This window comes from Scleropages formosus, chromosome 1 (genome assembly GCF_900964775.1).
Source record: "Scleropages formosus chromosome 1, fSclFor1.1, whole genome shotgun sequence".
Lineage (NCBI taxonomy): Eukaryota > Metazoa > Chordata > Actinopteri > Osteoglossiformes > Osteoglossidae > Scleropages > Scleropages formosus.
The window spans coordinates 23,197,601-23,310,867 of NC_041806.1; the positions used below are offsets into that span (position 1 = coordinate 23,197,601).

A 113,267-nucleotide genomic window follows, 5' to 3' on the forward strand; every position below is an offset into this window, starting at 1 on the left:
ACCAACAAGAATGATGCCCTTCAACATCTCTGTAAATCTGACAGACCTCTGAGCATTCAGATACTTTCAGCTGAAGTCTTTACTCTTTTTGTTATTTTTAATATTCAAACAGTGTTGTGCACATTACAGATTAATATAAATGTACCAGAGTCACGTTGAGCTATCATACACACTTCGTTTTTAGACGTGCATACATACCACTGCATTGTGCACCATATTCAATTAAATGTAATTCAGCCAGTTATTATAGAAATATTTCACCTTTGGAAATAAATGTGCCTCGTGGTCTTAAAATAAGATCTGTTAAGTGCAAAAAGTACACAAAGACATGCATCAGGTTGGATTAGTTATAGCAACAAGTGGCAGTGTGTTATTCATAAAGTGTGAGTTTCAGGTGTGTGTTGTGTTTTGGTTGTTATCCTGAATTTCACAGATGTAATACAGCTTTCGCCACCCAGTCAGCCCATCCCCTGTCAACCCACCTCCAAGCAATCCATCTCTAGTCAACCCAACCCCTGTCAACTCATCCTCAGTCAACCCAACCCCAGTCAACCCATCCCCAGTCAACCTATCCCAACTCAACCCAACCCCAGTCAACCCATCCCCTGTCAACCCAACACTTGTCAACCCAACTCCAGTCAACCCATACCTAGTCAACCCTCCTGCTACATTGCATATAAGCAAGATATTTACCCTAAGTGTTCCAGTAAAATTTATCCAACTGCATAAATGGATACATCAATGCATGTAAAAGCATTGTAAATGTAAAATGTTACAAAATTAAAGACAGTTAAAAGATTTGCATCTGAATAGTTACAGGAATTTATCATTCCCAGTGTCCCAGGAAAAGAGTGCTGATCTGCCCTACCTGTCCACTTCAAGGCCCCACTCACATAGTGTTCAAAACTACTTCTCGGTTTTAACTCCAGTGTGATGGAATGAGATCCCTCTTTTCCTCAGAACTGCTGAAACTTTTCCAGTGTTCAAAAGGGCTCTCAAAATACCTCTCTTTTGCACCCACTTCTCTTCTGATGTCCTAGCAACTACGTAAGTGTGCATCACACCATCAGTTATGTACTTCCTATCTGTCTCATTACTATAAAGGCAGCTATGCGCGTAATGCGCCCCAACAAAGCGGCGGTGTCAGAAAAACAATGTATGCATTTGAGAATTGTTTGTCTGAAGCAAATGCTCTTTGTCTACTGTGAAATGCACTTTCGTTTACCCTGCACTGTACTTTGCTTCGAAGAAAACCATCTGTTAAATGAATAAATGTAAACCTACATGTACCTTTAAAAGTGAAAATCCACTCAACGGGCATAAAATCACTTTGCACTATTTCGTTGCTTTTCTCAAACTGTCTATTCTGGTGTAACTCATTATGCAGAGCCAAAACCTTACTGGTTGACAGTATCACATGGCCAGTGAACCAGCTCAGGTCTACTTTTATCAGAAGTACATCAGTAGAGTACCTGCCCCCTTTGGGAACTCAGAAGTCAGATTTTTTTAACCTCTGTTGAACATTTCTGCTTACCTGGACATCTCTATCAGAGATTAATCCACTTTTTAGTGCTGTTACTTTAATTCTGTGGTACCCCTCCTACTTTTCACCATATAAAAACATAAAAGCCCTTTAAATATCATTTACAAGGTCTGTAAAGTGTCATTTATGGGTATAGGAGCGGAGAAAATGTCTGTCAAACAGTCAAGGTTATCAGCACAGCGAGTAAAACCCTAGTATAATTCATGGAGAACTGCCCCCCTTCTTCCCCCCTTATATATCAGAAGACAAGCAGCCTGGCCAGCGTGAGGTATCTCATTCTCTTTCTCCCACACTGTTGTCAAAGAAAACCTCAAAATGAATGGTTTTTCCACAGAAAGCAGAGACACGTTTTCAGAAAATATAGACGTGAGCAGAGATTCTTAACCTTTTCTATGCCACGAACCCCTTTTAGAATTTGATAAACTAGGACCCCCTCCTAGAAAGATGTCAATAAACTTGACTGAAATCCTGCAGACAATGCGTTGCACAGAAAACTCGTTACCTTCGCAGATAATTGTCGTAGACGACAGTAGTAGAGTACACACACACACACTTTCTGAACCGCTTGTCCCATTTGGGGTTGTGGGGAGCCAGAGCCTAACCTGGCAACACAGGGCGTAAGGCCGGAGGGGGAGGGGACACACCCAGGACAGGACGCCAGTCTGTCACAAGGCACCCCAAGCGGGACTCGAACCCCAGACCCACCGGAGAGCAGGACCCCGTCCAACCCACTGCGCCACCGCGCCCCCACGCCCCCCAGTAGTAGAGTAATACAATATATTTCTTCAACTTTTGTTCAGATGGACAGTGTGCTTTTGAAGCCAGGCCGCGCTTCATGGACCCCTGAAGGACGTCCATGGACCCCCGTTGGCTCCGCGGGCCCCATGTCAAGAACCCCTGCTGTAGGGCTTTAATTAAGAGATCCTTTTCCTGAAAGGCCCATAGCCAGCAGTAGGGGGTGGTGTGTGATGCTCAGAGCAGGTGCCTTGCAGCTTGAAGGTTGCTAGTTCAAACCCTGCTTCCACTGTAACACCTTTTCTCAAGGTCCTCCTTGTCTCTATGAGAAAAGCCTGCTGTATAAATGGGTAAATCAACGTAAAGATGATTAACAGCACAAGTCGCCTTGAAAGAAGGTGTGAGACAAATACAGGTGAATAACAATAATGCTTAGCAGGAGATGATCTGGTCTCAGGGCAGCAGTGTGTCCCTTTGCTCTCTTCTTCACTTTCCATGAATGACACCGAGCTGGAGACGTCGGCGGCGCGCGGGACCCGGAGAGCTCCTGCAAGACTGAGCGCATCCCTCACACCCTCTTGCTCTTCTCCTGTCTTTCTTCGTAACGCAAACTCAAGCTGTGTGTCTCTCTGTGTGCGAGGAGCTGTCTTCCACCAGATGTGGTCCTGTTTTCACCTCTTGCAGGGAAAAAGAGTGTGACGTTTATTAAGGCTTTTCCTTCAACAGCTGAGCTCACACTCGTGAACTGAGAGCGCGGAGAAGTTTGCGCGCTACCGGTCGGTGCGTCCGCAGCAGCGTCACTCCCACCTGATCCTCTGTCCACGGGTCAAGCTGCGGAGTCCACAGTGGGACGCGGGTTCCAGGTGCGGACGGGAGCGCGCCTGCCCTCCTACCCGCCGATCCGCTGTCGGGAACGGCGATGCCGCGGACCGTCGCCCTCCTCCGCGCGAATTCCCCAAACGGGCTTCGCTGCGCTGTGACAGCGCGCTGATGCGCGAGACGCGGCAGCGCGGCGAAGCGCGCGGCACGGCGAGCCACCGGTGTGACATGGGCCCCCGGAGCCCGGACCCGAGAGCGAGCCGCGCCGACCATGATCGAGATCCGAAACGCGGCGGTGGTCAGCATTTGTCTCGTGGTTCGCTTCGCGTCTCAGGTGAGAACCGCTTTTTAGCGCGAACGATGGAAGCGCGTGGAGACGCGCGCGACCGCGCTGGAAACTCAAGTCGAGCGCCGCTTCGAACTTGAAGTTGGCCGCAAAATGTGCAATTTAAAGAAATTAAAAAATGTCAGATTTACAGATGGCGAATAAATCCATCCACACGGACACACTGCGCAGGCGAACACGTGAAATATTAATATATTTATTCGCATAGTGGAATATATTATTTATGCTTATATAACTGTATATAGTCACGCATGCATTGTTTTACTCAATCGCTTACTCATGTAGTACATGATCATGGTATAGAATTGGTGTGAGTAGCATACCTGTGTACTGTTACCTGAATAACTGCTAGTTTTATTAAGTTATAATATACTGTCAGCGTTCTGAGTCCTGCCTCGCTTAAAAATTAATTATAGTTCGCAACGTGAGCTCTGTGTTCATGCTGTACTGTACATTCATTGTGCGCTTCTGCATTTCTGAGGTCGTTTCAGGGTTAGAAAGGGCGCTGTTGTTGTGGCTCTTGTGGCTAAACGGTTTCTTGACTTCCTGCTGAAACGCGGCGCTTCTCTCTGTACTTTGCTCTTCACAAGCAGGTAAAAAAAAAAAAAAAAAAAAAAAATGAAACACTTGAGCAGCGCGGAAGAATCATCTTCCATGGTAAAACCGCGTTTAATATAAAAGCATGCAGTGGGCCATCTGATCTTCCACCAAAATGAGGGATGCATCACTGTGTGTCTTTATGAGAAGAGAAAAAAAAAAAAAAATCAGTGAATAAAAAAAAGCTAAGAAGTTAAGGTGTCGTTTGACTAGACAAATGAAAATGAAGATGTGCGGGAGGACAGTGATGCAGTATCCTATTCTCCGCAGTCTAAACAGCTTTCCCACTATTTCATAGTGAGTCATTCACATCCAAATAAGCCTATTTGGATTAAAAATTGAGAGAGGCAAGGGCAGGAGGGAGGGGTGAGAAGCACAAATACCACCCCCCCCCCAAAAAAAAACACATCAGCTGTGATTGTTTGTGTGTGAATCACCATTAACGAACTACACAGTGTCCTCAGAAGAGGCTACTCATCCCAGAGAGGCTGGAGATGCATAGAGCAGCACCGTGCACCTTCCGGGCGTCAGAATCCCGCAGTGAATCACCGTGCAAAAAGGAGCAGGTGCCGTGTCCAGTGTGCAAAAACTGTAAAGATTAACGGAGAGGAACACCTCATGAGGGCACCTGGACCCAGGATGTGGCCCTTTAAAGAACAAAAGATCAACAGGTTTGAAGATGTGGCAAATGCGAAAATGTGTTATGTCACTGGTCCCTGAACCGAAAAACCCGTTTGCTCTTCCTGACGTCCCTTTTATAAACAACTTTTTTTAAAATCATTTATCTGTTTTAAGTGGAACATCGCAAAATTTAGGTTGATATGTCCAATGTATGGCGAAGGGATGACTATTGTGGAGAAATCCATAATAACACGTATTTACACTGTACTTTAAGACTGTTTACATGTCCTCATACAGTTGGTTTTACACGTGCACAGTACAACACGATAGGTTATGAAATTTATTTTTGCATTTATTCGCTTAGGGCACGCTTTTCCCCAAAGCCACGTACATCTCGGAAATCGAAGCAGTTACGAATTAATGTTATATTTTTTCGCCGTGGCTTTGTGCAAGATTTACACGGAAGATTTCGGCATGCAGCATGAAAAACAACACAGGATACAGTAAGTTAGCAGAAATGTCACATGTGACAAATAAACTCGAAATCCCAGAGGCACAGAAGAGGAGAGGGGGGGAAAAAAAAACTCGTATCAAAGGAATGAGATGAGAAAAATAAACCTCTGAGGACTCAAGGCTCCTCCGGCTACCCTCCCCCCAGGAGCGGTAACTACAGACCGAAGAACAACACAATTTTTCCGAAAGAGAACAACAGCTGGCGGAGCAACTCGTCCACGAGCAAAAAGCCGTAGAACAAGAACAGGTGTGCGCACATTCGCACATATTTCTTTGTTTGTGTCTGTGTTTTTCCGTGCATCTCCCAGCGCGTCGGTATGTACGTACGTAAGCGTGTACACGTGTGTATATAGACGCCGTTGCGGTTTTCTCCCCTCCCCTTCGGACTGCCTGGGCTGACTTACGGCCCAAGTTTCCACAGTGACAGGAAGTCTAAGCGTAACGTGCTCAATTTTCTGCACCAAACAACAAAGAAGCCCACTTTGCACAGGCCACTCATGAAGCGAAGCGCGTGTTTTAAACTGTGTCAGCCTGCATGTGACTTTGTTCTCTCGGTAGCTCGCCTCGCACCCATGACTTCCCCTCGCGCTCCGATCGCCCCCATCCTTCTGAGCCGGAGCAGCCAGAGCGGCCGAGAACCAGTGTGAACGTCTCGTCTCTTCACACAGGACCGAAGCAGTGCCGAGGACACTTGTACTGAAAACACGCTGAGGGTAAGAGGAAAATGCTCTCGCAGATGTTGCTGATATGATACCGCGGTAACGTGCTTGAAGGAAAGCTCACAGAGACTCAGGACACTTTGCTCAGCGCAGTGCACCATGAACGAATTTTCATTTTTAATCAACTGTTCGATGCAGAAAGACGGTCAGGAGCCAGCGTGTGCCTCTCTGCGATATTGCGGTGCAGAGTTGTAATGATGTTCTTTCAGCAGCTGAAGGAGTTATGACAAGAGAGAAAAAGAGTGTGGAAGAGAGGAGGAGAGGTACAGCGAAAGAGTAAGAGCTGGTTGGGGGGGAGCGATGGAGGGGGGGGCCACCTGGGGAGCCTTGTTGTTCGGAGACGGGAGTGGAGCGGAGACCCGATGAGATCCTCTGTGACTGAAAGGAAGAGAGATAATGAAGGGAGCAGGTCAGCGGAGGGGAGATGGGTGCCCAGGGAGGTGTGTTTGTGCAACGAATGGGGGGAGGCGGTCGGCATCGCACATCGTAGTTATTTACGACCACATTGGGTTTGAGGCTGAGGGCCGGGGTCACGTGTCCTACAGTGGAAAGGGGGCAGGAAGCGTCGTGTACAGTAGGTGGAGAGTGTCGCTTGAACCCGTATGGTTCTTCCTCACTCCTTCCGGTACCATCTTGCTGGATAGGTGGACCCGAGTGAGCTTCCTGACCAGGGGAACGTCTATGTCCTTGGTCTTGATTGCTCTGCCTTCGTTCTACAGAACTTTGGGGTATTGAAGCAGGCTCGCCCACCTTATTTATCACATGCTTGGGCTGTATCTCATCCATCGGGTCATTATTAGTACCTGAATCTATAGGAAGCACATTTTTACAGTAAGAAATGTTTCTGTTCAGTGAGAAGCAGTGATGCAATATTGGACATGGATGATGCAAAAATTTTGTGTACGAGAAGGGGGCAGTCCCTCATCCTCAGTGCACAGTCCTCGACTGTCTTTTTACAGAAAGCCCCACCACCCGATTCTGATTGGTAACCGTCGTACATATATTAAATGTCTTTGATGTGGTTGGTCAGAACATAACCGAGACTCGGACCTTCACGTGACTGGATTTTCAGAATGACAGGTATTGGAACCTTAGCCTGGACAGCAGATACCACGGTGATTCTGAAACCGAAATGTTGGTGGTTAAAGTCATGCAAATGGTTTCTGCAGATCTTCTGCCAAAAACCCTAACCCGCCAATTAATGTAACTCATACATGAAAGCAGCACTGGATGAAATCACGGCATTCCGTGGACATCTTCTGAACCGTAACCATAAGCGATCAATGTCAACACAACATCATTTATACAGACTTTCTGCCATGTGGGCATTAACCTAGCTAAAGAAAGTGCTTAGTGTTACAGTGTACACCCAAGGCATAAAAGGAATGGTAACAGGATGTGAATAATTTTTGAAAGCAGGTGACGTGTACCATGACATCTTAAAGAGATTCACACACTTTGGCTTGAGAAGTTTCCTAAGCCAGGGATCCCATCGGGAATAAGCTGTTGTGGTGACCGATGACCTTAGGAACCCACTCTGTTCCATGCAGGAGATGACCCACTCTTGGCCGCAGCCTCTCTCCTCCCTACAGGCCCCTGGTGGAAGGGAGCCCAACCGATTCCCTTACGGCTCCAAGGTGTAGTAGCTCCTCAGCTCAGTTCATGATTTGATTGTTTGAAATATTTATGTTGGGTAAAACATTTATGAATAGCTCAACAGTGCATCCTCCCTTCAACTATAATTTTGGTCACAAGTCAGATTAAATGACCAGCTCTACCTGTCTGACATACTTACCAGTTCTGTGCCCACGGTACTGATCATAAGTTTAAAAGACTTTGACAGTAAATATATCTTGTCCTAGTTGACTAGTGCAGGCTGGAAATAACTTCATAAAACCAACACTGACAGCCTGGATGCTTATCTTAAAGAACAAAAAAGTCAGAGGTCAATGCTTTCATTTTCCATTTTCTTTTGAGTATAATTACAATTAGTCATATGAACCTAGAGCCTGCTGGCAGAGGGACCCTGATCTATTTTCACGTGTTTCCTGTGAACAGCTTATTGCGTGAATACTGACTTCACAGTTTGTGTTTTTCAGCAGGTGAAGCAACATGGTTCTCATCAAAAGCCATGTGAGTATTTCTGTCCAAGATGAGCACTCTTATGTCATGGTTATGCCACAGCTGAATCCGCAGCCTGGATCTCGGTAAGACCTAGAGTACGGTCTGGAGTATGGTCTGGAATATAGCCTGGAGTATGGCATGTAGTACGGCCTCTAGCGGAGCCTGGACTATAGCCTGCTGGCTGTGGATCAGAGCAGCGGGAGGAACAAGGATATTGTCATGCTCCCTGTGGCTCCGCGAGGGGCCATCATGTCAGTAACTGCGTTTCAACAAATACGGATGGATCGAAACACTTCGTGTGTTAAAAATGACAAAAAGCTCTGCGCAATGTGGAGCACTGCGAGAGAGGCAGGGGAGGGATACGACGGGGAGACGGAGGTCGTGACTCAACCTTCCTATGACACCTTCACCCCTGTTGTCTTCCTGCCACAGCAGCAAGGACAGACGCTCCAACGAGGATGGGGCCTTCATTCACAGCACCTCACAAATCGTAAGTAGACCCCAGCAGCACAAACACATACATTCACAGGAGCCATAGTTCCATTATATGCAGCTGAAACAGCGGTGCAGCGGGTAGCACTATTCCCTCATGGTCCCCGAGCTGCAGGTTTGGATGTGGGTTTGAATCGGCCTCAGCCTGGTGACTCTAAACGGTGACTGCGTGAACGGAAGTGTGTGAGATTACCCTGCAATGGACTGGTATCAAGTCCAGGGTGTACCCTGCCTCATACTGTATTCTTCCAGCATAGGCTTTAGACCAGCATGACCCTGCACTGGACAAACAGTTATTGCTAATGGATGGATGTAATGAAAATCCCTTCGATTTCCTCCAAGGTGTGATTTTGAATTTCTCGATCAACACTTTTTGTGTGTCATTCTGCAATACATTTAGCGTTTACTTCGGCCACGCCTTGGGACAAATGTGCAGGAAATTCACACTGGTGTATTTTGTGTGTGCCACAGCTTTGGGTGAACATTGTCCCTGTGTTTGGCTTCTCTTCAGCATTAGCAACATCAACTGCAATGCAGGCTTCCAGATTTAAGTTAAACTCTGTATGGCACTCTCACACATATCAGAGTGCAAACAAAAGGTTTCGTTTGCCATTGTTCTCAGTTATCCTTAAACTATTCTCAGATCTCACCCAAGAAGTGACCAGACATGTGCGAGACCCATAATATCAAAAATAATTAAAAAAAAGTCAACATTCTCCAAGACAGCAGGTAGTATAGTGGTTAGAACTGCTGCCAATGAACCCAAAAGTTACAGATTCAAATCCCACCAGCTGTACTACCCTTGGGCTTGGTACTTACCGTAAAGTGCTCCAGTAAAATTACCCAGCTGTATGAATGGGTAAATAATTATAAGGAACTTAACACTGTAAATAGCTTTGGAGAAAAGTGTAAGGTAATATAATCCACGCAGAAAAACAGCCAGTCAGCTCAAATGAGAGAAAAAGAAAGGAAAGTCTAAGCAAAAGAGCTGAAAAGCATCACACTAACGAAAGACCAAAGGCGTGAAACCCGGTACTACCTTCAGCCAAAACCCGAACGTTCGCCTCAAAATCCTCCGACATTCCGCAATCCAAATTTCTGTTTAAAGGGAGGATCACAGATATTAAAAGGCTGCGCCGGTGCTTATTTCCTTCTGACAAGCCCTTCCCAGGTGTGCCAACCCATCCGGAACATGGCGCGAGGCCACGGCCTGAGCCACTGCCTGCGACAATATGTCTTTAATGCATAGAGCCCTGTTCAAAAACAGGCATTTTTTAATCTAATCATCCTAAGGATCGCAATTTTATTATGTCACCGGGAAGCAGCGCTCCTGCTTCATAAGTACAGAAACTGATAGGAAAGTTAATGTGACTCAGAGGAAATGAACAATTTTTCATTACCACTGGAGCAGTTCATCCTGGTGTGAACCCGCTGTCCGTCGGTTAGCGCTTCTGTCTTCCAGACCGGTGAAGGTTGTAGCGGCGTCACTTAGACCGCAGCAGTTCGGTCACACAGGTAATGAGTGTGTTCTCCCTCTCTCTCTCCCCCTCTCACCAGTAGGGGTTATGAAAAAACGTAATGGCATTGACAGCTTTACCGCACCGACCAACACCATGTACAATCAAAGTTTAGGGAGAAAAAAAGTGCGCACCTCTTTGGACCACCGTTATAGACTCAAAACAATTTACAGGGTTTCAACGGAATAGGAAAAATAAAAACGCCATCACACCGTGCTCCTGCAGACAGCCCTTAAATCATAGTGTGAGCGATGCATTTGTCGGTGTGTCTTCCTTAACCTGGCAGCAGTATAGGTAGTGTGGCCAGCGTAGGTGTGCTGGGATGAGACCTGCGGAACGGAACGTGAGAAGGAGGGCTCGGCGAACCTGGAAGTCCCGCTGGATTTTGATTCGGCAGCTTGGCCTGTAGGGGTCAATGCAGAGATGCATTGTAACGGAGGGAAAAGGGTCTCGGACCAGAAGGGGGCAGGTTCCCATTCCGTAAGCGCTCTGGAGAAAAGTACAGAACGTGAATTGTGCCGGTGAAACAGCTGAAATCTGTTTAAATGGGTAAAGCCGCAAGACACGTGAATTTTTTCCGTTTCACTCGAAACGGCTTGGATTGAGAACCTCCCGCTCTTGCATTCCAGGATGCTTGAGGATGACCTGAAGCTCAGCAGCGACGACGATGACGGCACCATGGTAAGAACCTCGCCAGGTATACCTGACAATTCGGGATGAGGAGAGCCGATTCGGCAAAACGTTTGACGCTGCCATTGTTAGCGGTCGCCAGCCGTCCCAGAATTCACCGCGAAAGGGGATGGTGTCAGCGCTCGAGTTACATAGGAATTTACAGCCCTTGGAATGGTGTAGGAAAAATAAACGCGGTGTGGGCCAGCTGCTCAGGGGAGGTGGGAGATCAGTGGGCTGGGCTACAGGACCCAGTTGGGTGAGATGGTGAGAAGGCGGCGGCCGCTTCGTCACCGATCGCCATCTGCCGAAATTAAGTGACATGAAACGGAGGGGCTGTTGACCGTGACCCGAGCTGACCTCAGCTATCCAGGGCTTTCTCTCGCTGTCTGACCGCAGTGGGAAAAAGCGAGTTGCGGAGGGAGCCGGGAGACCGGGGAGGAGAGGCGGAGCGGGGGGTGCGCGCAGCTGCCCGTCGGCTGCTAAATGAGTCCTTTGTGCACTCCTGCAGGAGGCCGGCAGTCGCTTTGCCCTTCCTCATCTGCACCCCACTTCCTGTGGGACTGCGGCTTCCGGGTTCTCCTTGCTGCGAATACCTGCAGCGCTCGCGTTCCGGAGGAGCCGTCCCATTGCTCACAGGCTGATGTATTACACGCATACGTGCGCGTTCTTATACAGACTGTTACACACACACACACACACACACGCATAGACACAACCACGTTTACACAGCGAAACACACGGCACTTCGTTTTATCACCTGACCCAATTTAGGAAACTTGTTTAATCTTTTCATCAGTGATTTTCCCGCATGTTTTTACGTGGATGGTCTGAAGAGACAGCCATTAGGTCGAGATAATGCTTACTTCGCAGATTCGAACGCTGCTCGAAAGTACGTGAACCCTGTAGGGATGGTCGTTATTCTTGCGTAAAACATTAAAATAAACTTATCAAATCTTAGAATAAGCTTATAAAATGAATGAATGATTATGATTTACACACCCGATTCTACTCGCATACTTGATTTAACCAGCGTAACTCGGACTTTACTTGTTTCTCGCACCTGCGCCGCTTGCGTGTTTCTACCACGCGCACGATTTCCTCTAAAGCAACGCGTGGAATTGGTCATCGCGCACCTATTACGTCACATGAGAAAGACTGATTCTCGCTGAAAAACCGTTTTGTGGTAAAACTAAGGGACACGAGGGGTTCGCATACTTTGAAGCGGAGCTGTAATCACAACAGACGATTCGATGGTGGTTCGTTTGAGGTGCAAAGCATTGAGAAAAGCCAGGGCCGTGTTATTAGTTCTGGGCATCTGGTTAAACATGTTGCTGTTGCTATTGCCCCACACCCATGTACAGTCTATTATGGGTGCTTCTTAGGAATATAGACTACACCAGAAAAAAAATCTACCGTTCCTGTGAATTTACCATCTCTGCAAAGGTCATAAGTGAGGGGATTCAGACACGGCTTCACGTTCTCATCTGTGATCCCGCTTTAGAGAGAGCTGCGAAGACCGGGAGCTCTTGGCTGAACAGCCGTGTTCTTTACACTGCAGGCAAAACGTCCAAAGGGCATCCATGATGTATGGTTCTTTTTTCTGTGTCTCTGTTTAACTGCAGCAATCCTCTTCTGGGCTCGGCCACGGAAGGTAACGGCTTCTTTCTTCTTGCTCTTTTCGGCGTTGATAAATATCCCACGGGAAACAGCATTTACCTGAAATTAAACACAAAGATGTGTCTGCTACCCGTTCGAGAAGTCAGGACGTGCTGGAGCCGTGCCTTGCTGCGAACGGCGTTTGTAAAGCAGGATTCGTAAATCGGGAAGTGTGCGTAAGTGTGTGCGCGACTGTGAATGTTGTGGAGGAAAGCAGCTTGTGAGGAATTTGACAGCTGGCTGCCAGGTCAGTCCTTCTCCGTGTAAAGCAGGACCCCAGGGAAGGAAGGTGCACGGAACATGGCACCAGTCCTGAATCAGCCAGTGCACAGTGCATACGTGTGTGTGTGTGTGTGTGTGTGTGTGTGAGTGAGTGTGTGCGTTAGCATGCATGCGGTATAAGCGTGTGTGTGCCGCGTGGGCGGATTGGCTGGCTCCTGGCGGCCCTGGTAAACAGAGTTCCGCGTAACGTTGCCGGTGACCGACAGCCGGCCCAGGCCCCAGCAGGACGAGCAGCGGCCGTGCGCACATGGCGGCCGGACGCGACATTCCAACTCCGGATCCTCCAGCGCGGGCTCCTCCAGCGACTCGGACAGCGGCAGCAGCCCACGCTCGCGCAGCCCCGGCCCGCAATCCCCATCCGAACCTGGGTCACCCGCTGCTGAGCCGCCCCTGAGCATCGGCACAGAGGAGGTAGGCTGATAAAGATGCGTTGCAGTCAGCCGGTACAGCACTGAAGTACCAAGGGAAGCGTGCAATGTGGAGGGGCTGCTGGGAAAGGGATAGAAAGGAGCCGAGCTAATGGGATCTGCGTAAGCCGGGGTGATAGGGTTGGCGGCTGCTGAGAACCCGATTTTGGGTGTCATTTGTCAGGCAGCAGGCAGCACAGTGGTTGGAGGAGCAGTACGTGGCTTGGAAGGTTCAAAGCTCAAATCCCACCTCCTTCTATAGCACCAAGGTGGTTACCCAACAATTGCTCTATAAAAAAGTTAACCAGCCATGTAACTGGGCAAATATAGTAATTGCAAGTTGCTTCAGAGAAGAGCATCAGCTAAAGAGGTAGCTTTAACGTGGAGGCTGGTGAAGTTCAGACCTCGGAGTGCTCGCTCATCTGCTGCTCTCCATGAAGCACAAAGTTCTCGGAACCTTTTACCCCTCGCCAACAAGCGTTCGTAAACGGCGTTTCACGAACGCAAGGGGTCCGACGTGTTCTTTTCGTGGAACGCGAACCTCTCGGAACCCCTCGGAGGGTCCAAGCCCGGGCGAACGAGAGCGAGTCAGTGCATCGGATGCGTAACAGAGCTCGCTCGCTGCTAGACCCGTAAATGCAGCCATCTGGGGGAAGGAAAAATAACTTCATGTGGTTTTCATACATGTGGAGAAGCGAGTGTCTTTCTTCAGCGGAGGGTGGAAAGAGCTGACTTCCAGGTAGAAGGGGGCTGGTAGGCTGGGTGGGTTTTTTTTTTTTTTTTTTTGGGAGGGGGGCGTGCTGGAAGGTACAAGAAGTGCAGTGTCTTTTTGGGAGAGGGGAATGGATGGAGGGGGGGAGCGTGTGTGCCGAGAGGTTTAAATTAATGCTGGGAGACGGAAGGAAAGCAGTGGAGCTCGCGCTGTGAGTATCCAGTTGGTTTTTACTGCTCTTTCTCAAAGCTTTGTGCTGCAGGAAGACAACGTTCGCAACCTCACATCTAGTGGCGATCCTTAAACGGGGCAGGTTTTATACCAGTAGTAAGAAATCTGTGTGAATCTTAAGTGCGAGCTGTGTGTGTCCGGTACTGAGGGGCGGAAGAGCGAAGGCCGAAGAGCAGACGCCTTAGTAGCACAGCCTTGTTGCTGCAGGTCCAACATAGTGATGAGCGATGATGGCTTTTATGACTGAACAGAGCAATTAAGCAGAACCGGCTCAAACGGGAGCTCTTCACCTTCCTGTATATTTTCCATTATTTTGACATGGCAGCCTGTACATTGCAAATGCTTTGATCTGGATATGGATGCAATTTGATATAAAACTGTGAGTGAGCGGACTGAAAATTGGGGAGAATCATACTCACATTAGTGAGTGGGATGGAGCTGGGTTTGTGTAGCCAGGTTCGGAGGTGGGCATGGGTCTGGATGAGGAGCGTGCTCTGGGGTGTTACACTCACTCAACTGTGACATGAGACATGGGTAAGGTGCAGCATGCCACCTACCGATAGGATTCCGTGTCACGTGATGTGGTAGCAGCGGCCTCCTGGAAGGCTCTGACTTGTTGGCCACACCTATGTGATGCCTGTGACAAACAGTAGCATGTCAAAGGTAAGGCTTTCTGGAGGAGGGCTTCAAAATATCACATTCATACATCTGGTTGACACTTTTCTCCAAGGCAACTTACAATTATTTACCTATTTATACAGCTGGGTAATTTTACTGGAGCAATTTAGGGTAAGTACCTTGTTCAAAGGTACTACAGCTGGAGGTGAGGCTCAAACCTGCAACCTTTGGGTGCGAAAAGCAGCATCTCTAACCACTACACTACCAGATGCCACCAAGAAGTTCCCCAATGATTGATGACAATGAATGATATTATTCATTTCCCAACGTTGATACTGGAAGCACAAGAATATCTGAAATGGCTTCGTGTTGAAGTGGAGAGGTCTTCTCAAAGTCACCCTTTTTGCGTCTGTGTGTTTCTCTGCAAAGCAGTCTGACAGCGGAGGTGTAAATGTTCCAGTATTCAGTGCAGGGAGTAAAACGTCCAGGGTGGTCCTACGGTGAAGCGCAGTCTAGAGCGGCCGCTGGCCCTACCTCGTGTTTTCTTTTTCCCCACCTCAGGCTACAGAGTGGCAGCTGGACAAGTGGCTGAAGAGGGCAGGAAAGACCCAGGGGCCTGGAGACCAGGCTGCAGCTGGACACGCACCCAACGCAGATTCTTCATCCGGCTCCGAGTCAGACGACATCCCATCTCCAGCAGGGTCCTGGGGGAAAGGTCCTAGCCCAGGACCCAGGGAGGAACAAAGTCCTGTTCCTAGCCCTGGTCTGGACTACTGCAGGGGACCTAGTCCACTGCTGAGCTTGAGCCCCAGCTCCAGCCCTTCACCTAGTCCTAGAAGCCCCAGTCCCATAATCCATGCTCAGCTGAGCCCCTATGCACACGGAAGTCCAAGTCTTGCCCGTAGTCCTACACCCCCAGCTCAGTTGAGACCTGCACCTAACCCCAAAAGCAGACTCGGTGTCAGGGTCTGGGATACTCCGGGCATCCGACCTGATCCCCCATGCAGAAAAAGCCCCCCTCGAAGCTTCAGCCTCAGGCATCCGTCTCACCCAAACTCCAAGCTAGACCCAAGGGCCAGAGCCAAACCGCAGATCAGGGACACCTCCAACAGGGACATCAGGTGGGACAAGTCCTCGTCACAGAGCAAAGGACAAGAGGTGGATGGCCGAAAGAAGGCACCGCCAACCGGCACTCCATCGGAAAGGAGAGTTACAGAAAACAAGGAGGGGTCACGGAGACCCTGCTGGGCCAAGGGCTCTGAGGGAGCAGATAAGAGGAAGGAGGAGGCAGGGTTGGTGAAGGAGAAGCAGAGACCAAGGACAGAGGGACTGGAAACCCGGGCGGTGCAGTCCAAGCAGAGGCCCCGTAGCAACAGCCAAAGGCGTCCACAGGAAACGCCCCCCAGCAGCACTGAGAAGCAGAAGAGGAAAAGAAGGAGGAAAGCCCAGGAAGTTCTGGAGGACCCCAGGTCTTCCCGGCCCTCCTCTCCCTCCCCCACACCCGTCATTCCCCCAACAGACTCTTCGTCTTCCTCTTCAGGCTCAGACTCAGAGCCTTTCTCACCCCCTGTAGTCGCAAAGGTCCCGGGAGACTCTACCTGCAGCAAGCAGCCCGTCTCTAAGAGGTCGCAGAGCAGAGCCAGGGCCACGGAGGTCCGAACTGCAACAGTAGAGACCGGAGGGCAGGCCACAGATCCCCGGGCTGGAGACTCAGGCCAGAAGCGCTACACCCTGGTCCCATTCGGACGTAGCGAGACACCGACTGGCTCCTGCCGATCTCCCCAGCCTGGTCCACGGCCTCGCCCCCCGCCACATGGCCCCCACTCTCTCGTGGTGAGGATAGACCTCTCCCTGCTGCTTCGGGTGCCCACTGCTTCCTGCGTCTCTCAGGGCCAGGCCACCTCTTCCTCCTCCTCTCCCACTTCACGGAGAGACAGACACACCATGAGACACACACACGGCCCTGAAGTGGACCCTAGCGACCACAAGAGAAAGCGCAAGGTATGACTTGGTGATGACGCCAATCTAAAGCAAGAAAGGCGTGCGTTTACCGACCTAAATCATGTAATGGACAGAAATCTTTATGTTGGGCTTTTCGGGGCAGAATGTGGACCCCGTTCATGTGTGAACTGTCTCCTTCCGCCAGTCTGAAAACAGGGGTCCACAGCAGGTCAGTAAGAGGAATCACTCTCATACCGATCCCAGGTCAGGTCAGACTACGTCCACTGAGAGAACCGCTGTGGAGTCCAGCACTGAGATTCGAGTCAACGGGTAAAATTTACACACTCTCTCTCAAGGCTGCCTTATGCTCACACTCACCACCTTACCAAACTTACCTTAATTATCCACCTTGAACGAGTCTTTTCCCATTAATAATGTGGGAAAATCTGTCCCCGTCTCACATTCACGCGCACCCAAAATAGACAAAATGTCAGAAGCACGTACCTGTTCATTCACAATGTGAAATCATTGCACAGCTGCAGCGCAGCATCTGACCTCTTCCCTGTTTTCTGTTCCTTCCACACATCACGGGAAGGTATGAGGAGGGTTTCTATGGCGATGAGAGGCAGCCCTTGTCTCCGCTATCCCCTCTGTCAGACTCCTCCGAACCACCCAAGAACAATGCTCCCCCGAAGCGCTCGAGCCAGAAAAGGGGAGGATCTGAAACAGAGATCTGTTTTACTCTGGAAAAAGATGCTGCCATGCAGAACACACAGGCTCAGGTGAGACACCACAGTCAGCGGTCCACATGGAGTACGCCTTTGGGTACCTGGCCGTCTAGTTGCAAGGATATCTGCAATGTCCGTAGTACAGTTTTACTAGAGCAACTGGGACTAAGCAGTAGGTCAAACTGTACATAGCAGGGACCTTCTGGGATATGATTCTACACCCTTTCGGTGATGGTCCAACACTAAGAAAAAACACAGAGTTTGAGCTCAGCACATATAGGACTCACATACAAGGACCAGAGTTCATTTTTCTTTTTATACTTTTTTCTTCTTTTACCACATAAGTCGCGACACTCTGCTATCTGCTGTGTTTCGCTCGGCTGAAAATTCACCAGAAGCGGTCAGTATTTGTGCCGGGGGGGGGCGGGGTCTTTGCTGTGGAAGCTACTGGCCTTTCAAAGCAAAAAAACAGGGTGCATTCCCAGGGCTGGGGGACTCAGTGGGACATTGCTTTGTGTTTAGGTGCCCAGGACACATGCACAAGTGAAGTCAGAGTCGCCAAGACTCGCTGGAGTCCCCCTGCCCACGTGTGAAGGTTGGGGACCCCTCCCAATTCAACCACTTCCTCACCGGGGGGCTCTCATTCACCCTGACATGTGAGTGCCTGGTCTCAAGCATGAGTAAAAACATTTCTATTTCTCACAGGGTATTACGTTCAGGAATCTGAAATGTACGTCATTCATAGCATATTGCGCATTTCACTTAATTACATATCAGTCGCATTAATGACAACATTCGAATGTAGGACAAACATGTTACGATTACCAAACATTTCACCGTTTTTTCCGCTTCATAATTTTACCGTTGTGCTTGTTTACTGTTAAGGTTTCGAGAAACAGTGCGACGCGAGAGGCTTCGAGAGCTGAAACGTTTAAATATATTCCATATACAGCAACACAACTTGATGGTGCACGCGACACGTCTGCAGGCGTCCACACCGCACTCGTATCTACTGCTTTTCTGCCCTAGTTCTGCTTAAGCTCTCGAGGCCTTGTGAATCACATATTGTTAACATTGTCTGCCAAATGAACAAGAGTAATGTGGAGCGATTAATGAATACCCCTGTATGTGTTCAAAAACCCCAGGTATTTAAATTAGTACCCGAAAAGCTGTCACAAATTTCCTTTAGAACTCCATAGTCTAGGCATCAGGGCCTCTAGATGTGTATTTCTATAGACATTGTCACTCTTTCCTCTCTCCTACCTTCCATCCTTTCCATTCCTCTCTCTTGGATCCCCCCACTCCTTGATCCCCGGCCTTCCCATCTGACCCAGGTTACACCATGCCGAATACTATATGCATGAAGCCAAGAGGATAAAACATCGTGCAGATGCCATGGTGAGCAGTTTTTCACCTTTTCGCCATATTGCCGGTACACATTATTCATGTAGCTGTCTATAGAAGTGATAAAAATGGGAAATACAAGCAAAAGCTGATCACAGCTGGTGGTTTCTAAGCTTCTTGCTTTCTTCTGGCCACTGCTCCTATTAAGGGTCATGGTGGTAGCAAGCGAAGCAGCCAGGTCCAGAGCATCCTTTCCCCAGCAACACTCTCCAGTTCCTCTTGGAGACCCCCAGGTGTCCTCACACCAGCTGAGAGATACATACCTCCAACATAGGAGTATACAGGACAGCTGGTAGTGCAGTGGTTAAAACTACTACCTTTGGATCCAAATGTTGCATGTTCAATCCCCACCACCAGCAGTAGTACTCTTGAACAAGGTACTTACCCTAAATTGTTCCAGTAAAATTACCCAGCTGTATAAATAGGTCAATAATTATAAACTTGTAATAATGGTAACCATAATGTTGTAAGTCACTTTGGAGAAAAGCATCAGCTAAATGAATAAATGTAAACATGTCCTGGGTCTGCCCCAGTCTTGACATCATCTGCAAACAGCAGAGGTGCCACCCTTAGTCTCCCTAACCGGAAATTTTTGAGCCTCAGCTGAGCCCTGATGTCCGGTCTACGACAATCAAGAAGAGGAGTGAAGACGAAACATAACCTTGGCAGAGCACAAAAAAATGGACTTAATGTCGAGAATCCCAACATAACTGTGCTCATACATCAGATGTTACTGATGGGCAGCCCTGGATGATGGATATGTTAATGATTTTCCTATGCATTTAAATCATTTTGGTACATTTTATGTGCCAAAAATCTGTTTGTGAACTTTGAACATGTTTGCTTCTTACCACGGCTCTGGTAAATATTCACCTTCCCAGCTCTTAAATATGAAAGTGGACCCATTATGCTTTACAGTCCGATGGCAGCCGATGGCAAAGGAAATTGAGCAGGTGGAAAGAAGAATGGCTCCCGCTAAATATCAACAAATTCTAGTAGAGAAGAACTTCAGTAAATATCAGTGGAGAATTTTACGGTGAAAAGAATTCAGAATCAACCATGGAGTACTTCTGAAAGCAAAAGGTTATGGTTTGGTAATTTCGCAATCTCCAGATCTGAATGATCTAGAAAATGTGTGGGGGATGCCAACATTGAGGGCATATTAGTGGACCTAAGAATATTCCTGAACTGGAAACATTCTGCAAGGAAGAGTGTAAGAACATCCCTGAAGCAAGAACATACCTGGCTACAAGACATAGTCAGAAGCTGTGATTTCTGCCAAAGGAGGTGTTTCTAATTGAAAGGGTGCCCAAACTTTTGCCAATGTCACAAGTTTATTATAATAATAATGACCATCCCTACAGGGTTCACATGCCTTCAAGCAGCACTGTATGTCATGCATACATTTGTACCCTGCAAAGGTTGCATTAACTTCTTTTTACTCAGAGATTCAGTGAAAGTTCAGTTTGACCAGGAGTACTGCACCCAAACTTCTGCATACAAATGTATGTTTGTATACATTATAAACTCTGTTCTTCTGAGCACAAGTATTGTACCCACCCTTGACCAAAAGGCTGCTGCAGCAAGGTCTCTCAGAATGTCAAGTCTCCCGAGTCACCTTCCTCCCCCTTGCAGGTGGACAAGTTTGGGAAGGCAGTGAACTACGTGGATGCGGCGCTCTCCTTCATGGAGTGTGGGAAGGCCATGGAGGAAGGCCCCCTGGAGGCCAAGTCCCCCTACACCATGTATGCCGAAACCGTGGAACTTATTAGGCGAGTCTCTCCCTGCCAGCCACTTGTCTCTCTGAGGGAGACCACATTGCCACAATCGAGAGCCAAAGATTCATGCTGTGTTCTCCCACACAGTCACATACTTGTACACACACATTTCTTACCGATCTGGGACTGAGTTTAACGCCCATTCTTGCGTATAGGCAAACGCAAACTCGCTCTCAGGTAAACCTGCTGTAACTGATCCCATTAGGTATGCTATGAGGCTGAAGAATCACGCCGGGCCAGCAGCGCAGCAAGTGGACAAACAGCTGGCTGTACTCTGGTGAGTTTTAAGCACCAGCCTACATGAGTACCAGATACCACAATAATTAAGGAGCTGAATGTGCTGCAGGTTGCTGGTTACAGACGTTCAGTGTCAATGAGGTGCGGTGGTTTCTCAGAATTGCTTTACCATAAGGTCCAGGTGTGCAACTGGAAGCTTTGAAAGTCGCAATGCCTAGTAGCATCTGCTTGTTGGTACTGTTCAGTTATGATGGTGCTTCACCTGCTAGTTTTCGCTGCCTTGCCCTGCTTTACTGGAGGATGTTCCGGCTGAAAAAGGATCATGCCATCAAGTACTCCAAAGCCCTACTTGACTACTTCAAGGTAACTGCACTTCCAGCCTGAACTCGGAATACGTTGAGGTGGTTAGCCTGGATTGGATCAGAGACTTTTATTACTGCTGTCTTTGTTTGCAGAGTTCCCCCAAAGCTTCCCACGCAGTGCCCCCCTGGACCACCAGTGCAAAGTAAGTGCTTCTCCCTCACAGTTACGCACCTTAACCGCGTGGCATTCGGATTAATATAAATAGTGGCATTTCAGGTTAACTGACATGTGTTGAGACAATCTATCCTGCATTGACAGGAGCACAGGAACATCTCCATCTCCACTGAACCCACTGGGGCCACAGTGTGGCAGCTCGCCCTCTGCCCTTGTTACCATTCCCCAGCGCATCCACCAGATGGCAGCAAACCACCTCAACATTACCAACAGCGTCCTGTACAGCTATGAGTACTGGGAGCTCGCTGACAGCCTGGCGAGAGAAAACAAAGGTTTGTGGCCCTAGCGGACATTCAGAGTCGAATCAGAACCCCAGCGTAAGCACAGAACCTGCTTCCTGCCTGCTTGTGGTGGCACAGTTGAGTAGTACTCTGCAAACATTTCATTCATTTTACTGACACCTTTGTCTGAGCCAACTTACAATGTTAGGGTTGTATACTACGCTACATAAGTATACGTGCCCATTTATGGAGCGGGATGATTTTTACCAGAGCAATTCTACATAAGATCCTTGCTGAAGGATATCACAGTGAGAGTAGGGATTTGGACGCAGGACCTTCCAAATACAAGGCAGTGTTTGCAACCTCCGTGCCACCTGCTTCCTGTAAATTTTCATTATCCTCATACGAATGTAGGCACAAGGCTAAATGAGAGGCAGCAAACCTTTCTACTCATGACGAGAAACTCTGACGAGCACAGCTCTGGCTCACAGTATTTCTGCATCATGATAATAACACGTAGCATTCGCTGCATCAGTATTCCATGCACTGCAGTGTCTGACGCATTCCATATTTACAGGATAGCTTTGATTATATTTTAATACTCTCCCCACCTTCTCTCCACCTTTTCTGTTTCCCCCAGAATTCTTCAGCTACCTGAACACGCTCATGGGGCCACTGACTCTCCACAGCAGCGTGCAGCATGTTGTCCAGTACACGCGACAGGCTCTACAGTGGATTCGGATCAGTGCCAACCTGTCGTAGAGCACAGTCATGACTCTCATCAGTCAAAATGCTGTAACAAAGAGACCCCTCCACCTCCACCACCAGAACACACGATCCACCTCTTTCAGGAGCTTCTTTTACTTTGGGTTTTGTTGTTGTATGCTTTGAACTGCAGGGGGTGCTGTTGATGTAATTTTTATGACACCGCATCATCAAGTTCACTGAACATCTGAAACAATGAGAGTTTGGGTCCTGCTGGGAGAGTAGGCCAAGGAGGCGAACATCAATGACCAGCTGGGACCTATTTAAGATGAAGAGGTGGATTCTGGGGGAATCAGATCCTGCAGACAAGCAAACAACACAGAATCAACAGCAGGACCTTTATGTAACACATCTTGCTCTGCCCAGCCGTGATCTCGGTTGAGAGACGGGCGCAGGAAGGCACTTTTGCTTGGAGAGGTGGGGTGGCATCTCCATTGTCTTCCCTCTGGTTAAGGAGGATGTGACCTGACGAAATAGTAATGACCACATGTGACTCGTTCAAACAGGGAACTTCATCTGTCATCATCACAATGACTGATGCTTAGGCTTCACTGATGTTAAACTAACAGGTTATGGTGAGGTGCCTGTGTGGAGTTTCTGTCATTCTGAAACCATTTTATATGATTCTTTCTCCCACTTTTATATATTAATCGTGCAATATTTATGTTTTCATGTATTCTTCAGAGCAACCTTATTTTAAAACCGGATCGGATGCAAGCGTGGTTTTTTTGTGACGTTATTGCAATACTGTGTGGCATAGCATTCGGTGTTTCAATCTATGCAAGTCTTTTTTTATTGATACGTTTGTTTTGCAATAAAACGTATGATTTGTCTTTTCCCTTCGTGTCCAGTTTGCGCACACAGTGGTACAGATACATGCAGCACTTTGAGTGGGTGTGTGGCGCCACCTAGTGGCAGATCACAAGAGCCTAAACAGAATTGCACAGGCTTGGCTTTTCAATTCTCATAATCTGGATTCCAAACTCAGAGAAAAACCAGGGAAGTGGGACGTTAGCCCGAGTGGTGAAGACTAATATTTCGCTCCATATCGTGAACATCTCCTGTGAATGCTAACATTTCTGGTTACCTACCCCTACCTATATTCCAAAATTGCTACGTCCCTGGCTCCAACGTGTTTAAAAATTATTATTTAATTAACTCAGTTTAGGCTTGGATATATGAGTGCTTAAATTCGTGTGCATTTCCCTTGAACTGAATACTTACTCGGCACTTCTACCTCCATCTGTCTGTCCACCTACTGCTTTTTCTCTGCTTCCCCGTTTTCCTCTTCGTCTCCAGTTGGTTCCCGCCCACTTGTGATGTCGACCAATAAGAGGCCGGACAGGAAACCGGTCTTCGTCAGCGAAAGGCTAGAGCCATAGCAACAGGAGAAGGGAGCAGCCAATGAAATGGGAGCTCGGCTGTCTTGACAAATTCAGTGAAACTCGGCTTGTTAAACGGACTGCGGATTTACAGCGCAGAGCCATAAACACTACTGTACACGGAAAGTTATCAGCGCATCGCCTCCATTTTATGATTTGAAAAGGGCAGCCACTACCTCTGCTCGACATCACACTTTTGCTGTGATCTTGATTTGAGAGTTAATAATGGTACCGCAATATTAATATAAGCCTGTACCTGAGAGTGCTGGCAGTCCTGATGATGTTATTTTTCATATTTAAAATTTGTTCATGCTCACAGTCATGATCATTTCCTGCATTTACCACCCCAGGTGTTTATTTGGAACACTGCTCAATTAAAAAAAAAAAAAACATTTCTTACTGTCCATATTGGAAGAAAAGTTTTTTTATGAATAACAGCCCATATCCTGAACAAACCCTTCACATTTGCAGTGTCTGAACTCAGATGCTTATGATTTATGAAGGTCAGTCTAACACTAGATGTGTCTTTGTAAAATGTATTTTCTATTGCTATTATTATTTTTTAACTGACACCTGCATCCAGTCTGACTCAGTGTTAGCAAATTTTGCAATAATTTTCCTATTTGCATAGCAGTGGATTTTCACTGTAGCAATTCAGAATCAAAGGTACAACAGCAGGAGTGGGATTCGAACCAGCAACTTTCAGATTGCAAGATAACAGCCCTAAACACAGGGCAGACCACCAATCCACACTGTGTCATATAGTTGCGTGTAGATCTCTCATGTCTCTCATTAAAGGACTGTGAAACCCTTCAGACATCCAGAGGACGACGGAGGAGCTGTGGTGTCCCGGTAGAGCACAGATTCCAATCTCGGTGTGGGTCACTGGAAATGAATGGATCAGCAGCTAATGAGCTCTCAAATCTGGAGTAGAAAAACTTGCAATGTTCTATTTATTACCATAAAATTATCAGCAAAAGGTACTTAAACGAGTAATACATAAATATCAGGGGCAGATTAGGCTTCCTTGGACATTAGAAGGTATTGTTATCTCTACGTGTCAAACCACAGACACAAGGAGCACATTTACTTACAGATTCATATCTTAGTTTGGAATGATACAACAGAGATACATCAATAAACATTACACTGACATTTACTCATTTAGCAGACACTTTTTCCCAAAGCGACGTACATCTCATAGAACAAAAAATGCATCATGCAAAAGATGGTTAAGACAGGTATCGCTGGGTCGGGTCACTTTAGGAGACACTCTTGTGGGCCTACCCAAGTCATGTGGATTCTCAGGAAATTGGCTTTTACTTCTGTAATTCGGTTTGCAATTCTTTGTTTAAATCTGCTTCTGGAAAACATTAAAACAGTAAATTCTTTCATTGTAACAATTTTGCTACAACTGTTGTATAATGTAAATGGTACAAAATCATTTAAAATATATTTTAACCTGTAATTCATTTCTCATCCCAGTACTTCCTTTTAAAACTCCTCATATAATATGAAGAAATGTGAGTATACATTTTTTAATTTTCAAATGGAAAAAATACCTCATAGATCAATAAAGCCATTAGTTCATATTCAGGTTTACCTGATGCACAGCACCCCATGTTCTTTAACCCCGCCGATGAGAGTATATAACCAATTATATTTTCACATTTTCATTCATATTTCTCTCCTCAGACTCAGCAGTGTTATAATTCCAGTTACCCAGAGTGTTTCCTAGTCGCCCAAAGAGAAGAAATCGCCTCAGGGTCCAAAGCAACCAGCACCCAGGGTGACAAGAAGGAAGCAATACTAAAAATAATGTAACGGCCCGCGTTACTGGGGAGCGCCATGTTTGAGCGGGAAAATATGTTTACTGTAAATAGCTGGAAATTGATTGAAATTATTATGTATATTTCAATAGCGGCATGACGGTTTTTGTGCCTTATGTACTGAAATAAAGAATTTTAATTGGAGGAAGTGATAAATGGAGAAATTTTTATCTGAGATGGACAGTAACAGTAACTATCCTGTGTTATATGCACCTACTCGATCGATGAACCTCGGTGCAGCAAGTGGTAGGTAACGAACTAGGTTTGCTTGAGACTTTCATGTCTGCAGCTATGTCTCCTTCTCTTATGTAATACATATAGCGTCTGCTAAATGAATAAACGTAAATGTAATGTAAATGTAACAGTTGTGGTACCAGATACGACCAGTGTTCTGGCAATCCATTCTGATCCGTGAGAAAAAAACAAAAAAAAAAGAAAAAAAACGGCGGGGGGCAATGTTTGGAAATGCGGGTAAAATGTGAAATAGTTGTTCAACCGCTGTGGGGAATCACGGGATCTTCATCTTGAGAAGTGCTAAGGGCTTCTCGGACCGTGAGCATTATTTCCACTAATACTACGCTACGTCTAATAGACCTTCACAATGAACTGTATTTGCATTAACCCATTTATGTAACCCTGCAACACGGAAGTTGTTTCGGTCGGTGACATAAAAGCAAATTAGCTATTGCACAAGCTTTACAATCAGAAACAAGTTTACTACTACCTTTAATCTCACTCTGGCACCCAAGGTGTGCCTACTCTGTTATTCATTGTCTGCTAAACGAATAAATGTAGATGTAAATGTGGCTCTGGCTTTCACCACGTCGGAGCTACGACCACCTGCCGGGGACCCTAAGGACCAAATATTGGCAATATTGGAGTTACACATGATGATAATCGGGGCCAAAAACACTTGGGACACGTCCCTCCTCGTTACGCCTGCGGCGTTCGATTACAAGTTAATGGCGCGAACACAAGCGTGTGCGTACGCTTTTTCGCAACGAGTGCGACACGCACGAGGACGTGTTTCGAACGCACTGCCGCGTGCCCCGTCGCAAAGCCCTTCTCTCTGCCTTGAGCGACGCAGCGGCGTCCTCGCGCTCCAGAGGTTTCCGCAACTGCGTCGAGAACGTGACGGGGTCACCGAGGACACGCGCTCCCGTCGGCGCTCCGCGGCAACAGAACACCGTTTCCTCCACCTCCGCCGCCCTCTTAAATGAAGCATAAATGTGCAGTTCAATGCCGCTCATGAATAAACTGTATTTTCAAGTGTACGCAAATTGCGGCTGGTCTCCGAGAGCACGCGATCGGCTTCAAACGTGTTTACTCCCCAGCACGCGCCGTGGCCATTTTACTCACTGGGCTTCAACGTGCGCGCGCGGACTCTCCCCGAGGACGAGCGCAAGCGGACGCGTGTGGGAGGAGGGGGGGGCGCAGTAGGCGGTCCAGTCAATGAAACGCGCTGAGAGTCGAGACACGACGTGCGTACGAGCGGCGCCGTGCAAGTGGGTTTCCAGATGGAGCCGCTGCGTCAAAGCGCAGGGCGTCGGGTCGGCCGTCAGGGGGCGCTGTGAAACCGGCCGCCGACGGAGAGACGGTGACGGCGTGACCCCGCGGGGAGGAGGGTTCCAGGCGGAAAGGCGTTGAGAGGAGGAGCCGCGCTACAGAGCAGGCGGCTGGAAGTGGAGTCAGACGGGTTAGGGCGATCGGGAGTGACCGCTGCTCGGAGTGTCCGTGACCCACTGGGATCATGTAGAGACCGGAAGGCGCGAGGACTCGGAGCACACGAGGAGACGTTCGAGCGCACTGTCGGAATATCACAAAAAGGGGGGCGGGAGTGGACTGGACTGGCCTACTGACACAGCGATGAGCGTCTTGTTTTGAACACGAAAAACCAAAAAGAAAGGAAGGGTGAGTGAGTGGCGATCGAGGTTTTTTTTTTTTTTTTTTTTTTTTTTTAATTTATTATTTTTTTTAAACGCGAACGCTAGTAGACTGAGGGGTGCGGGCGCGCCCGCGCGCACTCCCCGCGCAGCCTTCTCGCGCAGAGCGGGACCCGTGTGTTCTAGTATCGGGGTGTCCTCGGCGCGGGTTCGACTGGCACCACCAGTGCGCGCGCAGCGTCACATTCCGTGGCGACTCGCGACTCGGGGTGACGGATCCGCGCGCAGCAGCAGCAGCAGCGGTAGTAGTAGTAGTTGTCACTGCTGCGACTTGTCAGGACGTGCCTGCTGTGGATCGGATCGGATCAGATCGGATCGGCTCGTGTGCACCGGGTCGTCCCACCCAGTCCGCGCTGGAGCGCGAGCGGCGAGGCGGCGTTCCTGTCTGAGCCGCGCTGTGTCTTTTTGGACCGAACCGGTATTGAATCCGAGTGGGACACAGGAACCCGTGGGGGACACTGTCCATAATCCGACTACTGGCCACTGGCACTGCTCGTGCACAGCACGTCTGGGCGGGTTCACGTGGACAGCAACCGTCCGCGTGCGCCCGGCGTGGTGCGTCGGGGGGGGCGGCGGGTCGTGTCTCACCTGGGGACCCCGGGGACCGGGCTGGCGCGTAATCGTGGGACGAAGATCAGTGCTGCCTATCAGGGTATTATTATTGTTATTGCTGTTGAGTTATTAGTCTGACAGCAGCATGTCACGAGACGAGAAAGCGCAAATCGCTCTCTAATGACACTTTCTTGATTGAACAGGTTTACTGGATACTTTTCTGAACATATTTTGGGGTTTTTATCCCGTTCAATAATATTATTGCTGTTTTTATGTTTATAGTAATAAACTTGTTTTAGGCTTTATGTAATATTATATATTATCTTTCTCCTTCCTGCTTCGTGGGGGGGGGAGTTCCTCAGTGTCCGAAATCATCTGAGTGGTTAAGTCCTGCCAGGAGTGTGAAATGGTTCAGTGTTATTTCCTCTGGGACTCTCTTCCTCCCGTCTCATGTGGTGCACTGTGGTGTACCACGGTACGCCCTGTTGGAAGGTGGAACACACCCCTCTGCGATGTGGGCCACTCTCTGAGGGGAGCTGCTTTCGGACCTGCCCAGGGTTCACTCTCACTCCCCCTTGCCGAGCGTAAGCCGTGACACAGTGGATCCTGAACCGCGCTCTGGATCATGAGAGCCTCCTGAGGCCCCTGTGCTGGGTCTGGACCTGCTCTGGTTGTGGGTCTCAACCTGCCTTGTTTCTGGTTCTGTTGGTTATAAGCTGCTTTGCCTTTCTGTTCATATGGTCCTCGGTATATTTCCCGGCACCCCCCCCCCCCCCCCCCCCCACACGGAGTATTGTGAGACAAATAGGAAAATAGGACAATGGCTCTTGCACACTGGACATGATGTTGACCTGATGATGCTGATGATGCTGGTCCACTGTGGCGCAGTGTGTGCGTTTGTCCAGCACCCTTCGCTGTCGGTGGTATTCGGAGAACCCCTCGGACCGGACCGCACTGCAGGCATCGCTCTGCAATGACGAAACGGTTTTATTGTACAACTTTTACTATGATGGAGCGGTGCTCGATGACAACTTTGTGTTCAGTGTGTGCGTGTGTGTTTTGGACCGCACGGTTTCTTCCACATTCCTCCCCCTACGCCCCCAGCGGCCCACCTGAGCTGCGTGCGAGAGCCCGCAGCATCCCCCTCCTCTTCCGTTCCATTCAGCTTTATCCTCATTACCGATTCCATTCTTCAGTGATGAGCAAATGTGTGTGTGTGTGTGTGTCTGGGTAAAGGGGGAGACTCATTGAAGAGCGCTGTCGTTTGGGGAGGGGGGGGGGACCTGCGAAGCGCAGGTGAGGAGGGAGTACGCATCGTGCCGCTGTGCTGCGGCCCTGGGTGAGCGCGTTCAGTTGATCTCGCCCGGAGATGTGGCGACGGCTTTGTTCGCCGCCGTGATTGATGGAGGTGAGCGCCGGAGCCCCCGCGGCGCTTAATGACAGGGGAGGGAGTCCGCGCCGGAAACAGGAGGCGCTCTGCGCTGTTTGTAGACAAAGGGAAACGCTGCCGTCTGCTCCAGAGTAAGCCTGGGACTGATTGAAACCGGGCTGCGGCATGGGGGGTCTTCGGTGAGGGCCCCGGGGGGTCTTCGGGAGGGCGGGGGGTGCTGCCGAAAGGGCTCCGGACGTCTGTCTTGGCACACTGACCGCAGACGCCCGCGTGAGCGTTGGCGTGCCCTCCCTCCACCGGGGATCTCGGCGGCAGCCCTTGTCCGTGACAGCGCTTTGAGCGCCGTGTGATGTGCTGAGCCGAGCGGCATTCGCACACTCCAGCATGTCGCTGTCTTTGGGGACCAATTAATAGGAGGAAAAATGCCGAACGCTTCCGCACAAAGCCGGACCAAAACAAGCATTTGTCACCCACCTGGTCCTTTCTTGTCCAACCTGTAGCAGCTCGCTGGAGTTATTTTTGGCCTCCACTCGTCCTTTTGTTTGTTTGCAGCTTTTCCTCTTTGGTGAGGACCGTATGGTGGCGATGGTCTCTGTTGCGCGTGGGCGGTCTCGCCTGTCCCTCGCCTGCGGAACCCGCACGGCCACGTCCGGCATGTGTCGTGGACGTGCGGCAGTCTGAGGCGTCCCCTTTGGAAAATGGTGTGCGCTCACCTCAAAGGGTGCCTGGTACTTAACATGCATCTGAGTGTGTGTGTGTGTGTGTGTGTGTGTGTGTGTGTGTGTGTGTGTGTGTGTTTGTGGGCACGTTCAGTATGTGTCTGAATGACACGTTCACAGAGACGGCAGAAGAAAGTCGATATTCCTTTGTTCCTCTTATGATACCTCAAAAAAGCAGTCCACGCTGGAAAAGGTCCACATGGTGACACACACACACACACACACACACACACACACAGCTGTGCAGTCCACCTGTAGCTGGTCTACCCTGTGCTTCCCACGACTCACACTCCTAGAGGAAGTCTCTGAGAGCTGTCCCCTTACTCACGGGGGGTATGGTAAACAAGCCGAATCGGAATGAGGCCCAGCCATACAGTCCGTCACCTTGGAGACCAGGACCTGACTGCTGTCTGGACTGCCTGTCCACGCCGTTCTCACTCAGTGGTGTCTTCAGCATCACAGTAAACAAGGTATATTAATGCTGTTGTGATCTTAACTACCCCTCTTTCTCTCTCTCTCTCTCCCTCCCTCATTCTCATCCTTCCCAGGATCCTAACTCCACTCGCTCCGGGCAGCTGTTTTCGGACCCGAGTTTGCGCGTCTGTGTGTGTGTGTGTGTGTGTGTGTGTGTGTGTGTGTGTGTGTGTGTGTGTGTGTGTGTGTGTGTGTGTACGAGTGAGCGCCCGCTGCCAGGCCTTGCTCGGAGGGCATGTCCAACAGTGACTCAGGCAAGTACACGCGTGTCAACCCTGTGTGCATGCCTCCATCAAACCGTGTCCCGTAGCGGTCAGAGCCACTCACCGGTTTGTCGCGGGTGACCGGTGTCAGCTCGGCGGGTCTTGAGTTCGACGGGCAACACGAGTCAGTGGGTTAATTCAGCCTGAGCCCGTCTGGCTCAAAGCGTGTGCCACGCACGAACGTGTCTCTCGGAGCCAGGGAAACATTTTTAACTGAGGTCACCGCAACTACAGGTCAGATAATAGGTGTTGTTGCCATGGTTACCAAACTGCACATCACAACCTGTTATAGTAAGACAGCAGCGTTGACGGACCTCGTGCCGTGACAAGTGGAAGCGCGGTGCACACGTGTTGGAGTAGCATCCTCTACCTTGAGCAAATGCTTTCACCATCTGTCTGCCACAAACATGGTAACTGCAAATCGTGAGGCACGCTAAGTCTGTACTGATTTCTAGGTAATTCAGGCACAGCACTGGTTGCAGCAAACACTGCGAAGATAATAAGAGAAATTTAAATGCAGCTGGTAGCGTTTTGGTTACAGCCGTTGCCTTGGAGTCCGAGGATCTGAGTTTTAATCCCACCCCCTGCAGTAATGCCCTTAAGCAAGGTATTTAATACCATGAATTGATAAAGTAACATTGATCGAGCTGTATCAATGGATACGTTTTTTTTTTAAGTAGCTTGTACAATCTAACATTGCATGTCATTTCGGAGGAAAGCAATGGCTAAATGGAAAAGCAGTACAATATTATGTTTAATTTTTATTAATTATTAATATTTAAAAAAAATGGGCTAAGGCATTGCGTGGCCAGCTTTTGTTTGTCCTGCGAAAGACGGAATTGAGCCAGGTAAATGTACGAAGTATGAAACGTGTGAAAGCCATGCAGAAATACACCTCCATAAATTTATGCTCAGCGTTGCCCTGAGCGCCGATTGCCGGTGGGGGGGGTGGACACTTTTGGTCCTCCTGCCGACAGCACTTGTATTTGTAGGTCAGGCTCTCTCCCCTGTCCAATGAGCTGCCAGGTGAGGGTCGGCCGGCCTGTTTGTCATTCAAACATATCATCGCTCCACCCCCTTTGTTCTGTCCAATGAGATTCTGCCCAAGGGGTGCGCATTTGCATTTGTGAATCAGACTCCGCCCCCTGCCCAATGACATGTCGAGTGAGGGGTGGGGCCTCGCACCAGCGCAGCTACACTGCAGATGGCGACAGACCGGGACTGCTTCTCATTAATCAGCAGGAAACGCTTCTTAATGGGGAGCAGAGCTATAGACAAAGGCAATTTTTTTTCCTATAGACAGAAGCTGAATCCATAATTTGTGCAGCGTGTGAAGTTTTACAATGAGACGTGCCAGTTTTTCTCAAAGGGCGCAGTTCTGTTAGATACCTGTGTGTGACGATGCAGGTACAAACATATCTTTGTTTATGTGTAGGATCATTTGTTTTTTATTGTTGAGGGTCAGCAAGAAAAATGGAGGTTAAGAACCAGTGTTTAGCGACGTTGAGTGATAGACCCACAGTCGAGGCACCCTGCTCTTTGTACTCTTCAACTGTTTTCCTGCCTCTGCTGCTGTGCATCTGTAGGGGCACCAGGTGGCGTAGTGGTTACAGTTGCTGTCTTTCACTTGAACGACCCGTGTTTAAATCCCACCCCCCTGCTGTCGTTCCCTTCAGGAAGTTAGTTTCCCTTAAGAGAATCAGGAAAAATTACCCAGCTGTATGCGTAAGCGGTTTAGTAATTGTAAATAAAATAGCTTGATGTTGTAGGTCGCTTTGGAGAAAAATATCAGCTCAATAAATAATTTATTATATTTATTGTGAATGAACATAAATGGCATGCTTCAGCAGCATCCCTTCAGACACCCTTGATGTTGGGTACTATGTGCGTTTGCCACGAACAGGAGTGTCTGGTTAATGAATAAACCTGAGTGTGCAGGCAGATGTTGCCGTACCGCTCTGTGGAGTGGAGGGATGGATTGATGAGGCAGGGTGTGACGGAGGTCTTAGTCTTCACAGGCTCGATGCAGAGTGAATGCTGGGAATGGTCTGGTGGCATATCTCCCAGTGCCAACTGGGAGTCTCTCGGCAGAGTAGCTTATCTCCACGTTGTTCCTGCAGCTGGGGTTCGAATTACTCCAGTGATGTCTGTGACCCACCCACCCCCCCCAGTTCAAACAAGTGTTTGGCTTAAGCACACATTTATTTATGTTGCTGATGCTTTTCATCAAAGCGACTTGTGACATTAAGCTACTTGCAATTATTTATCCATTTATACTACTGGGTAATTTTATTACTGGAGTAATTTATCTTAAGTATCTTGCTCAAGGGTACTACAGCTGAAGGTGGGATTCAAACTTTAGACCTTTGGGTCTGAAGGCAGCAGCTCTAACCGCTATCCTGCCAACTTCCAGGAGCTGTACCATCTGACCAGCTGCAGTCATTGAGCAGTCGACATCAGTGACCGCGCAAGGACCCCGTGTACTCGCTGAGGCCTTGCAGGATGTGGCCGTGGGACTCCGGCGATGCCCTGAGCCTGAACAATCTACAAGTCGGTGACATGTGCACAGCTAATGCTGGGGGGTCTTCGCTCAGTCTGAAGTAACACACTGTGCTCCAGACAGCGTGTTAGAGGTGGCTTTGAGCTCCCGGAGCCGGAGTTCTGGAAAGTCGTGAATGACTGCTTTGTCGCTTGGACCAAAGAGTCTCACGGAGAAAATTGGACAGCCCTCATTTGAGGCTTTGCGTGATGCTTCAGTGTTAAAGACCGGGACATGGGCAACATCAGGATTGACGCTGATTTCTCCTGAGGCAGTTACAGTATGGAGAGATGTAAATTACCAAGAGGGGGGTATAAAGCAGGGGAAGAATGGAGTAAATTCAGTTCATTTTAATTCAGTTTGTTTTTCTGCTCTTCTCAGCAGAGTGACTCAAAGTGCTGCATAATAGGGCAGTGGTGAGATGGAAATGATTAAAGAAAACCAAGAAAGAGCCACCGTGGTTTACAAAGTATGTCAGTAGGCCAACTGGCGGTTGAGGAGAGGAAAACAAACAAACAAACAAATAAACAAAAAAAAAAACTCCCAGCATAAACAATGAGAGAGAAATAAACCTGTGTGGGTCCAGGTGCCAGTAACTGTATCCCCCTCCTGGGCCTAATGCTTTCCTCAGATGGTAGCATACTGCTTAAGAGAACAGGCTGGGGACTAAAGGTTGGCAGATTCTTTGAGGTGCCCTGCTGTTGAGAAAAGTAGGTACAGTCTATTTACATTTATTTATTAGATGCTTTTCTCCAAAGCGACTTCCAATGAACTCTATGTAGTGTTATCAGCCCGCACACCTTATTCACCAAGGTCATTTACTCTGTTAGATACACTACTTACACTGGATCACTCATCCATGCATCAGTGAAACACACTCTCTGTTTCACTCACACACTATGGGTGAACGTGAATAGCATGTCTTTGGACTGGGCGGAAACCAGAGCACCCGGAGAAAACCCACACAAACACCGGGAGAACATGCAAACGCCACATGGACTGAGTGGGGATCAAACCAATGTCCTCTCGCACTACCCAGGCGCTGTGAGACAGCAGCGCTACTCCCTGTGCCATCGTGCCACCCAACCTAGCTTGGGTGAGCATCCTCACCAAAAGAGTCGGCGCCAAAGTGTCTTTAGATGAAGGTGTGTGAACAACGCCTGTTTCTGCGCTCGCTCCAGACAAGCGGGTATGATGTTTAAATGGGGGTGGAGGGGTGTGCTCCGAGGCTCTTGGCGTTCGCAGCGGGCACTCTCCCACTCGGTCGCCCTTTGGCTTCAAGCACGGCTCCGATGCGCTCCGGTGAACCGCTGCACTGGACCACGTCATCTGTGGTGCAGAAGACGGACCCCCCCCAGCTCAGTGTTTGAGGGGACAGGAAGTGTGTGAGAGAGATTCGAGAGGGAGGGGGCTTGCAGATTTGCGGTGTGGGTGTTGAATGGGGAGTTAGAGGGCGGGTTTGTCCATCTAACACGTTCTGACCCAGGCTGCCCCACTCTCAGCCCCGCAGCTGAGCTCGTGGAAGCGTCCTTTCATCATGGGTCCATAATTGTACTTTTCTTCAGCTGTGGGAGGGACAGCACGTGCACCTGCAGACCTTGGAAGGACAGAGGTGACGAACGCTTTGTGCGGGGTGCGTGGAGAGATCGGGACGACACGGTTAATGGCTTAGTGGCCGGTGTTTACAAACAGCAGCGGGCCGAACGTAGCCATGTGGGCAGTGAACCGGTGCCTTTCACATGGTTTCTTCAGATTTATCCAGTGCTTGTTTTTGTTTCATATGTTTGGTTTTCATCTCAGCTGGATCTGGCCTTCATTAGAGCCGTTTTCATCGCAAATGGGCAATTAGCGAAAAAGCAGCCCGCTTGGTGCTGGACGGTTCCCTCTTCCTGCCACTGTCGAAGCAGGGACTCCGCACGTTGGCGGCAGGACAGCATGCTGCTTGACAGCGGTGCATCGTGGGAGGCATCTGTCCTGTTTCACTGATGCTTTGTGGATCTTTGAGATCTAGTGTGCTCGGGCTTTGATTGGACGGAAGCATGGAATTTGTCGCAAATTTCAGTCCCGGTGCTCCGCTCAGTTTGCCGTATGAGGTTGCCGGGCTCCCAAACACAGGATGCCTCGTCTTTCTGTCTCTGTGCTCCCCGTGTGTCTGTATCCTCCCCGTAGAAGTAGCGCTGCGGCCGGTTGGCTGCTGTACCCTCTTTCTTCCTGCTTGCATCATGCCTGCACCTGTCTCTCCACAGACCATTCACTATGAGTCGAGGCGGCTGGAGGAAGAGGGCTGATGAAGATGGCGGCTGGGGTGGCAGGGTGAGTACGAGAGAAGAGGTTCCCAAAGACGGAGACTGTCTTCAGCCGAGTGGTCATCTCTGCATCAGCCTGAGATGTTCCTGTTTTGCTGGGTCTGCTTGCCTGTCCTCCTACCCTCTATGTGCGACAAGAGGCTGATGGTCCAGGGTCTCTGCCCGTCAGTCTGCCCTTCCTTCCCCCCTCTGGCATCGGAGCCGTGGTGCACCAAGAGCTTCATGCAGGTGCCGCACGCACTCCCACGTCCCTGGGCCTGACTGTAGGGACCTTGTGAAGGAAGTGCTCAGAGAGACTCCCTTTCACGCAGCGCTCGTAAATGCTCCCTTTGTGTTTGCGCATCGGGGGAAAGCGGAACGTCGAGGCCGCATGGTGGCCTTGGCTTGTACTAGCCTGTGTGGAGGAGGGTGAATGTTAGAAATCTCCTGGAGAATAATGAGTAAAACTGTATTTCGCAGGACCGGTGAGCGTGAAGGTCAAAGTATAGTTGGTTGTGAGCGGGGAAACCAGTTCTCGGATGGAAATAGTCACGTCTCTGTTTACACGTAACAGTCACTGACAGTGCTCTCCTGACCCTGTATAGACCAGGAGTGAATTTTTTTTTGTATGTGTGTTCCCCTTCTGGGCTGTTTTGATCCTTCAGTTCTTCAAAGTGTCAGTACCTGTTTGAACTTTGACACCAGGCCTTGTCGTGGAGTAGGAGAAATGAGTTCCCAAAGAAAGATTGGAAAGTCATACAAAACATTGATCAGCAGTGCATTGTGGGAGTCGTAGTCCATCTGTGTACCATTATTTACTGTGCAGGGGAATTCCAAGAGATGAACACCGCATATGTATTTGTATTGCACTGTGATTAATACTTCTAAGTTTTTCCCTGAGGTATTCTGAGTTGTTTTTGGATCATGTGATGCATTTATACTTGGGGTTTATATTAGATTTGTATTTATCATCTGTGTGTTTATCATCTTTATCATGTTGATATCATCTGTGTACAGAAAGTGCACAGTGTGAAGTTGTATGTACATATTACAGATTTCATTAAAAGTCACATGCGATTGCCCACGTTGACAACAGGTGATCGTGACAAAATCACGAAACCTGGGAGTCGTGCCTTAAATGGAGGTAGGAAGGAAAGTGCCTTATGTGGGGTTATGGTCATTGTACTTGTAATGTCAGATTCGTCCACACAATTGGCGGTTATATTGGTTGTCATGGCACCCAGGACTCACTGGAAGAAATCACTTGCTCTCTCACATATGACTTGTGTTTCAACTCAGGTCGGAGGTGACTGTGCTCCAAAGATGGAGTAAAGAAGTGTTTTTGCTCAGACCCGGGTGTCGTTCTCCCTCAGCTGATGTGCATGTGCGGATTGTACCACCGTTTGTCACCTCCATCAGGGCGGGTACATGGCCGCCAAGGTGTCGAAGCTGGAGGAGCAGTTCAAGCTGGATGCCCCACGGGAGAAGCAGAAGGAAGGCACGTCTTCCACCATCTTCAGAGGTGTGGCCATCTACGTCAACGGCTTGACAGGTGAGACGCTGTGGGTTTCCCATGGAACCCTGGATTGCACCGTGACGGGACAGTTCTGAGCTGCTTGCATTCTGTTGCATCGATGTAGACCCCAGCGCGGACGAGCTGCGCAGGCTGATGATGTTACATGGTGGACAGTTCCATGTTTACTACTCCCGGTCCAAGACCACGCACATCATTGCTACTAACTTGCCACACAGCAAGGTCAAGGAGCTGAGGGGGGAGAAGGTGGTTCGGCCTGACTGGATCACAGACAGGTGCGTCTGCGTGCGTGCGTGCGTGCGTGTTCGAGGTTAAAGGCTTTGCGTTCTCACGTACCCTCCCTCGCTCCCCTCTCACCCCCAGCATCAAGGCAGGGCACCTCCTCTCCTACCTGCAGTATCAGCTTTATGCCAAGCAGAAGGCCCTGAGCTTCCCCGCTATGCGTGTGGGCCATGAATGTGATGGCCCAGGCCACTCCCACCAACAGTTTGATCACACCCAGCACCAACCAGGCCACAACCCCAGCATTAGGCGTCATGCCAACAAGAAGCTGGACTTCAGACTGTGAGTACAGGGGATCCAGTTGACTAGCACTGGCTTGTTATGTTTATTTCTAAGGTGCGGTATTTAAATGTTTCCTTTGTATTGGACTGTAACTCCTGCCACAGAAATGGGCTTGACCAGACAGCTGGGCTCAGACTGAATGGAATACAGGAGGAGGAGAGTGAAGACGAGACCCTCCACCCAGCTCCTGTCTTCTCCTCGGGGGCCCTTGTGGAGCGGACTCTCACCAATGGCCACAGTCATCCTCCGAACGGTGCCTTAAAACCCCTGGACTTGACACGGGGACAGACCCCAATGGAGAACGGGCCGCACCAGCCTCCAGTTCTGCTCGCTGGCGACAAATGTGCTGGAGAGTCCGCTCACTTGCTGCGCTCCGGTAACCACCTAGCATCCCTCCAAGTTGCCACTCGTTCATCTTTTGACCAGTCAGTGACCCCCGTCCCCACGGCCCGTCCCTCGAGTCGAGACCCTGAGCATCCCGGCTTGCTTGCGCGAGGTGCAGGCAGAGTCTGGCTCAACGGAGCCCAGCGTGACACAGCCCAGGGTGCTGCCTCACCCCCATGTCCACCCGTGGACCGTAGGCCTGCGGACGCTGACATCATCTCGGAGTTCTACTCCCGCTCCCGTCTTCACCACATCTCTACTTGGAAGAGCGAGTTCTCGGAGTACGTCAGCTCTCTGCAGCACCGGCGCCACAAGGCTGGGGGAGTCGACTTTCCCGGGAGGGAGCGGTTAAGGCGACAGAGGGCGGCTCGGATCGCAGGTACTTCATCATCCGTGTCCTCTCGTCCTCTGGAGGAGCTCTGCACCGCGGCACTGAGGAAATCTTTGTGGATCGCTCTCGCCCAGGGGCTCCGGCTGCTGCCAGCCCTCTGACGAATGAGGCTCGATTCGACTTTTAAATGCATCTTAACCTGGATTTGATTTGCATCGATCGGCTATAATTCATCACGGAGAGAAATGCTATTAATGAGATACAGGTCTTCATCGTTCATCTTTTTTTGGTTATTTTGTGCTTTCGGAACAAATGCGCGATACTCATTTTCTCCCAGCGTCACTCAAAGACACTGTGAGAATTAAATAGTTAAATAGTCGAATTATAGTTTTCGCTGATTTTTTTTTTCTTTTTTCTCCAAGGCATCTTACAATGTTAAGATACTTACAGTGATTTACCCATTTATGCATCTGGGTAATTTTTACTGATTCTATGAAGAAAAGTACCTTGATCAAGGGTACTGCAGCAAGTGGTGGGACGCAAACCTGTGTCCTTCTAGTGCAAGGAAGCATCTGTAACCACTACGCCACCGGCTGCCCTCTTATGTGTAAATAGATGGTCTGTCATCCACTGGGTCTCAAGAAAATTCTTCTGAATTAACACAGAGCAACAGGTGATGTAGTAGTTCGATCCCAGGTTCCAATCCCACCATCTGCTGTAAGTACTCATACTTAGCCTGAACTGATGCAATAAAAATTAACCAGCTGTATAAATGGGTGAATCGGTGTAAATGGCTTAACAGCGTAAGCCACTTGGGAGAAAAGCAGCAGGTAATCAATGTAAATGTAAAGTAATGGCAGATCAGTTCCTGAATTGGGGGGGATTTTGCTGGAGTTCCCAGTCCACCATTCCCAGTACTGCTTTCGGGCCAATGGGCCATGGTGAATGAATGGACCAGTAACAAAGGTTTGACTCTGGGTGTGTGTGTCTGTGTGTGTTTGTCTCTCTCTCGCTCTCTCTTTCCTAGGCTCCTCTGCTCCATCGGGTCCTCCCATCCGACAGCCCTGTATCCTCCATGTGGACATGGACTGCTTCTTCGTCTCTGTGGGCATCCGACACCGACCCGACTTGAACGGTGTGGTTCTGTTATTCTCACACTTCCACTCATATTTTGCATTGGGCAGCAGTCAATGGCATGGTGGTTAGAGTCACTGCCTTTGGATCCAAAAGTTGTTGGTTCAAGTCTCACCTACTGCTGTGTAATACTCGTGAGCAAGGTACTTACCCTCAATTGCTCCAGTAAAATTACCCAGCTGTATAAATGGGTAAGTAACTGTAAGTACTTTAATATTGCAAGTCGCTTTGGAGAAAAGTGTTAGTTAAATGAATAAATGTCATGGTAGGGAACTTCATGCTGTAATGCTGTAAATGATTCTTAGCAGGGGTGCGGTGGCGCAGTGGGTTGGACCACAGTCCTGCTCTCCAGTGGGTCTGGGGTTCAAGTCCTGCTTGGGGTGCCTTGCGATGGACTGGCGTCCCGTCCTGGGTGTGTCCCCTCCCCCTCTGGCCTTATGCCCTGTGTTACCAGGTAGGCTCCGGTTCCCCGTGACCCAGTATGGGACAAGCGGCTCTGAAGGTGTGTGTGTATTTAAAAGTGGGTTTGAAAATGTGTGTTCTATTACGGGGATGTCCTCACAGTCTGGCTTGCTGTCCTTGTTGGCACGTTAGCGTGAACACCATTGCAGTCCGCTTTCGCATCTTTTCCCATCACCAAGCAGTCGGTAACAGTTGGTGCCCCGTGTCCCTGCCCCCTCCCTCCGACAGGGAAGCCTGTTGCAGTGACAAGTAACCGAGGACAGGGCCGAGTGTCCCAGCGTCAAGGAGCCAACTGCCAGCTGGAAATGCAGTACTATCAGCGGAAGCTTGACCCGAAACGAAAAGGTGAGGTGGACAGCTGCAGTGCATGCTGGGATTGCTCTTCTACACCTCAAAGCTTGTACATCTGCTTGATGGATAGGCTCATAAATAACACTCAGAATATCTGCAGCTCGAGGTGTAGGACGGTTTAGGGCGTTCGGGCAACTCGAAGGGCCTGTCGATGGGTCACTGAGCTTTATTAGACTGGAGAGAACGAATGTGTGGTTGTCACCGTCCCACAGAAGAGAGAGATGGTGACCTAGAGGTGACCCCCTCACCCGAGAGCCCGGACGGCGCTAACCCCCAGTCAGAGCAGGATCTGGCTGCTCTCTCCATGGCTGAGGTCGCTTCCTGCAGCTACGAGGCCAGGTACCTGAAGCCCCCTCCCTGCCCCTGTGTGGCCCCTACACAGTGATGCCTTGATTTTTACCTGCATAAAAAGACATGCATGGGAAGGGGCCCCCAGGGGTAGCAGGAGAAAGGCCCCCGTGACGAAGGAAGCAGTGTTAATGGGGGAAGCGTATTCACCGAGGTGGCCTTTGACTCGGTCCATTACCAGACTGCTGTGAGTGCACACGCTGCTCTCGACATGCACTAATGTGTGTGTGTGTCCATCCCTCTCAGGCAGGCGGGGGTCCGGAACGGCATGTTCTTCGGTCAGGCAAAGCAGCTGTGCCCAGGACTGCAGGCTGTGCCCTATGACTTCCAGGCATACAAGGAGGTGGCTATGGCCATGTACCAGACCCTGGCCAGGTACCACCACGTAGTCCTCTCGCTGTCTCTCACTCTCTTCAGATACGCATGCGTGCAGCGTCACGTCTGCTGCGTTAGAGAAAGGGAGCGGCAGAAACCTGAGGACAAACAATATGGGGTTCACGTGAACCTTTTGGTGTTTTGACCATACCCTTTTCACACTGGCACTGCCCATGGCCACACCCCTCTTTCGTTTTCAGCTACACCCACCACATTGAGGCCCTCAGCTGCGACGAGGCCCTGGTGGACGCCACCCGCCTGCTGAAGGAGCTGGGCGTATCGCCCGAAGAGTTGGCCGGTGCCATCCGGGCGGATGTGAAGGAACGAACCGGCTGCTCGGCGTCAGTGGGCATGGGTAGGTGTGGGTGGACCCCACCGGCTGGCTGGCGAGCGCTGAGGTCTCCTAGCCCACACGTCGATCCATAATGCTACTGTGAACCCTGCCTCCTCCAGGTTCAAACATTCTGCTGGCCAGAATGGCGACCCGCAAGGCCAAGCCTGACGGGCAGTACTACCTGAAGTCCGAAGAGGTGGATGACTTTATCAGAGATCAGGCTGTGGGCAGCCTCCCAGGTGAAAATGGCATCCCCTGCTGTCCAAATGCCGTCACACAGAGAAAAGGTGCTTCATTGGACGCCGCTCTGCATTTCAGGCGTGGGACGGACCATGAGCTGCAAGCTGGCCTCCCTCGGGGTGCAGACCTGCGGGGACCTGCAGCAGATCTCCATGTCCCGGCTGCAGAAGGAGTTTGGGCCCCGGACGGGACAGACGCTGTTCAGGTTCTGCCGAGGCCTGGACGACCGGCCCGTGAGGAGCGAGAAGGAGAGGAAGTCCGTGTCAGCAGGGATGAACTACGGGATCCGTTTCACGCAGGTTGGCACCGGCGCTCACTGAACCGCTCTTAGCTAGCGTGGGCTGTGACACGAGCGCTTCGGAACCTTTCTCCATCATGTCTGATTTCTCCCGCCATACGGTTTGCCCCATGTGGGGACAGCCTGCCCGTGTCCCCTGTGTCTGTATGGGATAGCTGCCGCTCTCCCTTTGACCGCCACCCTTTTTTTCCACCCCAACTGTTATTTCTGCCTCTCCATAAGGTGGCAGAAGCGGAGAGCTTCTTGACCAAGCTGTCCCAGGAAGTGCAGCGGCGCCTCCAGGCAGCAGGTCTCAAGGGCCGGAGGATTACCCTGAAACTGATGATGCGTAAACCAGGGGCCCCCGTGGAGCCTGCCAAGTACGGAGGCCATGGCATCTGCGACACCTTTGCCAGGTCAGTGCCAGGATTGCAGAGTGTGTGCACTGTCAGGTCCCCCGGTCTCAAACACACGCAGGCATTATTACTCGCTGTTAGTGCCGTCGTGTTAAATATGGACGATGCTGTTATATTTATATTATAACCCCCCCCCAGGACAGTGAGCCTGGACCAGCCCACGGACTCTGCTCAGCACATTGCCACAGAGGTCATCAAGCTCTTCCATGCTATGAAGCTGAATGTGATGGACATGAGGGGGGTGGGCCTACAGGTCCAGCAGCTGACGCCCTCTCTCGTGGGTCCCGCGGGCACTGCCGGAGGGACCGGCGCTCCTCGCCGTTCCATCCGAGACATGCTGCTGGCCCAGAGGCCCCCGAATCTGGATAGTCGTGGGTCAACCACAGGTCTGAATCACTTTGGATCCGTCATCTGTGTGTGTCTGTGTGTGTGCGCGCTTGCGTCTGTTTCACCAGACTTTGCTATTTAAATGGAGCACAAGAGTTAATAGCTGTGAGTTAAATAACACCAAATCAAAGCCAACTGAAATTTTTGGGAAGACGACAGAAAGGATTGGGCTCAAAAATAACCAAGAAACTCCTTGCAGATTTTTGTGATTTTATATTTCAAGCTGAGCCTGCAGTGTTTGTCCAGCGTCCCTCTCAGTGGGGTGCTGAACAGTTAGCCAAGCGTGGTTAATGAGGAAGTGCTGCTCATTTACTCTGTTCAAGCCTGCTGTGGACCAAACGTCTTTTCTCTATTGTTTTTTGCTGTCACACGGCCTCGGTGATTCAGCGCTGCCGGCGTGTTTGGCGAGACCACCGGACGGTGACCCCCTGTGGCGTCTTTCAGACGCTACTGATCCCAGTGCTCCAGGTGAAGCTGTGACGTCAGACAGGGATCGGGATATCGCTTCGGTACGGCTGTTCCCCCCACCCTCCTCCGCAGAGCCGGTACCCGGGACCAGCAAGGGGGGCCCCGCACCCCGACATAATGGGGGTCTCCACACCCCGAGGCACCTCAGGACACACCTGGACCTCAGCATCGAGGTGCCATCACCTTCACAGGTGACCACCCCTCTTCACAGCACCTTCTTGCCAAGCCTCTGAAAACATTACATTTATTCATTTAACTGACGCTTTTCTCTAAATCGACTTACTGTGTTAGTCTGCCTACAATTATTTACCCTTTTGTACAACTGGGTAATGTTACTGGAACAATTTTAGAGTAAACGCATCGCTCAGGGATGGAGATAGGGATCGAACCTGCGACCTTTGGGTCCAAAGGCAACAGCTCCAACCGCTACACTGCCAGCTGTCCCATAATGCACAGCAGCACTCACTCGTCACGGTGTCACCCTCAGGTCGACCGCTCTGTGTTGGAGGCCTTGCCACCTGAACTGAGGGAGCAGGTGGAGCATTCCTGGCGTCGGAGGGAGGAGCTGGCCGTGAGCAGAGGGCCACTCCAGAGCGCTCCTTCCCAGCCCCTGGCTTCGCCCCCGGGCACGCTGGTGCTGCATGTGCCTGAGCAGCAGGGTCAGGGTGGCCCCGCAGGCATCGTTCTGGCACTGCCGGACTTCTCCCAGGTTTGCCCCCTTCCGGCGGCTTGTTCATCATCGCCTCTCACACCCACTGATGTGAAATGCGAACCTGTACTTTGTCCTGCATCCTGACCCTCTTAGACCTCTTTTCTTCTGCCCTTTTACCTCTTCTTTACCTTCACTTTTCTTTCTTCCCATTCTCCACACCGTTTTTGCCCTTTTCTCCAGGTGGACCCGGAGGTGTTTGCAGCCCTTCCACTAGAGCTACAGGAGGAGCTACGTTCAGCATACCGACACAGAAACGGCACCCATCCCCAAGGCACTGTGGGTAAGTAGAAGCACCTGACTGGGGACCCTTTGTCTTGAACACCGACCCTGTATTTCTGATCTGCCGGGGGGGTTGGGAATAACACTGTACTTAAGAAGCACTTTGAAGTAAGAGGCAGGTTAATCAGTTGACCAAAATGGAGCTGAGACGTTACCTCAACATCTGCAGTTCCATTTCATTTTTGCTCTTATAGAAGAACTGCATTCATTTTTTTTTTTTTTTTTTACACCTCAGCTGTAATTTGGTGTGTCTGGCACTCCTCTTTCCTCCCCAGTAGAGGCCAAGAACCCGTTGCTTCAGCTAAAGCAGGTGGCAGCTGCAGGCCGGACTAAGCGGCGCTACAAACGAAAGAATGCGAGCCCTGCCAAGGGGGTGCCGAGTCCACTCAAAAGCCGTCTCCATGGAAACAGCCCCGCCAAAAGCAGCCCCGCCAAAAGCAGCCCGGCCAAGCGGCTGCCGTACGCACTGAAGCAGGAGCACGCAGGCGGGGAGATGAAGGTGAGTCTCCAGCCGCTGCTTCTAGGGAACCAAGGAACCTCACCGCAGCTCGTCTTGGGAATTTATTCTTTCGCATTCGTTTCCTTCAGCTGACGCTTCTGTCCAGAGATTCCCTGTTTTACTCTGCATCGTTATTCATGCATTCAAACAGCTGGGTAATTTTTACTGCAGCAATTCAGGGTGAATTCTTCCATCAAGGGCACTTTAGCAAGGGATGAGATTTGAACCTCCAGCATGTGAGTCCAAAGCCTGATGCTCTAACCATTACGCCACCTGTTTCCTGTACACCCCTTCTCTATTCCCCACTTTCAGCTTGAGAACGGACCCTCGACATCCTCCCTGAAACCAGACGCACAAGAAAAACCGGTCAAGCTCACGTCCCGCCCTGGCCCCACTCTGGCTGGCGCCTGCGAGTTTACTGACATCCGGACCCTACTGAAGGAGTGGGTCACCAGCATCCCAGGTAGAACATAGTGGGCCAGTACTGGGTCACCGGCATCCCAGGTAGAACGTTCGGTTTTCAGTGATTCGTCTGCATCAGAACCACAGCAGCCATCAACGGCAGTGGGAGCCTGCGCTAAGTTAGCGGTTGAAATGTGCTCTGACCGCAGCGGCCTTCTCCGCAGAGCCCATGGAGGATGACATCCTGCAGGTGGTGAAGTACTGCACAGAGCTGGTGGAGGACCGAGACCTGGAGAAGCTCTACCTTGTCATCAAGTACATGAAGAGGTAACACATCCACAGGGCCAAAGGTCAAACAGACCTTCACGTGGAACCCGCAGTCCTTGTAACGCATCCACCACCCCAGGAGAACCGCTGCAAATGTATGTTTTTTTTAAAGACTTGAATCACCTCTGCTGTTGCCCCCTTGTGCCTAGGCTGATGCAGCAGTCTGTGGAGTCCGTGTGGAGCATGGCCTTCGACTTTATCCTGGACAACGTGCAGGTGGTCGTCCAGCAGACCTACGGAAGCACCTTGAAGATCACGTAGGAGTCGTTCCTCCTCGGGCTTTCAAGAGGAAGGGTATCAAAGCCCCCGCATTCTTCTGGAGTGGAACGATCCCTCAGTCGTTAATCACGATCGGATCAACAGCCAGAAGCCCCGCCCACAGTCCAAATCTACGGTCATTGGTTAGAGGAGCGGTAGCCTTGCCCCACAGAGACTGTTACGAGTGTTGGGCTGATGAGCCCCTGCGACCTTCTGCCTCGCTCACCTTTTTTTGCACTGTGCCATAACTGCTTGTGAAGATTTTCGCAGAACAGCATGGTCACGAAAATGGATAAGAACATGTTCTCTTTGAGGAAAAAATCCTTTTCTAAAGGACTTTTTTTTTTGTACTGTTCTTTTGCAAAAACAAAGTGCCAAAATTTGTCAGCATCGCATGTAAATAAGGATTCAGAATCTCCTGTAGGTGGTAATTGTATCTATGGCGGCGAGTTTGTTCATATGGAAAGATGTTTTATTGGTTTTTCTCAGTGCAGTGTTTACAAGCTGTGTAATAAAGAACCATTCTTGTTAGCCCCCTCATTAGTTGTGCATTTGTTGTGATGGGAAAAAAAGTCCCTGTATTCTCATACAGGGATAAACAGAAATGGTTCCTTTTGCACAGGTACAGAGACCCCTGTACCATGCAGCAGTGTACACAGTGTAAAACCAAATGTAGTTATGCAATGGGGGTGATCTCAATGTAATATTCACTTGGTTTCTTGCTCCCGTTTAATTGTACTTCTCTGAAAGGAAGAGTGAGAGCAGGTGCTTTAATTCAAAGTTTTTGTTTGCTATAACATTATTGAAGGAAAGGGCTTGTAGACACATCCTGCCTACAGAGACCTGCTTTAATGTGTGCCTGAAGACCTTATGCTGTGAAACCATTTGTATGTTTTCTAAGAGATTATTAATAAACATTGAACTCTTAAAGTATCTTTTGGAGTTAAGGTCCCTTGTATTGAAAGTTAGGGTTGATTAATGGTAACATTTCTTTTGCATTTTGGCCTAACAACACAAAAAAAAAAACAGGAAACTTACAAGAAAAGATGTGAGATGAACAGATATGTTCAAGGGTCAGGTGCAAGAGGAAGAGCTACACTCCACACCTACTGGCCCTTTCGTCCACACCGGTGCGGCCGCGCGCGCGAAGGAAATATGCAAACACGGGTGACATTTGCAGTTTATTTTCACTGAAATTACAATGGCTTTAACTGTTCTCTGCCATTTTCCAACAACTGTACACGCAGGGAAAAGCTGCAGACTTCTGTTTTAACAGTTCAAAAACTTTTCTTGTACGTGTCAAATTCTAGTTGGGGGGGGGGGGGGGGGGTGTGCCTTTTCACGCCAGTTGCTATAAAAACCTATAGGCACTAGGGAACTTCTGAGGAGGAGGGCATCAGGGACGTGAGTGGAAAAACGGTGACGGGGGCCGGCGAATTGTGTCACGATGGAGGCTCAAGTTAATTACAAAGGATTAACAATTGCAATCTTAAAAATAAATGCATTCCCCAAAAACACTGACAGGCAAATTAATATTCATACATCTAAAATTCGGGCAATCGTGAATTGGCCAGCCCTCAAACAACCTACCCCCCACCTCCTCAAACCCACCCCCTAAACTAGCAGTCAGGGTAAATGCAGGGGAGAGCCAAGAGGCTGCCAGTTGAAAAATTAAAACATCCAGAGAAGGGGGGGAGGGGGGGGGAAAAAAAGAAAATTAACAGGCACATTGGAAGTAAGTAAATGTTGTAAAACATCACTGTAAAAACAGTGGAAAATACTTCGGTTTCTCACAGAAAACGTTTGCTTTTTCTTTCTAATACATTGGGTTCCATGCCCTTGCAGTGAGATGGGGAGGAAGGCGTGACTGTACACCCCCTACCCAGTGCGCGCGCACGAACACGCACGTCCATCTCCCATCAGATGTCCCCTCAATCCTCTCATTAGATGTGTGCCTGTTGTCTCTATCATACAATAGTGTGTGTGGCTGTGTGTTCGTGTGAGAGGATAGAACCATGTCTCGCTTTCAGATCAGATGATCTCAAAAGTCTTCTTCAACTCCATGATGAGCTGCCAGTCAGACTTTTGCATCTCATCCCGAAACCAGTTCTTCAAGGCATCAATGGACTGCCGAGTGATCTGCGCAATAGGAAGCAAAGAAAAAGAAAACACACCCCTGTGGGACACGCAAGACATGTCAACAGGACTACAGTTCACTCTACCTCTAAGACTGGGCTCAAACTTGGGGGAGGGGGGCCACCAAACTGCACAACAGACACACACAGCCACTGCAAGTAGCCCTTGCCAGGTTACCTTGCTGACAATGATGTCTGTCGCCTCAAAGTGTCGGCCGTACATCTTCGGGGACTCTCCGGGGATGGGCTCAATCTTCACACACACCTCCTGCCCTTTCTTGGCATTTTCAACACTCTTGTGGTTGATCTCAATGCTGGTCACAATGCCAATGTCCACAAACTGCCAAGCACAAAGTAAGTGATCCACCATGTCTCCAGGCCAGTGTACGCACCACAACTAAATTAATCTAAGCAGTATAAATGTGGCAACCAGCAAGAGGCATGATCACTAAGCTATTTTACATCACTGACACCACTTAAAGAACTGGCACTAATAGGTTTACATAGGTGTGTAAGTCTAGTGTCTGGGTGCATTAGCTCTACATGGTGAGTCTTGTTCCATCTTATAACCGTTACATATACACGATATGAACATAATATGCCTGACATGATCAATAAATTGACACAGCAGGTTAGTATAAGGGCGGTGGTGGGCAAGGTCTCACCCCTTTGCTCGGCACACACATGGGAGTTCCCTGATGGAGAATGCCCGCCTCCACAGTCACGCCCATGACGATGGGGTCACGGGAGTTGAAGATGAACTGCGGTAGGATCCGCAGCTTGCAGGGGAACACAGCAACATGCCTGACAGGGTGAAGGGGAAAGAGGAGTGTGTATGAAACCGAAGGAGAGACCTGCACTGCCCTCCTCAATCCAAAGGTGCAAACAATGCTCCCGCTCTCAAATGTACCAGCAATATGCACGTACACACACGCACACAAAATACGCTGTATGGGCTCATTCCGAAATGGAGGTAAACTTTTGTTACTTAAGGCAGCTGGTAGCATAGTGGTTAGAACTGCTGCCTTTGGACTCGAAGGTTACAGGTTTGAATCCCACCTCCAGCTGTTGTACCTTTGAGCAAAGTACTTCCCTTAAATTGCTCCAGTAAAATTACCCAGCTGTAAAAACGGGTAAACGATTGTAGATAGTCACTTTGGAGAAAAGAGCCAGATAAAACAAACATCTATATAATTTGAACTGAAAACATTCTGGCAGATGCTCGATTTGTTCTCTACGGAATTTCTGACACTGGATGCGGCTTTTGCCCCCCCCCCCAGCTTCTCCACACACTTGAACTCATCCTGCTTCTGCTTCTTGTAATCCTCCCGGTATTTGGTGAAGGCATCAAACAAGTGGTAGATGATCTCTGCGCTGAATATTCGCACACCGAGGCTGTCGGCCAGCTCTTGCGAGTCCCTCTCAATTTTCACGTCGAAGGCCAGGATGACAGCGAACCTACAGGTGGACACGCAGAGTGCTGATGACCATAACACCGCAACTATACTGCACTTCGTGGAAACAACATAAAAGCAACTTTTATTATTACTGCTGTTCTATTAATACTAAAAAATGTTTTTTTTGAGGTTGCTGCGCAGTAACTGAGGTTGATCCTTCAGCAACCCCCAATAACAAGACTGTTGACAAGGCAGTAAGGAAAGCGTGAACGCACTGTGGGTCATGCTCCAGCATCGTCGAAGCCTTCATGACGTCCTTCTTATGGACAGGGCCAATGTTGATCCCGGCATACTGTAACGAAAAACAATTCCATGTAAGCTGCACACTGGTCAATCTACCTCGATTCGACCACGTGGCATCCTGGGTATGGAGGAGCTGCCAGTGAAATAAGCACCCAGCAACTGTGGAGGACCAAGTGAAGTCCATAGTAAACAATTTATTTTCCAGTCAGAGGGAACGATGTTACCGTCACTACTAATGCTGAACAGCCAGTTGCAAGCCTGCTTGGAGACCGTCTGAGGTTTAGAGGGACTTACTGGCACTTTGGAGCTACGCAGGAACTCCAGCAAGGCCTCCAGGGACCCCAGCGTAGAGGCCTGTACGTACACACCCTTTTCCTCCAGCTTGATGGAGCTCAGCGTCTGCTTCAGCTCCCGCACAAGCTCATCCTGCGCCACACAGAGAGCAGCATGAGAAAGGGCTCCACTAAAGCATGTTGTGACACGTCACCCCAAAGATACATGGCGAAGTGTAGAAAGACACGCTAGGACATGCACAGAATAAAAGGAAAAAGTAGAACTGCAGGGAGGCACTGCAGGGTTTTCCCCTTGCGAAAAACAGAAATCTCGAGACATATGGAGAGCCGGGCAAAGAAAGGAGATGGTGAGCCCACCCGCAGCACTGGAATCTCATCCTCCTTGTAAGCCACCAGCAGGGGCAGCCCAGCCAGAGCTTTTTCCAGGTCCTTCCCCAGGATCTTCACTCCTTGGGCAGTGGACACCTCCTTGTGCTTCTCATACGGGTTCTGTTAATGCAGAGGTGCACGCTTTGCTCACACTGGTCTTCATCCACCCGTCACTCCTCACCAAACAATCCCCACTCTGCTACCTTAACACGCAGCTCCTTGAGAGGTGGGGGCAGCAGAAGCCCCCTGATCTGTGTGACGATGGGTCCCTCCACACCAGGGACGATGATTGTCTCTCCTTCACGTAGGCAGCCATTGATCAAGATCACATCTATTGTGGTACCCATGCCTGGAAGAGCCTTCACCTGTTGGGGAACGGAGGAACGACTGTTCGTGATGTAAACACAAGCCTGTGGTAGAGTTATTCAGCACCTGTCAAAAAAATTTAACTTCTTTCTTTAAACAATGATGGGCAAATAAAGTAATTTTGGAAATGAAATTAATATTTCAAACAGTAAATTTTCAGTACTCACTTCCATGACCTGGGCCCGGAGCTCGTCGCAGTGGGCCAGCCGCCTTGTCAGCATACTCTGGGTCAGCTCCACCAGCAGGGAGATCAGGTTGCCCATGCCATCGCCCGAGTGTGCTGAGGTGGGCACCAGAGAGACAAAGGTCCGTGGGTCCTTGTTCTCATAGAAGAGTGCTGCATTCAATCCCTGAAAGGTAAGCAGGAGCAGGGGGTTGCTGTCGTACAAAGAACGCATATGACACAAGAGCCATAACATGCAGGTGGAAGTTTCCAGGAACCCTCATCTCAAGGTAGAGATTCGGTTTTGGACCGGGGGAGGGGGTCCACTCACCTGCTGGGCAAACTCCAAAATAACCGCTTTGGCTCGCTCATCAAACTCGTCTTTGGTGTTCTTCTTCTGCTTCTTCAGGGTGGCCACCACATCCATGTCTGGGCTCTTCTTCCAGTCATACAGGCGGTCAATCTGAAAAGAGTCAGGAAGTGGAAAAGTTAGCCAACAGCTAAAAAAAAAAAAAAAACAGCTCCGTAATTTGTTGTTCGGTTAGCAGGATTTATATTTCTTTCAGAAACTGAGAACAAAAAAAAACAAAACAAACCTCAACAATGGCATATGGGCAATTTTTATGTGTTAAAAATACCAAATTTTAGCTCTGAACCATCAGTAACATCACAGGTACACAGGATCAGACCTGTGCACTGAAAAGATGAAACAGCAGCTGTATAAATTCATTTTGTGAATATTAAAGCACCTATATTTTAGAGGAAATGGGGCAGCGATGTGCATGGTTTCCCCACCTTGTTGAGTGCCACAATGAAGGGACACTTCTTTTCTTTCAGCAGGTTGATGGACTCCAGTGTCTGGGGCTCCAGGCCGTGCATGATGTCCACCACCAGGATAGCAATGTCACACAGCGAGCTGCCTCTGTTCCTTAGGTTACTGCGGTGGAGGGATGGGGATGAGTAGAGGTACAGTCAGAGTGGTCCAGCGTGTTCTTCTCCTCTACATACATGTCTTTAGAGGAACACACATACACCATACCTGAAGGACTCATGTCCTGGAGTGTCAATGATCAGCATCCCTGGGATCTTGATATTCTCCCTGTCAAACTGAACACACAGCGTTCACCTCATGTTTCGGCAAACACAGAACTCAAGCATGCGTGCGCGTGTGTCTGCATGATGCACGCCACTCACATTTTTCACCATCTTGGTCTGCTCAATGATAGTCTCGAGGGGAACGTTTGTTGCACCAATCTGCTGCGTGATTCCTCCTGCTTCGCCATCCTGCACGTGTGTGTGTCGTAGCTGTTGGAGAGGGGAAGCAAGACGGTAGGATTATACCCAACACACAGAAAGAGGGGGAAACAGGAACATGACACAAAATCTGCAGGGGAGGGGGGGGGGGGGGAAAGACGATTCCAGCCTCGTCGTATTCGGTGTTCACCTTATCCAGGATTTTAGTCTTTCCTGTGTCGACATGGCCCAGAACACACACTACTGGTGACCGCGGTTTGTCCACATTGATGTTCTTCAGGTTTTCTTCTCGTCGTTTCTTAAAATAATTAATAAAATCAATAAGTAAAAGCCTGCCCTTCACAAGGATTTAGCGTGAACATGGTTAATAACCCCCAAACGACTCAGTCACCTGCAACATTCAACTATGAGAACATTATGTGACAAAGAGAAAAGTCTGTCTTTGTGCCTGGGATCCATCTGATGAGTGCACACACAAGGCAAAGCACTTTCTACTTTATTCTAACTTCCATAATATGCTCTATATACAGTTTACAAACCTTCCGTTTGTTATTCTCACCTGTATTTCTCACACACGCATTTCCAGTAGTGCGACAAGTGGATTTACCCAAGATTCAGTGGTCTTGTAAAATTCTGATTAATGTTATGCTGGCAGATGACGAATTACGGAAATTTAAATGATTGTGACACACTGACCTTGACTTGACTAACAAAGGTATAAGTCTATTTAACTGCTCTTCTGGCTCATTTCTGGTTGATGATTGAGGAAAGGATTCAAACATCCTTTGAGAACGACTTATTTCTTCGTGTACGTGTTAACAATTACTCCAGCTATTTGTTTTTGTCATTTTCCACTATAAATAAAATCGGATGCGGGTTGTTGCTCGTCAATTCCGTAACACACCCCCACAGCCAAAATTCTATATTAGAGTCAACTTGTCAGCTACCCTCTCCTTCAGGATGAATTGACAAATATGGATGTGGATGCTTCTGCCACCCTGCAGGACAAGCTGTGGGTGGCAACTCTGTACCTCAATGCGCCGCTTGGCCCTGTCATACAGCCTCTCTTCCTTGGTCCTGCCATCGTCATCCTCGCTCTCACTGCTGGACTCTGAGCTTGGCTCCCTCCCAACCTTCTTCTTGCCAGGCAGTTGTATCTCCTTCTTCTCCTCTTCCTGTTCTTCCTCCTGGCTCTCATCATCATCTTCCTCATCTTCATCATCCTCATCCTCATCATCCTCCTCATCATCATCTTCGTCTTCCTCCTCCTCACTGCCTTCATCCTCTTCTTCTGGCTGCGTATGTTTCTGCTGAGGTGTCTCCTTGACCTCAATGTGGACCTTCTTCATCTCTGTGGAGGAATAGCAAATTCAGCAAATGCTGGCAAACCCTAAAGATGTACTTTTTTTTTTTTTTTTTTTTAAAAAACTTGTTTTCTTTATCTGACCTTACAGGTGAGCATTTCTCTCTACAGGTAAGTTCAGCTTTAAGATGCTTCAACAGTTCTCCCTAAATATGATTTTCTTTTTATGTCAAGTCTGAAATAAGAGTATTGTGTTTAGCTTCTTTTCTTTTTTTTTTTTTTTTAAAAAAAACTTACAATTTTTTCTGGAACATCCATGCTGTCTGAAATAGTTCCATGCAATGAGGAAGTGAGGCAACTTTAGTCTCTTTTGCTTTGATGGAGGATCTAAGAGTTTGCCTGTAATCCTGCATGAGTGAATGAAGGAACCCAAACCTACCCTTTTCCTCGTCACTGGCCATAGCCTCCCAGTCGTCCAGATCATCGGCCATCTCCATCTTCTCCTCTGTCACTGAGAGAAAGAGAGGAAAGACAAGAGTTACAAAGAGAAGAGTTGACCGCAAAACAATAACCTATAAATCTTAAAAAGACAAATATATTATTGTAGCAGCTGACAGCAACAGTCCAAGACATTCCTACAAAGCCTCATTTTACACATTCTGCAAACTACTGTATACATGAAAACACCCACTGCTCACAAAACAAGGTTAATTTGTTCAGTGAATCCACCACACTGGGAAAATGCCTGTTATGAGGCAATCAAAACTTGTAATGAGGGGATTACTTTCCAGATGAAATTGTCACTAATTTAAATTAAATTCCAAAATAGGTGCATTTATGAATGACAATAACATTGTGTTCTTTAGAACAAAATGATCATTTCTAGATGTCTTTTAATCAATCAATCAATCAATTGCTGGATATCCTCCGTATTTTCATAAGCCATTGTAGGAGTTTTTGTTGTATGGGATCCCATTATATGAAGCCTAAGTGCATTTGCAATTTTTGCATTGTATTAAGGGGTCAACAGTTGGTTCTCACACAACCATCCTCTCTTAATCCTGCCCACAGTGACTGGGAAGGGAACACCCACCTGGCTCCTCTTTTGGAGTCTCCACCTCAACCTCGCTTATGATTGGCTCAAGTGTCTCAGATGTAGGCGAGGTCACCTCTGAGGTTTCTAGGCAAGGAATGCAAGTATTCACAACATTGCAGCTTTTGATTTTTCAGACTGCAACAGGCTAATGATCCATAATTGGTCATGACTTTATATCAGGTTTCACAGCTAAGGGTCAAGAGGTCACAGACATAGTCCAAGAGGTCACAGAGATCTCACCTTCTGGACTGTGTGCTGTTGGCTTCTTTCTCCTCTTGTCTGAGTAGACTGGCTTCTTTTTTGGCAAGGAATCTTTGGATGGCACTTCAACACCTGCAACACATCAGCACAGAGCTTTGAGAAACGTTCCCCGTTGCGCTGTCACTACATCGTCCCTGACCACGGCAGGCAGTTCTACTCTTCATGAACACAACTCAAACTGGTAATCTAAGGTTTCGTATGCTGTCCCTTCACACAGCCCGTACTTACTCACCAACCCCTCCAAATCCAACCCACCTTGAGCTTGCAGCAGTTTCAGTGTGGCTTCAGCCCTTGCTCTGGCCTCTCTTTGGGCCTTGGTCAGGAGCTTGCCTTCCTTCTTCAACCGCTCCTTTCGCTCCTTCTCCTTCTGCTTCTTCTTTTCCTTTCGCTCCTGTTCCAAGCGCTCCTACAGAAGCACAGTATTTTAGCACCAGGGTATTCTTACAGTTGCTTTCATTGCTGATTCAAAGAGCTCCCACTGGCTGGCCTGTTCCATATTTAGTGGTCTCAGTTCTGAATGGCTCACCTTCTCTAGTCTTTGAGCCTCCAGCTCCTCTAGCCGCCGCTGCCGCTCCGCTTCCTCCTGTCTGGCTCTCTCCTCCTCCTCCTTCATGCGAGCCAGGGCCTCCTGCATGGCCCTCACTGTGGCCTTGCTTGGCCCCTTCTTTTTCTTCTCCTCTTCCTTTTCCACTTTCTTCTTTTTCTTGTCCTTTTTTTTCTTGTCCCCTTCAGCATCCTCTGTGGCAAGGTAAAAACAATGTGGCATGTTAACATGTCATCAACATCCATTTCACCAATATTGAAGTTAAGTTTAAACAAAACCTAATTTACACAGAATGAAAGCACAGAAACAAACGCACCCTCATCACCATCTTGCTCATCAACAGTGGCAGCCTCTAGACTTTTGGATTCTGCTGGGGGAGTGGGTGCAGACTCCTTCTTCTTAGAAGGTTCTTTCTTGGGCACCGTCTCCAAGGTTGACTTTTTGTCCTTTTCGTCTGTTTTTTCTTTTAGCTTCCGAAGTTTGGCTTTCTCCTCTTCCTTCTTCTTGCGTTCCCGATCTTTTTTCTCTGCTTTTTTCTGGGCAGCTGTCTTTATCTTGAAGGTTCCCTCATCCTCGTCACCCCCATCTTCTTCCCCAGCACTTTCAGACTTTCCCCTTCCCTTCTGGTTCTTCCCAGGTTTGGCCTTCTGTTGGGACTGAGATGAGTCATCATCTGAATCATTACCACCAACACCCCCATCTTTCCTTGCACTATCTGTGCCATCCTCCTCAGAATCTGACAGCTCCTTCCTGGCCCCCTTCTTGGTCCCCTTGCCTTTCTTCTTGGACCTGGGGTCATCATCCTCAGAGTCGGAAGGAGCAATTTGAGGGGCCACTGTCACCTTGCTCTTCTGGCTGCTGCCATTCCCTGGGTCATCCTTATTTGTATCTTCCTCACCATCTTCATCATCCAAGCTAGCCTTCTTCCCTTTGCGCATCTTCTTTTTCTCAGCCTTAGTAGGGCCCTGCTCAGCTTCTGCTTCATCTGCAGCCTCAGCTTGCTGTTCAAATGAAGGAAGACAACGGAGAAGGTCACAATAGAACAACCAAGAAAATACCAGAAAGTATCTTGCACTGGGAAACATGGAATATCAGATCAGTGAAAATCTGTCCTCAGAAGCCATGCCAAATCCCAGAATAAAACACATATGGATGAACCAGCCATGTGACTACATCTTAAAATAATGTCAATTTCATATTATAACTGTATTTATCTGGGCGATGAAATCCACAATAGCAGTGCTCCTAGGTCCATGTAGCAGCAGGAAAGCCCCGTGGTCATACCTTGCCTGAAGCTGGCTCTTTGCTAGTCTTTGTGCCTTGGTTTTCTAAAGAAAGTTCCTCCAGTTCTTTCAGGATGTCATCCTCACTGTAAAAAGACAAAACAAAGAATCCAGAGTGAGGGATATTCCTTAGGTTGAGGGTTACTTGGGTGATTGGGAGTACCAAGAAAGGGAAAGGTGTGACTTACTCAAACTCCTCTTTCCTTGCACCTTTCTTCTTCTTCCCCTTCCCTTTAGCCTGCTCCTTGGCAGCACCTGCACCCTCAATTTCTGCAGCTAGGGCATCGATGTCAATGCCATCATCTTTGGCACTAGGAGACACAGTTGTACGAGATCAGTACATTTTAATTTCAGAAGATCATTAACTGTTGCTAATTTTAAAAGATGACACTATGACCTCCCTGTGAGTTTTGTCATGTCGGAAATATTAGTCGTGCCTTGTCAGGTATTAAGAGTTTGCAACTGTGTAAACACTGCTATTTGTCATTTTCATGGTATTTGTCAGTTCTACACACCCGGCAATCCAATCAGCGAAGACAACAGAAGGTGCGGATTGACCATAGATTGTTATAAAGAACCAGAATTTTGTGGCTTGTGCCACAAAATTATTTCATTATTAGCCACGTGAAACCAGGGACAATCCTATAATCCAACAATCTGATTGTTTTGGCACCGAATAATGTTCAAATTAAAAATGAGACCTAAAACAGACTCACAGTAACAGACTGCACTGAAAAATGAAAGGGGTCAAAATATCAACTTCAAGAGTGAGAGGTTCACACACACACATGCAATTTTAATGTCTACATTTTTTTTTTTTTTGGGAATTTTAAAAAACCAAAGTTATTCTATTTATTCTGTTACAATGCAGATCTGTGACAGTTCTAGTTATAAAATGCAGCAGTTGTCAGAGCAAAATGTCCTCTTTATTGACTGTCTCAGACCCTCTGATGCCTGGGGTTCAGGACCCTGACAGAAGAATACTTGGTAAAAAGGAATTGGAGATGATATGCATGTGACCCAAATGTGTTGTAGAGAACAGTTCCTCAACATACTCTTATCAGCTTGTGCACTTATGCTGCCCCAGCAGCCTCCAGGAACCAGACACTGGTGGGGTTTTATTTTGACAGAATTCAGCCATCTCTCTCAATTGTGAGGCTGAAGAACGTCAGAAAAGCTACCATACAACATGGCAATTGAGGACCACGACTGTTAGCCTCTATATAAACATACACACACTCATTCTGCAGATAGACTAGCAACCCTGATATTAAAAAAAAAAAAAACACATCTGGCATTACAGACAACACAGAACTAAAAGCAGTCAAGGTTTTCCCTTGTGAGACAAGAACTTCACTGATAGGAGCACAAGTTAAAGAACAAGCCAGAAATCAGCAACCACAGAGGAAGAATGAGTTATGGTGATTTACCTGCAGTGGCTCTGAAGGCAGGGAAGAACAACCTGCATCTACGCAACCTTTTTTAAAGACTAGGCCTTGCTGGGGAGGGGGTCCCCCATTGCACACTGGTCATGTCAGCAGCAGTGGCCAGAAGCCCAGGGGTGGTGCACAAACATGCCAACCTCAACACAATGATGGATGACTGGAAGATGAGGAGTCCAAGGCAACCCCCCGGTTGACCTCATTTGTTGCCTGTCTGTTGATAAGATCAGGCAAGGTTTCCATTCCCTCTATCTGTGTCACTAGGTTATGGGAAACTACCTACTAACTACACATTCTTCAACATTTTTCATCTATATTGTACTTCTGATGTAGGAAAAAGCCCTAAAAACCAAGGTCAGAAGTAACACAAATAAAGTAGCTTTTATTATTTCCAATAACACCTTCATCAAAACTGAATTTATACACTAAATATACATTTAGAGTTTATATGTGCTCGCTAGGTTCACATGATTTTCCTCTCACTGTGTGAAGATGTGTTTAAGGTGAAGTGGAGACTTTAAATTATCTATACTGTGTGTGTAAGAGAATGAGTGTGTGATTGCCCTGCGATGGGCCTGAATCCCATCCAGGGGAATAACTTTCTCATACCCTGTGTTTATTTTTAACATTTTAATTACCAATAAATACAAAACAAAGCTCTGCAATTCATGTTGGAGAAAAGCATCAACAGTGTATGATACATATAAGGTGAAGCGATTCTCCACACCACCACACATTCTCAGTGTGCGATTATGGCTCTACGCTACTTGCTGGCACTCATACGAGGGCTTACCGTGATGCGTACCCTGATTCTTACCATGGGAATGGTTCGGTTGGCTCAAAAGTAATTAACTTGCCCGCTGACTCCTCGAAGCACTAACTCCCTTTTATCTGTTAAGTATCGGGCCACTAAATTTAGTGCTCAAGATTTATATAATTGGACTTGTGTGAGAGGAGGATGGAGAAACACAGCTAGTACTTGCAAAGAATGTGAGAGAGAGTGTGCACGGCACAGGGAGGCCTACATGGATTTGCGGTATTGGAAGGAACTCAAAACCACAAAAGCCCAACGCGAACCCCACCTCAAACGCAAAACTAAAGTCCGAATCCAAAATTATGTGCCCGCGTCCACCACAAACCGATCCTTCTGAAGTCTGATTTTCGAACGCTGATTTATACTGCTTCGGCTGTTTGAAACAATTCAAATGTTGATGAACCTGGCAGCCTTACAGCAAGTCAACCACGGCATAATAATGGTACAAGGCGCAACTGCGCATCCATGCGGCCAGTTCACACTGTGGAGAAAGGCAGAATGACAGCATGCGGTGTATCGGTGAGAGCTGCTGCCTTGAACCCCAAGGACTCGGGTTCAAAACCCACCTCTTATTGCAGTACAACTGATCTAGGAAATTATCCTGAACTGATAAGGTAAAGAATTATTCAGCTGTATATATGGGTGAATCACTTGTAAGTAGCTTAACGCTTAACATGTCCATTAAAAGTCAGCAAAGTATCTGCTTTGGGAAGGTGTGTCAATTTGAGAGAATCAGCTGAATAAATGAATGAATGAATGAATGAAAGAGAAGCTTTGAAAACAACAAATAAATTAAGTGATGGTAAACATCTAGCAATAATCAAGGTAACACCTGACTGCCGTTTACACTCTGGTGACGTGTAAACATCCGACACACAGGGGGCACCTAAACTGGAGGGACAAAACTGCATTTTAAACCAGACAGACACAACACAACACACTTTGCAAGGTTATTACCAGCTCCATGGTAAAGTGGAAAATTAAACAAACACTTGTATAAGTAGTATAAACACTTTGTTATAGAACCGATATTTAATTTTTTAAAAAAAGAGGCAACAAAGAGAGAAAAAACAACTAGACACACACACTATAACTGTCATTCGACAAGCAAGGGGAGGGATCCTTCTGGATTAGCAGCTTCTCATGGATCAATGGGAGCAGTGAACACATACTCAGAAACACACAATCACACGCTGAGAGAGAGAGGGGAGCGCGAGCGCGCGCGCGCGCACACACATACACACACACAATTCAGGCGGCTCTCGCGCACACAATGAAAAAGTGATGATGTTGCTGAGCGATGAAGCGCCACTAAACAACCAGCCGATCGTCCCAATAACCATCTGAATCTCCCATCGCCGGCACGTTTCAAGCTTCTTCATCAACTAGGCTCCGTGAGCGCGTGTCGTGACGTGTGTGTGTGTGTTTAAAAGGCCACACACTGTGTGTCACTTCCAACAGGTTGCACACAGACGCCCGGGTCATGGCCCGGTTAACGGCTGTGCGGCTGTCCATGTGGCCGATTGCCAAGGAAGGAGACACTGTCAGTTATTACTGTAAAACCGAGACGCGAGGCGTGAGCACCGTCACGAGCAGCTGGTCCGCGTGCAGGCCTCGCGCGCGCACACGCCACGGCGGGCAGCTAGCTAGCCGCTAGGCTACAGCTACCTCAGCCCACAGTGGTTTTGCAACAGCAAGGGACAGCACAAGTAACCAGGAATCCATTGTTGTAACAGATCCCAGAGGAAGCCGTTTACCTGTCCTCGCCTTTTTTCTGCCTCTTCCCCATTCTCCCAGTGCGGTAAATTCAATGGTCAGTTCCGGCTCGCTGATCACCGCCGACGTTCCCTCCTCAGCAGCACATATGGTCGCGTCAAGCGTGAGCACAGGGTCCGGCGCGAAGAGATGATGTCACAGTACGTCAGAGAGCTGCTGCGCGAGCTGTCACGTTGTGGCGCGTTAATTGCTTTAGTTCTGGCAAAAAAAAAAAAACACATATAAGCCTAACAAGTACTCAAAGTGCAGATGCATGTAAAAGACGTCTACAATACACCATAAAGTATACATATTCTTCATTGTTTTAAAACTACATGTAAGGAACAAATTTGCCTCTCTGGTATAAGTTTTTTCCCCTAACAAAATAACATTCTTCGGAGTGGGGTGCATGAAAGTGAATGTAGATAATTATGACAAGTCTCATCGCGATGAATCTTGTAGTCGGAAACGTGGCGCCCAAAAAATAACGTAGTTTCAGTGGGTTCAAGAGGAGGGCTGTGGTTCCCTTCAGGTTTGCATTCAAATCAGTGCTTTAAAAACAATTATCCGCGGAAGTGGTCTTCCCGTTAGTAATACAGTAAAAGATAGCAATGTATTTGTTTATCACTTTACAAAATGTTTTGATATGGAGCTTTGTAATTGTGCAGCTTGGTCTAGTGGAGACGATGTGAACTTAGCGTTACATTAGAAGAATTCTATCACGAGCACAGTACCATGCATGCATGATTCAGGGATCATACCATGACCGTCCACCATAGTAAAACATTTAATTTTGGATGTGGTGACACTAGGAGACTGTTTACTAGTGATCCATATGTGTGTATGATGAGTCTTTTCTCCCCTCGGGGTTTGCTATAGGCTGGACTCTGTACATGCGCACTGGAGTGCATCACTGATGCCTCTGTACATGCGCACTGAAGTGCATCAGCAAGTTTTCTTATAAGTTATACACGTGTGGCATCCAATAAAGATTTCGAAGGTGTTGGAAACCAACCCGGACGGGTAGCGTTTGTTATTTTCTGAAGCCCTAACGGTCTCGGCGAACCCGAGAAGAACGCTTGGTTACAATAACAATGTTCATCACACGAGTAGCTGCATTATGATCCACAATTCCCGATCACCTCCTCCTTGTAATTTTTTTTTTTTTTTGAGATACATAAACATTTCCGTTACATTACAGGAGTAGCTGCGTAAAATTTTATCGGGGGAAGATCTTAAAGTTAGTCAGTGCATGAGTCTACTATAAGACCTCGTGGCGCAACGGTAGCGCGTCTGACTCCAGATCAGAAGGTTGCGTGTTCAAATCACGTCGAGGTCAATTTCCGTAAATATTCCCCTGGGTTCAGTCAAGTGTTTTCCGTAAACCGGAAGTCGCTGCTCTCAGCCACACCGTGACTGGAACGTCAGTTTAGAGGACTAAAGATTTTCACTCTTCTCTACATGTTATGTTGACGATGATGTGACAATAAAGCTTGATTGATTGATTGACAGCGGGTAGTATGTGGTTAGAGCTTTGTCTTTGAATCTTAACGTGGCAGGTTTAGTTCTTGCCCCTGGCTGCAGTACTTTGAGGAAGGTCCTTACCCTAAACTGCTCCACTAAATAAAATTACCCAGTTGTGTAAATGGGTAAATAATTAATTGTATCCTTACATTCTAAGTTGCTTTGGCAAAAAAGTGTCAGCTCAATGTGAAAAGAAAGATGTGGACAGAGATTCAGCAGTTCTGAGGGAGACGGGGAGGTTGTTCCACCACAACGGAACAAGAACCGAGAACCTTCATGCCTTACCTTTTGTGTGTGGGATCACGAAGCAAGCAGATGTGGAAGAGCATAGCAGTCTGGTTGGGTTGTAGCAAATGATCTCAAGTCTTGTAAATAGCTGGGAGCAGTTCTATTGATGCATTTGTAGGCTATAACCAGGATCTTAAATCACCAATGTTAAAAAAAATAATTCCAGCATTACTTTAGGAAGTCACTTAATTAGTAGTAATATTTATTTACCTGATGGCTTTAGCCAAGACAACTTGGTGTTAAATGAAATTTACAACCCATTAATACGGAAGAATGTTGTTACTGTTTCAAAGTAACCACTACGCCAGGAAAGGGATTCGAACACAGGACCTTCAGATTTTTAAGGTGACATTTCCCGCTACCTCTCTTAAGTGCAGTTGGTGATTTTAGGCAGAGGTAATGGCAAGTCAAACTACTGACATAGTAGCCAAGGTGCTGGAGCAGCAGGTGCTGCAGTCCGTTTGGCTGGTTGAAGAACAGCTGGACAAAGAGCTAGAGAAATTGTACAGGGTTGATGAGGATGAACTGGAGAAGCTGAAGGAGAGGAGGCTGGAGGCTTTCAAGAAATCTCAAAAACAAATGCAAGTATAATAATTATATATAATTATACAGATGGCGGCACGGTAGCACGCAGCGACCACTTCGAGTTGCACCATGGTCTCCAGAGAAACGACATTTTGTTCCACTGTATACAAGCTATATAGAGGAATGACAATAAAAACGACTTAAAGTTGAACTTGGGGTAGGAACTACATGCTGTAGTGTGCCATCAGTGGCACGTATATTATGATATTTATCATTTCTGGCTGTATACGTAGAATGGACACTTCCTTAATTGTTTCTCTCAATGTGATTTCAATATGTACTTCTCATTGGTTTTATTTACATTTATTCATTTAGCAGACGCTTTTCTCCAAAGGGATGTACATCTTAGAGGAAATATAATTTGTGCATCACATTAGGAGAAAGAGACATAGTTGCAGACATGTGATTCTTAAGTAGTTTTTTTCTTTCCACCATATGCACCTATGTTCATCACACGAGTAGCTGCATAAAACTTTATCAGAATATCGATGATTGCTGATTTTATGTTCTTTATTTTTTTATTTATGTTCATTACAAAGTTGTAGTGTTTATCCTGATATCATCTGATTTTATTTAGATAAGGATAAGAAGTGAACCTCCTCCGTGAACCGCCACCTTATCGTGGTGGAGGGGTTTGAGTGCCTGAATGAGTCCAGGAGCTATGTTGTCTGGGGCTACATGCCCCTGGTAGGGTCTCCCATGGCAGACAGGTCCTGGATGACAGACGAGACAAAGTGCGGTTCAAAAACCCCTTATGACGAAAAAATCAAGGCGTCCGTTTACCCCGCCCGGTATGGGGTCACCGGGGCCCCACCCTGGAGCCAGGCCTGGGGGGGGGGCTCGCATGCGAGCGCCTGGTGGCCAGGTCTATGCCCACGGGGCCTGGCCGGGCTCAGCCCGAAGCCACAACGTGGAGCCGCTCTTCGGTGGGCTCACCACCTGCCGGAGAAACAGTAAGGGGCCGGTGCGTTGTGATTTGGGCGGCGGTCGGGGCCGAGTGCCCGGCCGACCCAAACCTTGGGCGCCAACTCTGGATTTTGGGACTTGGAATGTCACCTCACTGGCGGGGAAGGAGCCTGAGCTGGTGCGGGAAGTTGAGAGATACCGTCTAGATATAGTCGGGCTCACTTCCACTCACAGCTTGGGTTCTGGAACCACTCTACTCGATCGAGGGTGGACTCTCCACTATTCTGGCGTTGCCCAAGGTGAGAGGCGGCGGGCTGGTGTGGGCTTATTAATAGCCCCCCAGTTCAGCCGCCATGTGTTGGAGTCTACCCCGGTGAATGAGAGGGTCATCTCCCTACGCCTTCGGGTCAGGGAACGGTCTCTCACTGTCGTTTGTGCTTATGCGCCTAGCGGCAGTGTAGAGTACCCGGCCTTTTTAGAGTCCCTGGGGGGCGTGCTGGAAAGCGCTCCCACTGGGGACTCTGTCGTTCTACTGGGGGACTTTAACGCCCACGTGGGCAGCGACAGTGATACCTGGAGGGGCGTGATTGGGAGGAACGGCCTCCCTGATCTGAACCCGAGCGGTGAGTTGTTATTGGATTTCTGTGCTAGTCGCGGTTTATCCATAACGAACACCATGTTCATGCATAAGGGTGTCCACCAGTGCACTTGGCACCAGGACACCCTAGGTCGGAGGTCGATGATCGACTTTGTAGTCGTTTCTTCTGACCTTCGGCCATATGTCTTGGACACTCGGGTGAAGAGAGGGGCTGAGCTGTCAACTGATCACCACCTGGTGGTGAGTTGGATTCGATGGCGGGGGAAAAAGCTGGACAGACCTGGCAGGCCCAAACATATAGTGAGGGTCTGTTGGGAACGTTTGGCGGAGGCCCCTGTCAGAGAGGTCTTCAACTCCCACCTCCGACAGAGTTTCAACCAGGTCCCGAGGGAGGTGGGGGACATTGAGTCTGAATGGACTATGTTCCGCTCCTCCATTGTCGGTGCGGCGGTTCGGAGCTGCGGCCATAAGGTCTCCGGTGCCTGTCGCGGCGGCAATCCCCGAACACGGTGGTGGACACCGGAAGTAAGGGATGCCGTCAAGCTGAAGAAGGAGTTCTATCGGGCCTGGCTGGCTCATGGGACTCCTGAAGCAGCTGACAGGTACCGACGGGCCAAACGGAGCGCGGCTCTGGCAGTCGCCGCGGCAAAAACTCGGGCTTGGGAGGAGTTCGGTGAGGCCATGGAGGAAGACTTTCGGTCGGCCTCAAAAAGATTCTGGCAAACCGTCCGGTGACTCAGAGGGGGGAAGCGGTGTTCCACGAACACTGTTTACAGTGGAAGTGGTGCGCTGCTGACCTCAGCTGAGGATGTTCTCGGGCGGTGGAAGGAGTACTTTGAGGATCTCCTCAATCCCTCCGACACGCCTTCCGTAGAGGAAGCTGAGGCTGGGGACTCGGAGGGGGACTCGTCCATTACCCTGGCTGAAGTTGCTGAGGTAGTCAAAAAACTCCTCGGTGGCAAGGCTCCGGGGGTGGATGAGATCCGCCCCGAGTTTCTCAAGTCTCTGGATGTTGTGGGGCTGTCTTGGCTGACACGCCTCTGCAGCATCGCGTGGAGTTCGGGAACGGTGCCTCTGGACTGGCAGACCGGGGTGGTGGTCCCTCTTTTTAAGAAGGGGGACCGGAGATTGTGTTCCAACTACAGGGGGATCACACTCCTTAGCCTCCCTGGGAAAGTCTATGCCAGGGTACTGGAAAGGAGAATCCGACCGATAGTTGAACCTCGGATTCAGGAGGAGCAATGCGGTTTTCGCCCTGGCCGTGGAACACTGGACCAGCTCTATACCCTCACTAGGGTGTTGGAGGGTTCGTGGGAGTTTGCCCAACCAGTCCATATGTGTTTTGTGGACCTGGAGAAGGCATTCGACCGTGTCCCTCGTGGCATCCTGTGGGGGGTGCTTCGGGATTATGGGGTTCGGGGCTCGTTGCTACGGGCTGTTCGTTCCCTGTATGACCGGAGCAGGAGCTTGGTTCGCATTGCCGGCAGTAAGTCAGACCTGTTCCCGGTGCATGTTGGACTCCGCCAGGGCTGCCCTTTGTCACCGATTCTGTTCATTATTTTTATGGACAGAATTTCTAGGCGCAGTCAGGGAACGGAGGGTGTCTGTTTTGGTGGCCGCGAGATCTCGTCTCTGCTTTTTGCGGACGATGTGGTCCTGTTGGCTTCATCAAGTCAAGACTTGCAGCGTGCACTGGGGAGGTTTGCAGCCGAGTGCGAAGCGGCGGGGATGAGAATCAGCACCTCCAAATCCGAGGCCATGGTTCTCAGTCGGAAAAAGGTGGATTGCCCCCTCCGGGTTAGGGGGGAGTTGCTCCCTCAAGTGGAGGAGTTTAAGTATCTCGGGGTCTTGTTCACGAGTGAGGGAAAAATGGAGCAGCAGGTTGACAGACGGATCGGTGCGGCGTCCGCAGTAATGCGGTCATTGTACCGGTCTGTTGTGGTGAAGAGGGAGCTGAGTCGTAAGGCGAAGCTCTCAATTTACCGGTCGATCTACGTTCCTACCCTCACCTATGGTCATGAACTCTGGATCATGACCGAAAGAATGAGATCACGGATACAAGCGGCAGAAATGAGTTTCCTCCGCAGAGTGGCTGGGCGCACCCTTAGGGATAGGGTGAGGAGCTCAGTCACCCGGGAGGAGCTCGGAGTAGAGCCGCTGCTCCTCCGCATCGAGAGGAGCCAGTTGAGGTGGCTCGGGCATCTGTTCCGGATGCCTCCTGGACGCCTCCCTGGGGAGGTGCTCCGGGCTTGTCCCACTGGGAGAAGGCCTCGGGGCAGACCCAGGACACGTTGGAGAGACTATGTCTCCCGGCTGGCCTGGGAACGCCTTGGGGTTCCCCCAGAGGAACTGGAGGAGGTGTGCGGGGAGAGGGAGGTCTGGAGTACTCTGCTCGGACTGCTGCCCCCGCGACCCGGCCCCGGATAAGCGGAGGAAGATGGATGGATGGATAAGAAGTACCACAATATAATCTGATGGTTGCTCTGGCACTCTGGAATGGCTGTCTGAGGGACATGGGGAATACAAGGAGACTCCCAGTGAGAGAGACTTACTTTTTTCTGAGGTTAAATGAGCAAAAATGTGGTTTGCTATTTATACAGGGACTCAGCATTCAGGTAAGTGCTCACCATGCCATAAATCATGCTTTTATGCTCTGGAAGACCATGATTCATTATTTTCTTCATAATTCTCTGTACACAAAGGTGTAAAATTTTAGTTAAGCACCTCTCTGTTCTTGCCAAGAAGCACCTGGAGACAAAGTTCATTAAGCTCACTGTGGAAAAGGCACCTTTTATAACAGACCAGCTGCGCATCGAGGTTATTCTGACTGGCATTGGTGAAGAATGGGAAGACCAAAGACTATGTTGTGAGCTTTACTGACCTGGGAAACACAAACAAGTTCAGAACTTAGATGTTGGAATGGAGACTAGGCTCCTGAGATGTAATTAACTTCAGGTAAATCAAAAGCTCTATAGCAAATGCCATGAATTACAGAAGTTGACCAGTTTGTTCAAACTTTAATTGCTTAAAGTTAAGGATAAATTGCTTAAAGTGAAGAATTCCAGAAAAAATGCAGTATACCATCTATTCAGTGTTTTTAATGTACATTTAATGCTATCATTTTATTCCCATTAGTGGCAGCCTGCTGGAACCTTCTCCTATTGGACAGAAATCAAGGTCAAAGTTCAACAAGAAGACTGAGAGGAAAAGGTTACAATTCCAATTCTGACACCAATGAAGTTTTGTAGAATATGTAAGACTGCTCGTTTCCTCTTAGGAATTCTTTAAACAGTTCAAAACAGAGTACATGTGACTGAGGCTAATTTGGACGTGACATTTAATTTACTTTACGAATGGACAGTGTTATATACAGTAAAATGAAGGCTTCAAATTTTTTTTTTTTTCACCTATTTGCATAGGCGCAAGTAAATGAACTCCTTTTTGTTGGACTCATGCAAGGCTGAAATGGTGACTTTTGAATGGTAACTTACTGCCTGTAGGCCTGAGCAACAAGTGCCAAGTGATTCATATTTCAGGAACCACCTCTTCTCTGTTTTTTTCTTTCTTTCTATGTTCCTATGTGTAATTACAATAATTATCTATCATTTTCAGAATTAGAGTGAAACTTGTACTTTATTCCTTCATTAAGCAAAATACAAAATCAGTAATTACAACTACAGTATTAAAACCAAATTCAGCAAAGAAATTTTCCAAATTTGAATCTCACGTCTGATCAAGATTTAACCCTGAACTGATACTGTTGGAAAAAAATACCCAGCGGTATAAATGGGTAAATGTGAGCTGCTGCGACGAAAAGCTCAGCTAAATCAAAAACGTTAACGTGTCAGTCAAGCGGTCCTATTTATGCGGCTCCAACGTTCCCTCCCGGAATTATTACAGTGCAACACAAGCGTCCAATGCGGAAGTGGCTCCTTCTGTACTAAAATGTATAGAAGCAAGAATTTTGTGTAACTCAGGGGAAAATTTCATTATATGTAAATGTCACACTATATGTATATCCCGAAAGACTTCCATGTGTTCCGGGGTCGGTAACACTTTTTTGAAAATTGGTGAAACGGCGGCTCGTGTTTGCAGAGCAGACAGAAACGTAGACTAAACCCAGACTATATTGTATTGAATAGATAGTTAAATTCTATTCGGGGTAACTTGCGCGGTATTGACCTGTAAGGAAGGAAAATAAAAAGGTATGAGTCACAACAACGTGCCTGGGATGGAGGCGTCGGCGGTGTCCGTCCTGAAGAGAGCGGTGGAGCTGGACAACAGCTCCCGCTTCCAGGAGGCCATCGTGTGCTACCAGGAGGGCATCCAGTTGCTGCTCGATGTTATGAAAGGTGTGTATGATGGATGGATGGAGGTAAAGTACTTCATTAATATACAGTTGCATACTCCGCAAACACAGCAAAGACTCGTGACTGGAGTTGTGGTCTGGGGGAAGGGTGTCAGGAGGAAGAGACATTGATTGATTGTATTTCCTGGGGTCAGCTGGTAGGAAAGATCCCCCACAGTAGCGCTAATCCTAATGCTGTGATGGAATGAGCTGGTGGCTGAAAGCACTCCGGCACAGTTTTCTCTGAAGGGGATGGGCAGAATCGGTCGCGATGGCCTCCAGTTTTGCCACCGCCTCCTGGGAGATCCGTGGTCAGTCCTGTGATGGAGCCCACTTTCCTATGAGTCTGTTCAGGTGCTTGGGCTCCCCTGATGACCGAGCGATGCTCCCTGTTCCAGTCTGACACACTGTTACACATGAGGCCTCGGTTTAGGTGGTGCACGGCTCTTTGTGAGGACAGGATGCGCTGGTGGTAAGCGAGCCTGTCAATAGTGATGACTGCCCGCAGTGCTCAAGGATGAGTCGAAGAAGGCACACTATCGGGAGAAGATCAAGGGCTACATGGAGCGCGCAGAACAGATTAAATCGCACCTGGTCCGAGAGAAAGGAGGTAATCGCGTCATATATGCAAACGTTCAAAATTGCTTATAGAATGCTTTCCATAACGTATATGTTATTGTCAATGTAAAAATGTTTCTAAATGGAGATTCTTTGTTTTTCTTTTTTTTCCTTGCACAAGAGGGAAAATATCACGAACAGATTAAAATTGCAGAGAATGCTACAGGATTCAGCTATGAAACACTTTTCAAGCCTTACATCAGTGAAGTGCTGACAGAAGTGTGGGTGGAGGACCCCTACATCAGGCACACCCATCAGGTAACAGCCCTTCTGGCAGGAAGATATGTTTAAGAAATGATTGTTGTGTAGACTTGTATTATATACTACATGACATCATTACATCAGTGACATGTAAAGTACTATGACTATAGGACCATTTTATGCAGTATTACATGTCATTTCGGTATGTGCCTGTCTTTCATTCCCAGCTGTATAATTTCCTACGCTTTTGTGAAATGCTTCTCAAGGCTCCCTGTAAAGTAAAGACTATCCATCTGCTGACCTCTTCAGATGATGTAAGTGTTCTTTAACCTATACTACTGTATCCACAATGATATAGTATATAGGAGGAATCCTGCTCTTTCACAGCTCCTCGTAACTGTATTCCCATATCTTCCTGCCATTATTCTATTTTGAGCAATTATTCTTTCAAAGTGTACTGTTATTTGACAGTGAGTTATTTTTCCAGTTTTCAAATAATTTGTACAAGTCATATCTTCCTTATGTCCTCATGTTTCACCAATTGTTTGTAGGAAGGGAACTTGTCTCAGCAGACCAGTGCACTAACTGAAATAAAGCAGTCCCTGCAGACCCATGGGGTGACATTAGACATTCAGTTCTCCTCCACCATTCATGACAGAGAAATCAGGTTTGTACCTAGATTTCTTTGCCTGTTATTTTGTCACTTTAAACTTGTGTATACAACTTGAATACATCTGTGTTTTGATGACTTCAATTTACTTTCACCATAAATGTGCACTGTTTTTTTTTTTTTTTTTTTTTTTAAACTTTGTGATCATTTCTCTAGGTTCGATAATGGCTGGATTGTCAAGATTGGAAGAGGTCTGGACTATTATAAAAAACCAAAGGCAAGACTTCAGAAATAATTTACCTTTTTAGAGGAACTTTAGGTTAATCCCAAATTTTAATCCTTAAATTTTACTAAGTGATCATTTCCTGTAAGTGAGAATTTTGTTTTGTTTGATCCACAGAGCCGTTTTGCTGTTGGATATTGTGACTATGATCTAAGACAGTGTCAAGAGACAACAGTGGACGTTTTCCACACAAAACACACAAAGACATCTTAGCTCCCCGCAAGCTAAACCTGCTGCCTTCAGTTACGTGCTGGACTCCTCAGACACAAGATGGAAAGAACACTGGGAGGAAACGGTCCTGCTACCAAAGTTCTTAAATACACTTATCTGGATACCTTTGCTGGATAAGCTATTAATTGATTTTCTGCCTTGCACACTAAAAACCAAGTGCTTTTACACCCACACGCTTTGTTTGAAACCGCTTGTCCCAAGCGGGATTGCGGGGAGCCGGAGTTCAACCCAGCAAAACAGGGCGCAAGGCTGGAGGGGGAGGGGACACACCCAGGACGGAACGCCAGTCCGTCGCAAGGTGCCCCAAGCAGGACTCGAACCCCAGGCCCACTGGAGAGCAGGACCCGGTTAAACCCACTGCGGCACCACACCCCTCTTCAAGTGCCTTTAGCTTGTTTTAATTATTGTAAACTAGAGAATTTAACTGCACTTGGCCTGTTGACACAATACAAGGTGGTTTAATTCCTTGCTGAAAAACATTTTCAAAACTGGAGGATTAACCATTTTAAATTTTCATACATTTATCCTCAAGTTTCTGTATATCAGAGGATAACGTATAGACACATTAATAAAATTCTTAAGTTCATCAGTATGTGCAATTCCTGTACTTCACATAAGAGCAACTACTTTTTCACACAAAATATGCATTTTGTTTTCCAATTCATGACTCTGGGGATTCGCCCTGAGGAAGGCTGTGAAGATCACTGCCATGTCGGAGGGACGGAACCTGCTGCCCACCATGAGTCCGCTCAGCTCTCGACACATGGCTGGTGGCAGCCAGTCCTGAGGGCTCTCAATGCTGCACGTCTCTATAGCACCGCTCTTGACGCCCACGGTGAGGTTCACCTTTGTGTCACATGCCTCACATTGAACCTCAAAGGAGGTATCGAGAGAGAACGCGGGGGTCTTTCCGAAGACCCAGTCCCACGCCTGCAGTTCCTGCGTGATTCTGCGGATGCCCGGATGAGAGAGTTCATCCGTGGGGTCCACCACGACCGCGGGTGCGCTCAGCCCAAAGTCAGCGTAATACTGGGAGGCCACCGCTTCCATCACAGCATCGCAGTTCAGAGTGGGGTCCTCGTCCCGCAGGTTTCTCACGGGAGCGGCCACGCTGGGGGTGGCGTTGCTCCTGATGCCCGCCGCGCATGCGCTCCGGAGCGTGGCGGAGAGGAGCGCGCGGTCGGCCGAGCACAGCAGCGTGCAGTGGTGGTACGCGCCTGTCCTGCCCAGCTTGGCGGCCGTGCCGGAAATTTTAAACTGCTTGTTAAGCAGGATGTCGAAGCGCTCGGTGGCGTGCACGTCCAGGTTCGGGCTGAGCTGGCGGAGCGCCCTCGTCACGATGCGCAGGTTGCGCTGCCGGTCGTAGCGCTTCCTGGAGCTGAAGAAGGTCAGGTTAACGTTGCCCAGGTCGTGGAAGACGGTGCCGCCGCCGCTGCGTCGCCTCGCCACCGGGATGCCGCGCTCCCTCGCCAGCGGTACGTTGCACTCCTGCCACGGGTTCTGGTGCCTGCCGATGACGACGGCCGGCCTGTTCCTACACATGAAGAGGATGCTCCGCTTCTCTACATCCACGTGGGCGTGGATCCAGTCCTCGAAGGCCAGATTCTGGAAAATGTCGCAGGAGGCGGACTTGAGAACTACTCCAGGTCTACAGTGCTCCGCCAAGAACGCTGAGAAAGTACTCTGCGCTCGGACTAACTGTAAACACGTCCGAGTTTTTACACACAAGGGCCCGCAAGTCCTCAATAGCATCGTACAATAAAGTCCGCCAATGCGGTCCAATGAATGAGAACTTTCGGAGAAGGAGAAACGCTGACTGTTTTCCACTTCCGGTGTCAAAGAGCTCGTTCTCTTCGGAAAAGTGTGTTTGTGGCGCCACCCGGCGCCTGGCGGCCGAACTTCAATTTGCTTATACTGCCTTCCACTTGCTTACATTCAAAGGACCCAGTTATGCGGCTTTTGAAACTAAAAATACTCCCGTGTTTACCGCACTCACGCTGTCCAATTAGGGTTACATAGCCGAAGTATCGTAGGGACAATATGGTCCCTATTTATTTGGGCCTTTGTTCTTCGCACAAAATACACTTGGACAATGTTATTTATTCACTGTTTAATTCGTCTAAAATTTATCTAAAGCGATTTCATTCATTCATACAACAGGTTATTTTAATGATCTTATTGTGCATCATAAGTGCCACGAGAGGTCTCCCAGGGAGGAATACAGACTTCGCGGCTTTTTGGGCTCCTCGGTTCAACTTAAAGCTATCAGTAAATGTCACATTCTACTACAAATGTATATATCCAAGGCAACGGTCGCAAGAGAGAGAGAGAAGAATCTCGCATCTGATTGGCTTTAATCCTAGACGGGATTTGGTGACGTCATGTTTTCTTGCGATGATTCGAAAACGCGATTGGCCAATACGTTAAATCCCCAGGAGGAAATCTGTTCAGCGCGCTGTCACATTTAGCGGTGTGAAGTGACACGGTTTTGCCATTGCTAGGTGTGCTGTTTGCTTTTTTGCGTTAATAATCCAGATGTAAATTCAGGTTCTTTACATCGGAAAAGCCAGCTGTCGTTGAGTTTTGTGACACTTACTTACAAATGAATTAGAGCTCAGATGTACTACTAGTAGTAGTAGTGCCAGGGCAGTTCTGCAGAGCTCTCTCTCTCTGTATGGCTGTACGGCACAGAGGCTGTGACCTGTGTGTGAGCATAACCATAACTGAACTGCTCTGAGCAAAGAAAATGATCTGTTGTGTTTGACTTGACAGCGTGGGGGGTGAATGCAGTGGAGGAAAGGGGGTTGGTTGCTATGCCGACGTGCAGTGTTTGGCAGGCAGGGGCGCCTGAACACAGCGAGGTGGAGGCATGTGATAAATCACACACTCCTTAAAGTAAGTGTATGTACGAATTGTGGCTGAGGTGTTGGCGGTTAGTGACATACAAAATCCCATTTAAAAAAAAAAAAAACCCTCTGTAAACAAACATTTCTTTTGGGACCTCGGACACATGATGAGTAGAATAGAACACACGGGTAAGTTTGCACCATATGATCAAAAGCCGGGTGAATCCTTTCTGAATCGGAATGTTAAACCATTACATTTCCTGCTTCTTTTTGTCCTGTCATATAGTGCATGTCTGTGTGTGTGTGTGTGTGTGTGTGTGTGTGTGTGTGTGTGTGTGTAACTTGTCCAGTAGGTCTCTCGAGGTTTCTGCGCCCTTGGGGACTGTCAGGGTGACTGATGCATCAGGTGCAGGAGCACTAACCCCCTACACCTTTTCTTGCCCCTTCGTTTTCCTCTGCATTGGGGGTAGTTAACTGATGCATCTTAAATCGAAGGATCCAGTCCAAACCTCCAGAAGATCTGCAGTTACGAGTGAGCAGAGCATCATTGCCTTTCTTAAGGACACCACAGCCTAGCTGAAATTTTTTTAAAAACAAAACTATTGTGTAGTGTCTAATTTGTCTACTTTTTGCATTTGTGCCTGCGTTTTAAATCCTTAATAAAAAAAAGACAGAAAATTCATAAATAAGACTGATTCTTTCGCCAATAGAAACTAAACAGTTGAAGTGAAACTGTCATTCACATTAGAATAAGTCTTCCATGGGGGTCACTGGTAGTGTTACATCAAGAGACAAGGCCCCCATTGCTCTCTCTTCTCACCTGTATGACAGCTTGGACCAACTTGGAACACCCACTGAGTCAGACGTGCTCCGCTGCTGAGCAGAACCAAGATCTTCAAGGCAAACAACAATAGCTGCATCCTGAAAGGGGTGAGTAGAAAAACTGTAACCAGACAGGTGTGTTCCTTTGGTTTTGCAACCTTTTCGTTTGACCATCAGCTGCAGTTTTGCCAGCAGTAGCATGTAAAGAAAGCTATAGATTTGTTTAGACTACGCTGGAGAAGCTACACGCTGCTATGTATTTGGGTAAGAGCGTTGTGGTATGGGCAGCTAATATTACTGCAATAATCGGAAATTGAGGTATGTATCTAAGAGAAATAAAACTCCTGAAGAAAGCACACATTAATGCAGCGTAATCAGGCTCCGGAAGCACTTGGTACGGTGTTTTTGACCGTACTCTCGGACAGACTGTTCAGAGGCTGTGAAGAATGCAGAGGACCCGGCGCTCCTGTAGCCCCACCAGGGCACCCTCCACTGGCCGCAGCCCTGCTAGGGCACCCCCGGTCAAGGTAAAGCTGGTACATCTTTACTACTTCTCCTGTTTTTCACAGCTGTAAGTTACTGTGTACCATAAACTATGGACCAACCCTGGTGATATGCCTTTCTCCAACTTTGTGTTTCCTGTTGGCATACAGGGGGGCAGCTATAACTCAGAGCTAATGCGAATCCTAAGGGAGAGGGATGAGATGCAGGCCATGCTGGACAGGTATGAGCGACACCTGTCGGAGGTCCAGGCCAACATCAAAGTCCTTAGTACTGAAAGGGACAAGATCAGTATGCAGTATCAACAAGTGAGCACCCGAAATAGAGGCATTGAAATGAGCTCTTCCACCTGTAACATGATCACTATGACCATCACCCTCAGTAGGCCAAATCCACATCCCGGTCACTTCCTCTTCGCATCATCCCCCCAGGCCCAGGAGGAAATTGTACAGCTCCGCCGGGAGATGATGAAATCAAAACTGCCACGCTCACCGAAGATCAACATGACAGTCCAGACCATCTTGAAGCGTTTGGAGGCAGAACGGGACAAATTAGAGGCTGACCTAAGGCGCATGACCACAGAAAGGGACAGCCTAAGGGAGCAGCTGAAGGTAGATAGTCCTTCCCTCAGACCACATCATAATCTAGTAATAAGATACCTCGGTATGGTGTAGATAGTATAGCTAAGCTTTACAATCTGACATTGAAACGTGTGTTTTTGCGACTCAGATGGAACATTTTCCAAGTACGTAAATTGTGTGAGATCATGGAAGGTATCTTGTCTGAGCATCTCTGGGGAAGGCTTCTAATGAGCAAATTCATAGACTTCAAATTCCCAGGTGAAGAGGGCGATGTGTTTTCATTGCATGCTGCAAGCCATTCTCTGAGTGTGATGGTTCTCTGTGCTTCCTTCGCAGATATCTCAGGAGACAGCCATTAGCAATCGAGCACACCTGGAGCAGAGAGTGGAGGACCTGCAGACCACCATTCTCACAGTGAGACTCGCCCTGTGTTGGGGCAGATTGCCAGTGGACATGCATCAAAGAGGGCTGTGGTCAGTTTTATAGGCATGTCGATAATCAGATCCCTCTCAGCTGCAATGATTCATATGGGTCTGGACATGTTCCATAGCTAGAGCAGGAACGTGGTGAGCAGAAGAGCAGGCAGACCTGGATGAAGGAGGCTGTTACAAGGCTGGAGGAGGAGGTTCACAATTGGAGCTCCAAGATGGCTGTCACTGAGGAAGAGCTGAGCAAGGCCAAGACAGAGTGTAGCATACTGAGGCAAGATGGTGACACTGACATTTATTACAGATTGGAAAAGCTGTTTGCTAGCATGGGAAAAAATTGTTCCCCATACTTTTAAGAACAGGTTTGAATATGAGTTCTATAAAATGTTTCGGAAACTGGTCTCACGTAATGAATTTTTGGTGTGATATGCAGCATGCTGTCTGATTGTTCTGTTCTTCTCCTCTGCTGTTGTCCACAGGTTGTCCAACAGCCAGGTGGAGAATGCTCTGAGTGAGAGCCAGCGCAAGCTCACCTCCAAGATCGCTGAGCTGCAGAGCACCCAGGAGAGAAACAAGCAGATGGATAAGAAGAACGGTTAGGATCATTAATACATGGCCCAGCTTGTTCTTCGCTGTGTATTAGATTCACTGCCGTAGTGGAGCTGTGGTTTGTTTGGGAATTTGTGTGTCTGTTTCAGTCAGAGAGACAGATGCTTTCTTTGACTATCACTAACTCTATGGCAGCAGGATGTCACATGTCTGTTGTGGAATTCAGTAAGTTCCACCTTCTTCTGCAGGAGTCTGGGTCACAACACCAGTATGTCAGACTCATTTTCTACCAGCTCATTGACATTTGTGGGTTTGTGTGTTTAGAGTCATTAAAGCAGATGCTCACAGGCCTCAGGGAGGAGGTCAGTACTCTGCAAATCACACTCGGTGAGCTGGACCAGCGTAGAGACACTCTGCAGGAGCAGCTGGAGGTCAAGAATACCCTGCTCACCACAGCCAATGAGCAGCTAGAGAACAAGGTGGATTGTGCTCTTCTCAACCTTTTATGCAGACGCAAGGCCATTATGCCCTGCGATGCCTCATACTTTAGTGGGGCAGATTGTCTACTCAACTGTTCATTAAAACCGCTTCTCGATGGGCCCAATACAGGATCTGTCTGACATCTTCAAATTATACAGTTGCGAGAAAACGTTTGTGAGCTTCTCAACATTATTTGGGTTTCTGTTTGAATGTTTCCTAAAATGTGATCTGATCTTCATCTAAATCATAATAAATATCGTTTAACAAATAACATACACAGCATTTTACATTGCCATCTCTTTATTGAATAAATGAACAGTCAAGGTCATTGGAAGATGTATGTGAATCTTTGTATTTAATAACTGGTAGAACCTCTTTTACTGGGAAAAGCTTCAATCAGATGCTTTATTTAACTGATGATCAGACTTGTGCAGCAGTTAGGAAGTATTTTAGTCATTTCTCTACACAAAACAGTTCAATTTGTATATTTTTGGGATTTCTTGGATCAGTGGCCTGATTCAGGTCACAGAAAAGCATTTTAATAAGCCTGAGACCAGGACTCTGAAATACAGCATTTCTTTTTAAGCCACTCTGTTGATTACTTCTCTGTTTTGAATCATTGTCACATGACCCAACTCCTTTTGAATTTTAGGTCACATACAGATGGTGTAGAGCTTCCTGATATGACACTGTATTTTTTTGGTCCTTCAGTGATTGCAAGCCATTCAGGTCCGATGCAGCAAAGCAGCCCCACAGCATTATACTCCTGCCACCAATGGATGCAGAACATTGTTTTAGTGGTACCGTTGAACATTTAGGGTGTCTTTACCAAACAAGACACACAGTAATTTCTTTTTTGAAGGCAGGGGTTTTCTACGTGAAAACCTCCCATGAATACCACTCTCGTTCAGAGCTTATCTTATGGTAGACTTATGAACACAGAGGTTGTCAAGCGCGAGAAATGCCTGTAGATCCTGAGTTGTCACCCCAGGGCTTTTTGGTGCTTTTTTTGAGGATTGTATGGTGTGCCTTGCGCTAGTCTTTATGGGTTTTGCACTACTAGGGATAGTAGCAACAATGGTGATTTTTCTTCCTGTCTGCCTGACTATGGACTGATGGAAGCCTGCGTCTTCAGAAATAATTTTTTAACCCTTTCCAGTCTTACGAGCTTCAACAATCTGTCCTCTGAGCTTCTCTGAAATCTCTTTTGATAAGGCCATATTTTACTTTATCAGGATTCTGTTTTGAAGAGTAGGTAGGTAAATTGTATTGGTTTTTTATAAAGCAGCCTAGGTGAAACCCACACCTGACTTCACTGGAATATCTGACTCCAAATATTCTCTTTTCAAGATGTCATTATCCTAGTGGTTCACATACTTTTTCCATCAATGACTTTGATTGTTCATATCATTTCTTTGGTGATGATATGGTCATGTAAAATGAGTGTATTTTTAAATAAGATCGCCTGTATTACTATGACTTAAACAATCATCAGATAACATTTCAGGAGCTTTTCATACAGAAATTCAGAAAATTCCAGAGGGCTGTTTTTCCTCAGAACTTTATTAATGTTATATATAGTTGTATTTGGATGCATAACTGAATATAATGGAATGTGTATACATATTTCTTTTTACATATACTTACACATAGACCACATGTGATGTACAGGGAGATAAATTCTGCTATATTTTTCTCAGGAGAAAACTATGAGAAGTCTACAGGTCTCTGTGGAGGAGCTGGAGAAGTCAGTAAGGTGAGACCTAATCACTCTGAATACAGCACATGCTGGTGGCAAGAGGACAGCATTTTATTCCTGATCTGTGAATCGATGACCTCAATGCTGCTCTCTGTCCCAGGAGTATACAGGGGATGCTGAGCGAACGGGAGCATGAGTTAGATGCCACACAGATGAGGCTGAATGAAGTGTGCAAAGAGCTGACCGCTGCAGTGAAGGCAAAGGAGGCAGCTCTGCGGGAGAACACCCAACTCCAAGCTGACCTGGAAAAATCCCGGCTTGAAAGCCAGGTGGCAACCCAGACAGGAGTTAGTCCGGTGTTACACTTTGTTTGTATGGCTGTACAAACGGGTTAATTGCAACAGCTGCAAATGGGTATTGAACTGGTAGCCATTTGTGGCAGTTGGAGATGCTGACCTTCACAAAAGTTCACCCAACACATGTCAGTTTTTCATGCCTTCTTTCTCTGGTTCCGACTGAGGTGTCTGACTAATAGATTAACTGGAGTCTCTCTAGGCTTTGAAGCGTGAGGCTGACAACTCCATCTTGGAGGCAATGGACCTCAAACGGAAGATCCAGGACTACGTTGCTGACATTTCCAGAATGGAGGACCTTCTGGCATCCAAGGTAAAACAGGATGTCTTCATTTTCAGGAGCGAAAAAGTTTGACAAATAATTACCCTTTCAGACATAAATATTTGAAACACCTTTTGCCTCATGTTTGCATATCTTATTTATGTTTGTGAAATTTTTAAAAGAGTAGCACACCTTCGTAACTCACGCAAATGTGGGCTCAGGAACGGGAGTGCCGGGAGCTGCAGGAGAGCCGGCGCCGGATGTCCATTCAGGCAGAGAGCTGGGAGGAACAGGCTCGGCAGGCAGAGGGAGTTGCCAGTGAGATGCGGCTTGAGCTGCTCACCTCCGAGACTGAGAGGCAGAAGCTCAAGGATAAGGTGGAGGGCTTAGAGGCCAGCCTGCAGGAGGTTAGTAATGTCATTACAATGGCCATTATTTTTCCATTGTTTTGCTGCATGTGGTTGCACATGTGTTAATGAAATGACCTCGTGGTGATTGTGTTCATTGATGTGGAGATCCTGCCATGGCGTATAACGTTCAAGGTGTTTCAGATTGCCTCAAATTTTGGTGAAAATAGGATTTTCTTACCAGTGTGATATTGAGTGGGTGTTGGGAAGCATCAGTTGTAGAATAAGTAGACTTGAAGTGTTTACAAGTTCACGTGAACCTCAATTGCAGGCTCTGTCGGCAGAGCGAAGTGCCAATAGCCAGGTGTCACAGCTGAACCGCAGTTTGCTTCAGGCTGAGGAGGAACTACGGCAGGCCCAGTCAGAGCGCACTGCTGCTCAGAGTGAGCTGGAGAAGACCCGTCAGTTGTGCATCAAGCTGGATGACAGCAAGGAGTTGGTGTGGAAACTACCTTTGTGTGTGTGTGTCTTTCTTGCCGTTGTTGTTGTACTTGTCTGCAGCTTTTTCATCAGTCTTGCCTTGACAGGTGTTACAAGAGCTGGACTCCTGCCGCTCGGAGGTGGAGCTGCTGCGGAAACAGCTGGTCACTGAGCGGTTATCGCTGCGAGACCTGGAGGCCATGCTGATGTCCTTGCGCGAGAAGGAGCACCAGCAGCTCCTCAACTCTCAGGAGAGGCAGACTGAGCTACAGCTATTGAGGGACAAGCTAAGCACAGCAGAAAACATTGTGTGAGTGGCCCACCTCTCACTACCTAGGTCTTTGCCACAGGTTTCTCTTCCACTATATTTGTATGAAGAACAACAGATATAGCATACAATTTCTCAAGAGTACAACAGTACTCCAATCCCCCCCTGGGAAATGATCCCGCAACCTTACGTTCCTTCAGTATGCTTCTACCGATGTTCTCTTCACTGTACAAAAAAGGTACAGGCATGCTAGCTATTGATGAAATGGCAGTGACTTCTTTCAGACAGTACTCTCTCCCGACCCACGCCTTGCACCCCATCCAGGAGCTCTCAGAGCAGGGAGGTGGCCCAGATCAGGACACGGTCCGCGCAGCTGGAGGCTGACCTGGAGATGACCAAGAGGCAGCTCTCCACGGAGCGTTTTGAGAGGCAAGGCTGCCATTCCATACTTTCTCATTTGTGTGACTTCCCAATCTGTGCACTGTGAATGTTCCTCCATGTTTTGGCCTTTGTTCCAGGAGAACCCATTGAACTCAATTTGTCGTCATGCTCAGTGTTGAAGCAGTTGGATTGGTAGGAGAGAGTTATAAAACCTTTGAATGCTACGCCTCTCTATGACCCAAATTTCTTCCCCCAGCTCAGCGTAACTTTGGTGGTCAATGTAATTGACATGTTATTCCCACTGCTTTGCAAAACTTGTCCTCTGTCCGCTCGTTTCAATAAGCATTATCATTGGCAGGGAGCGGGCGGTCCAGGAGCTGCGTCGGCAGGGCCTGTCTACCGCTCTGCGGCCTTCTTCCCCCCTGGCACACCGCTCGCACAGCCCGCGCACCTCTTGGTCTCCCGAACACACTTACCACGGCCCTTCTGGCCACCTGCTGCCCGAACGCTCCCTGGAGAGGTCAGGTCGATCTCTCCAGCACCTGGGGCTAAAAAAACCTACCTGTCATTAAAAAGTCTTGTTCATGAACGTTATTCATTTATTTTTGTTTGATGTGTGTGCGATTTTCTCCAACAGGAGCGTAATACTCAGGGACCCGTATGACTGAACCCAGTAGAAGGCGCTGGACTACTACCATCTCCAGTGGGATAATGTCAGCCTTCCTCATCAAAACTTCATAAATTCTCAGAGGACTCTCTGAATGTAGACTCTCATAGCGGTAGATCACTGATTGTTTGTTCAAGCACATGATAACAATGTAAATGTGGTTTTACAGTATTTGCCTATGTATACCCCTTTATCTTTATGAAAATCTACAGGACTGCTGTGGTACAGTAAGTATGTTTAATGACTACAATCATTTAGTTTCCCCCAAAGTGTGTTTTTGGCATTCTGATTTATATTTTTGTATTAGCAACACTTTTTATTCAATTAAAAGTAATCAAAAAATGTCTGAGTCACATTATCTTTCTCATTGTCTTGTTGCACTACAGCTAAAATTGTACAGAAAACTAACAAAGGGTTGTTTGCTAGTGGGGTTTTATTGTCCAGAGCAAATAATACATTTTTTCACTTTTCTATATTATATCCAGTTAAGATGGACTTCTTCAAGGACTAACCTAACGATATCACTTCCTTGTGTTTTTCTAGTTTTAATTAACATTTTTAAGTATGACTTTGTCCAAGGGGCCTTATCGTCTTATAGTGTGAGATATCGAACTTCACAATGATTTACACATTTGAACAGTTGGATGTTCTTTCGAACGGAGGCGGTAACAACTCTGTCCACTGCACTAACTGCCACACTCGGTTATTACGGAAGTGGCAGCACTTTATCCGCGGGGCCTCCGTTAGCTCGGCTTTTGGCACGAGCACCGCTGCGATCCCATTGGCTACTAACCGCCGTTAAACCGAGGCGACATCTCGCGTCGCGCGGAGAGGTGGCAGCGCTCGGTCTCGCGCCCAGTCAGAGCGGCGGTGAGCGCGCGCTCCTCGGAGTGCTGGGTTCCTCAGAGCAGCGCCGTGAACGAGCCGCGAAGGTAAGGCGCGCGCGCCCAGAGAGTTCACTTACGTTTGGTGGCGTCGACCGTTCGCGCCCGTTTCTGAAGGAAAACACTGTATTTTGACAGTTTCTCAAGTGAACTTTTCTAAAATGTGTGCAGTGTCGAAGCATGAATCCGTTTCCTCTCTGTTGTGGTGGTGTTTTATCGAGTTTATCCAGGCGCTCGATACACACACACAGTCGTAAAATGCAGACAGAGGGGGAAGCATGATTATTATCTCGCATGATTATTTTAAGGTTTCTTAACTAGATGAAAACAATATATTTATAACGAATACCTTAACTTAACGTCCATCCGTAGAATATTACGAAATACAATATTTCATCAGCAAGGGAGGCGCACATCACATGATGATCTGAAAAAAATATACATTAATCTTTTTTTTAATTAAATTTTTTGATTTTTGAGTAAGAAAACCCGGGGAAGAAGAACAGAAAAACAGCTGATTTAGTACAGATGACTCACTCAGTTTGCTTCCTCTTTTTCTGTTATTATAAAATATTTGTTTATGGTGGATAAAAATACCCATTCCCGGAGGAATGGATTAAATGTGGTTATAATCGCCCTTAATCTCATACGCGCTCTCCGTCCGGATTTTGTACTCTGAAAATGAGATAGAAAACCAGCACAAGCTTTCACATATCCGATAAATCAATTTCTTATTTTGGAAACCACGCAGCAAATTTTATTTCTTAATGATAACATGAACATACCTTCACTAGGTGTACTGGATAAGAAATGTTAATGAGGGGAAAAAAAGCCCGAGACTTTTAATAACAGTTTTTGTTCACATGATTTGCTTGTATAACTTTTGACTTCAGTTTTTGCCTACTTTTATGAAGCAGACTGTTCAGCTGCTAAAAATTATGACAAATTTGCTCATAATTCAAGGTCGTAAGTGTACATGGGATCAACATCAGAAATATACACGGGTTTCTAACTTTGAGGATGCTTTCTTTTAGATAAGAGCTTGCAATTATTGAAAATTATGTCTTTGTGAAGCAGGGAAGGGCTGGCTTCAAACAGTGCTGTGAAGTTCGCCTCCAAAGTGTCCTGGAGATGAACTGTAAAAAGACACTGGTATCTGTAAATAGACCTTTCTTAACCCAGTGAATGCCAGCTTTAAAAACACAAGAATTTTTTAAAGGAAAAACTTCATGTTTACCTTTAAAAATGTTATGATATTCAGATGGATCACCAATGAAGAGCAACACAGTTCGGTGTTTGAGACCCATGGTTACGGGAGCCATAAAAACAGGCAGTGGCGCCGAACCAAACCAGTTAATCCGTGCGATGTTTTCTTGGGAAGTTCTTGGAAGCCAAGCCAGAAAACGATAATTGCAACTCCTTTGGAGTTTGTATAGTAACTAAGATAAGTGCTCACACTATCTCCTGTCCAAAGAGTGGTTAAAGACTAAGTCATTTTCTCAGGCTCTGTGTCCAGTGGAACCACATTACTCAACTGCTCAACCAAAACAAAACGTAGAGTTCAAAGACCGCTTTGCCCTTTAGAAAATTCCGCAGCATATGCAGCCCTCTGACCGAAAACGTTTTCTCAGCATTGCTTCAGCTTTGGCGCAATACTTAAGATGCATAGAATGATTGCTATTAATATTCAAGAGTCATAATAAGCAGGAGGTCATCATGGGGAAAAAAAATAAGATGGAGAAGACGTTTAAATGCAGGATGCCTGCTGAAACAAGAGTTTCCAGGTGCCGCCGCTGCTTAGGAGCGCTGTGGAGGAGAAGACAGGAGAGGCTTAAAAACGGGCCACCTTCAGTGTGTAAAAATAGAACAGAAGCAGAAGTAATGGCTAGACTGGGAAAAATGAGCCCATCTTACTGGAGAACTGGGGCAGGTTAAGCTGTGCTCTTGGAATTTGGGAGGAGAGTGGAAAATAATGCTAATTTCGGTTAAGTTGCATCCATAGAATTTAATGTTTAACAACGGCCAAGTGAAATGTTTAAAATATTTTTTTTCTTTTTTATATTAAAGAAAACATCTAGGAAGACTCCACAGACCTTCATGAGTAGAGATATTCCTCTGGTGATGACCTAATGTTCTCCTAAACTTGAGAATTCCAGAACCACCAGGTAAAAGCATGATTGAACTTCTGTTCAAGTTTTCTTTCGGTGATGTCTCTGTGTGTGCAGTTCTTTTATCGTCATCTTATTACCGTGGTTTATGTAAATGACAAAATTATAAGGAATAGAGAGTTACATTATAAAGGGAGTTACTGTGGAATTATAATACTGACCTGGGGGCATATGATTATGTAATGGGAATAAAAGTCAATGCACCTCAGCAACAGTCAACTTTACGTCAGCATGCAGCTGACATGAAATTAAATTACTTTATTCTTCCAAGAGAGATGGTGCAGTGGGTTTGGCCTGTACCTGCTCTCTGGTGGGTCTGGGGTTCAAGTCCCACTTGGGGTGCCTTGTGACAGACTGGCGCCCTGTCCTGGGTGTGTCCCCTCCAGCCTTGTGCCTTGTGTTGTTGGCTTAGGCTCCTGCTTGGGATAAGCAGCTTCAGACAGTGTGTATTCTTCTGTGTATTGGTGGTTCTTAAAGGGTTATGATTCCGGCTTCTTTACTGATATTCAGATTTACCTTTTCAAAGAACAGCTTCTTTGCCCATGGAATATGAACCAAACACTTTCTGGTTTCATCTTGTGCTCCAAGAAGCGTTTGTCCTCTTTCTGTTAGTGTCAGTGTTATTGATTATTAAATCTGAATCTGAAATCTGAACCTCTTTTTGCTTAACCTCCATTTAACCCCTTTAATATTGCCGGGGTTATGATTTTCACTGCGGGGTAGAGGGTAAATGTAGAGATTAGAAAGCAGGGTCTGCTTGAGCAGGTGTGTTTTAGCAATTCTCGTATGGCATGGGTGTGTAGTACTGTTGTGGGACAAAAACATTGTACTTCCTAGATAATGGCAGAGTTTGCTGCTATGGAGACAGCAGGGAACATACGCACTGACATCTCGGAGTGACTTGAAGTGAGGTACTCTGTCAATCATTACCTAAGATGCAGTCTTGTGTTAGAAGTTCCTTTTCCCATGCTTAGCAATATAGGGCTGCATTATATGGGCTACATATATCAGAATCAGAATCCAATTTATTTGGCCAAGTATGCACATACATACAGGGAATCTGGCTTTGGTTCCCAGTGGCTCATAGTGTAGAGTAGACAAACGCAACACACATATATACACATATAAACATACTATACATACATACAAGTGCAGATATGGGAAGGAATAAATAATGATGGGGGGAATAAGTAAGAGGGAGAGAGTATTGCACAGGCTAACAAACAGCTGTTCATGGACATAACAGTGTGCGGAAAGAAAATATTTTTGTATCTGGTTGTTTTGGCGCACAGTGATCTGTAGCGTCTGCCGGATAGGAGAAGTTCAAAAAAGCTGTGGCCTGGGTGAGAGGGGTCTGTCACAATTTTCCCTGCCCGTTTCCTGATTCTGGAGGCAGGGCAGTCTGGAACCAATGACCGTTTCTACAGAGCTGACTATACCGTGCAGCCTGTTCTTTTCTTCTTTGCTTGCTGATCCAAACCAGACTGTGATGGAGGAGCTGAGTACAGACTCAATGACTGCTGTGTAGAACTGGATCAGCAGCTCCTGTGGCAGGTTGAACTTCCTCAGCTTGTACAGGAAGTGCATCCTCTACTGGGCCTTTTTTTGTGATGGACACGGTGTTGGTTTTCCACTTTTGGTCCTGAGAAATTGTAGATCCTAGGAACTTAAAGGTGTCCGCCACTGATACAGCATTGTAAAAATGAAGAGGGGAGGCAGTATTAGGGGGGTTCCTCCTGAAATCCACTGTCATCTCCACCGTTTTCAGTGTATTTAGCTCCAGATTGTTCTGACTGCATCAGTGGACCAGATGTTCCACCTCCCATCTATATGCGGACTCATCACCATTTCTGATGAGTCCTACTAAGGTTGTGTGTTCTGCACACTTAAGGAGCTTTACAGAGGGGTCCCTTGAAGTGCAGTTGTTGGTGTAGAGGGAGAAGAGCAGTGGGGAGCGCACACATCCCTGGGGAGAACCAGTGCTGATTGTGCAGGAATTGGATGTGAACTTCCCCAGTCTCACCTGCTCCCTCCTGTTTGTCAGGAACAGTGAGCTGGGCAAGTTTACTGTGAAGGAGTCCTGGGGTGATGGTTTTAAATGCGGAGCTGAAATGTCCAAACAAGACTCTTGCATACGTTCCTGGATTTTCCAGGTGCTGCAGGATGTAGTGGAGGCATCATCCACTGACCTGTTTGGCCGATAGGTGAACTGAAGGAGATCCATTAGGGGACCCGTAATGTCCTTTAGATGGGCCAGGACCCGTCTTTTAAAGGTATTCGTGACCACAGATGTCAAAGCAACAGGCCTGTAGTCATTTAACCCTGTAATGGATGATTTTTTTGGGGGACCAGTCCGATTGTGGACAGTTTGAAGTAGGAGAGAACTTTGCACAGTTCTAGTGATCTGTTGAAAATCCGTGTGAACAGGAGCCAACTGAGCAGGACAGGTTTTCAGACAGGAAGGTGAGATACCATCTGGGCCTAGTGTTTTCCTGGTCTTTTGTTTCTGGATGAGAAGTACAGTATATATAAGCAGTATAATTCATAAGTTATATACACGAGGAAAGCTAAAATAGATTATTTGCTTTTTACTTGCTGGGATTCTTCCAAGATTTTTGGATGAAAGATTAACCTGATGCTGAAGGTTATACTTAACTGAAAATGATTTTTACACTTCTGGCAACAATAGTCCAATATGTAGCATTTTACTTTTCTGATCTATTCATCCTTTCACATAGCAGAGTATGACATTGAATAGAGATCAAGTCAAAAGATCACCTGAAGTAAGACAAACAGGCCTGTCTTGAATCTTTAGTCTCAGATCCTCCCATGCTGTTGGGCACATCGGGCGACAAAGTCTCTCCACCTCTGCCGGTCCTCTGCCAACGCTTCAGCTTCGTTCCAGGATACGCCAGCGAACTTAAGATCGTTGATGAAAGTTCGACGCCAGGTGGTGCGGGGACGGCCCCGGCCACGCCTGCCCCCCGGGGGGCACCAGTGCATTGCCACCCGGGGGAATGCGATGTTGTTGCATTTGTAAAATATGCCCGGCTAGCCTGAATCGTTGTTGCGTGATTGTAACTTGAAGGCTGCTGGAATTTCCCCGGCGCAAGACTTCTTTGTTGGTAATGCGGTCGATGTACTGGATCTTGAGAATCCGCCAGAGACATCGTTGGTGGAATGCAATTATCCTGCAAACAGTGTTTGCCTTGCTTTAGCTTCCAAGTTTCACATGCGTAGATTGCGGTTGGGACAACAATGGAGGCATGTAGTCTTTAATAGATGTTTTTTTTTTTTTTAACATCATCATTTTGTTTAGCTGTAAAGTGCCGCAGTAACATTATGAGGCTGTTTTCTTTTATACTGGCCTAGAAGTTTATATTTCTGGTATCTGACACTTTTTTCCCCAAAGCCACTTACACTGTTAAGCTAGTTACAATTATTTATACAGTTAGGTAATTTCACTGGAGCAGATTAGGTTTAGCCCCTTTTGCAAGGATTCTCCAGCTGGAGGTTGAATTTGAGCCTTCAACGTTTGTATCCAAAGGCAGCAGTCTAACCCCTACACTACCAGCTTCCCCTGAAAGGGGTTGAACTGCAGAGCTCTTTAACACAAGGCTACTACCTTAACCGTTTGCCTACACATGGGACCAACCCTTTGAACGTTTGGAGCGATGACAAATGTGAATTAGTTATCCTGAAAGTGTACTTTGTTCAGGCGGCAGGACTCAGCATTTACAGTAACGCAGGAGGTTACCTTTCCTACTTTGAGCTCAGGGCTTGTAAACCTTTGTCAGTCACACCATTGATCTCTTACTAAATATTTCTAGTTAAAAGCTATTAATAACTACACGAAACTTTTGTGAAATGTTTTCTGTGTTGCACACTGTGTTACCAGTATGTAAGATCCTTTACAGCATATCTTGCAGGACTATAGTGTGAAATACATGTATAACCCAAGATCTAAATTTTCACCAAAGGTCAAAAGGTTAACTGTGATGGTTGAGGATGAGTTGAGCAATGTGGTCTTTTCCAAAATGTGCTCCGTAGCCATTAAGCCATGTGGAATAAGGGCGACATAGCTTATACCCTGGGAAATGTGGCATGATGATTCCTCTTTTTATCTAAATATTTTTAATAGAAGTTACAGTACTGGACATCCCTTCACAGTGGCACACTAGTGAAGGACCTTACCTGGCAAGCAGCATGTTCAAAACTCATGATGGTATTCAGCTGTTATAAAAGTGTGCAAAGTCCTTAACCTGAACCGCTTCAGTAGGTTTTCAGATTTGAAAGAATAATATAGTAAGAAGTGTAACTGTGCGAGGGAGGTTACCTAAAGGTCAGAACCTGCTCTTGCTGACATAAGAAGAGACTTGTGTTTGACCCTCTTTGTTTTTGTGGTATAATAACCAACTCCTGATAGATTTCATCACTGGCTTTAAAGAAAGACAAATAAAGTGGCTTTGTCACTCCGTAGAGATCACTTGAGGGTGTCCTGTATTCAAAACCAAAAATTTCTGATGCAAGACCATGCATATATACTGGTATCTACACACACACACACACACACACACACACACACACACACACACACGTTGAGTGAAGCTACTTGTCCCAAGCAGGGTTACGGCGAGCTGGAGCCTAACCTGGCAACACAGGGTGCAAGGTTGGAGGGGGAGGGGACACACCCAGGATGGGATGCCAGTCCATTGCAAGGCACCCCAAGCAGGGCTAGAACCCCAGACCCACCAGAGAGCAGGCACAGTGCTTCCTTTTGGGTCACTGCACATGCATGATTGTTTCCTATATAAAAACCAAACAGGCTTTTCCTCTTGATTATTCTGTAAATCCTCTGTTGATAACTTGGACATAAAATGACTTTTTTTCCGTCTCTGAGATTTTGAACTGGTCTAAAAAGGATCAGCAAAATAAAAAGTCCATTAGACCAGTTAATTCCAGGAATCGTGACATTCGCTAGATTCAGAATTTCAGCCAATAATTAGCTGGGACTGGCAAAATATTAATATAGAATTATAATAAACAATAATTTAAATCTGTTATGGACCATCATTATCATATTATTAAAGATATTTTCATATTTCTGCAGTATCTCAGAAAGGGACAATTTCTCCACCCCCACACTTTGGCATTTCTTTAGAGCTCAGTAGCACCTCATGAGCAATTACAGATCGCAGGAGAAAACTATCTTTGAGGCTTACACACTAAATGCTGACTTGCTTCATGTGCTAGCTGATGTGCTGGTGTAACATTGACAGAGACCTGGTCCATGGGATGATGGCGCAGAGGGAGGGGGAATGGGGTGGAACCACTTTGTACACAATGTTTCCTGGATGCAGACTAGTGTGGCGTCGGTGGCTTCACAGAGAAGATGATTCTCCCTGGGAGGAGAAAGGGCACTCAATGTCACTTAGATTGGATAATAGGGTTTCTGTGTTGTTTCCTACCATTTCATTTTGCAGGCACGTAAACCTCAAAACACACGCACAGAACCCAGAGTGGCAATTTGATCATCAGGGAAAAGTCTCAAAGCAAAGTAGGGAAAAAAAATCTCCAAACTTGGCTGAGAATTCAGCCCACCAGCTACTCCAAGTCTCTACGTAACACAGGGAACTCCAAATGTTGGTAATAAACCCTTACTTCGAGGCTCCCAACTGCATGCGCGCACACGGACTCACACGCACACTCACACACACAAACAAAATGAGGTCTGTGTCAGAATAGGGCTGTAATTTCAGCATTTTTGTAATGTAAAAGTTGCATGAGTCGGAGAGGGCATGTTTAGCCCTCCCGTTTGGATCTTCAGTCAGTTCCATGCACAGTAAGAAACCAACACTTCCAGCCAGAGTGCAGCAGGTGACTTTATCTCCGTCTTTGCTCTTTCCTCTACCCCAACATCCTCTCTCTAAAGACACAACGTCTGTGTGTGCAAACCCTGTCAAGTGTGGAGAAGCTCAAGGAAGGTGAAGGATGCAGACTGTCACGGTGCAAGAGAGGCGGCATGTGACACAGTGCTTCCTTTTGGGTCACTGCGCGTGCTCTTGCCGAATCTCCTTCCTATAAGATGGGTATCGTTGAAGAGAGATGCTTTCTGTGGTGTGGACCACCTTTGCATCACCGTCCTGTTTACAGGATCATTTTTATTACATGCCTCTATGGCTGTCATATTCCAGCAGTTGTTTATTTTAGACTGTAACCTTTGAACTGCCAGATTAATCTGCACAGAGATTAAAAGATGCGAGATCTTCCAGAGATCCATCTGTGGTGTTTTTACGCACAAGGATTACCATCCTCATTTTCTTTCCTTTTTCTATTAGTGTGCTCCTGCAAGGATGTTCTGATGTTTGAACAGAGTTCCCGCCGCACTTTTTCAGTTTTAGAGGCCGTTAATGACAAACCGCAGTAAAAGCTTTCAATACCTTTCTTTCCTCTTCTTGGAACAGCAACCTTTAAATCACATGGAGCATTTGATTTTATTTGCGGCAAATTAAAGCTGCATTCATGCCATGTAATCTTGTGATGAGATTGTGACAGGATTAGATGCTCAGCGTGACACACTAAAACACAATGTCTGACTTTCACAATTTATACATACTATGAATAACAGTTATGTACGGTATCGCAGTTATGGGTTACTGGTAATGTAAAGCAAATTTTGTTTCTGTTTATATCTAGGTTGCCATTGAATTATTACTGCCCTGCTATGGTATAGTTTCAGGTATGACTTTTTAATAGATTTTCGCTTGAATGTTGTGAGCTTCCAGTTCTGCCTTGTGCAAACTTTGGTCTGAATGAACTTGATCATAATTCCCCTTCTGTATGGCCAGATAGAATTAACCAGTTCCATTCATTTGTCAGACAAAGAGCCAGGTTTCATGTTTCACTGTGATCATGCATTGTATTGTACGATAACTTTAAAGATGCATCACACCCGCTGTCCTCTAAGTGATTAATGGTTCAGACTAATTCGCCACTGCTATTGGTTACTATTAATAATGACAGAATTTAAAAAAGTGGCAGCCAACAATCTCAGTGTAGAGTAGTAGCTAGACAGACTGATCAGGATGTTGTGGATGAGACACCATTGTACCTTCGACTCATGATATTGGGATTTCCACCCACGGAAATTGCCTACTTTGATACTCACAACTGTTGTAGGGGTTTTTAATAAATGTGGATTAAATAGCAATGAAGAAATTCTGATTGTCACAAAAGTAGACTGTTAGAAGGCAGCGTGATGAGTGCAGATACTTTCTGTAACTCCTGTGTTCGTGACACCACAGTTGAATTTATTGGATGAATTTTAAACCCCGGCAGACCCCCTCCTGCCTGGGACGGCACCCCTCCCCCGACTGCGAGGCATCTGTCTCAGACCGTAAAGCAGCAGTCGGAAGTCTGGCTGGTGTTTGTTATCCTTTGCAAAGCTGTCCTGTCGTGGGCTTTCATTTGTTGCATTTGCAGTGCTACATAAGGGTGTGATGTGAGGTCAAAACCCTTCTGTCAGCCCCAGATGCCAGTGTGTGTGTGTTACTACCATGTTTGTCAGCCTGGGAGGCACGTGAAGTACTGCGATTCAGTGATTTCAATGGGCTTTCCCTCTCTGTTATCTCCTGTTTCTCCTCTACTGCCCCTGGGGGTTAGTGGTTCATTTTATATTAAACTCTGCTGTAATGTTCTGCTCTACCAGTAGGGGGTGGCGTAGTGGTGGGGACTTAATGAGACAGTTTGTTCTCAGGCCAGATGTTCACTGTGTCTGAGAGGATTAAGGACTCACTGGGCCGTTGGTGACCGTGTGTCTCGTGGTTCTGTCTCTTTTCAGCATCCCTAGGCAACCGTGCAGAATCTTGAGGCCAAAGCCAACAGTTGAGCTGGGAACTGTAATACACCTGTTTATTTTGCACAGTGGACATTGTTGCTTCACCAGTTGAAACTAAATGAAGGGATGTGAAATTCTTGCACTGCAGTCTGGATGCTCTGCCTTACACAGCTACGATGACATGATGATGATGACGATGATATGTTGTTACTGTGAATCACGTTTCATACTTATTCAGCTGGACCTGTAAACGAGTTTGAAGCATGTGACCATTTTGCCTGAGAACTGCACAGGATGTTGGGACGGTGCTTATATATCACCGCTTCGGTGTCACATGAGTTAATTTGCTGCATAAGCTCTAAGTTTTGAAGACCCAGAAATGATGACATAATGTTTATGAAGCCTCTTTGTTGGCAACACAGAATTATTATGATGCGTTTCTCCAGACAGCTGTGCACTGTGCTTGCACACTGTGCAGCACTTCACTAGCACACGGCAGAACTTTGCATATTACTCTTCTGCTGCCCTGCAGAACGGCATTTCGGCATTTTGGCCAGGTTCGTGGAAGCTGATGGGCAGTCCTGTGGATTGTACGCAACTCGTGCTCTTGGCTGAACCTGTGAGGGCTTAAGGGGAGAGCCAAACAATGACATCCGGACAAACGTGTTCATCTGAGTCTGAGTGCCGGCAGGTACGGCAGTGTTAAGTTAATCTGAAATTGAGATGAATGTTGGAGGGCAGTGGGGGCACAGTGGCGCAGTGGGTTGGACCGGCTCCTGCTCTCTGGTGGGTCTGGGGTTCGAGTCCCGCTTGGGCTGCCTTGCGACGGACTGGCGTCCCGTCCTGGGTGTGTCCCCTCCCTCTCCGGCCTTACGCCCTGTGTTGCCGGGTAGGCTCCGGTTCCCCGCGACCCCGTATGGGACAAGCGGTTCAGAAAGTGTGTGTGTGTGTGTGTGTTGGAGGGCATACTCTGCTTCTGTGTGTGACACCTCTCAGTTGTTGAAATTTATGCAATCAAGAGCTTGTGGGAGGCTTCTGTTTTGATTTGAGGTGGAACATAATGGTTAAAGCACTTTGGAACTAAACTGCTGGACATTCTAGTGGATGCAACTTGTTTTCCTTATTTATTGTCTATGCTTGCTTTTATGTATCCTTTTATGCTACCTGAAAAATTTCCAGTGCATTTATATTGATTACCCACAAAAGGCAAATAAACTTTGATCATTTCAGAAATCCGTGTTCACTGGAAATGAGCGCAACATTTACACAAGAGAGAATTTTATGTGCAGGTGTACAAACACAGTGTACAAGAGCGTTAAAAACTATTTGTCCAGCTTTTATTGCAGACCTCTGAGAGGGAGAAAGAGAGACTGTCCCAGATCACATGACATCTGTGTTCACACAGAGCATGCTCAGTTCATCCACAGAAAGAGAAGTCACAGAGAGAGAAGGAGAGGGAGAGTTGGGACAGGGGCCGGGGGTCTAGAAGAGTGAATAAGGGGAGAGACCTGGAATCCATCTCTGAGCAACAGGTGCTTCAGCAAGTGACCCACCCCCAGAGGACAGGCCAGGGTGGATGCATCATTGTGGTTCACAGTGCTGTACCAGGATTCACGCTTCACAGTGCTGCGCAGAGCTGGGACTTCAGCTGGAAATTTGCCAGGACCCAGTTGCTGTCGGTGCTGTTGTCACAGCTCAGAGCTTTGGGAGATCTGGGGCTCTCGGGATGAGCGTTGAGCTCCGCAGGGACACGTGGTCCTTCGTGGGAAATACCCGGAGCGGGTGAGAATAACCCATTTGGAGCGAATCAGTGTGGGTGGTGGGCATGTGAACCTTTGTCTGGGCTGTGGTACTGTGGTTCTGACTTGTGATGTTGTTGCCATATTGTTGACGTTGTAAAGCTCAAGGAAAGTTGGGCTCTTGATGTGTTTGTGTTTTATTATGTTGGTCCTTTAATGTCCTGAAATGAAATTAGTACGCTTTGTCCTACTTCTGGTAGCAGTTTCAGCTCTCGACCTTTCTAAAGTTCGTTACCATGGCTTCATGTCCTACCTTTGTGAAGGTCTTTGTTTGACAGCCAACTACACCAAGACTCACAGGATGTAAGCCTCTTTTTGTGTCATGCCATCTTTTGAAGAGTACACCATCAAGCAGTTGTCCCAAGTCTTTTTTTTTAGAGGCTCTCCATGGAAAGGAATTGTGAGCATCTAAATATGTCTCCCCCCAGTTCCACATGATGTATTTTTTCAGTTTGTCCCAGACTTGGAACAGGCAGTACTGAGAGACACCAGAGACTGCTGTAGTGGGATAGACCATAGAGCTAAAAGGGACAGGTGAGAAGATGGTCAGTGGTATGGCTCCTCCCTTGATAAACACCGGTTTGCTGTTTGAATGGGTTCACTGTGTGTGTTGTGGTCTGTGCTAAGCCTCACGTTGGACAGCTGTTTACTCTGATAGGTAGGGCAGAGCTAAACCTTGCATATGGCACAGCTGTACATTCAACGGTCAAGGTCACACGTGTTGCTGGATTCATATTGGGATCCCTGATCAAGGCTGATTTGCATCTCAACATCTTGCTGTTTTTCTTTGAAGCAAAGAGGACTCCCACATCAAGACTTCAGGTCTCAACTCTTTGACCTTCTGTGTCAACACTACTGCTTTGTTGATAGATGCTTACGTGGTGGTGTTCCTGTGTGGGATGATGAAAAGGCGGCTAAAGCATCTGCCTCTGCTCCAAGTCCCTAAATCAAGTAAACAGATAATAATGAAAGAGAAGGGCCTGGGGCATAAGATTGTTTGAAGGTGGGCCAATGAGCATTGGGATCCAGTCCCAAACAGTCCATTTCCCAAGGCGGTTACTCACCCGCCCTTTTATCAGTTGTCAGCATCATGAAATTTAAAAGATAAAGGTTTTTGCTTGTCTATAAACTGCATGTCTTTTGTGATTTCTATGTGGGAGTAAAAGTAAGAGTTCAGTAGTTAGGCAATGAGAATACGAATAATTGGGAATAATTTACAATTTAGAGTAAACCAAGAAAGCCCTGTTCTGAGTAAAAAATTGTACTGCACTGACTGTCCCAGTTGCACCGAGGGTTAGGGTGGGTACAGCTTGTTTGTCCTCCAGTCCTTATACAGTTTTATCTCATGTTGTATCTGTTTCTGGGGCTGTGAGAATCATGTGATCCAATGTTTTGTAGATTCTGTATGACAACACTTTCTATACTTAATCTTCCCCAGTTGCTGTATTGGAGAGAAATCACAGCAAACTAAAGATATAGCTTTTTTACCACAATTTAGTTTAATAACACAAGACATTTGAGACAAAATATATTGGAGGTAAGCTAAATACTGGAACCATCCAACAATTGATGAATATCACATAACTCATAAGGAGCAGGCCTACTCTTTGCCTACGTAATACCCTCAGTCCTTCGTATAATGCTGTCATACTATCCTAAACTGTCTGTAGTTGCATCTGGCACCATAGTTGCAAAGCCTGCACTTTTCTCCAGGATAAAGGATTTGGAAATCTATTCAACACGTCTTTTACAAAACATTCCATAATGTTTCTGTGACAACTGGATCTCCAGATCGAGGAATTGCAAGGAAGGAATTTTACGTAATGCCTTTGAAATTCATGTTAGACTACTGCTTGTGGTGTCTCTTTTATAGCTGTTTTCTACTGGTGGCTCATATTCAACTGTCCGCATTACTTCACCTTTCAGTGGAGAAGCAGCAGAACAGTTTTACAAATTTATTTTGCTGGATATCTTACAAAAGCGCTTAGCTCATGTTGTAGCTCATGACTCATCAGCAGGCACACTTCTCATGTTGCTCCTTGACTGCTGTGCCACCTGCTGATGACCAGTGGTATGACAGCGGTTTCTGTCTCTCACCTTACAGCAGTTCCCGGCTGACTGCAGCAGAGGTCATGGAGTCCACCATGGGGGACTCTCCAGGGAGCAACGAAGACCTTACTGGTTAGAACACCCCTAAGTTCTCTCAGTGTAATTCCCAAATGGCATAAAATAGGAAAGCCATTCACTACCCAGTGTAGGATTAGACCAAATTTGGGCAGATAATATGGTTTTTGAGGCACAAGTATGGACTGATAAAAGTGACAGGAGATGGCAGGTTTCTGACCACATTATTGGCTTTCTTAATGTTGTACAGAAATGAGATCTTTTAACATGATTTTGTTCATTTCTCCAGTAAAGAAGAAATCAAAGTTCAAAATTTTAAAGACGCGTCTGTTTGGGAGGATGAAGTGGAGGGGCACTGGAGGATCAATAAAGCAGAGTCAGTCTGCCAGTGACATCACTGCCCCAGAGGGTGTGAAAGCCGGATACGACTTGGAGGAGGAGTTTATGTAAGTTCCTCCCTTTAACCATAGTAATAATATGGCTGTTATTCTGAAGCAATTGTCATGGTGACAAGTAACGGAAAAATAAATCCATTCTCTTACCAGAACCAGGTGTTTTTTCTGTAGTGATAGAAAGAGTTGCTCACAGTCCGGTACCTTGCAGACTTTACCTAATACTAAAAAAGAAACAACCTGTTTTATATATAGTGTACACACAGACATTTGTCTGAAACCACTTGTCCCAAGCGGGGGTCACGGCAAGCCGGAGCCTAACCCGGCAACACAGGGTGCAAGGCTGGAGGGGGAGGGGACATACCCAGGATGGGACGCCAGTCCGTCACAAGGCACCCCAAGTGGGACTTGAACCCCAGACCGACCGGAGCAGGCCCTGGCCAAACCCACAGCGCCACTGCACCCCCCCCCCCCTTACATATAGTATTGTTGTTTATATTGAAGCAGTTTGAGTTTTTCTGTCCGCTCTCCAACTTACAAGATGATGCCAAAACAAACTGGGCAACCTTCAGTGCCAGAGAATATCGACTGCAGCGGAAAGTACCATCTGAAATATTTTCTTAATGTTTCAATGTTCAATACTAGGGAAGCCCAAGCATGGTGCACAGGTTGTGTTTCACGCCCCTTTCCTGTTTGTCTGATCCTCAAGCTACTCCCAAGGAACACTGAGCTCCCGTGCGCTGTCACACGACAGCATCTTCTTCTCCAGCCAACCCCAGGCCTCTGATGAACCAGAGAGGGTTGCATCCCAGGAGAATGTTCACGGAAGGGTAAAAGCTCTGCAGGTGAGAGGATGGGATGATGTCAAGCATCCCAGTATTATCGTGTGACATGTGCAACGCTGCTAACGGTGACGCCACACTGTTCTCACTTTTCCCTGAGCAGACCAGGCTGCTGCAGCAGAATATGCGATTTGGTCCACTTCCTGTCACAGTCCTTACCCAGCGGATGGATGACGCAGGGGCGAGTTCCGAGGATGACGGGTTACCCCGCAGCCCCCCTGACATCTCCCTTCATGAAGGCCTAAAGGTATCATCCTAAATACACATTATATATTCCTCCTTATATGCTGTATATATGCCCTCTCTAGTGTACTGTATCCTTCTCCATCTTTTTCCTATCCCCTAACACATAAAATATACCTGCTGCACACCCCCTTAGAATAATACCATTCTTTATACATGCACCCTTTTCTGTCACACATATCCCCGCACATTTTTCTGCCTAAATTAGTTGTTTACAACAACAGTAAAATAGTCAAGAATTTGCAGAAAGCTGGAGATGAATCACCAAGTAGTGTTACTCAGATAGCTCTCTTGCTGGTCCTTGCGTGTGTGTGGACACTTCCCATCTTTCCAATGAGCCTCTAGGTTTGCAACTGAAAGCTGTTCCCCGTTTCCCCCCGCAGTACCCCGACCCTCACAGGCACCCTAGCTCTTTGAGTTTAGCGGGAACAGGAAGCGAAGAAGAGGAGCAGGTAAAACCCCACCCTCCCCATTCATTATCTGTAAGCCTGGTGAAATTTCCAGTCAGATCCTTCTGTAAATCTCCTTGTCTCAAACATATTTTCTGACAAATAAGCAGGCTGTTTGCAAGACCTTTGACTTATTGCTGTGGTTGTTAATGACTTTGCATTGCTTGCATGTTTCCAACTAAGGAGACTCTGTTTAGGTCAATCATTAACATCATAATCCTACTGAGAGGATTCTTTGTTATTGTTTCTTTGATTTGCTTCCAATGGTTAAACCAAAATAACACCATGGATATTTCATGTGTACACACATTTACTGAAATTTACCCATAAAGCAAGAAGACTACAAAGACAGGTGAACTTTGAATATAAGATGTGTTTGGACATGAGGCTTGTCTCTGTTAACTGTAGCTTCACAGCAGTGATTGGATCAGAGAGTATCATTTATGTATTGATAACCTTCCAAACAGACTTCCCTTGAATGGGAATGGTGTATTTTCTGACAGAAAACACCTGTGTTGCATGTGATCAGGTGTTATTATGGGCACTTCTGCTATTTTGTTCAGAACTCCACCGCACCCATACTAGGCCAATTTGCATGTGCATGGAATCAAATTGAAATGTGAACTATGATTCAGATATTTTTTTAGCCTTCTGAAAAATTGGTGCTGTTGAAAAACACGTTTTGTTTTAATAAGTTAACTGCGGATCTGCTTGGCCTCAGTCTGGACTCCGTGTGCTCTGTCTCCTCAGGGCCCCGCCCCTTCTTCGTCTCACCCTGTCTCACCAGTAATCAGGTCACCCTCCCAGTCCACAAGACCACCAGTTCTGCCTCCTACTCGTATTTCCTCACTTGCAGCGGACTTTGACACCCCCGCCCGGTTTGTTCCATGCCTGGATAACTCAGCAGCACGACATCGAATGTCAGTCAAGCCCAGAAACCAGCGTGCCAGTGCCAAGGGCAGGAGGGCAACCTCGGTGAGGCACCTGCTGTAGAACAGGCTGTTAGCTCAGCTTTTCATGACAACTATTTGGGTCATAAATGCATTTTTTTTCCCATTGATCTGTTCTGTGAAAACCCCTGTTGGGAATCAGCCTATCCTGAGAGTTCCTGTCCTATTTAACTGGAATTGTACATATAAAAATGTCTGCTTGCATGTTATTGGGCAGTGCCTTTTCCTTTCCTAAGAATTTTTTTATCCTTATCAACAGAGTGTTCACAGGCTCCGCTCTGAGAGCTTGAATGATCTGGAGTGCCCTGCCCCAGAGAAGGAGGATGAGGAGAGCCTGAGGAGAGAAGACTTCCATAAGGAGATTGTCCATTGCCACTCTTACTCCACACAGGCTCTACGGTCACGGGATGGGTCAGCTGGTGTTGAGGTGAAAAATCTCCCCACAGTTGTGGTCCCAAGTGCTGAGGAGGAGATCAGAGGGGGGTCTGATACAGAGCTTCTGAAAAATGATGGTGTTCTTCTAGAGCAGCTCCCCAGTATTGCACGGCCTTTGGAGCCTATGGGATGTATCACAACCAACCCTGTCTTTCTTCAACCTGTGCCAGTTGCTTTGGAATCTTTCCAGGAGGGAGAGCCAAACCCAGGAACTGTTACAGTGTCTCCTGTGTCTGCTTTGACTGAGGTACAGAAGCCACAGTCTGTGGTACAAGAGGCAGTGGTGAACAAGCCCCTCAGTCCAACCCAACCACGGGGCACCAAAGACTTAATAAAGGAGATCATGCAAAATTCCAGCCATAAATATCCTCCTAGTTACACCATACCATCCAAAAGCTGTGTTTTGGAACATACCTGTTCAAAACAGGACCAGGTGAGCTCTGGAGAATCCATACTTCCAAATACCAGAGATGTTCTGGGTAATGATTTCTGGGGCATGACCCAGACAGTCCAAGTAGACCCTCCACTAAACCATCAGTCAGTTGCTGCACCTTCTGCCCAAAAATTCCTGCAGTCTGGAGACAGGATAAAGACATCACCTCTGAAAAAAAACACTGCAGTATTTGCAGAAGCAACCATGCAAGAGAGTGCATCCACAGGCTTCATCCAGCAGACTGTAGTGCCACTCAGCGGTCCAGATGACCAACAAAACACAGAGGCTGTTAAACATAGACAGCAAAGACCAAACTCTGGATCATCCAAATTTTCAGTTTCCTCTGCCTGGGATCGACCCAGGGCAAGCAGTTTCACATGCTGTGCTGAGCAAACAGGGCCAAAGAATGAAGATAAGCTCCCATCCAGCCACAAGATCCAGGAACGACTTCTAGCTAAACAAGAACCACCTTCAAACCCATTATCAGGGTTGAAAGGTAAGGGAAGTCCCATAGTTAACATACCTCCAAACCCTAAGCTGCACCTGCAGTCGGCAGGAAGTTTAGAGACTGTCAGAGTGAAAGATCTGTCCTGGATCCCAGAGAAGAGGAGCACTTTGAGGAAAGGGGACACCGCCTCTAGAAGAGTGAAAGAAGAGACAGATGCTGTTAAACCTGTGCAGTTCTTAGGACATGCAGATGGAGGGGCTGGTGGAGAGAAAAACATTCAGGAGAATGAACTCAGGAGTAAGCCAGAAACTGCTGAAGAGGACCCAGAAATGAGAAACTCCTTTGGAGTAAAACTCCGGTCAACCTCCCTGTCCCTGAAGTACCGCTCTGATGTGGCCCAGGCAGAGATGATGTCCAAGCGGCGCAGTGCAGAGGTCTGCCCTCCAGCCTCCCCACATGGCCCCCAGACATCCCCCCTATCTCCAGCTCCAGTTAGGCCTAGAGGCTCCCAACCTCCTACAGATGAAGATATGGAAAGTAGTCTTTTCATGGACAACCTGACTGCAAAGCTCCCCCTTCCAAAAAAAACTCCATCGAAGAATTCAGGTTCCCTTGGGTCCTCTGTCATCCATTCGTTGACCTCCTCCACTCCAGCCTGTAGAGAGAGAGAGAAGAACGAATTCATTAATTCAGGAGGTAAGTCTTGTCTAAAGTAACCCAAATACTGTTTTTCTGACAAAATGACACAAGACACACCCATCGTCATGCACAAAGTGTCACTTAATCCTCTGTTTAAAAAAATTGGTTTGATCTTGAAATATACATCTTATTGTTGAAAGGAGCGGAGGTTAAACAGGATATCCATCTATAAAGAAAGTAATGTTACAACTCATAGAACATAGAATTTTTCAAAAACATTTTCCATTGACACTGTTAACCGTAAAACATATTCTTCTGTGTTGTCTTTGGAAAATGTCCCCAAGTCCATGGAGTGAATCCTTTAAAGACACTGTCATTAAGCAGCATGGTGGCACAGCAAGTAGCGCTGCTGTCTCACAGTGCCTCGGTGGTGTGTGGGAACAGGGGTTTGATCCTTGATCAGTCTGTGTGGAGTTGCATGTTCTCCCTGTGTCTGTGTGGGTTTCCTCCCAAAGACATCCTGTTCAGGTTCTCCCATAGTGTGTGAGTGTCACAGAGAGAGCGTATTTCACAGATGTATGGATGAGTGACCCAGTGTAAGTAGTGTATCTAGCAGTGTAAATCACCTTGGTAAATAAGGTGTGTGGGTTAGTAACACTAGATAGTATCCATTGTAAGTCGCTTTGGAGAAAAGCATCTGCTAAGTGAATAAATGTAATGTAAATGTAAGCACTGTGGCTTCCTAGTACAGAAGCTTTAACTAACAATGTAAGGAATTTTCTCTGCTGTCTTGAGTTTCAGCTCCAAAGGCACAAATTGTCATGTTTGGTGGGGCTGATATTTTAGCTCTTCAATAAGTGAAAAGAGACACCTGGCATTTCTGATTAAATGCCTGTGTTCCAGAGGGGTGCAGTGGCGCAGTGGGTTGGGCCACAGTCCTCCTCTCCAGTGGGTCTGGGGTTCAAGTCCCGCTTGGGGTGCCTTGCGATGGACTGGCGTCCCATCCTTGGTGTGTCCCCTCCCCCTCCAGCCTTACGCCCTGTGTTGCTGGGTAGGCTCCGGTTCCCCGTGACCCTGTATGGGACAAGCGGTTCTGAAAATGTGTGTGTGTGTGTGTGTGTGTGTGTGTGTGTGCCTGTGTTCCCAGCTTGATTTCATTAACTTTGGAAGTTATTATATAGAGGGGGGTGCAGTGGTGCAGCGGGTTTGGCCGGGGCCTGCTCTCTGCTGGGTCTGGGGTTCGAGTCCTGTTTGGGGTGCCTTGTGATGGACTGGCGTCCCGTCCTGGGTGTGTCCCCTCCCCCTCCAGCCTTGCGCCCTGTGTTGCTGGGTTGGGCTCCAGCTCGCCACAACCCCACTTAAGACAAGCAGTTTCAGACAGTTTGTGTATCTGTGTTATTATATAAGTTTTATAACCTCACAATAGGAGTACAAGCAGAAATAATGTGATATTGTTTCACAACAAACCAAACTTTGTATGGTGAATACAATATAAGTACAGTAATGTTATTGAATTTGACTTCAGGAGTTATAAATCCAAACTTATCAGTGAATTAAAATGTGCTTGTTTTACCCTGTAGATGACTTTGAGACTCCTACAGACCCAGGTAATTAACACAATTGGATAATCAAGAGATAAATGAATTTCGAAATGAACTGCACAGAAGGTACAATGGCATGCAAGGAAGTCCATTTTTTACCAAATCAAAATTGCAGAATCACATCTTTGGAGGGTCTTTCCTGTTGTACCTTGAAGAAAAGAAATCTTCTCCTTAAATGAAGCAGTGGTTTAAATGGACAAAACTAAACAGGAAAATATTTAGTCATAACTGGTACCTTTGTGCTTTGATCTTGAACTGATCACAAAATCAGTATTTACTGAATCACTGATCATCATTAATCTGCATCAATGAAATTAATTAAGCATAAGTGATAGATGGTAAAGAATGGTAAGTTAATCACATTAGATTCTGATTTAAGGTTTTATTTTTACCTGGTGTATCTGGTGTTGTTCACTTTGCAAGCTTCTTGAATGAGTGATTCAAATGAAAAAAGTATTTGTTTTATTGCACCATTCAGCTTGCCAGCACTAGAACTGCTGGACGGGTTGGGTTTCATATTTCAGTTCTTCCACTGTGATTCGGAATGCGTGGAATATAAATAAACAGATATTATTACAGAATACCTCATGTAAACTGTAAATATGACATGACTCCATATTTTATCAATTTTTGTCATTTACCTATTACCTGGATTGTCTTCCTTGTGAAATATGTTTTTTGGCTTGGATTTTTACTATGCTAATTGCTCTTGATTTGCACCATAATACCATCTTAATGTTACCATGAGCTGTGGCAAGTGCATTATTAGTGCTTGTGTATGTTAAATCCACAGTTTCTTGAATCTTGAACAGCTCATTTGGATCATTTGAACATAAGTCTTTGACCAAGGTTTCTTGCTGGGATGCAATATTTTTAAAAAAATATTTTTAAGAAGTCATATTTTCCCTCTCTTTCTCCAGACAGAGGGCTCACCCCCAAGTCCCCTGTGGCCCCTCCCAAGGAAGTGGAACCTGCGTCATCTGAACCCGCCTGGATGACCATGGCCCGGGAGAAGACCCGGAGTCTCCAGCAACTCTTTACCAGCAAGCTGGTGCCCATGGCTTCACCACAGGCTTCCCCTCAGCCCGTGCCCCGTAACAGGGAGGAGTGCAGGCCCATGTCCTGGTTGCTCCAAGACAAACCTGTCAAAACTGACATTATGGAGGGTAACATGGACACAACAGCAGAGATGAAGGTCAAGTCTCTCCTCATGCCTAGAAAGGAAGAAGGAGTACCACCAGATATTAAGACAAACCCAACAAAGCAGGTAGGGCAATAATTAAAGAGCTTCACAACGCACAACCATAAGATGGCTGGTTTAAGCCCTAAATAAATTTTACTCTGAAGTAACATGCATAACCTTAATTATTTCAGTTAGTCTATCAATAATGATAACTGGAGTGAATTATTCTTATACCTGTAGGTTGCAGTAGATTAAAACTGCAAATTCAGTGAAATTTATATTGATTATGTAATGCTTGGAATAATGATACTATGGTTTTAAAAGTTCTAAAGTTTTCTGAACAAAAATGTGAACAATCAGTTAGCCACCATTTGCTTTATTTACCTTCTTAACAGGTACATAACATATTGATGGACAGGAGAGTGACATTAATAGTATTCCAAGATAAATTATGCATTTTTGGCTTTTCTGTAAATATTCTCAGATATCTTATTGTTGGGCACAAAGGGATATTTGGTTGCATTTTGGGTACAGACTAATCTCCTTTTGCTCATAGACAGAGCCTGGGAAGACCTCTTCTCTACCTGTAATTTCACACAAACCCCTAGATGATGTCAAGTGTGAGGTGAAGATGGATGGAAGATCTCCCATGAACATTCGCTCCCCAGGTAGAGCCACCCGGTCAGGTTGGAAGAGTCGGATACCAGTAGTCAGCTTATTTGAATCCTAAAAAGTGTTGTCTATAAAATTGCCAACTGGACATTTTCAGTCTATCATGTATCCTCTCAGAGGAGTGTACTCCAAGTACTAAAAATCAGAACCTTCTGTGTCTGTATGTGTGTCTTTTCCAAAAGCATCGACAAGAACCGCCCTTGCCTCTCAGACACTGAATGAGGACAGATGGCAGAAAAAATCTGAATCGCTGTCATCATTATTATCATCATCAACATCCATGTCACCAACAACAGCTGCAGAGCAGCCCATGTCAAGACACGCTCAGCCATCTTGGTTGGAACTGGCCAAGAGAAAGTCCCTGGCTTGGAGCGACAAAGCCATGGATTGAAATAGCTGAAGAACTCAAAGGAATGACTGAGCATGAGACATACGGAGATCCCAGCAGACCCTGTGCTCCGCTCTGTTGTTAACAAGTGGCTTGCGGTGGAATTGTGTCTAGTCTGGAAGTGTAAGACAACTGACTTTTTTAAGCAGCAGAATGTTAACATGGAACTGCTTTTCTGTCAACAGAGACTAAGCTTCTGTCTGGTTGTATCACCTTAGCAGCCATATCACTACTTAGAACAAGAATGATCATAAGCTACCACAAAGATAGGACAGGATACCTCTTGCACATGGAGTTCAGGTAGAGGAGGGTGCCAACAATATTCAGCATGTTTGCAGCAAGTTCCAGTTTTCAGTTAAGTTCTTACGTTGTGGAAAGATTTTGCTTAATATGTGGGCACTGACTGGGTGACATGTGCAGACCAGCAGTGACCCTGTATCTCATCGCTACAAAAAAAGTTCCATAGCATTTGGTCATCTGCTTTATAACAGAGAGGCCAAACAGATGTAGATAAGGAACAAATTTAGAAAATCTAGATACACCTTTGTGAGAATAAACATCTATGTTTGACAGCCAAAAAGGAAGCAAAAAGCTATAGCTTCTGAACCAAATACATACCTGTATGTGTAACTGTTATCGTTACCTTTTTAGTCCGGTGAATTATGATTGCTAATGATGACTATCTTGTGCACAATCTTTTAAATGTGGGAATGATTCTTCTTTCAACATTTGTGTGCATACAACAAGAAATATGCCTTAAGAACACACCTAGTTCACCTGAACAGGACGTTAAGCAATATGATGTGGAAATGTGGCTGTTTAAAATCTTATTTATTGAATTTTACTTAGTCTAGTTAAAACAGGCTTAGTTGTGAGATAATGTAGAACATTAGTTATACTGACTGGTGTAACTGCCTGCGGTAGTTGGAGGTGTAACAAACCGAGGATCTGAACTTCAGAGGTTGAAGGTTCAGGTCTTTGAGCAATGTATTTAAATAGCTTCAGCAGAACATGAAAATAGATCAAGTTTAAAATATTACAGTTGTATTAGGATAGAACCATCCCTTAAGCAAATACTGTACAGAAATGTGTTGGTAAAGGAGAAGACTCTGCTCAGTGTCCTTTCCCTGGTACCCATTAGAAATGTGACCTTTAACCAGAGGATCAGCAGATTAACAGTTACTCCTGTTTAGATTATGTGAAACACAGCTGCAAGTGATGGGACTCTTTTACTCCCCGGGGAATCCAGCACAGCTGTCACAAGGTTTGCAGCAGGGGTCTTCAAGCTGGAGATACAGCTACACAATGTGGAATGAGTGAGGATGCTGTCCCAGTCGCTGAAATGTATATGCGTTACATTACATTTATTTCTTTAGTAGATGTTTTTCTCCAAAGCAACATACAACTCACAGTAAATGAAAGAGCAACAACTGTCAAAGAGTTTTAGATGCAGATAAGTGACTTTCGAAGCATAGTTAATTTGTCCAGTACCGCTGTTTTTGCTGGTATGCATTTCACGGGAAGCTGCGTTACAGAAATTGCTCCGATAGGAAATACAAAAGTGGTCATGACAGAGGGTGTGATGCAAATTTATGGAACTGTTAGATCAGGAGCGTAGCGGATCTGAACGAAGTGCATTTTGAGACACTTCCTGAATGCTAAAAAGGATTCAGCAGTTCTAGAAATTCCTTTGTGGTCTGATCATATCCATTTGAGGCCAGTCAAAGCCAATCGAATTCTATTCTGGTAAATGTCTTGAAGCAGTACCTCTGAAAATTTTTTGGACCAAGGACTGGACTTGGGCATTGGGTCAGACATTTTAAACCCAAAATTAACACAAGTAGGATCATCAGTATGTCTCCATTCTGTGTTTCTGCAGAAAGACAGATCTGTGACTTGTATGATAAAAACTGCATTCCTTTAAATATATAAGGTTTTAATAAAAATGTATTTCATTTGGATTTTGTTTATGCTTGCATGATGAGTCTTTGTATATCAAAAGCTCACTTTGCTGTCCCCCCACAAAAAAAAAAAAAAATGGACCAAACATGAGTGCTTCCTATCATACAGAATTCAACTTTTATGTTTTTTGCTTCGTTTGATCACTTTTTGGCTGTGGTGTTTTATCAGCTCAATATGTGATACACTTTAGCATCGGGAAAAATAAGCGGTAACACAATAAAGTCTTTAAAATCTAGGGGACTTTGGAGTAATATTTCATGGAGTTATACTTTGATAATTAAGAGGTCAGCTGTAGTTCACAATGATAGTCCAACCACAGCGATACTCAGCATCAACTGACCCTCTGTAAATTTGAATAACTTTATTTTCAAGTTTCAAGTTTATTGTCATAGGTACAAGTACCGTGTACAAGTATCATGAAATTCTTCTTGAATGCTTCTCCACAGACTATGGACAAGGACAAAGACAATAGAAATACTGCACAAAACAAAACAATGACAGTGAGTAATGCAACAGCAGTAACAATAAATAATGTAAAAATAATAACAATACCAGTAGACAGCCAGAGAACTCAAAACATGAGAATGCTTAAAGTGACAGTGAATGTGCCAATGTGCTTGGAAGGAGCAGTCCAGTTGTAGTTAGTAAAGGTGGCACGATTGTTGTATACTCTTACAGCAGTGGGGTAAAAGCTGTTCCTGTACCTAGCAGTGCGGGTTCGAATAGACCTGAGCCGCTTTCCAGATGGCAGAAAAGAGAAAAGTGCCCGTGGGGGGTGACTATGATCTCTCGTGATGCGCATCGTCTTTCTGAGGCGGCGTGTGATGTAGGTGTCCTCGACCGCTGGTAGCCGTGTGCCGACGATTCCCCGAGCCGTTTTGACCACTCTCTGTAGGTCTTTCTTGTCCTGTATGGAGCAGCTGCCACCCCAGGATGTAATACACCGTGTGAGGACGAACTCCACAGGACACCTGTAGAAAGTGGTGAGGACTGTAGTGGACACCCTGGCTTTCTTCAGATGCCTGAGGAAGTGGAGATGTTGGTGGGTCTTTTTGATGGATGATGCTGTGTGCTCAGACCATGTGAGTTTCATAGTGAGAGTGACCCCTAGGAATCTGAAGCTGTTGACCCTCTCTACAATGTCGCCTCCTATGTAGATGGATGCATGGACCATATCCTGTTTCCTGAAGTCTGTATTTTACTTAATGCATTACTATTATTATGGTTAATAATAATAATAATCGTAATAATTTTTATTTTCCCATTACTTTTTAGCATTATTATTATGAAACCTGAAAGAAATGAGGTGTGGATCTGGGCACCATTGCCAATCTGCAGAACTATAACTTAATCTGTAATGAAGCGATGAGGATTCCCAGGGAGCAAATGCAGTACCGAACAATCGATCGTCAATCAGTCAATCAGTCGGGTCACATCGATAAAATTAATGACATTTCCCACGAACACCTACAGGCACAACATTCCCGCTCTAAGTTCTACGATACGTAAGCAGCACCTTTCGCTCTCAATACGCACGGCGCAGTCGACAGAGACGCGTGCGCTGGTCGGCAGGTGGCGCTGCAAGCGCGGGAAACGTGGGCCGGGAGGCGCCGAGCATCCCGCGTCAAAAGAAGCGCGCGCGCTGCAGCGCCGTCGCTCCATGCCGCTGCGTTCTACGATGTGCAGCGATGCGCGTGCGGGCTCCGTCCAGTGGAACGTGCTGCTGTCCGCGGCGTCCGTGCTGTCCGTGCTGTGCCGGAGCGGCGAGGGTTACGCCGTTCGCAATCACGCGGTCTCCTGGGCCGCCACGTCGGAGGCGGAGGCGGAGGAGCGGGAGCTCCACGGCAGCTCCGGGGAAGAGCGAGAGGCGGCCTCCGCTCTTCTGGGGGGCACAGGCGGCATGTGGAGGCAGGCTTACCCGGCGGCCTCCATCTACAGCGAGGACGCGGACAGGAGGTCGGCGCCCCTGCTGGACGCCGAGCATCTGGAGCGCGTCTCGTCCCCGTCCACGGTGTTCACGTACCGGATGGAGGGGCTGAAAGCGGGCGGGGGCGTTCCCACGCCCCCCGTGGGCGGAGAGGCGGCGCGGGCGGCCCGCGACGCGGCGCACCGCAGCGACTGGGGCTTTCTGTGTGCCCTGCCCCCGCAAGAGCAGGTGCCGAGCGTGGGCTGTGCTTGCGTGTCCGCGGCTTCCTCGCATATTTAATTTCGCGGTGAAAAAGAATCTAATACAAATTTCACTGAAATTTAATGCAGCCGCTGTGTCCATAATGATTATAATATGTCATTCTTGGCGTTACTGCCGCAGTGCAAAGACGCATTGAGTGAACTGGTCACCTAGTGTGTGTGTGTGTGTGTGTGTGTGTGTGTGTGTGTGTGTGTGTGTGTGTGAGGGAGTGATGGCCCTGCAACACACTGGTTTACCCAGTTTAACCTGTGTAGGGTGCACCCTACCTCACGTCCGCTGCTTCCCGGGATAGGCTCCGGACCACCGCGACCCTGAATCAGAACACACTCTTACTGATTACGAATCGTGAACCAATTCGTAAATCGGTCAGTCAGTTACTTCGTAATCAGCCTCATAAGTCGGCTGGCAGGAAAATGTTTTTCAAATATGAATAGGAGTCATTGCCTGAAATGAGCACATGCGTGTCTGTTGTGTAGATTAAAGGTGTGCCTTTTGGGAATATATTCTCCCTAAGTGATGGACCTCAGGGCAACAGCACTGGGATTCCCTACTTCTACGTCACTGCGAGGGACTACACCGTGAGCAGCCTGAGGAGGTCCCCTGCGGCCTCCCTCTCCTTCCCCGAGGTGGGCGGGGACTTCTGCAGGTATGTCGGTCACCGATTCCGCATCAGCGCCCGTCACAGGTGGCACCTGAAATACGTCAGCAAAGCCTTACCAAGTATGGCTTGAACCGGGAGATTAAAACATTTTCGTTCGATGGTTTGCGTTACTTCTCTAAAATTCTTTTCATTCCGTAGCTACTGCTGACGTACATAGAGAATGAGCGTTGAGGATTTAAACATAGCCAGTATGTCACATCAATGTCCGTGAAATAAAAGCATCATAAATAGGTAGTGACTGATGGGTTTGTCCTTAATGTCTTGGTCTTTCTGATCCTGGCAGTTTCAAAAGCGCACATACGTTTCCTCTATATAGAAGCAGTGCTACTTTCTTGGCAGGAAGAGTGTGTATAAGCCAGAGGAGTCCAGGTGTGTCCGGCTTACGCTGGTCGGCCGGATGGTGGAGGTAGATCCCGAGGAGGTGCCGTTTGCGGAGGAAACGGTGTTTTCTAGGTGAGTGTGTCAGTCGGGATGTTTTGTCTTGAGAAAACATGCCTTGCTTATGGCTTTAGCGTAGACTGTCGCATTGAAGATACTCTGACATACAGTATCTTTCCTAGTTATGAATTTGTCATCTCATTCAGTGAGTAATATGGTGATGATCTGCCCCATTTATAGGGGCTGTACAATATAGCTCTTTCACCAATGAAAATGTTTCATGGTGTATAAACTGGGGGGGCGCGGTGGCGCAGTAGGTTGGCCCGGGTCCTGCTCTCCGGTGGGTCTGGGGTTCGAGTCCCGCTTGGGGTGCCTTGCGACGGACTGGCGTCCCGTCCTGGGTGTGTCCCCTCCCCCTCTAGCCTTATGCCCTGAGTTGCCGGGTTAGGCTCCGGTTCCTTGCGACCCCGTATGGGACAAGCGGCTCAGAAAGTGTGTGTGTGTGTGTGGTGTGTAACCCTTGTTTTTCCTCTACCAGGCACCCTGTGATGAAGAAATGGCCCGTGGAACATGGCTGGTTTTTCATGAAACTCATCGTGGATCAGGTGTGGCTGCAGGACTGGGTGGGTGGGTTATCCCGGGTGCCCTTGGAAGAGTACCTCAAAGCCAACCCCTACTGACGCTGCCCTGCCTCTGGAGGGATTAATCACTAACCAGTCCTGCCGGACTCAGTCCTGTGTGTACATAAGACAGTTATAACGGAGCAAAATGAAGTTCAGGCTTTACATGTGCAAGCAGTTTAGGTGTATGAGCGCACCCTAAATGTCTACTGTAAATTTTAAATATGACATACTAACCCATATTCATGGTAAGAATAGGAGATATAAATATTATAAGTATTCTGCTATTCTAGTGCATCCCTGCACCGATCGCTGCCTGTACCTCCTGGGACAAGGTTCCCCGTCCCCTTGACCTTGCCCCCACTGCACCATGAACCTTTCAGTCAGCAAGGATTATGGGATGTTGTTTAGGGCCAGTGTTCTTCATTATTAAGGTTTCAAGATCCCTGCCCTCCCAATCGGGTGCCAAAGGAATACTTTAAAGTTGCTTGCTTGTTCTTGTACCGCTGTAACATCCTTGCATCGATAAATCACTAAAACAATTTTCTGTTCAGAGTGTTCTGTTAAGGGTGAAAGTATCGATGTGTTTTGTCTAACAGTTGAAAGAGTGATCGATTATTACTCGACAATGGATGAATGCACAATTGATTTTTTTTCCTTTTAACAATCAATACAGGAGATTGATATGTCACGGAGCAGGCTCAGTTACAGGGGAAACATAGTAATAAATCATTTAATTTCCTAAAAGTTTTTACTCACACTTGGTTAAAAATGATGGAATTTAAGTCACTTTCAAATCATGCATAGAGGTCAACAAAGTGCTAATGCAGAGAAAAAAAATGCTTCATGCTGTAACACGAAAGCAAGCTGTCTTGCAACTAAATTCTTCCACCACCTTATGAAGGTAATTTGTTCCTAAAAGAACCCCTTGTGAGGTGAATTCTTACGACTTGAATACAGTTACCATTATGTTCAATGGCAAACATCTGTATGCATTCCTGAGCCCCGAAAGTGACCCTCATTCATTTGAAATGATCACCAAAGCCTGTCAAAATGAACAAGTGATTATTTCAATAAATACTACTTATAACAGGTCACTTTCCCTTGATTGATTGTTCTGTAATACCGTATGGCTATTACAAACTAGCATTTACACCAAAAATGAATAAATACTAAACATATTTATAGAAGGCATGTTCGCTCTGTGTCTGCATGCATTTCCTCCGGGTCCCACAGTCCAAAGATGTGCGGTTCAAGTGGACTAGTGATGCTGATCTGTCCCCAGTGTGTGTGTGTGTGTGTGTGTGTGTGTGTGTGTGTGTGTGTGTGTGTGTGTGTGTGTGTGTGTGTGGGGGGGGGGGGGCTACCCTGTGATGGACTGGCGTCCCACCCAAGGTGCACCCTGCCTCAGCCTGGCACCCAGTGATTCCAATAAAATAAATGTAAATGTCTCAAGCCACGGGGGGGCACAGTGGCGCAGTTGTTTGGACCGGGTCCTGCTCTCCGGTGGATCTGGGGTTCGAGTCCTGCTTGGGGTGCCTTGTGACGGACTGGGTGTGTCCCCTCCCCCTCCAGCCTTACACCCTGTGTTGCCGGGTTAGGCTCCGGCTCCCCCCGACCCTGTATGGGACAAGCGGTTCAGACAGTGTGTGTGTGTGTGTGTGTGTGTGTGTGTGTGTGTGTGCGTGCGTCTCGAGCCACTCAACTGTTACCAAAGTCCAGATTTGCTCCCCATAAATGTGAAGATGTGCCTTGTAAGTCGAGGCAGGGGAGTTAAATGAAACCTTATAAGGTTGAATTCTTGTATATTGAATGGGCGTATCTCAGGGGAGGTCTTGTATGGTTAAAGGAAAAGCTGCTTGGCTGGTGTTTTGATATTTTTATTTTTTATACTTGAATGCCCATTTACCTTTAAATCATTATGCAGATGAGGACCTTATTTGTACTTTAAGTTTTTGTTTTTTAATTTCCAAACATTGTCATCTGCAAGGCCTCTTCACCGTCACAAAGACACTCTATACATCAAACCAGGAAGGAACTCAGACTGAGCATAGTGTATTTTATTGAGAAATAAAAGGAAGAACAGCATGTGTCCTTACATCTGTGTGTGTGTGTGAGAGAGATTCCCTGCAGTTTGCTCAGTTGTTGCTGCTGTCAAAAATGTGCAAATGTCACAAATGAGACAGTGATTAACTCGCAGCTGGATGAGAACATTTGTTAAATGAGGCTGGGATGAACATGAATGCTGTTTTGTGCCTCAGAGATGTAAACAGTGTGGGCCTAAGTATGAGTGGTCCGGGAGCGCGAAGAATTATAATTTTGTCTTCAGTCATTCTCTGCAATTTGGGTCACTTTATATTACACATGGGGGTCTCCTGTGCACGCGCACAACCGGGTGTTTTGAACTGACCCACTTTATCTACGGCCTCATGTGGGAAATAGACTCCACTATCCCCATTATGCCCCCATAAGACCCCGTCGTTTGGCCGCGGTCCGAGCGAATTGCCCGCGCGCGCATACCACTCCACTGTACTTGGCACAATGGGACTGGTGTCGCGCGTCACGCTCAGCGTCTCGAGGAACGTAACCGGCTGGAGTTTCTGCTGCTCGCTCATGCGCATTTAAGGCGTCTTTCCGCGAATGCACCGCCTCTTCCGCGTCGAT

General features: G+C 47.1%; 9 protein-coding genes, 1 long non-coding RNA gene and 1 other non-coding gene across 29 annotated transcripts; 8 read left to right on the top strand and 3 right to left on the bottom strand.

Moving 5' to 3' along the window:
- The first annotated feature begins 2,596 nt into the window (after positions 1-2,596).
- Positions 2,597-22,990, top strand: aff3 (AF4/FMR2 family, member 3). 9 transcript variants are annotated; one of them, XM_029249674.1, is made up of 20 exons: positions 2,597-2,693; positions 3,005-3,141; positions 5,733-5,887; positions 7,444-7,530; positions 7,993-8,026; positions 8,450-8,507; positions 10,656-10,707; positions 12,321-12,349; positions 12,843-13,047; positions 15,166-16,605; positions 16,751-16,875; positions 17,141-17,327; positions 17,796-17,929; positions 18,608-18,671; positions 20,313-20,449; positions 20,661-20,732; positions 20,962-21,055; positions 21,148-21,197; positions 21,314-21,501; positions 22,091-22,990. In XM_029249674.1, exons 4-20 carry the CDS (start codon positions 7,447-7,449, stop codon positions 22,210-22,212), a joined length of 3,075 nt encoding a protein of 1,024 aa, XP_029105507.1. In that variant the 5' UTR covers positions 2,597-2,693; positions 3,005-3,141; positions 5,733-5,887; positions 7,444-7,446; the 3' UTR covers positions 22,213-22,990. The 9 variants fall into 9 exon arrangements, with proteins under 9 accessions (XP_029105507.1, XP_029105509.1, XP_029105504.1 ...); XM_029249676.1 differs by lacking the exons at positions 2,597-2,693; positions 3,005-3,141 and adding exons at positions 3,159-3,431; positions 5,320-5,421; XM_029249671.1 differs by lacking the exons at positions 2,597-2,693; positions 3,005-3,141 and adding an exon at positions 3,159-3,431.
- Positions 22,602-26,924, bottom strand: LOC114909858 (uncharacterized). Its single transcript, XR_003797400.1, has 3 exons — positions 26,786-26,924; positions 23,440-23,585; positions 22,602-22,680 (listed from the first exon to the last, which is right to left on the bottom strand). It is a non-coding gene; the product is annotated as an uncharacterized LOC114909858 (long non-coding RNA).
- Positions 26,925-27,038: 114 nt separating this feature from the next.
- Positions 27,039-46,544, top strand: rev1 (REV1 DNA directed polymerase). Of its 4 annotated transcripts, none has more exons than XM_029249659.1 (23): positions 27,039-27,337; positions 30,579-30,758; positions 35,553-35,619; positions 37,011-37,143; positions 37,232-37,400; positions 37,489-37,689; positions 37,794-38,452; positions 39,432-39,539; positions 40,229-40,345; positions 40,564-40,690; positions 40,946-41,074; positions 41,275-41,429; positions 41,528-41,647; positions 41,727-41,947; positions 42,169-42,341; positions 42,480-42,727; positions 43,116-43,387; positions 43,684-43,905; positions 44,089-44,188; positions 44,463-44,686; positions 44,999-45,149; positions 45,298-45,415; positions 45,565-46,544. In XM_029249659.1, exons 3-23 carry the CDS (start codon positions 35,563-35,565, stop codon positions 45,674-45,676), a joined length of 3,816 nt encoding a protein of 1,271 aa, XP_029105492.1. In that variant the 5' UTR covers positions 27,039-27,337; positions 30,579-30,758; positions 35,553-35,562; the 3' UTR covers positions 45,677-46,544. The 4 variants fall into 4 exon arrangements, with proteins under 4 accessions (XP_029105492.1, XP_018605545.2, XP_018605544.2 ...); XM_018750029.2 differs by having other exon boundaries at positions 44,466-44,686; XM_018750030.2 differs by having other exon boundaries at positions 27,040-27,337; positions 45,313-45,415.
- Positions 46,545-46,843: 299 nt separating this feature from the next.
- eif5b (eukaryotic translation initiation factor 5B) lies at positions 46,844-60,587 on the bottom strand. The gene is made up of 24 exons (XM_018750162.2): positions 60,454-60,587; positions 56,629-56,751; positions 56,442-56,526; positions 55,474-56,158; positions 55,140-55,351; positions 54,869-55,019; positions 54,593-54,685; positions 54,350-54,436; positions 53,696-53,767; positions 52,985-53,304; positions 52,144-52,251; positions 51,894-52,004; positions 51,739-51,806; positions 51,495-51,636; positions 51,031-51,162; positions 50,704-50,886; positions 50,374-50,535; positions 50,159-50,290; positions 49,803-49,934; positions 49,481-49,557; positions 49,102-49,266; positions 48,474-48,612; positions 47,987-48,148; positions 46,844-47,812 (listed from the first exon to the last, which is right to left on the bottom strand). The coding sequence occupies exons 1-24, from the start codon at positions 60,483-60,485 to the stop codon at positions 47,705-47,707; spliced, it is 3,681 nt and encodes a 1,226-aa protein (XP_018605678.1). The 5' UTR covers positions 60,486-60,587; the 3' UTR covers positions 46,844-47,704.
- Positions 60,588-61,718: 1,131 nt separating this feature from the next.
- On the top strand, positions 61,719-61,790 carry trnaw-cca (transfer RNA tryptophan (anticodon CCA)). The gene has a single exon. It is a non-coding gene; the product is annotated as a tRNA-Trp (tRNA).
- Positions 61,791-62,662: 872 nt separating this feature from the next.
- txndc9 (thioredoxin domain containing 9) lies at positions 62,663-67,581 on the top strand. Its single transcript, XM_018749914.1, is given in 6 exon segments — positions 62,663-62,847; positions 66,846-66,919; positions 66,922-66,967; positions 67,055-67,180; positions 67,182-67,307; positions 67,488-67,581. Coding segments are annotated over 6 exon segments (651 nt in total).
- Positions 67,582-68,257: 676 nt separating this feature from the next.
- mitd1 (MIT, microtubule interacting and transport, domain containing 1) lies at positions 68,258-70,885 on the top strand. Of its 2 annotated transcripts, XM_018749971.2 has the most exons (7): positions 68,258-68,704; positions 69,209-69,310; positions 69,440-69,576; positions 69,747-69,833; positions 70,071-70,186; positions 70,346-70,406; positions 70,530-70,885. In XM_018749971.2, the coding sequence occupies exons 1-7, from the start codon at positions 68,560-68,562 to the stop codon at positions 70,623-70,625; spliced, it is 744 nt and encodes a 247-aa protein (XP_018605487.1). In that variant the 5' UTR covers positions 68,258-68,559; the 3' UTR covers positions 70,626-70,885. The 2 variants fall into 2 exon arrangements, with proteins under 2 accessions (XP_018605487.1, XP_018605488.1); XM_018749972.2 differs by lacking the exon at positions 69,747-69,833.
- A 42-nt stretch (positions 70,886-70,927) lies between these two features.
- Positions 70,928-72,449, bottom strand: lipt1 (lipoyltransferase 1). The gene has a single exon (XM_018750183.2). It carries the CDS (start codon positions 72,393-72,395, stop codon positions 71,253-71,255), a length of 1,143 nt encoding a protein of 380 aa, XP_018605699.2. The 5' UTR covers positions 72,396-72,449; the 3' UTR covers positions 70,928-71,252.
- tsga10 (testis specific, 10) lies at positions 71,448-81,610 on the top strand. 4 transcript variants are annotated; one of them, XM_018750181.2, is made up of 19 exons: positions 71,448-71,478; positions 73,960-74,021; positions 74,321-74,419; positions 74,737-74,838; positions 74,965-75,120; positions 75,244-75,423; positions 75,730-75,807; positions 75,944-76,095; positions 76,301-76,416; positions 76,695-76,849; positions 78,551-78,606; positions 78,710-78,896; positions 79,105-79,215; positions 79,386-79,571; positions 79,843-80,010; positions 80,099-80,301; positions 80,584-80,688; positions 80,999-81,160; positions 81,278-81,610. In XM_018750181.2, the coding sequence occupies exons 4-19, from the start codon at positions 74,758-74,760 to the stop codon at positions 81,306-81,308; spliced, it is 2,127 nt and encodes a 708-aa protein (XP_018605697.2). In that variant the 5' UTR covers positions 71,448-71,478; positions 73,960-74,021; positions 74,321-74,419; positions 74,737-74,757; the 3' UTR covers positions 81,309-81,610. The 4 variants fall into 4 exon arrangements, with proteins under 4 accessions (XP_018605697.2, XP_018605696.2, XP_018605695.2 ...); XM_018750180.2 differs by lacking the exon at positions 71,448-71,478 and adding an exon at positions 73,480-73,538; XM_018750179.2 differs by lacking the exon at positions 71,448-71,478 and adding an exon at positions 73,634-73,678.
- A 540-nt stretch (positions 81,611-82,150) lies between these two features.
- cracdla (cracd like a) lies at positions 82,151-106,958 on the top strand. Of its 4 annotated transcripts, none has more exons than XM_018749881.1 (12): positions 82,151-82,239; positions 84,259-84,356; positions 96,100-96,176; positions 96,409-96,565; positions 97,221-97,356; positions 97,457-97,600; positions 97,980-98,048; positions 98,796-99,020; positions 99,255-101,007; positions 103,472-103,818; positions 104,291-104,402; positions 104,589-106,958. In XM_018749881.1, the coding sequence occupies exons 3-12, from the start codon at positions 96,128-96,130 to the stop codon at positions 104,795-104,797; spliced, it is 3,201 nt and encodes a 1,066-aa protein (XP_018605397.1). In that variant the 5' UTR covers positions 82,151-82,239; positions 84,259-84,356; positions 96,100-96,127; the 3' UTR covers positions 104,798-106,958. The 4 variants fall into 4 exon arrangements, with proteins under 4 accessions (XP_018605397.1, XP_018605398.1, XP_018605396.1 ...); XM_018749882.1 differs by lacking the exon at positions 82,151-82,239 and adding an exon at positions 83,323-83,343; XM_018749880.1 differs by lacking the exons at positions 82,151-82,239; positions 84,259-84,356 and adding an exon at positions 93,807-93,978.
- A 1,310-nt stretch (positions 106,959-108,268) lies between these two features.
- Positions 108,269-111,692, top strand: creg2 (cellular repressor of E1A-stimulated genes 2). The gene is made up of 4 exons (XM_029255947.1): positions 108,269-108,911; positions 109,421-109,590; positions 109,945-110,058; positions 110,522-111,692. Exons 1-4 carry the CDS (start codon positions 108,417-108,419, stop codon positions 110,661-110,663), a joined length of 921 nt encoding a protein of 306 aa, XP_029111780.1. The 5' UTR covers positions 108,269-108,416; the 3' UTR covers positions 110,664-111,692.
- Positions 111,693-113,267: the final 1,575 nt, after the last annotated feature.

What these genes read in the sequence shown, in the direction of transcription:
- rev1 (XM_029249659.1), top strand. Translation starts at nt 35,563, where the DNA reads ATGAGTCGAGGCGGCTGGAGGAAGAGGGCTGATGAAGATGGCGGCTGG. An exon ending in AAGAAGCTGGACTTCAGACT is followed by an intron (nt 37,690 to 37,793) that starts GTGAGTACAGGG and finishes CTCCTGCCACAG; the next exon opens with AAATGGGCTTGACCAGACAG. An exon ending in ATCTGCGACACCTTTGCCAG is followed by an intron (nt 42,342 to 42,479) that starts GTCAGTGCCAGG and finishes ACCCCCCCCCAG; the next exon opens with GACAGTGAGCCTGGACCAGC.
- creg2 (XM_029255947.1), top strand. Translation starts at nt 108,417, where the DNA reads ATGCCGCTGCGTTCTACGATGTGCAGCGATGCGCGTGCGGGCTCCGTC. An exon ending in CCCTGCCCCCGCAAGAGCAG is followed by an intron (nt 108,912 to 109,420) that starts GTGCCGAGCGTG and finishes TCTGTTGTGTAG; the next exon opens with ATTAAAGGTGTGCCTTTTGG. An exon ending in GAGGAAACGGTGTTTTCTAG is followed by an intron (nt 110,059 to 110,521) that starts GTGAGTGTGTCA and finishes TTCCTCTACCAG; the next exon opens with GCACCCTGTGATGAAGAAAT.
- cracdla (XM_018749880.1), top strand. Translation starts at nt 93,923, where the DNA reads ATGAGCGTTGAGCTCCGCAGGGACACGTGGTCCTTCGTGGGAAATACC. An exon ending in GACTTGGAGGAGGAGTTTAT is followed by an intron (nt 96,566 to 97,220) that starts GTAAGTTCCTCC and finishes CTGATCCTCAAG; the next exon opens with CTACTCCCAAGGAACACTGA. An exon ending in AGGGCAGGAGGGCAACCTCG is followed by an intron (nt 99,021 to 99,254) that starts GTGAGGCACCTG and finishes CCTTATCAACAG; the next exon opens with AGTGTTCACAGGCTCCGCTC.
- eif5b (XM_018750162.2), bottom strand. Translation starts at nt 60,485, where the DNA reads ATGGGGAAGAGGCAGAAAAAAGGCGAGGACAG. An exon ending in TCAAGGAGCTGCGTGTTAAG is followed by an intron (nt 50,291 to 50,373) that starts GTAGCAGAGTGG and finishes CTGCATTAACAG; the next exon opens with AACCCGTATGAGAAGCACAA. An exon ending in ATGAGATTCCAGTGCTGCGG is followed by an intron (nt 49,935 to 50,158) that starts GTGGGCTCACCA and finishes TGTGTGGCGCAG; the next exon opens with GATGAGCTTGTGCGGGAGCT.
- tsga10 (XM_018750181.2), top strand. Translation starts at nt 74,758, where the DNA reads ATGCAGAGGACCCGGCGCTCCTGTAGCCCCACCAGGGCACCCTCCACT. An exon ending in AGGACCTTCTGGCATCCAAG is followed by an intron (nt 79,216 to 79,385) that starts GTAAAACAGGAT and finishes ATGTGGGCTCAG; the next exon opens with GAACGGGAGTGCCGGGAGCT. An exon ending in CCCGAACGCTCCCTGGAGAG is followed by an intron (nt 81,161 to 81,277) that starts GTCAGGTCGATC and finishes TTTCTCCAACAG; the next exon opens with GAGCGTAATACTCAGGGACC.
- lipt1 (XM_018750183.2), bottom strand. Translation starts at nt 72,395, where the DNA reads ATGCTATTGAGGACTTGCGGGCCCTTGTGTGTAAAAACTCGGACGTGT.
- mitd1 (XM_018749971.2), top strand. Translation starts at nt 68,560, where the DNA reads ATGAGTCACAACAACGTGCCTGGGATGGAGGCGTCGGCGGTGTCCGTC. An exon ending in ACATCAGGCACACCCATCAG is followed by an intron (nt 69,577 to 69,746) that starts GTAACAGCCCTT and finishes TTTCATTCCCAG; the next exon opens with CTGTATAATTTCCTACGCTT. An exon ending in TGCTGACCTCTTCAGATGAT is followed by an intron (nt 69,834 to 70,070) that starts GTAAGTGTTCTT and finishes AATTGTTTGTAG; the next exon opens with GAAGGGAACTTGTCTCAGCA.
- aff3 (XM_029249674.1), top strand. Translation starts at nt 7,447, where the DNA reads ATGACCCACTCTTGGCCGCAGCCTCTCTCCTCCCTACAGGCCCCTGGT. An exon ending in TGAGCATCGGCACAGAGGAG is followed by an intron (nt 13,048 to 15,165) that starts GTAGGCTGATAA and finishes TCCCCACCTCAG; the next exon opens with GCTACAGAGTGGCAGCTGGA. An exon ending in CCTGGCGAGAGAAAACAAAG is followed by an intron (nt 21,502 to 22,090) that starts GTTTGTGGCCCT and finishes TGTTTCCCCCAG; the next exon opens with AATTCTTCAGCTACCTGAAC.